General features: G+C 35.2%; 9 protein-coding genes and 1 non-coding gene across 13 annotated transcripts; 2 read left to right on the forward strand and 8 right to left on the reverse strand.

The window, feature by feature from the left end:
- Positions 1-71: 71 nt before the first annotated feature.
- Positions 72-1,410, forward strand: LOC113780876 (LOB domain-containing protein 4-like). The gene is made up of 2 exons (XM_027326657.1): positions 72-116; positions 1,057-1,410. Exons 1-2 carry the CDS (start codon positions 72-74, stop codon positions 1,408-1,410), a joined length of 399 nt encoding a protein of 132 aa, XP_027182458.1.
- Positions 1,411-5,624: 4,214 nt separating this feature from the next.
- LOC113780878 (DNA-directed RNA polymerase IV subunit 1-like) lies at positions 5,625-21,491 on the reverse strand. The gene is made up of 11 exons (XM_027326658.1): positions 21,414-21,491; positions 20,110-20,216; positions 19,536-19,656; positions 19,324-19,445; positions 18,316-18,369; positions 18,015-18,233; positions 16,833-16,970; positions 16,654-16,749; positions 14,597-16,534; positions 7,769-7,903; positions 5,625-6,152 (listed from the first exon to the last, which is right to left on the reverse strand). Exons 2-11 carry the CDS (start codon positions 20,206-20,208, stop codon positions 5,625-5,627), a joined length of 3,450 nt encoding a protein of 1,149 aa, XP_027182459.1. The 5' UTR covers positions 20,209-20,216; positions 21,414-21,491.
- A 17,857-nt stretch (positions 21,492-39,348) lies between these two features.
- Positions 39,349-40,097, reverse strand: LOC113780879 (thaumatin-like protein 1a). The gene is made up of 2 exons (XM_027326659.1): positions 39,928-40,097; positions 39,349-39,823 (listed from the first exon to the last, which is right to left on the reverse strand). The coding sequence occupies exons 1-2, from the start codon at positions 40,095-40,097 to the stop codon at positions 39,349-39,351; spliced, it is 645 nt and encodes a 214-aa protein (XP_027182460.1).
- Positions 40,098-40,790: 693 nt separating this feature from the next.
- Positions 40,791-44,295, forward strand: LOC113779101 (calcium-dependent protein kinase 26-like). Its single transcript, XM_027324540.1, has 5 exons — positions 40,791-40,872; positions 41,403-42,242; positions 42,413-42,709; positions 43,189-43,569; positions 43,897-44,295. Exons 2-5 carry the CDS (start codon positions 41,651-41,653, stop codon positions 44,154-44,156), a joined length of 1,530 nt encoding a protein of 509 aa, XP_027180341.1. The 5' UTR covers positions 40,791-40,872; positions 41,403-41,650; the 3' UTR covers positions 44,157-44,295.
- Positions 44,296-44,638: 343 nt separating this feature from the next.
- Positions 44,639-44,710, reverse strand: TRNAG-UCC. The gene has a single exon. It is a non-coding gene; the product is annotated as a tRNA-Gly (tRNA).
- A 457-nt stretch (positions 44,711-45,167) lies between these two features.
- Positions 45,168-51,789, reverse strand: LOC113781622. Its single transcript, XM_027327584.1, has 9 exons — positions 51,610-51,789; positions 50,961-51,115; positions 50,366-50,453; positions 49,616-49,847; positions 48,128-48,199; positions 47,186-47,283; positions 46,484-46,609; positions 46,104-46,193; positions 45,168-45,541 (listed from the first exon to the last, which is right to left on the reverse strand). Exons 1-9 carry the CDS (start codon positions 51,664-51,666, stop codon positions 45,425-45,427), a joined length of 1,035 nt encoding a protein of 344 aa, XP_027183385.1. The 5' UTR covers positions 51,667-51,789; the 3' UTR covers positions 45,168-45,424.
- A 3,013-nt stretch (positions 51,790-54,802) lies between these two features.
- Positions 54,803-58,278, reverse strand: LOC113781087 (UDP-galactose/UDP-glucose transporter 4). 2 transcript variants are annotated; one of them, XM_027326932.1, is made up of 8 exons: positions 58,090-58,278; positions 57,732-57,911; positions 57,033-57,061; positions 56,738-56,939; positions 56,205-56,447; positions 55,982-56,083; positions 55,523-55,630; positions 54,803-55,405 (listed from the first exon to the last, which is right to left on the reverse strand). In XM_027326932.1, the coding sequence occupies exons 2-8, from the start codon at positions 57,855-57,857 to the stop codon at positions 55,145-55,147; spliced, it is 1,071 nt and encodes a 356-aa protein (XP_027182733.1). In that variant the 5' UTR covers positions 57,858-57,911; positions 58,090-58,278; the 3' UTR covers positions 54,803-55,144. The 2 variants fall into 2 exon arrangements, with proteins under 2 accessions (XP_027182733.1, XP_027182731.1); XM_027326930.1 differs by having other exon boundaries at positions 57,732-58,278.
- A 3,454-nt stretch (positions 58,279-61,732) lies between these two features.
- On the reverse strand, positions 61,733-67,964 carry LOC113781148. 3 transcript variants are annotated; one of them, XM_027327015.1, is made up of 3 exons: positions 66,655-67,964; positions 63,461-63,569; positions 61,733-62,896 (listed from the first exon to the last, which is right to left on the reverse strand). In XM_027327015.1, the coding sequence occupies exons 1-3, from the start codon at positions 67,426-67,428 to the stop codon at positions 62,322-62,324; spliced, it is 1,458 nt and encodes a 485-aa protein (XP_027182816.1). In that variant the 5' UTR covers positions 67,429-67,964; the 3' UTR covers positions 61,733-62,321. The 3 variants fall into 3 exon arrangements, with proteins under 3 accessions (XP_027182816.1, XP_027182815.1, XP_027182814.1); XM_027327014.1 differs by having other exon boundaries at positions 63,452-63,569; XM_027327013.1 differs by having other exon boundaries at positions 61,733-62,899; positions 63,452-63,569.
- Positions 67,965-80,008: 12,044 nt separating this feature from the next.
- LOC113781573 (dehydration-responsive element-binding protein 1A-like) lies at positions 80,009-80,806 on the reverse strand. Its single transcript, XM_027327530.1, has one exon. The coding sequence runs from the start codon at positions 80,803-80,805 to the stop codon at positions 80,023-80,025; it is 783 nt and encodes a 260-aa protein (XP_027183331.1). The 5' UTR covers position 80,806; the 3' UTR covers positions 80,009-80,022.
- A 16,673-nt stretch (positions 80,807-97,479) lies between these two features.
- On the reverse strand, positions 97,480-98,299 carry LOC113781704 (ethylene-responsive transcription factor ERF026). Its single transcript, XM_027327671.1, has 2 exons — positions 97,718-98,299; positions 97,480-97,684 (listed from the first exon to the last, which is right to left on the reverse strand). Exons 1-2 carry the CDS (start codon positions 98,074-98,076, stop codon positions 97,480-97,482), a joined length of 564 nt encoding a protein of 187 aa, XP_027183472.1. The 5' UTR covers positions 98,077-98,299.
- Positions 98,300-101,063: the final 2,764 nt, after the last annotated feature.

Genomic DNA, 101,063 nt, shown 5'->3' on the forward strand with positions numbered 1-101,063 from the left:
CTAATCAATTTTTGAGAGAAGAAATATTCCTCTTATCTTTTCTTTTCTTTCTTTTTTTTTTTTTATAATTCATGGGTGCATGTAAGCTCAAGCTTTTTAGTCAAAGATTTTTCAATGTGAGTTGTTTGAAAAAGTGCATGCTTATATCATATAATCGGAACTTTTTTCTTTTTGTAGGTAAGTTCACACTGATAAAACTTGCAAAGTCTAAAAGTGTGCAAGTCTAAGTCAAAATTTAAAATTTTTCCTTAAATTTCAAAGGAGAGTGCATGGTATGTAATCATGAGATCACTTTAACGTTGGTGATTTGTCAAAATTTGGGTGAACTTCTTGATGACTTTTGTCCAAGACATTGGAATCTCTATGTTTTGGCCTAATTGATTATCTCAATTTCGCATCAGATTGCTTGTTTCAGGGTTTAAAGTACATCATGATATAAAGTTTAATTTCATGATGATGCTATGAACAGGATTTTATCGAAATTAGGTTAAAATTTTAAATAATAATTGCAGGAACATGGTCGCATTTAGTCGACATGTACCAAAAAAAAAGGACAGAAAACAAATTAAAAATTCTCCTACAATTTGAATGACAATGGGCGGAATCTAATTAAAATGCTTTCCTAACAATCCTTTTAATTATGCTGAAGAGTGATGTACATAAGCCAAGTTCTTATAATAAGTACTTAATACAACATAACATCCAAAGTATTACGTTAAAAAAGTCCAAAATTGTTTACCTGTTCTTTACTTTCTCCATAAATTTACCTAACTATTAAAGAAGCTTCATAATAAGGTTACTAATGTTGTAGAAAAAAGCAGGCTTGATATCTTTCACTTTCTCTTTGCTTCAAAACTTTCCGTTTTGTTACAAGATTTTGTTGTTTGGTTTACCAGTTTGTAAGTGCAATACTGCTAATAATGTGGAATCTTAGCCAAAGTACTAATAAATAAAATAATCTAGATTCTAGGCAAAGGATCAAGAACAAAATGCACAGAAGTATCAATCTTCTTTTTGCAATATCTGCTGCTCATTTCTGAAGCATAAAATTTGCAGGAGCTGCCGGAGCATCAGCGGGGCGATGCGGTTAGTTCCATGGTATATGAAGCAAATGCAAGAGTGAGAGATCCTGTATATGGTTGTGTGGGAGCAATATCATCCTTACAGCAGCAAATAGATGTTCTTCAAACTCAACTGGCACTTGCACAAGCTGAAGTGGTGCAGATGAGAATGAGACAGTTCTCTTCGATTTCGCCTGGCACTGCGACCAATTCACCTGATCACAACAACATTACATCTCCTTCGTCATCCCGGCACACACAATCTCATCATGATCGTACGTCCCTTTTTGCAATGGGGATGGTAATAGATCATCAGGCCAGCATGGGAGAGTCCTTGTGGTCATGTTAGAAAAGTTAGTAGCATGGCAAGCCATGCCTTGTCTGCCTGGCTTTTATTTAGTCTAATGATTCTACCATGGTCTTTCCCTTTATTGCCTGGCTTTATCATGGTCACTTTTCTTGTTGGGGTTTTCTTTTGTGGGCCTGTTTTACTTACATTACATAGAATTACCTATAGCAAATTAGATGATGATGATTAATGATTATAAGTGACTATATTGTAAATTTATACACATACCTTTTGTGAGTAATTAAAGAGTTATCTATGTGTAGTTGACTATTTAAGTAAAAGCTCTGTTTTGCTTCTGTTGTTTTTCTTTAGCCAAAACTGCATCGATTTCAAGCCATTATCTGCACTTCTCGCTGAGAAATCCAAGTCCAGTACCAGAGAAAAAAATATGTTATGTGATGACATAATTATTTCTTCTGCGCATGCTCTAAAGGTATGGAGGAATGGCAATGATTATTTGTAGGGAAAAAGATGCGCATCAGCAGTTGGTACCAATTAAAGTGAACTTGTGATTTCAAAGAAGCAGCTGAGCTAAGGAAGGAATCTTCCTGAACAGAGGCAGCTCTTGTGATGCCCTTAATTAATTTCGTGTAGAGATGAAATACATCGCAAATAAATAAATAATATCCAGGCTATGTTTGGATAGTAAATTTTTTTAAAATAATTTTTCGCTTATATCATAAACATTTTTTTTAATCCACCTTTTTACATTTTCAACCACATTTTTATCTCACATATATCACATCATAAAAAGTATTACAGTAATTATAGTACTCTATAGTGATAATAATAGTAGCAAGATACCAATAACAGCTAGTATTATTTGCAAAACAGGGTTTCAACTATAGTGAAACTACTATATGGTTGTAAAATATCAATAAATGACTCTTAGAATTATTGACTATGTTTGCTTTTTTCAAACTTTAGTAACTAGAATCACTCATGCTCTGAATGTTTGGAACAAAAACTATAATTCTCTCGAATAAATGTACAACTTTTGGAGGTTACATTACTAGTTTAACCAAATTCATTCCCTTGTTTTCCTTTGTTTAGTTTTACTTGGGCCAAATTTGCAACTTGCAACTAGTCTAGTTTTTGTCGCAAATTTCATTGACTAGTCAACTTATTCATTTGTCCCTTTTTGTAAAGAAGTGAAAATTCAGGTACAAAAGCAATTATAAAAACCTAGGATATGAATAAAAAAGAAAAAGAAAAAGAAAAATGAGAACTCGCTTGCAGGCCATACGGGCACAACGGAAATGATTAGCTGCATGATGATCTTGGATCGGTTCATGGGGTAGAGTTTCGAATTGGGGGAACCTTCGGTCACTGTGTAAGGTCCGGTCAGGTCAACGCAAAATGGGTTTTCGTTAGCGAATGGATTTGGTTTTACGTTTTAAGTTGGGTAAGGTAAGTGGCCTTAAGCTAATAGAGGGTGTACTTGCCTGCAGATTTTTTTTTGGGTTGGGCTACTTCGAGCAAATTTTTTTTTAGAAGCACAGAAATGAAACTTAACTTTGCCTTCTGATTTAATTTGTTTGTGTTAAATGCCCAAGTTTGGGCCAACAGCCTTCGTATCCTGTGGTTCGACCCAAACTAATAGGTTGGGCCCCACAGCCCAACATAGACCTTTCCTGAGCCCAATCAAAAGAAAACAATGCAGTTGAATGCGTTGGGGCAATTTTTAGTCATTCATGCTGCATACAATTCCATCATAGAATTTTATAACACTTTTTCCACTAAATTTCAACATACATATGCGGACAATTCCCATGGAACTCTATAATAATGAATCCTCACGAACTGTTTTTAAAAAAAAAAACTTAGAGAGATCAATTGGCATTAGAAGGGAATCATAACCCACTCAGCACATAAAGGAAAAAGGAAAAAAAATCTTAAAATTCAAGTCTAGTCTTCGATTATAGTAACTAACTTGATTAGGGATGGCAATGGCGGGAACCCATCTTACGAGGGAGGAATGGGGTAGGGGGGGGGAGAGGGGGGAGGGCAGGGATGAGAGGGATTTTCTTCCTCTTGCGTTAAATGAAGTACGTTAGAAGGGAGAGGCACAGAGCACACCCCGTCCCATTCCCCTCATGTTTGAGAACTGGGAATTTTACTCATGTTTTTTAAAGGTAAATTTGGAGCCTATAAGATTTAGGGAATGCAACTAGAGGTGTAATCGAGTCAAATCAAGTTCGAATATTATACTACTCGAGATCAAATCAAGTTAAAAAACTTGGATTCAAACTTGAGCTTGGTGTCGAACTCGATTTAATTTTGCATTACTCGAACTCGTGCTTATCGAGTCCAATTGAACTTAATTCGAGTTCAATTGAGTCTAATTGATATAATTTAAAATAGGAGACTAAATAGATAGTTCATACTAGTAAATAAAAATTAAAAAAACACATATATATGAAGCTCGATTAACCTTGACGAGCTTTTGAAATTCATATTATGTTCGAGCTCAACTTGTCAAGTTGCTCTATCTATTCAAACTCGAGCTCGAACTCGATCAATAAGAGCTTGAACTTGACCTTTGACAGAGCAAACTCATGAGCTATTCAATTAAACTCGATTCTTTTGAACCCCTAAATACAACAGTAGAAGGAGCAACTTAGAAACTGTATGTTTATATGCTCACAATTCATCTCATTCAACAACAAAAAAATGACAATATTTAAAGCCTCTCAATCATCTTTCCTTGTCCTATTCGAACGTATGATGATTTCCATAAACTAATTAAAATTGAATTCCTTTAGTAGTCTTCTGTTGGAAGAACAATAGACCTAGAACATATTAAGTTGGATTAGCCATCTACTTTTGCATGTTCATGTATTGGTGTTTTCTTAAAGTAGCAGAAAAAGCTTAGAGAAAATTTATTTCCCTATGGCCACCCACACAAGGAGCAGGGTGGGACTAGGGCAAATGTGAGGGCCCAAAATTTTCATACCTTTCATTTTGGCTTACTTGCTTGCATATATAGTGAATGATAACGGATTATTGTACCTTATTGTTTCTTTTAATTGATTGTCTAACGTTTTGTAGCATGACATATTTATGGAAAGAAAGAGATTTCAAACCCTAGCTTTGACCAAGAAAAAAAGGATTTTGTTCATTTTTGCTCACTTTTAGATGTTTGCAAGTTGTGTTGTTGTGACCCGATAGTTAGTTACATATTTTCTATGATTTTCATTTACTTGCCTTGAATTCTTGGTTGTTTTATTAGTTGAATCATGAATTTGACCTATTTTCTTATTTTACTTGGTGCATGTTTCATTTGATGCATGTTAAGTCTCATAGTGTACGTTGGAGGCACTACAAGAAAAATTATATACTACAAGAAAAATTATATTTGGAGGCACAACAAAATGATGGAATAGGGAACTTTTAGAGGCACTTAGACTATTGAGGCGCACACATGAAATGTCTACTAAACTACCCGTTTGGAAAAGGTTGGAGGCACTTTTTAATGCCATGTTTAATGAATGTGATGCACTCACAATTGCCATGATAGAAATTGCAAATAGGCACAAACCAATGTCTCTAAAGATGCACTATAAAGGCGTTTTACTTGGTATCATTTTTGTCCTTTTTAGGACACTTGTACATGTTGCCAAAAGGTGTTTTTCTAGGCACAATGAAGTGCATTATATACATTAATGGAGGCAGTTTACAATGTAGTGTTTACCTGTCTTTCAGGGCATTTTTTACTGTTATTAAAAGGAATTTTCAAACTCTCAAAAAAGTATCACGATATGTGGTTTTAGTAGATGCATTAGTTTCAATGTAGACATTGGCAAGTGCCTCAATAGCTGTCTTTTTTTTTTTTTTGGGGCAATTTTCATCCAAATTTTGTACTCTAATCTCCTAATACAATACGCCAAACACATAACATGCAAAAGTAAGATAGCCACTATGCCAAAGAATATAAATCTGCTTGAAAGTTTATACCTCATAATAAATTTTGTGACCATTTCATAAAGTACACAAATCTAAAGTTAATTCAAAAACTAGTATTGCTTCTCTAAACAAAAGGCTGCCATCCAACTCTTGCAATAGAATCCAGCAGCATCCTCAAGAACAGAAAAATATTCCACAAATTTGAAGTTAACTCAAAAACTAGCATTGCTTCTCGAAACAAAAGGCTGTTGTCCAACTCTTGCGATAGAATCCAGCATTGTCTTTTCTAAAAGTGCAACTATCAATCCTCATGAATCTTCACCAGTCGGATCATTTTCAAATTTAATCCATCTGGATTCTTTACATGTTTCACAATGCTTTCTGCTTGCATCTACTCCCCAATACAAAGTGCAGTCATTCGGACATGCATCATAGTTATCATACCCAAGTCCTAATTCTTTCATTAACTTTTTAGCTTCATAATAAGACTTAGGCAAACCATCCATCGCATCTGGAAAGGCTTCTTTCAATAAATCAAGTAACATATCAAAAATTTTGTTGCTGAGTTTACCAAGGCATTTGAGGTGAAGCAACCGAATCATAAAGGAAAGTTTTGAGAATCTTTTACATCCAGAGTAAAGCTCTTTGTTAGAATTATCAATTAGATTGTAAAATTTTTCAGCTTCTACATTGGGCAATTGGTTTTCGTATTCAGTTTCATCTATCTTTGTATGATCTTGTTCAAGAATTCCCAATGCATCATGAACCAAACCATGCATGTCATCAAGTTCACCCCGTACCCCATGTGAGATATCATGAGAAGTAGGTTTGGTGCACTAGAGTAAACAAATGCTCCATGAGCTGCCCAATGGGTGTATCCTTTAACAAAATCATAAACTTTCATATGAAGTTCTGCATTCTCCCTGGTAATACATACACCATACTTACATTCTTTACATGGACATAATATCATCCCATTTATACTTGAATTCTGGAATGCATAATCTAAGAATTTTTGCAAACCATCCCAATATTCTTTGCTTCGTCTATTCTTTTGCTTCCAAGTTTTATCCATATTCTGTAACCATGACATATTTAACCTTAAAATATGCACATTCATACATATACATATATATATATGTATAAGCAAAAAGCAATTAAGAATATCAAGAAGCTATTTGGAAGTCAACAAGAAGGTCACTGTTTGAGGTAAAAGCACAAGACATGAGCAAACAGACCGAACCCCAAAGGTTTTCCACCACTAGCCATTTATCACGTATCACCAAGTAAACAGTTTTTTACACGAATCAATGTTAAGAATAAAATTTGCATGTCATATGATATATCCACTGCAATGACACTCCAGTTTAGAAAAGAAATTAAGAATTCGAATGACCAAAAGATGAAAAGAAACGTACATTACAGGTTCAAACAAATGAACAGATTTAATAACATATATGTAACGTAATCTAATTTCTAATAAAAAAGAATACAAGAATATAAGTTAGCTTGTACCTCTAGCGAAATCAATGTGCACCGTCTTCAAGAACGAACATTTTCATAGATAGCTATCTTCAATTTAAACCTGTTATGAAACATTAATGAACTTAAGTAAAATTTTAACAATTGTATAATATTTTGAATAGGTGGTATACGTCCTTCACTAATTATTCAAGAAGAAAATAACATCAGCTTGCAAATTTCTTGACAAATATTTTAAAAAATGAGACAGAACCAAAAGTGCTGAATGACTTTTCCTAATTATTCTGAAGCAAATAGAACAAATAAATATAGAAGAGCAAATGACATTTTCTTATACAATTTTCTTATACAATTTCCTAATTACAATTTTCTTATAAGTTACAACTGTAGTCTTTGCTGTAGTGGAATCGGTGGCAGGCGGTTCATCATCAAGCTTTTCGGTAATCTAATTTAATATCCCAGATACTCCCTATGTCTGCTACTTTAGATAAAAAATTCTGTTTTTCCATACTAGAGAAGCAAATGACATTTTAGTAGAGGATATACCTGTCAAATTAGCATCAAAGAAGCTAGCTCCTACTAATGTTGCGCCTTTGAATTTGGCTTGCCTAAGTATTGATTGTTCAACAGAATTCACATGACGTCACGCGACTTATCTAGGATTGAATACCCCAATGAAAAAAAAAATGAAAAGGAAAAAGGTATGCAACATACTTAATCTAAATGCACAGAGAAGTGGATAAATTTCAACTCCACATAAAATTTTAAAATCTTGCTTGATCAAACTCTTCCCACTAAAATCTTTCCCGGAGAGATCTTGTTCCCTGGTAACTTCTACACCGTAAGGACCTCCACCATTTTCTCCTCCGATTACGTAACCCAAAATCATTAATCATTCAAAAAAAAACCCACAATTTTGAATCACAATAAACGCTAAAATAATTGCGGGCTAAATTGTAGTTTTGGTTACCTTGAATGCTAAAGCAGGGTCGGATGCAAAGAAGAGGGAAGCAGAGAGAAGGGCAAGAAAGCTTGCCCTGGATATTGATTCTCCCAAGCAAAGCAGAGGATCCTGATAAGCTTGAGACTGGTGATTCACGGGACGCTGTAATGTCAATGATGATGGATTTTATGAATAGGGTCCAAGGGTTTAGATTTGAAGAAGAAACTGGTGGAACTTTTGGTGTGAATTGTGAGAGGCGGAGCTTTCAAAGAGAAGTGTATTTGGGCAAACTTTTAGTGAAGCGGCAAAATTTTCCTTGCCGCGTTCTTTTTTTTCTTTTTCCCATGCTTTCTCACCATTTCTTTTATATCAGTGACAAAACTACGTTGTTTCTATCTCAATTTCCTATTACTTCTGCTAACATTCACAGGTAATGTCCTAATAGCTATTCTAATTTGACACATCAAAATTTTCAATTTAGAAAAAATATAAAACAAAGAGCAATGGTACTTGGTTCATGTTATTTTATTATGACATTCACTTTTTTATGTCTTCATAAAAGATGTAAAACAACACTTCCAAAAAAGTGTCCTTATTGGTATGTCATAATAGGACTTTTTTCTTGTAGTGTGTATGATACTAGTTTGATCGACTAGTGAGATGTGTGCGTTATATTTCATGGATGAGAACGAGTGTGGTGCCAGAGGGATTATGTGATTAAAAGTGTTAAGAGTTAATTGGAGAAGTCCTAAATATCTTGGTGTTTGGAGACAAAAGAGAGACAAAGAGATAGACTTAAGTTGGATTAGTACCACTTGTCGATCATCCAAGAAGTCTTGCTAAGACTTTGACCAAAAGTTGGTCTTGTATTTATCTTCCAATTTACACCAAAAATCCTTCATTTTTGCTCCATGAAGGCCGAAACTAAGAGAGAGAAAAGGGAGAAAAACTCTTGCATTTTCACTTTGAAATCTTGCTAGATTTTGTGGGAAAATCAACCTCAAACCCTAAATCCATCCGTAGAAGGTTGCAACAAGGAAGGAAGAAGCTTGGTGTGGTGTGATTTTGAGGGAAAAAAGCTGTGATTTGCTACTCTCCTTAGGAATTGAAGGTAATCTTGGTAAGGAACTATTTCCCCTTTAATCTTTCATTTTAGTGGATATATTACTTGAATATGGAAGATTTCATAGGTTGTGAAGTTGGTGGAACTTTTCTAGCTTTGATTCACATTTTCCAGCCATGAGATGATTATTTTCTAGCTTTGCTATGAAATTTTGGGCTGCCATGAGGATTTTCCAATTTATACATGTATTTTTGGCTTCACTTGAAGGATTTCTAGCTCTTGGTATCAAATTCCAGCCTAGGGTTTAAAATTTCTGCTTAGGGTTATGATGTATATGTGCTAGGGATATGCTTAAATTAGTTAGTTTTGTGGTTGAAATTGCTAGGAGAGGTATTGGCTTGAAACCCTCTCTTTTCTTCAAGTTTCTAGTAGATTTGTAGCTAGAAAGATTAGATCTTTGATAGGTTGATGATAGGTTTCTTTGAAATCTTGATTTAGGTAGATGACTTGAGGAAAATTTCTATTTGAAAGCTTCTTGCTGGCTGAAACTTTTGAGTGCTGTTAGCCCTTATTTTTCAAAACTTTTGGGAAAAATCTTGCTCCACAAACTTTGTTAGACATTAAACTTTGATTGTTGTGAGTTAGATTTGAACCAAAAATCATGAGCTTAAGTGGGAAGATTGAGTCAAGTGTTGCTAAAAATTTTTTCTGTAGGAGACTCTAAACAGTCTTGGAAAATCTATTATATCTTGGTATAGAAAAATCTGAATTGAGTCCTGTTTATTGCATTTGCAACTAGACTCATAACTCTTTTAATTGTGTAAAATTCATGGTTTGGTTCACTTTTTATAAATACAAGCAAAATTTCAAAGTGAACTGAAAATCCAATACTATCCTGTTTTTGCACTTAGTTCAGCAGTAACTGAGAATTTTGCACTAATTTATGGGTTGAATTTTATGAAGGTGTCTTATACCATTTTATAAGATTTATGATTTTTCGACTTACGAAACTCAAGTTATACTTTTTCAAAGAATGTCACCAAAGTTGGAAATTTTATCAAATGGATTGAGTGGGACTTGGAAAACTTTGGAAAACATTTCCTGGGTTTTAAACTTTATTTTGGTGAGATTTTGGATGCTTAAATTGCTCTCCTCACTTTTAGAATACATTTAGATTTTTTCTTGATTTGTACCTTCAAATTTGCCCTTGAACCCTACATGTTTGAGAGGCTATCTTGTATAGACTTGTGACTCATAGTTGAGCCTAATATGCGAATTTTGTTCACTTAACCTTTGGATGGTTGGACCATAATATCTTTATCTTGGATGTTCTTAGGGTTTTTTGGTAAGCACGAGCATAACCTGGGGACAAACTTTTGACATTTACTCTACTGATATCGGTGAGTGTTCCTTGCATATGTGTGCTTTAAATGACTATGTAGCATGTTGTGAATGTTGTTTGAATGTTAAATGCTTTCCAATGATTGCTAAATAGATTTTCGATTGGCGAGTATGTACTTTATCGCACTCGACCCAAACAAAAGTGAATTTTCAATGATTGAATGCTACTTGTGCATGAATGTAAGACTTTTGGCTGAACTAGGCCCTTGTCCTTCGTTGCCAGTCAACTCGAGCTAGAAGTGGACTCGGTCGAGCAACTGGTGACCCTAGGACAATGTTTGGTATACTCGAGTATTATCACGAAATCTGGTGGAGAACTGGCCAGTGAATTCAATGCAATGAAATTAATGAATGAATGACATGAACAATGAAAGAGTTTTCACTTGCAAATGTTTTCTAATATCGGAGGGATAAGGAAAATGGTTGGCGAATGAATGAATGAATGACTTCAATGAATGGCTCCAAGTGAACATGTATCCTTTCAATGAATGAACGATTGATTCTTGAATAACTGCTTATTACTGTGCTAAATGTAAATGTTTCCGTGTTTTGCCTGCATGATTGCTTGTTTGGGAACCTCACTAGCCTTTTAACTCATCCCATTAGTTAGTTTTCCTTACAAGAATGAAGGCTGAAGCAAGTAAGCGTGAACTAGTGTGTATAAGTTTCTTGTACTTGTACTTGTACTTTTATGGATTGAATGTATTTGGGATATTTGGCAATGTAAAGCTACGTTTCATTTTTGGCTTGTAAATGAAGTTGAATTATGGTTGATTTGAGGACCTTCTATGTTAATCTAGAGGCGTGAAAGGCCATTTTCAAGAATGTCAGTGAGTAAGTCCCGGCGAGAGCTGGACAGGCGGTCTGCCAAATCCTTGGGTTCACACTAGTACTCCTACTGTACTTTTATTTGCTTATTTGAGGTAAGATTTGGCCCTCATCAAATATGTGACGACCCCACCTCCCCCTAGGGTGTACCCAAGAGTTTGACAGACCGTCTGCCTAGCTCTCACCAGAACTCACTCACGTCGTCACGAAATTTACAAAGTAACAACCTCAACAATAAGGGCAATATCAATTACAACCCTAGACATATACAATTGTGGACATCAAATGCCCATACAATCTCTAAATACAGCCGAGGAGTTAAACTTACAAAATAAAATCAAACAAGCCCACTAGAGAGCTAAGGAGTGCCTATGCGAGCAACTAACAAAACTTAAACAAAGTCTATGTCTTCTCCAATTCCCACTCTCACATTCTTACCCCTGTAAGGAAAACAAATTTATGGAATGAGTTAGAAGTCCAGTGAAATTCCAAGAAAACATGCAAGTAAACTAGCAGGCATGATATAATATATAGCAAAACAGGTAACCAGATAGGGCATGTAATAATGTACAGTAAAGATCGCATTCCTATCGAAGGATATAGTTTGCTCTCAGAAGCAGGTACCATGGCAGCTTGTCCAGGGTCTGTTGACTTTCCATCAACCATGAAATTATAATATCCGTAGATCACCACTAAACGTCAATCTCCGTCCACCAATCATTCCCCTATCAAGCCCGAACACCAATCAAGTATCCAGGGTTCGTCAATCTTCTCGACCAAACCCTTGCCGGCTCGATTCAACCAACTAGCCATGAGTTGGGTTTACAACCCCAAGTATTCAAGTATTCATGATTTGGACTTAAAATCCAAGTATCAAGTATTCACGAGTGAAGTCGTTGGCTGTGACCCAATGCTCACGCAAGTAAAGATTGGAGACGTTAGTTATCACCTAACACTCCGTATTCAAGCATGTCACGAGTTCAAGTCATGAATTCAAGTCACGAGTAATCAGGTTAGAAATTTCGTCATTTACTCAAGGTTGTCCAACTTATCCGACCGCTCTAAGGTTGGTCTCAAGCAAAAGATCCAACGAGGGCTCAATTCAGCCATTACGGACCTACATTCACGCATACGCATGAGTAACCCAAGTTCCCACTTACCGACGTCTCGGATAAGTGTCCAAGGGCCCAGTTCGACTACTGGAAAAAGATATACAGTAGGTCTATAATTATGCACATGTACATACAAATTCGCACGCAAGATCAAGTATTTCAAGTCAAGATATAGGTCACTTGTAAATCAAATTGCTTGTACATGCATGAACAAGATATCAAAAGTTTAGTTAAGTTAATTCAAGTGTGATAAAATACACACTCGCCTAAGAAATGACAAATCAAGTGCCTAGCAATTTCTAGCAACAATAAGCATGGAACATGCAATTGGAACACTTACCAGTTCAAAACAGAGCAACATTAAACGTTCGTCTCCAAGTTATTTGTGTATTCACCGTCAAACCCTAAGAGCAACCAAGATAAAACATTATGGCCCAACCATCCAAAACTTACGTGAACGAAGTTCACATTTTGACTTAACTATGGGCCATACACCTATCCAAGTTGGCCTCCTAAATCACAAGGGTTCAAAGACAAATTTGAAAGTACAAATCAAGGAAAAATCCAAGTACATACTAGAGCAATGATTGACATATGGTTTTGGAGTGAAAAAAGAACATTTGATCCCAAGAAATATGAGTAACCAAAGAGTTCCTCATTTTATTTCATGGTCGGAAAATTCCAGCAACTAAACAGTGAAGAAAAACAAGGTAGTTCACCTCTTTAAGTTATGATATTCGCTCCAATTCAACCTCCCCCCCTTGTAGTTCAAGGTTTTAGCAAGTGAAATGAGCAAGATTGAGTCCAAAAGACCACCAAACCAAAGGACTTTAAGGCTAAAAGACAGCAGAGTAACTAAGTTGCAAGCCTACCAGAATTTTTGAAATGAAATAAGCACAACATGAGGTTTTCACCTCCCAAACTCATGGTTTTCGCTCAAGTTCAGCCCACAAGAGTCTTAACAGGTGTTTGGAACAAGATTTGGCCAAAATTCAACCTGAAAAGGTTGAAAAACAAAGTGAAATGCATCACCATCAGTTCGGCCAACAAACAATTCGCAGTCAACAAAATTAGAGGGAAACACCAATGAAACCTCTTCATTTCAACCAAAATTCAACACACAAGTAAACCTTAACGGTTTACCAAGTATCCTAGACAAGTTTACCACAAAATCACCTCACAATTAAAGGAAATCAAGTTGGTTTCCATTCGGCCAGCAAGCAAGGCAGAAAAACAACTAACCTCCCCTAATTTCCTAAAGTTTCTCCTCCACATTTAAAGCTTAACTTCATGGCAAAACATCCTTAATCAAATCCCCAAGTTATAGGAAATAAAAGGTACTTGTTCTAGTCCACAAATCTAACCAAATTGGTCATATACATACCACCATACCAAAACTGAAAAATTGCATCTTTGTGGCGACCCCACCTTCCCCTAAGGCGTACCAAAGGGTTCGGCGGACCACCTGCCAAACCCTCGCCAGGACTCACTCACTCGTATCACGTGCATACATCCGTGGACCATAAATAACATCACAATTCAAGCTTATAATTTACATTGATGCACAATCAAGATACAAAACCTCAATATACCCAAACTGGTTCAAAGTGTATACAATCCAGATACAAAACATTCTATTCGAGTAATAGCGCGAGTACAAGTCAAAAGTCAAAATAACTAGACTACGCTAGTTTTTACAGGTCTCACGCCTCGCTCGTACCCCTGTAAGGAAAACAAAACTAACAGAGTGAGTCAAAACCCAGTGAAGTTTCAAATATCAAATTGGCCATCAAACAAGATAATAATAGTGTAATAGTGAAATAGCGAGCAAACAAGTCCAATCAAAGAGATAATACTTCAGGTAATCAAGAATATATGGATCATATTCACATGTAAGGATACAGTGGCTCATGTATCGGCTCCATCCCAGCTTGATCGATTGGTAGTTGACACTCCGTCAACTTTCAAGTAATAACTAGTCCGGAAAGAAAACCCATTCGAAAGCCATCTCGTCCCTGATAACCCCTTCCGGGCCCGCAGCCCACGCGAAACACGGTGGTAATATCTCGAGTAGACCGATAGGCCGAGGAGATAAACTCCCACTCGACATTACTATCTACAAGGTTCGTTACTAATCGACCCAGGCTTTGCCCGGCTCGACTCGATTAACTAACTACAGGGAAACTCGTTTTTAATATGAACAAATTGATTAAGATTTGCAGCACCCACAGACCAAGTAATTTAAAATCAACTCATTACTACACAACATTTTGTTGAGCAAGCAAATAAAAATTACTATAAACTAGCTCATGAAAGAAATTCAGAAAAAATGTTGGGAAGATAAAGCTAATAATTTAAATAAAACATAAAACAAATAAAGCCAATAAGATAACTGAATAAGAGGCATGCATAGATAAATACAAACAAAAAATGCACAAGAGAGATGGGAACCTTCAGGTTCAGGAGTGGTGATGATTCAAGTGCACTAATAGGCAAGTCTAATGCACTGTATGCGGCTTCAGAAATCGCACAAGCAGCCAGTGCACCAACAGGATGACCACCCACAACATCATAAGCAGGAATTGTCTCACTGGGAGACTCATCATTGCAGTTACAGGGAGTCAGAGTATCTCTGCTATTGTATGAAAACTGAATAAGTTGATTTCCATAAGAATTTCTTACTGTTCCATCATATCCAATGCTTAGATCACGCATGAAAAACATAAGTTTCCGGGTCAAAGTCCCAGACACATCTGCATGACCACTGAAAGAACTATCTCGAGTTGTCAATGAATGCACAAAACATTCCATAGGATTTAAGCCTGTTAGAAATGAATTTTCAATGACAGCAAACGGGATGTAAGAACCGGAATGATCTAAGGTACCATGAGATTCATGAACAGAGATCTTATGATAATTCCAGGTAGCACAAGAAAGCTGATGGGGAATACTAAAGGATAATGGAACCACTGAATGCTGCAAACCAAGACACATACTGTGCTGAACTAATTTTAGCAAGTTGCCCTTGCTTCCAGCCATTAACATAGACAAAAATGAGTTATCCTTGCTCACATAGTGGTACACCAAATGCTGAACATCCAAAAACACTTGCTTAAAAGCAGAAACAGAAGCTTCACTGAGTACTGAGGAGTTCTGCTGCTGAATAGAAGACAAATGCTGTTCTCCAAAATCTACACTACGTTTGTTTGCTTCAGTGCTTTCAACAAGGAAATCTTGATTGGAACCCATCATCAGAAGTCTGATTGAAGATAGCAGCTCTGCTTCTTGCAGCCCACAAGAGACTTCTTCAATCATATTTTGTCTGGAATATGCATCAGAAGTAAGGTAAAGATCAGAAAGTGATACACTTAGCCCTCTCATTGCCAACCACTCACAAAGAACTTCCTGTGCAGCACACAGAAAGCCAAGAACTTCATTTTTACAGCATCTAACAAGACTATGGAAGAGGTTCCCATCGTTATCCCGCAGCCAAGAAGACCCACTAGAAGAAGTAACAACTTCCCCTTTGCTTATCTGCACACCATTTGACTGTGAAACATAATCAAAACATGGAGGAATAAGTAGGGAAAATAATTGTTTCCCTGTCCAAAAGCACTTGTTTCCAGGGGCTTTGGTGATAGCAGGAATTGGCATTGGGCAAGAGCAAAACATCTGCAATTGCTGCATTTGAAACTTGTCCAAAGTCACCCCATCCTCCAAAATTAAATGAGCTGCAGTTAAACTATCATGACTTAGTGACAAAAGGTTTCGACCACTCTGCCCATTAAGTAGCTGTTTGTTTAGAGCAACAAGTTCATTGAGTTCAACTCTAGAATCAACTGATTGAGATACATAACCATGAAGGCAGTCACCATCAAAATCTCCACGGAGAGGAGAACAAATAAGAGGATTGATAGAGAGAACTGAATTTATTGGAAGAATTCTGACAGATAGGGAAAGCATGGAGTGCTGATGGATAGACGGAGGCCTGTTTATCAAAACAATATCTCCATCAAGCATAGGCCTATACAAAACATCTCCACAACACAGCTTGTCAATGATACTAAGTTTCTCAAGTCTACCTCCTCTACGAACACAAATCTCTCCACCACCAACAAGTATTAGGGCAACATAATCCTTTAGCTTCCCAAAGTTCCACCTGTTCACATGCTCAGAGACAAGCAGCTTTTCTGCAATATGACGAGGCATGCCAATTTCACCAAGATTTATATTCGGATCGCCAACTACAACCATGCGAAAAGCATGATCAGTTCGCTTTCCCAAAAGTAGTTCTTTGATATACTTTAAACCAGATGTAGCAACAGCAGAATCTTTAAAACCAAGCACACTGAAAGCAGAATTTATAGCTGATGACTTTTGAGATCGAACCTATAGCAAAAATGTAAAATATACACAATAATCTTTGTCAAAGGCCATCTTTGTATGTTTTCTTAGTCTTTTAAAGTTTGACTGGAAAAGGGAAGAGAACATGAATCAGGTTCTTGTACCTTTGAAACTTTAATGAGGTCCAGAACACGAGCACTCAGTTCGTTGGCAGTTCCTCTAAAATCAATCAGTTTTTTGTACAACTTTGTTTTTGTGTCCTGCATATCATTTCCAGATTATAGAATAGGAAATATAATATTTCACTAATTATATCAAGCAAAATACTGTATATTTCACTTACAAAAGTTATATGTTGTCCCAATTCTGTCACACGATGACAGTTGGGAGTCAAAAGAAAACAGTTAAGGAAGACAGAGCTTTTCCTTTTCAGAAATGATTCAAGGAACCTCGGGTCAACATCTTTTAAGATGTTATAAACCTAAAAAACAAAAGAATTATTAGAGAGAGAGATGAGCAACAAGGATAGGTCATACAAAATTGATAGCAAAAACAGAAGAAAGGCTTTGGAGAGGATATAACATCAAACAACAGATAGCAAAAAAAACATAGTCTAAATCACAAAAAAGTCCATATAGCACATAATTATAGCTAGCTAATTTACATTACAAAAGCAATGCAGACAATCCAAGCCATTTGACCCCATGACAAATAAAGCAAGGAAGACATACTATGTCACTTCACCAATATGAGGGCAGGATACTGGGTAGCATGGGTATATAGCAGTTACACAAACTTCATAACCACATTTCCATTGTCAACCAGCATTGATAACTTATTTTATCTGGTTCTTACTCAAACTGCAGACAAAAACCCTCTTCATGGAAAACACTATTAAAATCCAAGATCTTATTTTTGATCTTTTTATTGCTTTGAATGCCATTTTTCGTCAATTAGCATTGCTGAAACTTGGAACTTCTGTTATTTATGAACAAATCAAGTACAGTGCTTTATCATCGAAGCAGGTTTTAATACCTTCACATGTTCCTTTCCTGCATGATAACCATACATTAGCATCATACTCACCACCCCTCGCAATCTTAGCTTTGACATGATTCTGATACGAGAGGTTATTGCTAGCAATTATACTAGTTTTAAGGTTCCCATCCTTTAGGCAAAAATGCTTGGTTATTATGATTTTTTCAGGGGAAAATTCCAATTTTAAGGATCTCATTGTTGGTGTATTCCATAAGATTACAGTGCAATTGCATTGAATCATCATTGTCAGAATAGCAATAAGATCCAAATGGTGCTATAACAAAACACTCTTGATTAGAGAACTATCAAATAGATAAATGATGTTACTCCCAGATTCGTTGTTTATCAGAGTGTTCCACCTGGGTAGTGAATTATGAACTTATAGTTTCTCTATGCAGACAAAAATTAATTTAATTGCAATGTTGAGGAGAAAAACAGTGCACAAATTACTCATATTTAATACACATCAGCATTATACGCTTGTTACCTGGGCATGTGACAGAAGGCGTTTATTTGATCCCAAATTATTTAGATCTTGCTGAGCATCAGAAGGAATAATATCCCAATAATCAGAAGCCATTGACCCTTTTGAACTCCTATTGCTTGATGACCTTTCGCTCACTTCTGCACTTATTGCAGTTTTGGCGAAGACATCTTTTGAAGTCACTTTGAATTTCATTGGTGGATAAGAATCTCTTGACCTTCCCTGCTCATTTAACCAGAGATACATCAGTTAAGAAATACCAGTAGCCTGTTAGGAAGACATATTGATACAGAATGAACCTTACATCACAATATTTACAAGTATCAGAGTGGTCACGCACAGATGTTGATCCAGAGCTCTGATACAGGCAAAACAAACAAGGATTATGGACTAGCAAGTGACTGAAAATAACTATTTAAGAAATAGAATGCATAGATAAACAGTACTTATTGGATCATATAATGGTCAAGCCTATATCACTAATTTTCTCAAGAGAATTGCCAAAAAAGAAAAAAAAAATGAAAAGACACTCAAGTAAAGTCATAATATCAGGAAGAAAATTTTCAAGCAGGAACTGCATTTTAAAGAAATGAAAAATTATCAGCATCAATTAGATTCTTCTGATATTCTTCAGGAAAAGTAAGGTAGTTCTTCCAGTCTCACTTCATGATCATGGATCCAAAAGACCTAAAAACAACTTCTAAAATTGATGCCCAGGATGAAAAGGCCTTTAAAATTAAAATGCGATGAAGTATTGTATCTAATCAGCTCCACAACAAATGAATAGAAGAACCACAAAGAAATACTCTGTTTATTGCCAAAATAATAAACTTTCGATGTATATGACAGTCATTAGATGAATTAATCGACTCTACACAAAGCCCATAGAATTCGTCTCCGTGCACCAAGAGTAAGTCCAGAAAATCATCCAATGCATTTTTTGATATGTAAATAGTCAAATAGACTGCTGGCTCTGTATATGTTTATACAGAATGAAGAAGCCAGTATCAAGCCTTGAATACTTCAGAGCTAGCCAGTTAAATCCGAAAGAGTACACCAAATTTGTCTCCTTTCCGTACAGCTAACTAGATTTAATTCTTCCTCAACTTTTTAAAGCAAAAAATTAGCAAGTCAGGTACTTCTGCCAACAAACATCCTTCATCTCCGAATTCAGTTGATCAATTCAGAAACATTTATCATGAAATGATTATTTAGTCAAGCTTACCAACAGAAAGTATATATTATATAACCCTAGAATCATTAATCATCTCAAACAACCTTAATGATTACTAAAAGGAGCATAGTACCTGACCTTAACCTTATTAACATGAACAGATTTGCATGCCGGACAGATCTTATTTAAAATCTGTGCAACCTCTGGTAAGAAATATGGGTTGAGAATTGTAAAAGGGAAGTTGATTAAACCAAAATGACCTGCAAAACAGACAATTTGTAGTCCCTCATGTAATACTATCACAGCAGCATATCACAAATTAGCATATAGAATATAAGTTCCAATTGTACCTTCACATTCTCTTCTGTCTTTGGCACCACAAGTATTGCAATGGTTAATTAGATTAGGAAAACCCAAAGCAGGATCTGTCACTTCACTGGCAGCTCCAATTAGCTTCACTGATTTCCTTACCTATGAAGTGGCAAGGAAAACTTTTAAACAGAAGCCATAGCAACATCATATCCAAAGAGTTCTACTAAAGGGCAACTACAGTTTAACCAAAAATATCAACAAACTTCCCTCCCTGACCCCTGCATTCTCTCTCTCTGTGTAATTAATCAGTAGATATCTCACCACGAGACGTGTTGGATCCACAAATCTAACTGTTCTATTTTCATGTTTACAAAGTTAAGAGAGAAACAAACTTGTCACAATTGCAAAAGTAAAAACTCATCTTTTAAAGAGACCTGGGTAAATCAGAAAACATAGGGACCACGCACATGGTTCCAAGTTCCTTACATACTGACATTGCACATAAGTTTTAGCAATGTCATAAGCATGCTGACATTTCAGGCCAGTGTCAGAGTTCTCTATTAAAGAAAAGTTTAGTTCAAGAGGAAGCCATCATTTGATGTTTATACTTACTGCATCAGCCTCAGATAAAATGTTGAAAGAAATGTTCATTAGGCGACCTTTCTGCTCTAGCTTCTCTGAATGCTCAATATCAATTGTCGCCCGATCCATATTTAGTTCTGAAATTGACAAGTTTGGCCGTAAGAGTCTAGCAGATTCATATATCAAGCAAGCTGAAAATGAAATTTCCAGAAAGAAGAAAGGCAAAGGCAAATCATGATGCATTGAATTTCAAGAATTTTTAGTTAGTACTTTAAATATTTTAATTTAATCTTTTCCTAATGGGTTAGGCTACAATGAAAGGTACTAACCATTAAAATACCAAAGAAATAAAAAGGTATTATATTGAATGGTTGCACCTTAATCTAAATCACATTTTAATTTGTAAACTTTTTCTAATAGGCCCAGGACATGCATGTAAAAGAAAAATCAGTTGCGGTTAGATATGGACCTGGGTGGCCAGCAAAGCTAGTTTTCAATGAGCAAATTCTAATGGAAATCAGATTTTAATGGACCAGAACTTGCACATCCAGCGATGGAAGGCAGGTTCTTTTTTCTGTTAGGTTAGAAGTTATAGCATGGAAAAATTTATAGCCTGGAAAAGAAAAAGATTGATGATACAAAGCCATAACAAGTCTTAGCAGATTGTCGCCAACTCCTGCTAAAGTTCTAGAATGGTAAAAGTAAGCTATATGCATGTTAAAGGCATTGAGACCATAATTGCATGCTACATGGTATAGTTATTAGCCAACAATTTCCTACACAACAGGCTTGATAAGTAAATTATGGAACTTCTTCATGTTCTTCTGATGCATTTTACTTTTGAACGCTTGGTGACTTGGCTTACCTGTTCATATACCAAGAGAATCATCAGGAGGAAATCAATGACATATGGAAGAAGGCTCGAGATTTAAAGTCTTGATATATTTCCACTACACTCCCACTCATAATCTCACATGTCAATCATAGATACAGCAAGTGTATCCCTTATGATAGAAAAAACTGTTTCGGGATCTCTACCTTCTCTAATACCCTCTTTAGTTGTCAAATCATTTACAGGTTTAAACTATTAGAAGAATATTAATTCAGAAGAAAACATTAACTTTACTTTCCAATTTGAATTGAGCATTTCAAACAGGCCTGATCATGTGAGCATATTTTCTTCAACTACTCTACTATACCATGTGGACTGCGTGTATGTAATGAAGAGAACCTCATACATTTATTTAGACACATACAAATCAAAATAGAAACTCTGAGGTTACCAGATTGGAACCAGATATTAGAATTTCAAGAGAAGACTTTTGTGCAGATACCCACTGGCTCAGCAGGAAAACTCAGTGGAGATACTCTCTATACATACTCCAGTCTTTACCCAAACATAACCACTGTCTGCAGCAGAAAAACACATATGCCAGTGGATCAATACTAGAAAATATGAAACAATTGGAACAAAAATAAGTAATTAATAGTCAACTCATCACTTTCCTGCTGTTTAACAAACTTCATTTTTCTAAAAAGAAACAATATCCAAATCTCGCTTTCAAAGTGCATATATTAATGAAAACCAAATCTACAGTGGCTTTTATTGGAAGGTCGATGTCAGGAAAAAGAAGGTGAAACAGCCTCCTATTGCTGCCTCTGTTAAACTTCTTCCATCTGTGAATTCTCTAACCATGGATTCTATACCTCCTAACACTAAACGAATTTGTTTCATCGACCTTCTATGAAACATAAAATATATCATCCATAAGGTAGAGATACCCAGCTGTTGAAAACCCAAAAAAGGTTGATATCATCATCTCCATAGTTTTCAAATTTATTCATTTCACAGACTTTTTCCATGCTTTATATTGTTAACACACCCAATTTATCTAACAATCATATAACAACTAATCCCAAAGCTTCCAAATCAGGGTAAGGATATTCTAAAATACACCTGGTAGAGATATTTTCTTAAGATGTCCCACTGATGGATTTGGAAAAGATTTAAATTCAGAAAATTTGCCAACTTTCATGCCAGAATTCTAGGTTCATTATATCCAGAGTTACCCAAACTTTTAACAACCTTTCAAACTTTAATGGTCAGACCTTATAAAATCTCAACCATGAAGTCCACTCAACTCCGGAAATTATTATTATTATTATTATTATTATTATTATTATTAAAATGACCTTTCTTCATACTAGAAAATGCAATTCTGAACTTGTAAAACTCAAGGGAAAGCGATCCTCCCTCAGCAGATACAGAATGCATTTCCACTGCTGCCAAAACAACTTTTCTGGCCTTCTATACTATCAAGCCCAAGAACGCAATGAACATCAATTACTGGTAAAAAGTAATCTCACAAGAGAGGCAGTAAAAGAAATGAATAATAGGCTTAGGCAGTGTTTAAATTGAAAACCATATTGTTTACATTTTCAATATTTACTAGCAGTTCTCTGAGACTTTCAGAACCATAAGTATAGCAGGTTGTGTTCTGTTCACCAGCAGTGCAAACACAATACATTCGATGTATCAAAACATCGCCTGCTTTAATTTGGAATGACACCGTGAAATGCAGCAACAACAACACACAATAAAATATGTGCAGACAAAAGACGATATGATAATGGTGTGCCCATTCACAAAAAAGCAGTTCCTTTGGACACAACAATTATCCTATATTTTCCCTCAAAAAATTACTAAATGCTATGACACATGGCAATTCATATAACATCTAAGATAGATAAATTAAAAGAAAATCACTTGCCAAATACGCTCCCCCCAAAAGAATAAAAATAAATAAAGAATAAAATATCCGAAATACAACTAGTTCGTAACTTTCATTATATTCATCATGAAAGAAACAATGATTGATTACATTGATTAAAGCCTCGATAATCGAGAGAAAAGGAAAAAAAAAGATTCCTTTCTTTTATTACCTTACGATATTCATTAAACCGAATTCATCACAATCCAGCAAACATTATCATGAGACACAATAATTCATCACAGGACATCAGCTACATTTTGGGGCGGGGGGGGGGGGGGGGAGGAATTCCTCCATTACACACAGTTAACAATTCATGAAATTCCAGTTCCTCCATTACACACAATTAACAACCATTCATGAAATTCCAGCAAAGTCATCATTCATAAAACAAAATCATCGAACAAACTGATAAAGCATCTATACAGGATACAGAATTAACAAAATAACATATTTCCATACTTTCCATCAACTACTCATAAAAAGCAATCTAACAAGACTTTCTGAACCATCTGTATAGCAAGATTGAGTTCCACGCGCCAGCAATGCAAATATGATAATGAATCCGAAGATCGCCTGCTGTAATTTGGAGTGATACTATGAAATGCAGCAACATCATAATGCAATAGAAAACATGCAGACAAAGAACGATATGACCAAAAAAATCAATTAATGGTGTGTGCAGCGACAACAAAGCAGCTCCTTAGATAAAGCAATTTTGTCAAAGTATTTGCCCCAAAAAAACTACTAGAATGCTATGACCCATGGCAATTCACCTAAAATCCAAGATAGATACAGGACCCTTACTTGCCAAACACCCCCCAGCCCCAAAAAAAAATTAAATTAAGGAACAAAGAGAATCTGAAACATGACTTGTTCATCACTTTTATTAAATTCATCATAAAACACACAATGATTGGTCGCGTTAATTAAAGCCTTGATGATAGACAGAAAAGGAACTAAAGAAAATTCCTTCTTCTTATCACCCTACAAATATGCATTTAACCCAGATTCATCAAATTCCAGCAGGTATTATCATGAAACACACAATCACTTATCACATTGGACAACAGCTACTGTACTGGACAGAAGAGGAACCCCCTAGCTCCAGCAAAGGTCATCATTCATGAAAAAAATTAAATGATCAAGCCAATAAAGCTACCATATTGGATAGGATACAAAAATAACACCAAGAAATTCCCGTACTTTCCATCAGCTGAAAACAACACAATAATCACAATTCATCTAATTCAAGCAATAACTCAATCCCCACATTGCTCAATTCCTCAAAAACTCTTAACCAGCCAACCCCAATTTTATCTACACATGCAAAAGCCAATTCATGCAAAGATCAATAACCATGATCAGATACCAAAAGAAAAATGCGTCCACAAAACATAGGAAGAGACTTGTACATTAGCACAAACTCTTTATCTATTTTCTACTTGCAGAAACGCGTGATCATCAAGAAAACAAAATCCCACATCAACAGAACTCCATAAAAACCCACAAACCATCTCATGATCACAAATGTACAAAACCCACATTGATAATCAACAGCCCAGAAAAACAAATTCAAGACACCACTCCAAACAACCAACAAAAAAGCACCGAAAAGGAAACAAGCAAAAGAACCCAATAATTCAGTTACCTTTACTAGTCAGTTGAATCTTTGGTGAGGAAGACGGATTCTTCTTCTCAAAAGAGGCACGGGGAGTCCAGGAGCTTCAAGAGGTTTGTTTTGAAGCAGCAGAGTAGAGCAGCGCCTGTTACTCTACCAGCGCCCCCGAAGAGCTATGGGTTGTTATGATGCTAAGAGCAGAGTCTTATTATAGGCATACAGTTTGTAAGCAATACTTTTTGACTCTTTGTTGACAAAATTGTAATTAGTCGCGAAATTGCAAGCACTTCAAGGAGGAAGGAAATACTCGGATATAACTAGTTTACACAAACAACCCTTTGAACCGGACGGTCAGGATTGACCAATATCACCTATTATGTGTTTTGGACAAATATTTTAAAAATATTTGAATTTGTGACATTCCAATGGGAGTACTGTTATTTTTTATCTGGTGGCCAACTTATGTCAGATGAGTTAGTTAATATAATAATGTTAGATAATTTTAAACCGTCAAGATTGATTATGTTGTCTTAAGTAAGTAATATTGGAGCCGTGATATGAAAAATTAAAATTTTAAAATTTCAATTACAACCATGGAACTGACTAAAAATTTTGAGGATAAATATGCATAATATTTGATTTTTTAAATCTATAATTATGGAAAGAAATTTTTTTCTCACAATAAAATGATAAGCTCATTAAGTTGATAAATGCCAACAACTGAAATTATTAAAATACTTTTATGTTAAAAAGGTTTGAATACATCTGTTGCCATTTATAATAGTTATGTCATATCCCTAAAATAAACGCACACAAACGCATGGACACACCCCTATTATTCTAGTCTAATATAACTTCCAGTAAAATAATGATCGTCAACAACTTCCTATCAAAAAAAAAAAAAAAAAACACAATTCTTCTAAAAAAAAAAAAACTCCAACAACTACTAAAAATTTTGATAATTTTTTCTTTTAAATATTTTTCCTTTTATATTTGCACACACATTGGGTGCGCCATTCCCACTAGTACATATGATGTCTATGAATATACTCATCAATTACATGGTATATCACATATTACATAATCTACTATCTAAACACACTCTAATTGAAGGGTTAAAACTTATTAATTAATAATTGAAGAGTTAAAAGTTAAATTTCATAATAATTTGAGGGCCACTATGACATTTTGCCCCTAAATTTATCCAAGTATTTGCCAAATAATGAAATGCTTTTTTCCTTTTTCTTTTTTTTTTTTTGAAGGATGAAATGCTTTAAGTGGGTAGATCAATCATGCTAACAAGCCCAGCAAGGTCCATGACTTCACGGTAGACCAAATATATCTAAGCATCTATTACTCGCTTTTCGAGGGAAAAAATATAGTTTGTAACCGTCCGATGCTTTGTAATTAAACCGCAAAAGGATTTTTTTTTTTTTTTGTTTGGTAAAAATGATGCACAAATTAAATAATAAAAACCAGAGAAAGACAACTAATACGGTAGCGTCAAGTTGGCGACAAAAGTTGTGGGGCTAGATTCTGTCAGACATTAAACCCTTTTATGATCTATATTTACTATCTCGTCCTTTGTGATTCCTTTTTTTTTTTTCCAAAAATATGTTATTTGCACCCCATTTTTTGTTATTTGCATACCTATCATTTCTTTTTATCATATAATCTAATAAATGAAACTATATCATTAGAATGATAACTATATCATTGGAATGATGTACCATTTGTTTTATTATATAATCTAATAAATAAAAACTATATGATTAGAATGATAATAGGAATGTGATTAACAAAATAGGAGTGCAAATAACAATTTTCATCTTTTTTTTCAAAATGGAAAAGTTGGCTTTGTTATTTAGAGGGGCTCCCCGCCCCTCTTCCCAACCCACCCATCTAGAGATTTCTAATTTCCTAGAATTAAGTAGGTGTGTCAATTGAGTCAAAAACATATTGGCAGGTCAGATCAAAATTCGGGTATAGCAGGAGACTTGCTAATCGGAACATGACCCGCCATCCATGAAGGGTCAACATGCCTAACCTAAACATGAAATTTTCAGGTTGTCGGGTCACTCAAATGACACGATATGACTCGAAATATAATTCTAATTTACTAATCTACCGCTATAATTTCTAACCGAATTAACTCCGCACAAGACTAATTACATAATCAAGTAATAAAAATCTCAATAAAATAATTCCAAATCAAATATGAAATAAATAAAACATTGTAAAAGTGTTTTATCCTAAATCAGATCTGAAATAAATTAAAACACTTTAAAAGTAGAAAATAATGTAATATATCATCTATTCAAACATAACAATTCCAACTTCACACAAGTTAAACAAATTCATTTAAAATTAAGTAGTTAATGCCTTTGAGGGGGAGGGGGGAAGAATAACTTAGTTTAGTTAAATAAAATATTTTTATATTTATTAAATTATTTTTAATTCATAAACATACTATCGGGTCAACCCGTGGGTGACCTAAATTTGACACATTTTCTTTTCAGGTTCATCGGGTTTGACCCAATTCTGACTCGAACCCACGAAATCTCAACCCCAACTCATTAATTTCGTGTTAGATTCGTGTCATATTTTTAGATCGTATTAGAAATTGTCACCTTAGAATTAAGGTTATGTTTCATAAGAGAAACTTTAGAATTTTCTTGTCCAACATAAAACATTATATTATTATTGACTAAATTTTGATTTTTTTTGGTGTGCACAAACTTATTTACCCTTACGCCTCACACATAGTTTAATATTTTTTATTTTCTAATTTTGAAATGAAATAAGGGATTTTGCAATTCTTTTTCTTTATGCAAGTTTATTTGAACTTTGATAATATGCAGTGATTATTAGAAGATATTTAATTAAGTTTGTCATCAAATAAAAATATCCTACAAGAACAAAGTTTTTTTTTAAAGGAGAAAAAACATGAGATGGCAAAGGAAACGCACCCAAAAAAAAAAACTGAAGAATCATAAATAGGATGCAAGCTAGGATCCAAAAGGCATGACAATAGATTTGTCATTATGCTATCTCTATCTCTATTCTGTTTCGACTTTCGAGTTTATCTTCAATTCATGTATAGATCTTAGTTCTCTTTTATTAGGCGGAAAATCCCTCTCTGTGATTAAAGCAAATTATACGAATTTATATATGTGTATACTATATAGGTTGCATATATAATGTATTTTGTACTTGGACCTTTTTCTTTATTTTTATTTATCTTTTGAGATTTGCAATTGGACTTGTAAACAACTATATACAGTAAAATCTTTATAGATTAATAACTTTAATACCATACAAATTCTATTAATTTAAAGAGAATCAATAAATTAATAATTTACTGAGTTTACTTACAAATCAAAAGCACCCATTTAATTAACTACAGTTTAATTTTATTTTTATAAAAATATGAATTATTCTATTAATAAAAAGAGGCTAAAAGTCTAAAAAATATAAACCAATCCATATCAACTTGATTTGTAAGTATAATTTAATTCTATTAATATCTTCAATGTACCTACATCCAACTCTCCCATTTACACTAAAAAAAAGATAACTCACTCATTATTCTCATTTGTTAAGTCCACCAGATAGCATCATTATCAAAGTGCAATTCTTTATGTGGATTTCTTGCAATACATAAAACTATGGATAAATGTGACCAACTAAGGACAAAAGGATTAAAAAAAAGTGAAAACAAAAAGATAAAAAGATAGAAGTTAGGGCTGGCATCATGACACCGAATCGAAGGGCAAATCAGTAAAGTGAGCATTCTGTATTGGGCTACTGACACAGTCATTGATTCACATATCATAATTGGCCAACGTACAGTATAGCTCAGTAAACTTATCAGTCACAGTGGGTTTCTGTAAAATCACAGGAATCCTTGAATCCAATCATATACTTATTAGAAACAGCTGAGAAGAAAAAAAAAAAAAAAAAGTAGGATAACCCACATATGACAGGTTATACTTACCGCAACTAATTAGGAGGATTAATATGGGATATACAATTAAGTGTATTTAATGTCTCTAAGACATTTTAAAAAAAAAACATTGTCTCTAAGAAATTGTGTAAAATAAAATAACAACATAGATACGGCAGTTCAGTTTTTAATAATTTAATAAAATAAAATTAAGTTCGAAAAGTGTCTATAAACAAGAATGCAACATGAGTAAATTGTGTAATTTATATAAGAAATTGCGTATTCCAAATTGATTACCAAATAAACATTGGTTAAGAATATCACCGATGTTACCAAAATATCTCACATACACGTGTTTTTCCGTACATGTATTACTATGTACATTTATTACTCTATATTTATACTTTGTAGAAATCTACCAAAAACTACTAGTATGCGACTCTTCACATCAATATCTTGAATTGAAAGTGATTTAGATCGGAGATTATTTGAAATATTTATTATAATATTTTTTATGATGTGATGTATATAAAATAAAAAATAATTAAAAAAATAAAAAAAATATGTTAAAAAGTATATTTATGATGTAAATAAATAATTTTATTTTACAAATAGGGATAATTTCAGAAACCTCCCCTGAGGTTTCTGACACTTTCACTGGCACCCCTTGAGGTTCTCAAAATTTCACTGACCTCCCTTGCTTTTGAGTTTTTGGTAACAATGCAGTCCAAATCTGATTAAAATATTATTTTCATGTGTGAGAAGGAATTTTTATTCCATGGCTGCCCCTTTGCTCCTTGTATTAGTAGAAGATTGAAAGAATAATAAATTATTAGAATGATTACTGAAGTTGAGGGGGTGTAAGTACAATACAAAAAATTGTAAGCACTAGATGTGCCAGGGAAAATGCCGGTTTTCATAAATCTTAAGTCAACTAGTATGTTATCTATGTAACATAACTTAAGTAACTAATTAAACTAATTAAATTACCTGCGAGTATTACTTTCACATAATTAATTTATGTTAAATACAGAACCTACCAGTTTCCCTTTCGTAAAAATATGAGTGTAATACTTTTTGAATTTTACTTACAACCATTTGTATATTTAATATAAATTAAATGATTCAGAGTAAAATGCCTATAAATAGCTAGTACTTTATTCATATAATAGAAGAAACTCGTAAAGAGCTAGTAAAAAGTGGGTAATTTATTTTTTTACTTTCACGTATTTAATTTATGTTAAATACAAAACCTAGTAGTTTCCCTTTCGTAATAATATTAGTGTAACAATTTTTGAATTTCACTTGTAAACATTTATGTATTTAATATAAATTAAATGATGCAAATTAAATTGCTCATAAATAGCTAGTACTTTCCATACAATGGAAAAAACTCGTAAAGAACTTGTATGTTATGGAAATTTTTTTTTACTTTCAAATACTTCATTTATATTAAATACAAAACATGCTACTTTTCCTTTCGTAAAAATACTTGTGTAACGGCTTTTGAATTTTATTTGCAAATATTTATGAACTTAACATAAATTAAATGATTCAGAATAAAATGTCCATAAAACCTGGTACTTGGTTCATGTAATAGAGAAAAGCCATAAAGAGTTGGTACTTTATGGGATATTTCTTTTTTAAAAAATATTTAATTTATGTTAAATAGATAACCTACTAGTTTTTTTTCGTAAGAAGTTACTGTAACATTTTTTGAATTTTACTTAAAAACATTTATATATTCACAGCAGGCACAAAAATGGCGCCTTACTCCCTAATCCAGCTTTAATTCATGTATTAGCCATCAAGTTTGTGTTATTGTTATTAAGCTTGATTAATCACTTTAGATGCCTTTTTCTTCAACTAAACGGTAGTAATATACTCCATCTTCAGTAATAAAATCCAACTTCATAGGATATATTTGTAATTTTGGCCTTCATGATGTCAGCAAAGGGGCCCAATTTTCTATCAAGGGAGGTCAGTGAAATTTTGAGAACCTCAGGGGGTGCCAGTGAAAGTGTCAGAAACCTCAGGGGAGGTTTCTGAAATTATCCCTTACAAATAATTCCCATCCAAACACACCTATATCGAAATAGTGGTAGAACTATAGAATCTTTGTACCTTTCACGTCCAAAGGGCCAAAAAGGTTACTGCCTCTGTATGAGTGAAGAATATAGTAATGATTATTAAGAAAAGGGATAATTTCAGAAACCTCCCCTGAGGTTTCTGACATTTACACTTACCTCCCCTGTGGTTTGAACAATTACACTGACCTCCCCCGAGGTTACTAATCCTTTACAAATTCAGTCCAAATGATTAAAATATTATTTTAACGAGTGAAATTAGAATTTTGTACCTGATTTGTCCTTTGTGCCACATGTCCAATGAATGGCAAAGTATTACAAATTAATTAACAATTAATAAACTTTAACGAGCGCAGTTTATAGGCAAATACGTATTGCCTATTTAAAGTACCAGCTCTTTACATGAATTTTATTTTCAAACATTTACTTTATCACAAATATTTATTCTCAAATACAGATTTGTATTTACTCTCAAATATTTAATTTTTGTTAAATACAAAACCTACCAGCTTTTCTTCCGTAGAAATATTAATATAACATTTTTTCAATTTCAGTTACAAATATTTATGTATTTAACATAAATTAAATGATTCAGAATAAAATACTCATAAAGAACTAATACTTTACTCATGTAATGGATGAAAGCCATAAAAATTTAACATTTTATAGGCCATTTCTTTTATTTTAATTTATATTAAATAGATAACCTATCGATTTTTTTTACAAGAATATTATTGTAACACCTTTTAAATTTTAATTACAAATATTGATGTATTTATTGTAAATTAAATATTTAAAAATAAAATACATGAAAAGAGCCGGTACTTTAAATAAGTTATGCGTATTTGCCTATAAACTACACTCCTTACTTAAATCAATAAACTATACTCCTTAACTTAAATCAATAAACTATACTCCTTACTTTAAATAGTGTAGTTTATAGGCAAAAACGCATATCCTATTTAAAATATCAGCTCTTTACAGATATTTTATTTTCAAATATTTAATTTATGATAAATATATTAACATTTGTAATTAAAAATTAAAAAGTGTTAAAGTAATATTCTTGCAAAAAAAATCAGTAGGTTGTCTATTTAATATAAATTAAATATTTTTTAAAAAATAAATGGCCTCATAAACTATTAATTTTTTATGACTTTCATCCATTACATGAGTAAAATATTGGCTCTTTATGGATATTTTATCCTGAATCATTTAATTTATGTTAAATACATAAATATTTATAACCAAAATTGAAAAAGTGTTATATTAATATTTCTACAAAAGAAAAACTGGTAGGTTTTGTGTTTAACAAAAATTAAATATTTGAGAGTAAATACAAATCTGTATTTGAGAATAAATATTTGTGATAAAGTAAATGTTTGAAAGTAAAATACATGTAAAGAGTTGGTACTTTAAATAGGCAATACGTATTTGCCTATAAATTACGTTCGTTAAAGTTTATTAATTGTTAATTAATTTGTAATACTTTGCCATTCATTGGACATGTGGCACAAAGGACAAATCAGGTATAAAATTCTAATTTCACTCTCTAAAATAATATTTTAATCATTTGGACTGAATTTGTAAAGGATTAGTAACCTCAGGGGAGGTCAGTGTAATTGTTCAAATCACAGGGGAGGTAAGTGTAAATGTCAGAAACCTCAGGGGAGGTTTCTGAAATTATCCCTTAAGAAAAATATATAGTTCACCAAAACTGGATCTGTAGTGGAACAAAGGAAAATTAAGGAATAAAATAATTAGCCGTCAAAAAATGACCCCTAGCACTAGGTGTTGTGTACGTGAAAAGGGTTCATGGAAAACGTAAAATGAAGGGTCACGCCGAATGAGAAACTTTCGTGGCATGCCCGCAAAACAACAATAGTCAGTGGGGGAGTACACATATTGGCTAAAATGGTACATTGAGTTTTGTGCTTGATGGATTTGAGGTCTCACCATTCGTGACCTCATATTATAAAAAGCCACCAAAATAAAGTTGTTCCAGATTTTTTTAGTAGATAGAAAATTGTACCGGTAATCAATACAATTGTGTCACGGATTAGACAAATTTTCACACACACACACATATATGTGTGTATATAAAAGCAGCGTATTTTTTATTACAAATAAAGCAGAAAATGAATTATCAAAAAAGAATGAGTTATCTGACAAGTATTGTGCGTCAGAATAGGTGATTATTATTCAAAATAATTATCGTGATATTTTTTATAATGTAATGTATACGAGATAAAAATGTAATACGAGATAAAAATGTGATAAAAAAATATGTTAATGATATAAGCAAATAATTTGTTTTTCCAACAAGAGAGGCAAGAAATCTTTATTTGCTCACAACGTGGACGTACAACCGGCTAGCTAATACTCCTTGAAATAATAGCCAAAGGATTGACATGTACTAGTTGGGATATTCTATGTCACTACTCGGTGCCAAATCCAGTGCCAATCTCATTTATCACATGATGGTAGAAGAAATTTAAATAAACAACACATGACAAATTAAATAAATAGGACACTTGTCATAAATACAGAAGTGGCACTGATTTGTCACTGAAAAAGTGGCACTGAGGATCCCTTGTGGACATGTACTAGTTTCCGACGTCATCTTTTCTTTTTGTTTTTTGGTAAAGCAATTTACAATTCATCATAGTTCCAGTAACACCGCCTTGTTCATTATAGAAAAAGCAAAAATTTGGATAGACCTGATTTTGTAAACTATATGACCTAAATTTTGTCATACCTTCAATTATTGAATTGATAAAATAGCGTGACAAAATTTAGATCACATAATCTACATAAACGAGGTCTATCAGTACGATAGATAGTAAGGTCAAAAACTAGTGTTGGTTTCTCTTTTATGTTGAGATAACTGAGAAGTAATTGGATATGCAGCTGTAGCACTTATTTTATTATTCATTCTCAACAGATTTTTTGGACCTCTATTTAGATTTTAATTTTTAAAAATCAGTTATGTGATATTTTTAATTTTTTCAAGTTTTGAATTTTTTAAAGCTAATAAAGGTGAACACCGAAAGTTATAAAATACCTACTTTTTGGATTCTAATTCTAACTTTTCAATATCAGCTTTTATGAGAATTAGAATCAATTGAGAACATACCCAAAACTTTGCCAATCTACTTTGCATTTAATACTAGGGTTGCAAGTTGACCAAGCTACTCAACTCGAATTTACGAATAGCTTGATGAACTACTCGACTCTAGCTAAGCTCGACCTTAACTAAGAACAAGTCGAGTTCAAATAGTTCAATAGTACATATGAGTATGATATTTTTAAACTCGAGCCTAATCGAACTTTCAATATAGACTTGGTTAACGAAAAAATTGCAATTCAAACGAGACCTAAATTTTTCCATACCAAATTATGGTTCCAACCAAATAAAGTAATACTGCAGAACAGAGTGTTATTTCTTCAAACGACAGCACATACCAAAGTACTTCATAAAACTAATGGAAAATGCAGGTGATGTTAACGTTGGTGACACATTACATATGTACGTCCGAAAATGAAAATGTGCACGTGAAAGATTTTAATTGGGGTTTCTCTCCTGACGCTTTTTCATTAAAGCATGATCTGGAGGAGGAGGAGCGGTGGACCGGGGAACCTGGTATAAAGGTCAGGTCAGAAGAAGGTCAGAAGCCTGAAGCTGCTTCACAGAGGAAAGAAGGGGACCCTTTTAGATTCTGGCTTAGATTTCTCATTGCTGAGGTGAGGGTTCTAATCAGTAAAAGTGCAAAGTGCAAACCTCATCGCCAATCCTTGACTTTTGGCTTTGGAAATATCAAAAGCTTACGCCCCCGCAACCAAACATTGCCATCAGGCTGGCTACAGCCTACAAGGCTACAAGTTGCCACTTGCTCAGTTGGATTCTATTCGATTTTTGGTAAGCAGCAATGAGGCTAAATACACTTTACGATTCATTGGGTTAGTGGATGGGATGAAGAAGCCACTTGCTCAGTTGGATTCTATTCGATTTTTGGCAAGTAGTGATGAGGCTAAATATACTGTAGGATTCATTGGGTTGGTGGCTGGGATGAAGAAGGTGAGTAAGCTAGTGTTGCCAAAGATTTTTTTTTTTCTATCTATCGTTAACTCTTAATCTTACTCCTGAACCATTTACGTATATCTTATGCTTCACTTAATGGCTAACATCTCGACTAAAGAGAGTTAGAGTAACAGTCTTCACTTTTGAGATGAAAAATCCTAAGTTACCTTATCTAATTTGATAATAAATTAGTGCGGGCTGATACGAAATAAATACTAATCCAATATTATGTTGTTTTATAAATCAAATAGACTCCTATCCTATGAGGAGTACACGCATATATATTTTATTCACATTTAACTTACCATATGAATATACAGAATTCACATCTATGCCCGTTTCATTTAAAATTTTTTTCCTGATTTAGCTTTAATTTTTATCAAAAAATCAACCAGCATTGATGCCCATCTCAAGTGTGGCCATTAGACCAGCCCACGTACTTCTTTTCCTAAGCAAGATTACCATTCGCAATCATCTAAAGTAGCAGTACAAATTAATTATAAATTCATCTAGCTACTAAGACTACTTTCCTTGAAGCTACTTAAAAAAGAAAAAAAAAATAAAAAAGAGCTGAAATGTGGTCTGCTTTTAATTGAATACTCCATTAGATGAGATATTTGCATATGGCATTCCTTGTTTCCAGGATTCATAACTGCGGTCTATTAATATCTTAACCACCAATTCGCCAAAAAGACAAACATCATCATTTTCTAGGTGTTGATTGTGCAGCAGCATCTTCCCCGTGGATAGTTTCTGATAAGAAGATTCCGAATGAGAAAGGCAATAGTGCGATGTATACAATCATCATATTATGCGGAGAATAATAGATTTAGAATATAAAAAAGGGAAAGTTACTTGACGTTTTTTTTTTTATCGTTATTCTTTTTGTTTTTTTTTTTAATAAGCTACTTAAAAAAAAATAAAAAATTAAGTGAGCTGATCTTTAGAAGACTTCGAAATATCTTGTTGCATCATGTAGTTAGACAAAGTGATCAATGTAATTGAGATGGAAAGTAAGAAGAACCTTATGAAGACCCAAAAAAAGAAAAAAGAAAAAAAAACAATCAGCAGAAAAAGAAAAAGGAAAAGTAGGATTATGATTCACTCTCTCAAAAAAGGTCAAAAGCTTTCTTCGAGTCATCAAACTCAAGCAAATGTCGATTAAAGAGAATTCCATGGTCTTCTATTGGAAAGAAGTACGGGATTTCCCTCTATTGACGTTTCAAGAATGTCAAGTCCCAACGTTTCATTTCTCACTTTCATATCCAAAGTACAGTTCTTTGCTGAAATTCTTTTGCCATTATTGCCTTTTGGCGGAGCAGTTGCAACTTTTCTTCCCCCTGCCGGAAAAGTGGAATGCTTCGATCTTTTGAAGTTGGCCACCAAACTTAAAGCAAATCATTATCAGTCCCTGCATATCTTTTCATCGTTTTTTCTTCTTTAGCAGAATCAACACTAGAAAATACGACTTTAGGGGGACACGGGAAGGGTATTGATCATTATGTTTGGTGCAATTTAGCAAGCAGCATGTACCACTAGAATAGACCATTAGATTCCAAATTTAGTCAACACAATCATGGCTTTTAATAATAGTTGGATTGATTATCGCCTTTAATTGAAACTGATATCTAATACAACTTTTGATATCATTTGTGGAGGACTTTTTATGATATGATATCTGCGAGATAAGAAAAATAGTTGAAATTTGTGTTTATACTTTATAATGTAAGTTGAATAATATTTATGCTTTTTTTTTTTTTTTGTCAAATCATGCCAACCAAACAAACCCATGCCATTATTGCTTAATTAATTTTTAAAAAATAAATGCTGCACTTTGTGAAATGGATGAACTCCATTTTGTACCCCTAAATTTTTACTATATTTTCACTTTGCACCTTAAATTTTAGTTTTGAACACTTCACACATAAACTCTCAATTTTAGGCACTTTAAACTCTCAAGTTTGTCATATTTAAGTTCAATTAATGACAACATCAGTAAATAACGAAATAGAGGATCATACAAGTCAATGACAACGTCCTAAAAGTGGTCAAAAGGAGCAAGGGTTCGCAATTAGAACGAAATGATACATTGTCATTAATGAACACTATCATTTATCTTGTTAATTTTGTTAACATTATTATTCATTGAACTTAGATGAGACAAATTTGATAGTTGAGATTGCAAAGTATTTAAGATGTAAAATGTCCAAAATTAAAATTTGTCGTGCAAAGTGAAAAAAAGAGATAAATTTAGAAGTGCAAAGTGGAGTTAGTCCTTGTGGAATTTATCAAAAAATGAACGCACAATCATGCTTGTACAAAAGTATATGTCAGTGCGATAAAATTGGTTACTACTAAAAGGCAAAACTGAGTTAACTGGTTGGTTATGCAATATCACGGTAAAAAGTGGGTGAATATTGGAAATTGCGTTGATTGTTTCATGGCGTTAAAAGACAAAAAAACACCACTTTTTCATTGCAATTACAATTCGAGTAAGCATGGAGTTCTTGCAATTATAACGAGCAATAGGAGAACTTTTGACGCCTTGCACATTGCAATACTTAAGAGGGTTGCCACTCATGAATATTAGAATAGTACTATTAATTCATAGTTTAAGAGACCAAAAGGAAAAGGTGGGCCGGGGGGAGAGAGAGAGAGAGCTAATCATATGCGTCTTGATTAGAGGCAGGCTTTAGACTTTCCCACATGGACTTACAGCCCAAATCTGAGGTTACTCTTGAGGCTCCGTGAAGAAGTCCATTGGGCTGGACTGCAATGTTTGAAGCCCAAAAGCAATCGAATGGAAGCTTGTTACATAAATATGGGCACTTTTTGTTTTCTTTTAATAGCAATTTCCAGTTACTGCTTATTGATTCTAAAATGTTAATACCGTTGGGCCCTGATATTTCTCATTTTCAAAAGAACTGGGAAGGTATAGATAGATGTATTTTTACCAAAAAAAGTGCAACAATTGTTTTTTTTCCAAAACTTAATAGCAAAGAGCATTTTAAGAACTCTTTCCTGATCATTGGACCAATTTCAGTAAGTAAAAATTAGTGTTTATAAGACAAAACACAACTTAATTACAGAAAAAGTACAAATTAAATATCTTAACCTTGAAATCGAATCTTGAAAAAATTAGTAGCCCAATCATGAAAAAAAAAGAAGAAGGATAGCCCGAATTGTTGACATATGCAAAAAAAAAAAAACTAAAACTAATTGCAGTAGAAAGCTATAAGTTGTTTTCTTTGTTTGGTGAAAATTTCACTGCATTCGGTTCAAAATCTCAAACCATCATGACATGAGCATGCCATTTGACCTAAACAAAAATTCATATGCCAATTCTTTTTCTTTTTGTTTTTCGTCATATTAACAGTTTTTGCTAGACACCCTCCTATACCGACTTGATTTTTCCCTTTTTAAAAAAAAAAAAAAATTACTACTACTATTTATCAAAGAATCCAACCCACTTTGAGTTGGGTGCATTTAAATATTCCAAAAAGAAAGCAAAAAATACACGCAAAACGCCATACAGCTAAGGAGACCATGAAACACAACAGCTGGTACTTTGGATGCTTGGCTACCAGCATAAAATTCTTCCTGAAGCAATAATTAAATACCACTACAACTAGTAACTTAACATTAATTACTAAACAATTAAATGGACTAGACAATCTGAATCAGCCACACCTCTAATGGTTGTCTACACCAGACCAGCCACTCTCCACAAAGCATGTGGCAATCCCCATGTCTTAAGGGTCCACCATTAACACTTCAAGCTTTGCCTTTCTTTCATGGCATTTGTGCCCAACATGGAGAGAATGGAGAAGGAGCTACCTACTGATTCACTTACCTAGATTCAATTGAGGGAAGCTTCCTATGCATGTACCATTCATTTCATAAATGGAATAGGTTATCAATCATGATTGATTTTTGAATTGTTATTTGCTCACCTGCTGCATGCATGAGGCCATGATGATGTTATATAATTAGACCTTGAGAAAAAAAAAAAGGGCGACACAAGTGATGTATACATTATTATATTTAAATGAATATTACAAATGCTGAATATACTCGTATTTTTGTTTATATAATGTTTATACTTATCATAGTTATTATTGAATTTTGAGCTCAATTTTGTCAAAAAGAAAGAAGAAAAGGAAAGAAAAAAAAAGAAAAGAAAGAAGGTGAAGCTTTTGATTAAATAGTATAATTAAACAGCATGTATGTCTATATGTGTTATGCAACAATAGTTGCATGTGATGGCAATTGATGGCTCTATTGAAGCTAATTATACTTTAACAAAAGTTGTCATTTTGCTCATTGGTGAATAAATGCATATTTCTACAAGATATTAATACATGGTTATGCTCCAAGGGCTATGGTTATATATCCATGAAGTTGCAGGTAACAAATATGTTTGCATATGGGCATTATCTGCTGAAAACTGTTATTAGAAAAGGATAAGAAAAGAGATGAGTGGTGGTATAATAATAAGGGCAAATTATCCAATTGGCCCTTGAACTCTTTGTCTAAGTAAAAATAAGCCCTTCATCTATTTTTTGTTGACTTTAAGCCCTCGAACTTGTAAAATTGGGCACCCGTGACCCTTTTACCCAGTTTCTCCGGTCTTGCAACCGGAAGGTCAATCACACGAATATCAGTGTGCTTTTTCAAAGGGCATTTTTGTCCGCATTTTCTAAGCAAAAAGGGGCAACTCCACCTTCTTCCCTCCATCTAACCTAACCCAACCGCTAACTTATTCAACAAATGAATTGCAAAGGGAAGAGAGAGAAGTCTGCAAAGAGTGGCACCGCAATGAGCGGCAGGTTGTAGCCGTCGACGATGCTGACGTCGTAGAAATCCTTGTCATCTCCAGCGCCGAGGGTTATCTCGAAGAGCGAGGCAGAAGGTGTTGCACCCATGCCGTCGCATTCCAGCCTTCCCCCGCAGTCCCCTGTTTGACAGGACCCCACGCCCGATGCATCGAATGTGCACCCAGTTCTTCCCCAAATGCGACCTGACCACCCCGAGACAGCTGGGATTCTCAGGCTTTGCCCCGATTGCAGTTGGAATCCGGTGGTTGGGAGCTGCGGCGTCTCTGAACCGGCTAATGTACCGGGCCATATAGTGAAGGGGCAGTAGTTTGCTACGGTAAATGTGCAGGCAAAAGAGCTAGACAAGAAAGAGACCACCAGCAGCAATAACGGTGTAAGACCACCACAGAAAGTTGCATCGCTATTAGCAAAGGAACCATCCAAGTCTTACTTCTTAGTCCTCAACCAAAGGATTAATGGAGGGGGAGGGCTGTGTAAGACTGAGTAGGAGAAAATGAGGCTGACCAGAATGCGTAGTAGTATTTGTATCTTTGATAACCAACCAACGAACGCACGCCCGCCTGCGATGCTGCGTTTCGTAAATTCATCCGCCGCAAGATGGCACTTTTGGGTTTAGCATTTCTTTTATCTTCGAATAGTAAAGTTGCGAATACTTCTTCTGAGTATTTTTCCATTCTTGTACGAAAAAATTTTTCTGGGCCACTTGAGAAAAATTGGAGTGTCTCTCCAATGATTGGGAACCCGAGTTTACCTGGTGGAAATTTGTATCTGTTACAATAACTAAGAAAAAAATGCGAAAATATCGCAGCCCTCTGCTTCCTATTTTTTCCTTCCCTTCACAAAGATTTTACCTTCTTCCCTTTTTTTGTTTCTTTGCAGACTTCTCTCTCTTCCCTTTGCAATTCATTTGTTGAATAAGTTAGCGGTTGGGTTAGGTTAGATGGAGGGAAGAAGGAGAAGTTGCCCCTTTTTGCTTAGAAAATGCTGACAAAAATGCCCTTTGAAAAAGCACACTGACATTCGTGTGATTGACCTTCCGGTTGCAAAACCGGAGAAACTGGGTAAAAGGGTCACGGGTGCCCAATTTTACAAGTTCGAGGGCTTAAAGTCAACAAAAAATAGATGAAGGGCTTATTTTTCCTTAGACAAAGAGTTCAAGGGCCAATTGGATAATTTGCCCTAATAATAACTAATCTTTTAACTATTTAATGAGATTTTTTTGAGAATTTGTGCATAAAAGGGAGTTTCCTGGTGAAGTGACCGGCTGTCCCAGTTACCAGTGAGTGTAATAGAGCATTTGAACTGGGATTTAACCTGGAAAAGAAGAGGGGAAAAGAATTAGAAAAATCAAAGACAAGGTGTGGACTTTTAGAAGCCTTTGCTGCTGCAAGCCTACATTACAACGGTCTTGTTCTTCTTCTTCTTCTTCCCCACTGCATCTCTGAGCAGGTTCCTTCTTTCACTATTTCTTCATGTACAAGTTGATTATTATACTTCAAGTCAACTGATAATGTGGGTGGTTTTTGTTTTCGGGATTAGTAATGCTTCCGCATAAATCTAGCTGAATTTTGGACTTCTGTTTATGTTTAAGGACTTTGAACTCTTCTTTTTTCGCTAGAATTGTGGTTTTGTAGTTAACGCTTTTGTGGATCACGATGGGATTTGCTTGGGATGAGTAAAAGTCTCGAGTTTTGCATGAAAGTTCACTCAGTTGTCTTTGATACTACTAAACACCTGTGTGAATTTTATGGGATTTCTTGTTTTCTGGACTTGTTGCCTGTGTTTGAATTCTATTGTTGATCTGCTAGTCTATCTGGAGGAAAGGTTTGTTCCCAATCCTCCCTTTACCCGGCCAGGAAAATGATAAGAAAATGAAGAGATGAAAGGAGGGATGAACAAGCATGTTTATGTAGAACTTGAAACATTCACCACAATTGAAAAGAGGAAATTCGTACTTAATTCTTTTTAATTATCCACAGGTGTTTTGAGGGGAAGATAAAGTTCAAGTCTTTTTGAGTAATCTCTGATTTATGTGAAGCTACCTTAGGTCTTTAAATGGATGGGACTTTTTTGTAAATGTCTTTGGAATGATATGACGCCCACAAAGGACCTGAGCTTCCCAGATCCCAATGTTTTAAGGATCCGCTTGGAGCGTGGGAGGATATGATTTTGCAAAAGCTGGCGCATTATTTGATTGGCGAGTCCAACTGGAAAAATTGAGCCTCTTATGGAATTAATAGAGAGTGATAATACTAATAGGAAATCAGTTACTAGAAGCTGCAACTGTTATGGGGCCGTGAACTTGACAGAACCGATTTTGGATACTAACCACGCCTCAAATTTTACTGATCGGTATGTTCTTGGAGATCAACTGGGATGGGGCAAATTTGGCATAATTAGGGCATGCTCAGATAAGTTGACAGGTGAAGTTTTGGCTTGCAAGTCCATTGCGAAAGAGAGATTGGTGACACAAGATGATGTTCGCAGTGTCAAGCTTGAGATAGAAATCATGACAAAATTATCTGGGCATCCAAATGTTGTGGATCTCAAGGCTGTTTATGAGGAGGAGGATTATGTGCATCTTCTAATGGAGCTTTGTGCTGGTGGGGAGCTGTTCCATCAGATTGAGAAACATGGGAGATTCTCTGAGCATGAAGCACGTACTCTCTTTAAGCAATTGATGCAAGTGGTTACATTCTGCCATGAAAATGGTATCATCCATAGAGATTTGAAACCAGAAAACATTCTTTTAGTCTCAAAATCATTGTTATCACCGATCAAGTTAGCAGACTTTGGTCTTGCCACATATATTAGACCTAGTAAGTTTTATGTTCTTGTCTTTGTTGTTTTGCTTCTGTAGTTTAGTAATCTATTCTCCACAGATGTGAAAATGCGGGAATGTGGAGGCAAAGTCTTACTTTTTCTGACAGGGGGTTTTCTCTTATCTACATCTTGACTACTTCATGAACTTAAGTATGTCTATTAACAGGGCAGAAATTGCATGGAACAGTTGGCAGTCCATTTTATATAGCTCCTGAAGTATTAGCAGGAGGTTATAACCAGGCAGCTGATGTGTGGAGTGCTGGCGTTATTCTTTACATCCTGCTTAGTGGAATGCCTCCTTTTTGGGGTAAGACCAAGTCAGAAATTTTTGATGCTGTTAGAGCAGCAGATTTGCAATTTCATCCTTTTACTTGGCATCGAATATCTGAAGCTGCCAAGGACTTGATCGTTGGGATGCTCTGTCTCGACCCTTCCAAAAGGTTCAGTGCTGCAGATGTTCTAGGTGTGGTGAATTTATAAGTCTTCATTTGTATCAAGATTTGGTTTCGTTTGCCTGTATCTTAATCAAGTTGTTTGCAATGACGCAATTTTCCTTGGTTGCTCGTAGTCATATTCACTTAGATACATCTATGTTGCCTGGCTGCATGGATGTTGATGACTTCTTTTAAGAAGTGGAAATTTGGGACAAAAAGTACAGGATGAACTGAGTATTGCATCTGAATGAGTCACCAAACACATCCAGATTATATAAGCTAGATCATGATGAATTAGTTAGTTTCAATCTTTTGTCATTTTGTTCTGTGGTCATCTTAAAATATCAATCGAAGTTCTGTTCAATAGCCTTCTTATAACTGATTCCATACTACTGAATATGGTTGTGCTTAGAGCTGAAACAGTTAAACCTATAAAAATGCCAAGTTTTAGGTGCTAGGCAAGATGACTATTTTCGGGATTTGGCGGTAATGATACCATCTTTTGCAGCTCATTCCTGGATTAATGATCTGCCAGAGGAACCTGAAGAACTAAACATGACGGATACTGCCAGTTTTTCACTATTGGAAGTGGATAATTATTCTTTCTCAACTCCATCGATTGTTAGGAACCAGGACTACAGCTTTGGTGACGAATCACCTGCCATTGATTGTAGTAAAGTGGAAAATTCTCCAGCATTCACCTGCAGATCGTCCTTTTCATCTTTCCTGATCGACCAGTCACCTTGTTCAACATCAGGAGGCTACTCTTTTGATGGTTTCTCATCCCCACTTTCCTCGATGCCAAGTTTTACCTTCTTTAGTCCGAGCACCGTGATTGATGGGAGCATTAATTCAAGCTTGAAGGCAAAAGCATCCATGATAGATGAAGGTATTTGTGTTTTCACTCGTGTCATGATATGGTTAACAAAGAATGAACCAACCCTCCTCATTTATGTAAATGTGCCAAAAAGTCACCAGATGCTGCTGCTAATAACCTTAATTTCTCTCGAAGCATGCAATAGATAAAATGAATATGTTTGGATGTTTCGAAGGCTGTATTTAGAAGATTATTCTTTTTTAAAGACTTGCATAACAATTCCTGAGTCATTGACATTGACATTTAAAGGGGAATATTCATGTAGCTTTTTAGCTGGGGCTGACAACTGCATTTTCTACCTGTTGACTTGAAAAGAGTATGGTTTCATTGAACATGCAGGTTCAGGTTTGGTACAACTATCCTTCTCTCCGGATCCTTCACAGCCCATCAGACACAAGTTGAGTGAAATGGAGCACAGAACAGAATTTCGAAGGGGAGGAGTGGCTAATGGATCAAAGATTTCAAGCAAAAGGAATCACACAATCGGTCTTGGTGAACTTGATCAGCTGGATCTCATGGCCAGTGAATCAGTCATCCGCTGGGCATCGTGCACACATCTTCCGAGTGCGGCTGCATTGAGATCATCGCTGGTATGCTAGAGTATTCAAGGCTGGAGGAGTCACTTAAAAGAAAGTCAGCTCTGCGTTAAATGGACTCAATGTGCATTTGCAGAATTTCTGCCTGTGTAATGACCCTTTCTTGGTTCTCAGCTTTGCGAATATAAATCGGTTAGCCTGATGATTTATATTTTGATTGTGTAGCAATGTAAAAGGTCAAAATATTGCAAGCAATGGAAAAAGACGAGGAATTCTAGGATTGCTCCACTCAAACACCGAAATCCTACCAGTGCAAGTTTGACTTGTTGAAACCGCAAAAGAAAAACCATTTTAGCCAGCCACCTGTTTAAAAATCATGGCTCAAACTATTTAAGCAATTAATCTGGAACGTGAGATTCGAACTTTGTGTCCAATCTCGAGCTGGCCGCTATTGAACATCACCGTGGTCTTGCTTAACAGAAGGGAACATGGTAAAACTCGCATAAATTGAAGGGAATTGGCCAAAAGAGAAATGGAAATGGGATTGCGTCTGCCGGGAGTCGAACCCGGGTCTATTGCTTGGAAGGCAATTATCCTAACCGTTGGACTACAAACGCCTTGGATGCGGATCATTGCTTTTTAGTTCTAGATAAATATAGACTACCGGATGACCTGTTTCCCACTTATTCAACTAAGGGTGACAAAGATTGACTGCGGTCCTTGAGCAATATCCAGAAACCTTTCAAATGTTTCCGCAAATCAACATTGGTAAGTTTTCCAATAACTACAGAAACATAGGAAAGGCGAGGAAAAGTGTTTGTCTTCAATAAAATTAAATTACCGTTAACAGAGGATACTACTATTAAAGACGCAAATAATTTAGGGTCCGCATTATTTAGGCAAAGAAAATGTTACAGCATTGATCATATTTTTTCAATTTCGTTTTTGATAAATAACCTTTGAGATTGTATGAATTATATATCGTTGATAATATTTTAAGATTGTATATTACTGTAATATTGTATTTCAAACACTTGTTTTTGAACGATCTTCCAATGCAAGCACAGCCTTAAATTATTGTTAAACGGGGCATGTATTGTTTCTCCTCTATATAACACTACTGTTATACATTGGAATTTTCCTCAAATTACAGATAAAGCTTTCTGTACCTAAATTTCCGATAAAAGCGATCGGCTAAATTTTGATGCCATTCCCCGACCACAAATCTTGGAAAACAAATAAATAGAGAAAGAATATCCAAGCACGACTCGTAAACGCTCAGATAGTTTGTACAACAAGATGATCCATCTATGCAGTTTCCAACTCAACCTTCATGCTGCAGGAGCATATTCTTTAATAACCTCAGCCAATTGATCGCGTTCCTCGTCAGTCTTAGTTCTTATCAAGAATGTCTGTGCAACAACGGTCTCTTTGTTGTCACCATCAGCCTACAGACATCAATTCACTGATTAGAGAGTTTCATATGAAACCGCAAAACACCAACAGGTCTACTCACATGAAAGACACCTTGCATATCCAAGCAGAGCTACTGAATCATCATAGATTAGTATCAGTAATGAAATGGAGCACACTTTTTAGTAAATACTGTAACAGACATAAACCTAGAGGGCAAAGAACTTCAATTTCCTTTTCTTTTATCCCCAAGGCGAAATGGGATAACTGGTGAATTAATGGGATAAATATGGCATAGCAAGGATGCAATAAACAATCAAATGCGTCAAAAAGCTACAGCCAGAACAATCACATGTTCTTTGATGCACCTGCCAGCCTGCACAGAAGACAGAGAAATGGATCCATGGTGATACATATTACTTATATAAGGTCAATTCCATGGTTTCCGAGACAAAGCCAGTTATGTCAACAATCCTGAAGATAACAGAGAGCAATTTATGATAGGGCTGCAATTCCAACCTACAAAGTAGATGGGACAAAAGCAATTGAAGCGACTATTTTGCGACGGAAAAACAATAATGCATAAGGAAGCATTACCAAAGTATGAAATATAGCAATAATAGAGCGCCTCTGCAAATTGGTCTTGATGCCAGTATATAATGATGCATTGAGCAACACCTTCCCAACCTGAAGCCAAGGAAACGATTATAGATGCAGAATCTTGAGATCTAAGCTCAATCAGTTCAAAGAGTAACACCATATCTGTCATATCAAGATGCAATTATAGAATGTCCTAACCATTTTAAAGAGCTTATAAAAACGCTATAAACACTATAATGGATCTCAACCTAATTAAACCTAATGCTTAGCACGTTGGTCTGTCAGTATATCTTAAGATTTCTTCCACAAAACAAAACTGATTTCCAGTCTGGTCAGGATCATAGCTGTAGAATAAAGTGTATGATAAGAGGACCTACTTCATTTCGTACAACAATAATTGGCTTGGATTCTCTGGTACCCTTATCAACACCCTCTTTACATTTGATAGAAAGTTGCCCCGAGCCCTTATCCTTCCATGCATCTTTGTCAGTTGGGTCACTGGACTGGACATAAAGAAATAGTAAAACTACCAGGTTGAGTATGCAACAGATGTAATATACTACTATACAGCCTAAATTCTGGCATGTAATTGAATGACGTAGAACAAGCACCAAAAGATAAACTGAAATATGTGACATACTTCAGTCCCCTGACATGTGCTGCAAAAGACGCTCATCAATAGGAGAACCTTTGTACCAGGACTAAATTCTATTAAAGAGGAACTTAGATCAGGTATGAAAAGAGCATGAATAGCCTAGATGCAAAAACTCAAGTTACATGGCTATCAAGAATTAGTTTTTCTTTCATAGTAACACGTCAAAAAATAGTGTATAGAACACAAGTCCTTTAATGCAACAGCTCAACTACAGTAACATGTACGAAATTGGCAGCATCACTGTTGCTAACATATTTAACAAAAAACAACAACTCAACAGTCAAAAGAATAAATCAGTTCTGTTATGAAAAATGTCCATGAAGTGCAGTGACTCAGTGCTAGAGATAGAGGATATGTCTGCATCTACTCAAAATTTGTTCAAATTCCCTTTTTGTTAACTGTTTTCCAGCAGAAAGTTCATTACCTTGACATATACTTTACAATTAACTTCATGAACCACAATGATTCCTTCCTCTTCAGTCTTCTTCACAGATGGACTGCTAGGCTGCTCCACATCCTCTTCTGTAATCCAATGAAACAATAAAAAGAAACAAACAATACATACTTCAGTGAAAGTCAAGTTGAAAAAATCTCGTTCTCTGACAAAATAATAACAGGACACTAATCTTGTATCTGCAGAAGTTTTCACAGGTGAGATATGGGATTCCAAATACTGTGATACTTGACACCTCATTTTACTAAAAATGCATTTAAAAGAAGTACTAGAAAATCCAGAAAAGCTACAGGCAGCATTAAAACTGACTTGATATCAAGGAACTATGGGCCCATGGTCATTGAATGAAAAGAAGAAAACCCATGTCACAACCCAATAAGACAAAGGATGGAAAAAAATTTCCAAAACAACAGTGTAACCCTCAAAGATTAACAAACAAGTTACATGATATCAGAAATTCTCCCACCTAAATGCATGAAACAGCATTTCATCATCCATAAACCTTCCACCTTGTTAGCATAGTCAATGATGTTCAATATATTATGATTCAAACTCAAACAATTGAGTAACCAGACAAGAAAACACCCATCGCAACTCATGGTCGATATCAGTAACATAATTATTATGAAGATTATTTAAAAGCACAAAAACTCCATGAACAATTTGCTAAAGCATGAAAATCAACCTTCAACATACTAAGGTTAAAACTTAGACCTAGAGAAATATGTAACGACCAGAAGAACCCCCAGAAAATAATAGGACCAAGTGAAACTCAGACACGTTTTAAACAAACAACATATCACCATTTTAAATATTATGTGCCAAAAAGCACAAGAAGAAAGAGTGACACCACATGATTTTAACACTGAGATTAATTACTATTAACTGAAGGAAAGTACATCCTATGTGTACCCTCAACTGTGTCATTTGAAGCATCGTTGTTCATGGAAACTGAATATTTGTTTCCAACAGAACCTTGAATTCCTGGAAAAAAAAGGGGAAAAAACATCATTTCAAAATATAGTTACTTAACATAAATTTAGTTCAATAGCAGGAAAGCAGCTAAAAGTATGCAAAATCATCATACTGTGTTTCTTAAAATTACAAAAATAAAGCAAGAAGGTGTTGGAACAACAATCAGATTGTTTGCCAATAGATTTATAATTAAGAGTGGTTCCACTCAGGAACTAATGCTTTCAAATTGACCCATTGAAGCTAATATTTACTACTAAGACAAGTTTTCATCAACATAGAATGAGAAAATTGCAACAAATTCTCTCACAACAGAAAAACGCTTGATACTTGTATATGAAACATATAACTACAATGGAAGGAGAGGAATTTTGATGCCGATTAAGATTATAAAAGATAAAAGTTCAAATGAGTTAAAATTACAGTACTTGGCAATCCAGGTTGAATTTCTTCTTCTCAAATTCCAAAACAAGGGGAAGTGAATTTTCAATCTTAAGCAACTTATTAAATGGTCATATAGCTATTATCAGTCATGGCTCTCATTCATTCCATAAATACAATCATATTTAATGGATGAGAAATGCAAATCTAAAGGTGCATCCGGGCAAAGATAGCATTCGTAAATATCAATGCATTATTTGTGTTTGAAATTTTCTTCCAAAAAACATAAACAAGAAGTTCTTCTTCTCTCTCAGTTCACTCTAGATCAACTCTTCAATATCACTTGGCTATGATAAGTCTGAAGCATTCTTTACGACCAACCAGCTCGATCTGGGTGCAAATCAAGCGGTCGATTAGGCCCTAGGCCAACTCTACCCCCATGCAGCAACTTCCTTGGACTGGCTGTCCATACAGATCAAACTTTGATCAAATTTCTCCTGAAGTATCCTAATTTACAGAACTGAATCCCACAAGACAGACAACACAATCAACAGCAATATCTAATTTCTGAGGTGTCTTTGTGCATTAACAATTCAAATCTTGTCTTCAGTGACATGGTTAATAACTATTGTAACCACTGTTCATTTCCACTGGTGCTATCACTTCCAGAGTTTCACCCCAGAAGAGTAAGAAGAGATGAATAATTAACTTCCAAATCATTTTAATTTCCTTTTAAACTAACTGTTCTCAAACCAAATAACAGTTCTTATCCACTCACCTTTGACCTACCTACAACTCCACTATGTTGTTCCCTCTTAGTTTCAATTTGCTTGTTATACACAACAACTAATACTAGTTGTTCCAAAACTAAAATAAATCAACATCAAAATTTTACTACCAAAAGAACCACCTGAATTTTCAAACAAGAAACAAATATTAAAATTTATTAATCTGTGAGCTCAGCAAAAGCATTCGTCAATGATGATATACATAGTTCTCCCTTTATATGATTATTATCCGTCAAAGATGCTCCAAAGAACTGCCTACCAAAAGAAAAAGGACTGCTATTGTTAAAGACTGGTCCAGAACCCCAAGATGTTCCAAAGCTTGCAGTTGTACTAGCTGGAGGGATCCCAGGTTTTCCAAATAAAAAGTTATTGGCTTGTTCTTTGCTTTCAGATACAGGTTTTTTCTGAATGGTATCCAAACCAGTGATAGAGTTGTTTTCAGCTTTTGCAGCATTCGCTTTCAGCCAGCTGACAACATCATCGAATTTCTCCTGCAATCAATAGGTATTGGAGAAGTTAACAGCTAAAATATGAAAGAAAAACTATCTAGACTTGGAAGTTTCTACAGTAAGACTTCATTTTCCTATTTAACAGAGTAATATGGACCATCAAAACAGCCTTTATATCAAATCACAGTGATTTGCAGCAATTCTAAGAATATAAAGTGATTCTCAATTCCACAAGTAGACAGCTGATTTGACCAAATACAACTAGGTATAGGCCTATCATGGCAAACATCTGTGTTAAAGATGGAAACTGTGAATAGCCAACTCTAAAGAGACCTATAAACCATAAAATCCTGATGCCAAAACTACTGCTCGATTTTATCGACTAGTAGAATAAAATAAAGCTCTGTTTAAAACTTGTTTCTGTGTAAATATTGAATCCATTGACGCATAAATACAGTGGAAAACCTTCCTAGCAATGAGTTGACATCAAGAACAACTTCATGTATCATGAACAATGATGAAGAATTTCAACTTCATTGAATGGACGTGGTGACTATTACCATAATGGTTTTAGAATGATTCAGATAGTCCTGAACTCCATCTTCCCAAAGTTCATCTGGGTGCTTCTCTAATTGTGTCTGGATCCAACTGCACAGAAAAAATCAACCTAACTTTCACATGGCACCGGAAGCAAGTATGCATGAAAAAAAATGTAGACAACGGTATATGGATTGCCAGAAGACCAGGTGCTCCAAATTTAAGTACCAATAAGAATAAAGCACAATGTTGGTCATGTGGTTTAATCTCCACCAGCACAACTACAGCTGCTCCGGTTCAGAATTTTTCCCATAATCAACAATACCAAAAGGCATGTATGGTGACCCAAGGCTGTTGTGAACAAATAATTTAACTCTTGCTACCACTACCATAGAGACTTCAAATATCAACAAGGAATTTATTATCTAGAATGCTGGGAAGAGTAATTACTAACAAGAATAAAAAGGAGTAAAAACAAAAAACTGCTTCCCTCAGGAGAAAAATATAGCTGGCATTTACTGCCTGCAGAAGTAGTATTTCCAGAATTTGAAATTGGACTCTCAATGTATATATAACTACAAGCAACTTAAAGTGAAAGTTTATCTAAAGAAAGAAGACCTCGCGAATTGCTTGTTGAGTGCTCTCACATGCTGTCTAGATGATTCTGCTCTCTGCATATCCAATGGTGGACTAGCTGTCATTATTTGCCGTTGAGATGGCTCAGCCCTTTGAGTATCAAGGGATGACCCAGCCAGTATTCTTTTACTCAGAATCTACATCCAATATTCACAAAAATAAAAAAGCATCAATCATGTATAAAAAAAAAAACAATCTCTCTCAGTTTTCAGAAACAAAATAAAGTTCATTTTCTGCTCAATTGCAAGAAAATAGTTCCATAAATCCAACAAACAGCTATATACTTTTCCTTCCTTTTAAGCAAATTATTTTACTTGAAAAACAAATACTCAATTTTCTCAGAAGTTTACATTATATTAGTAAGCCTCTGACTGAAAAATCCTTCAAAAAGGTCACTTTTTCACAGCTCATGTCCACAAATATGTGCAATTAGAAGCATAATCAACAATTTCAATAAAATCAAAAAGCTAAAAAGGAATTCCACTATAATCAATGCTTCCAACACATATTCCTGTATAAAATTGCACGTAAGCTTGAACTAAAAATGCCGTGGTTATTCGAAAAAATGTACTTCAAAACATAAAAGAAAAGGAGGGGAAAAAGGAAAATAAAAAACTCCAATACAACTTACTGAATCATTGGGTAATGGATTCAAGTCGGAGGCGGCGAAACGTTTCGTTCCTCTCATTATTGGCGATAGAAAATTACTGAATTAATGTGGACTGGTTAATAAAACGAGTAAATTCGGAGAGGAAAATTTGGGAATTTTGAAAATTAGGGCTTTTTTTCTATTAGTATGAGTGCTGTAGTGGGGGGCGTTAGACAAAGGGGACAGGATGGGAGATTTTTCAATGAAGAGGACCAGAGGAGGGAGGTGACAATCTTAGCCGTTGAAATCAGGTGGGGTACGAATATTCAATTTTGGCCGTTAGATTTAATTTTTCAGATGAATCATGGAGAGTATTTCACGCTTACATCCCTTGTTACAAATTTCATAAAGAATCAGACTCCCGAACATATTAATGCCTCTCAAATTAGACAAATATGTTTAGATAGAAGATAATTTAGAATTCTTTTTGAAACAATAGTCTACACTTTTTGAATTTTGAATTATATGGCATAAAAAAAGGATGATCGAAATAACGTATTTATAATATAAACAAAAAAAAAAAAGTTTTTCATATAACAAGCTATCTAAATAAGGTCTGTTTAACGAGTGTTCTCGTTAAAATATATTTCAGGTGTTAAAATTTTGGAAAGCAATGATTAATTAGGAAAAATATATAAATGTAAGAGAAGATAATAACTAGTATTTTTATTTTTTAGTATAAGTGAGTGATTTTGAACTGAAATCTTTCATTTACATTCACTTACCCATGCCATCTAAGCCATCATCTTTTCTATAATAATTTCAACGAGTGCTTAATGGGACCGTTAGAGAAACTCATTTACAAACACCACTTAACATTGCCTATTATCTAAAAAAATATATGGGATTTTCTAATGAGCATATGTTAACACATCTAAAATTCATCTAATCTACTGTGTATATATGCATTATTCTCTCTTACATTTATATATTTTCTCTATTTAATCATACATACTCTTCTTTATATTTATTTACATTTTACAATTAATTTTACATTTTCAAAAATATAATACTTCAAATATATTTTAACCAGTGTCCGATGGGCATCCGACCCCAAAAAATATTGATTCGGTATCTAGTTGGCAATAGATTTATTTACTTTTCTATTTAAAGTAAAGATTTCAAGATGAATTTTAATTGGCTTATTGTAACAATAACCTGCTTCTCTATTCCTCGTATAACTAATTCATATTTTAAAATTTGAGTAGTAAATTGTTATTTCTTTTAAGAAACCAAGAGGGAGACAGGGAGAAATCTCATTAAAGATGAGTTGAAACTTTAATGAATTATACAACAAAATATGAATTAATGTATTTAAATGGGAAATCATGATAATGTGTACTTGACAACTTAAAGCACAGATCCGACAACGAAGGGCGGTAATTTTACCAGACATGGCCCACGTATGACAAAAGTCCTGTATCTTGAAGTAATGGGAACCACTAAAATTTCTATCTTAGGCTTGCGGACGAGCCTCTTTGTGAAGGTCAGTGTCCATTAAGCTAATGGGCTTTTGATTTGTCTGCTCAAATGGCCCAATTTTTGTTGTTTGGTTAACGCGTGTTAGACATGATTTTCTTGTTCTTTGTCCTTTTTTTTTTTTTTGAAGCATTGTTCTTTGTCTTTTCCCTTACCTTTTTGCGATCCTAGAAGATTAATTGATACTTCGTCGGGTTGTTGGATTTCTTTTTATATTTTTTAACCAGGTTGTAGGATCAATACTTGAGATGCTAGAAGGGGTAAAAAAGAAGAGATGCAAGAATGATGTAAAAATTTTGCTCAATGTAATATACAAAATTTTCATTAATTTCTTTTTTACGTTTGAAATTATCCTATTTTTTCTATATAATCATGTCATGGATGTCAGAACTTGGAATCCTTGGCATTAGCAAATTTCAACGTAACTAACTATTAATGTACATTTTTTTACTGTCAATACTTCAACTAATGGAATTTTAAGAAAAGAATCTTGACGAGTCAAACAAACCCCGTACTAGACTACACGCCACTTGTCATTTGTTCCTTAACTGTAACAAATTACTGGCCAATGTGAATGTGCAAAATTCACCAAGAAACCAAAAGCCATTCATTAGATTGCATTGTGGATGGAGCATTATTCCCAATAATTATTTGGAATAATTACTATAGTACTTTTTGTTACATAATGTATGTGAGATAAAAAGGTGGTTAAAAATATAAAAAGGTGAATTGAGAAATGTGTTTATGATGCAAGTGAAAATTTTTTTGGAAAAATTTGCTATCCAAACATAGCCGATTCCTTTTCCAAATCTCCCAAAACTTGGGCAAGAGTACATCATAAAAATATCCTTTTTCAAATCTCCTTTGCTTATGTATCATTCATCCAATCGTGATAGTGTATACACTGACAGTATATATAAAATTTATTCATAAAGTAAATTGATTGCTGATCAAAGTGGCTTTGGTAGGTTTTTAAGTTTCTTAATTATTCATGAATAGATAAAAGAATATGGCCATGCCATCTCACACCTTATTCGTTTCTGTTATCTGGTGAAAGGAAATTAGGCATCACATACTACAAAAAATTTAAGTTAAGATGGTTCACCCTGGTTCTGAAGTGTTATTTCATCTTATCTAGAGCAAGAATATCAGAGCTTTACCACCCTTACAATAGTGTTCATCATGTGATTGATACCATGGACCATTGAAGTGCACTCAACTCAGTTGAATTTGCAGCCATATATATCATCATTGGATATTTTGAGAAAGAGAGGAGATTCATCCCATTCCAAGGTCATGCATATCATTGTATAGTGTGTTTGTACAGTGGATTATTCGGGATACTTTTTGAAAAAGAAAATAGAAATAATATAGGATCTTATTGATATGACGTATATAAGATAAAAAAGTGATTGAAAAATACGTTAATAATATAAATAAATAAAATTTTGTAAATAATTGACAATCCAAACAAGAATAATGTTGCTTTAACGGGTAGCAAAAGGCGACTTACAATGATTCTTACGAATTACCTACAAACATAGCAAAAGCTGAAGTCGTATGCTTCTAATAGAAGAACAAAATCCTTACCAATTGAGCTACAACATGATAAATATCATTAGGTTCTTTTGCTACCCCTGTGCTATTGGAAGCGGAGATGAAACAATCCAATCACGAACATTCATGATAATCGTAGAGGTGCATTTTCTCATTCGATCTTCCTAAGAATGGAAACTCAGACTAGTTCACCATAAATTTGTCAACCAAACTTCAGAGTGACATTTCATTCCATCACGATTCCTCAGCATTTGAAGCTATAAACTAATTTTAACTTATGCAATAGTGTTACAAGTAAAGCTAGTCCAAAACTTAAGCAAAGAATCGTATGGGATGTGAAAATGATAAAATGAAAAAAGCGAAAAGGCTGCTGCAGTGGGATTGAGAAATCACCAGCTCCCATCTAAACGTCTTTGAAGGTACAAGGAAGCCAAAAAAGCAAGAAAGCGGCTGCATATGAACAGACTGCAAATTGTAAACCTCAGATTAACGGGCTTTTCCCTTGATCTTCTTCGTCTCCTTTATTATCTGATGGCTTCTTCACTTCTTTCAAAAGAGACTTGCCCTGCTTTGTATTGGTGCTGGGCATCAAAACTCGAGTAGGAGGTTTATTTTCAGGCAGGAGTTTGATTAGAATTCCCATGGCTATGAGTAGTAAACCAGAACAATGCTGTTCAGTAAGAGGTTTCGTGAAAATCAAGTATGACAGCAGCAACGTAACTGCCTTCCTTGCTGTTGTTATCTGTTTGACAGCAAAATTGCTTTTTAATACGCAGTCTCTCGAACATAGCAAACTAATAAATCCAAGTCAATGAATGTTTAAATATCGGAAGGACTAGGTCAGGAACAATGCAATTACCATAGCTGTAGTGGCAGCCCCAAACAAAGCAATGAGTGATAGAACAGAGACTTGACCTATAAATGTGGCCATTGCTTCAAAGACCAACACCCCGTACACGTAAGGATGCTGCAAATATTGTGACCAATGTAATCCTGTTAGAACTATATAACAGCTAGTAGTAAAGTGGAATGAAGCATATATGATGGATGGCTAAACAAATTCCTAGACATCCAAAGCGAACTAATTAGTCTGTTTATGAGAAATGTAGCATGTGTTTAAGGAGTGCACATTACCTCCTTTCGCAACCGAAAGATAGTAGTACACATTAGCCAAAAAAATCCATCTTGCTGGGAATTTGGAGTGGATATATTTTGATCTCCACATGCTAATTCAGTTCCAAAATTTGTTTGTTCTTTTCTTACAACACACTGTTCTATAAGAAGATTCAGTGCAATGGAATGATATGGTATTGTGTACCTCATAACAAGAACTCCACGCCTTGAACAGCTCGCCTGTTACTATCATTGGTCCAAGCAGGAAAGGCAACCCAACCACTGTTGAGCAAAATAGCATCTCCATCTGCGAGAATCAGAAATCATATGTAAAACTTTCAAGAAAAAGTGATTTACGCTTTGTTGTCATCATATCTTTTCAATCATGGAACAGCATTGACAAACACTCTATCAGAAGTGATGAGCACCTGAGTTGTTTCAGGATTCATGGTAAAGATTGCTTCCTGCAAGTTACCCAAGAATGAATCCATAATTAGAGCTCCACTAATCATCGCAACCCCAATCATGCTGAAATTTGGAGAAGTGTTGGCATCTGCCAATGTGAAGAGAATCAAGCCAATGACTAGAAGAATGGCAGAGACATATTCATGGAGAGGGTATTTTCTTCTCAAGCCAGGAATAAAGGCTCCCATCACCATCACAGGCAGTACCTGATCCAACAACAAATAAGCACGTAATTAAACAATTTCAAACTCTCTAGAGAGTATGGGAAGCACCCTAAAAGAGATAATTCAAATAGCCAAAAGCATATTTACAAGCATACATCAGATAGAAGAGGTCAAAGTTAGTAATGTCGTGATCCTATCTTGTAAAATATCATCTGTTGAACTAAAAAATAGCTGAAAAACAATACCAAAGACTATGCAAATAGACTTGCTCATCTACTGCTAAAATTATGCAGAATGATGTCAAGAACTAAATGACAAGAGATGGCTCATACCTTTGTGGATTTAAACATGATTTGTGCAGGATAGTTAAGGTAAGCCAACGAACCCTTTGTCAATCCATGAGAACCCATAAGAACACCAGAAAGCTTTACATAAGTTCCCCATGGATTCACCATTTGCTTAATAGTGAAACCCTGTAAGTGTATCAGTGCCAAATACACAAAACCTTGTACAAAGGTAAAATACCATCCATAGCTGGAAAAGATTACCAAACAAAAAAAAATTTAGGCATAGCAATAATCTCAAACAGAAAAAGTGGCAATGATAAGGACCTTGACAACTACAAACCTGAAACTGAGCCGGTTATATACATACTCCTGCAAACAGAAGATCAACTCATTTGTCATTAATAAATCTTGAAACTCCAATATTTCATAATTTTATCTCATGTTGCTCAGAAAAAAAAGAATAACCTTAATAGGCCCGATCAACACATGATAAAGTGACAGATAGATTCGGCAACAATCAAGTCTGTAATACTACAGTAGTGCTTGAATTGAAATTTGAAATCACCATAATTCATGTCAAAATTGTAATCGCTAGAAGTTGTGGAACCCAACACATTCCTTTTAGTCTCTTGGACGGCCCAAAGAATAAGAATAAAGTCGTCAATCTATAACCAATCAGACCTAAACTTTCCAGGAAATTCCCGTATTCACATTGAATTTTCTATCGCATGTAATCATGAAACTGACACCACCTAACAGAACAGACAACATTATCAATGCCGACTTAAGCCATCAATGTGATAGTCAAAAAAGTTACTCACACACACATGCAACTAAGTTATTTTTTCTAATCATTGACTATATTGTGCATTGGAATCCAACACTTTAACATCCTCCAACATAAACAACCAAATCCCAGCATGAAATTGATCATCAATCACAGAACACAAACAAGTTAGTTTTAAAAGACCAAAAAAAAAAAAGAATATTGAGAAAAGTATAAGGCCTCAAGCCAAAAGGAAAAGGAAAAAAAACCCACCTCACAAATGCCATTAACAAGATAACCAAAGAAGAAACCAGACGAGCAAATAACGAATTGCTGCCATCTGGGACGATCAGATAAAGAAATCCCAAAAAGAGACCTTGCTTGATCTTCGTTCTTCATATTTTCCTCTGTTTCTTGTTCTGTACTGTTCTATCCTCCCTCTACCAACAAAGACTGACAAAAAACTCAAACTTACATCAATTCTTGTTGCATTGCATGGCCTTATAGGCAGTTCTAATAGAACCCACAAAATAAGAAAGGAGGGGAGAGAAAGATACTATGACGCAAAAAGGAAGAAAAAAAGTGTAACAAGAACAAGAAAAGTATCAGAACTAGAGTAAACTTCTCTTACAATCTGTTTGTTTCTTTGGTTCCTTTTCTATCTGTTGATGGTAAATTGTTAAAATTTGAATATTCAAAAGGAGAAAGGTAGAGAAAAGGCAATATGGGGGTGTTTTGTTTCCTTTGTCTTCTCCCTTTCCAAATTGTTTGGAATTCTGTTGGTTCTCTGTTTCAGACTTGGAAACTCAATGAACCTTGAAAGGAGGAGGGACTCTGAGGAAGAGAGTAAGTTCGTTTTATGGGGCAGACGTGAAGGGCACTTCTACAAATATTGAGGAAGGAGTTGTATTTATGGTCCCTAAGATTTTGGGTGGTCTCCATTTGGTCCACCTTTTTAATGAGGATGTACAAAACAATCAACTTTGTATTTTAATTTAAGTTCAAGCAACTTCATGAGTAACAGTATGATACCTACTCTCTAGTTACTAGGAATACATAGGATAATTGATTATTTGTCTCACTTTTGATGTTGCTCTCTTATATTATATAATTATATAATCTAATAAAAAGTGACACGTCTTTCTTACCAGAATAGACAAATATCATTTTAATACATGGTGTAAACGCCAAATGCGTAAAGGAGATCTAAATTCAAGAAAAGATGTAAATGCATATGAGTTTTTAATTGGAGTAAGTGACGAAAAGTGCTTCATTTTGAATTCTAGCACATGAGCCACAGAATTTAATTGTCAACAAATGTTGTTGCATTAAATCCAAGTGGATATTCTAGCAACATTAGAATTAGAAAAAAAAAACAAGAAGAAGTAGAAACCCAACTCTAGCCATACAAATGACAAAATATATGAATTAAATATCAAATATATTGTAATATAATGTCTAGATTTCAATTATTTTCCATACCTCTCGTATTCTAATTTAGGGTAGGATTTCACAATCCTTGACAAACCAATATTTGGGTGCTAGAGGGGCAAAACTAGTTTGCCCTCTTAACCCTAGCCGTGCTTCACATTAATCACAATTGAAGTGCATATTGTTTCTTTGTTAGCACTTCGTAGATGAAGATTTTGGTAAGAATTGGAAACTGGAATAGTAAAAAAGGGAGGGCCAATTTAGGACCGTCCCTAAACTTTAGGGATGATTAGTGCAATTCCTTTGTTTGAATACGTTTACGCGTATAACATAAGGTAGCTAGTAAAGTGACGCCAATTAATTCCCTAAGAAAGTGGCTCATTGGCGTCAGTTAAGGAAAATCCATTGAATATCTCAGTAACTTGCAAGAATTACTAGAGTCTGAGCAAGGACGGCCGTTTCGTGGTCAATGGCCTTCTTTTTCAGAAGCCATGCTTGATTGGTCTCATTTAGTCAATTAAATTTTAATTCCTACAAGTCAATTAAATTTTAATTCCTACAACTTGGCATTGACAATTGGATGCAATTCTCTATTTTGTCGAAAGATTATTCTCTAACCATTCAACCTTGATTCCTTTATAAAAATTATAAAATTATCACCCACCTCTTGAGTTGCAACATTTGCTTAGAAGAAATTTGTCCTTTCATGAAAAGAATGACATTAAACACGCTTTTTATCTTGCGCTCTCCGGTACGGTATAGGCAAAGAACCCCCAAAAAATTGTCAAAAAAGTTTTAATTTTTGAGATTTAAAGGACTATAAGTCTCTAAAAACTTTTTTTTTATAAGTGAGAAGTTTTATATTTATAATCTCTTACTTACAAACCCTTCCCCTCTAATCCCTAAAAACTTCATTAATTATTAAACGCCGTGAGTTTGCGAGTTTTACCTTATAAAATGGGAAAATACACTTTACTGTCCATAATATATCTTCTTTTATGTCCAAAGATAAAATCCTCAATTTAACGTCTATTTCTTGTATACTTATTTTTTGAGTAGGGAATGGATGAAATTTAAGAAATGGAAAGAGGAAAAGAGAAATTGAATCGAAGACCATACATTTTCTATACTTGCGTATGCTACATAATAAACCATAACATTTATTTTTTCTTAACATGTAGTTATTCATTTTCTCTAATTGTGGCTACATATATCACAAAACAAAAACAGATCCTACTGTGTGTGATACAGATCATGATTTGGTTTAATTTGACTCGGGCTTTTCTCTAAGAAAAGAAAGCCAAATATCTACGTCTCCATGTTGTATGAATAATTAGAAGGATTTAACTTCTTTTTACGTCCTCGAACTATTAAGTACTCGTGAATAGTGATTTCTACGTCCAAATTGCACCTTGTCAAAACCCTAATCCAAGTCTTTCTTCAAATCAACTTTGAACCCCACTGGTAGTGGCGTTGAATGCTGAACACTTGATAACTCGGAATATAACTTGGTCATTGCTTATTGTTGAATCATGTCCCAGTTCATCAAACACTTTCGGCAAACATCATCTGAGGTTGCAACGAATCTTTGGTTCTGTCACGGAATATGGAGATTCTCCCAAACTACTTAGCAGCTATGACATTATTTGATATCATACCTAGCATGCATCCAGCAAGTGTTAAGCCCAATCCAAATTTAGTATAGACTTACTGTACATAAACAATGACTTTTCAGTTGTCCCCTTTAGTTGTTTTCATCCACTGCAAATTACTACTGGCATGCAAGTTTAGATTTTAGGGTGACTTAACAAACATTAGCCTCTTCATGATAATTTATTAGCAAACCCTTTTGACTTTCTGTGTTTATGAGGTTTTCAATGGTGAACTCACAGCATCTTTGGACGTGCAGATTTTCAACGACAATTTTATTCTCTCAATAATTTTGCTACCTAATCATATACGCCCCGTTTGGATTAGCTGTTTTTTGGGGTATTTTTGAAAAATTTTGCTGTAGCAGAGTTTTTAGATTATATTTTGGGATATTTTCAGAAAATATTCTGGGATATTTAAGAGTAGAAGAGTTTCTAGAATATATTTTGAGATATTTTTTAAAATTTTAAAAAAATTTAAACTAATTTTTAAAGTACCTTTTAGAGTATTTTTTAAAAAATTTTATTGTATTTAAAAAACTAATTTTTGAAAAACACTCCCATAGTATTTGGCAAGTACTATGCCATTTATTTGTAAATGGATATAGTATAAACAGTTGTTTGTAGTATGTTTTACTTGCATGAAGGACTGCGAGTTTGGAGATGCACGAAATCGTTTTCGTGAACATGCCTTTGTCGAAACAAAGATCAAGCACAAGGCAGGCTAGGCACTGAGATAAACTTCACATTTGGCAACAATTCTTTTGATGATGGACCACCTAAAACTAAAAGTTTTGATGCCAAAACTTCACGATTATTTTGTCTTAGTCTTATTAAGCGAAGGCAATTAATCTTGGGCATTTTAGATTCAGGAATAAACCAAAATTGTATGGCCAAATGGTACATTTATCTTGTCTTTCATTTATAGGACTCCATATTGAGTAGCATTCTTCAATGTAACCAAAATAGAAACCAGTTATTCTTCAAGAGTTTGGTATACAGGACACGAATAAAGATTTTTCTTAACAGGATATTGTCCTGTTAAGCGCTGGGAATGGTGTTAGGCGTCTTAGATTTTAAAGGCTGCCAACATTGAAAGATCAAATGGCACATTTTACTTTCTTGTCATTTTGCTCAAATAACTCAATTGAATCGCCGCCTTTTTTTTTGCCGAATCTCTTTTCTGTTCTTCCACTTAGTTTCTTAGGTAAGAATTGGGATCTAACACGAAATGATCATTCTACCTTGTGGAAATGATGGTAGTTGATCTCAAATACCTATATTTGCCCATAGCCTTCTGCAGTGCAGAAGTTAATTGGGGTTTATTAACTGTCTAAACTCTAAACTAAAAAGTCTATAGCTAGACTAAAGTATCAAAAAAAAAAAAAATCTAAAGACTGAGAAAAGGAACTCGAATGGTCTGGGCTTCTACAAGTTCAATAACCTGGGTTAAAGGAACTTGAATGGTGAAACCTTGAGAAAAAAGATGGATAATCATTAGTGCTACACCTAAAATCTCAAAGCTTCACCATTCTACACCTAGACATTCCCCAAAAGTAAGACCAAAATTTATTAAAGTGGAAAACGCTGATGTTTCTCCTATGAAGATTAAAAAAGTTCGATGCTCGGCGAAACGTCTAGCCTTCCTGTGATGGCAGCTGAATGATGAAAAACGCCCTGGACCAGTTTCCTCTTACCACCATCTGCATATTCTGGACAATTCTCCAATCTCCAATAAACAACAACTAATTAAAACTGGCCGGCTGGCTTTCTAGCTGTAGGATCATAAAAGATCGTTCAACATCTCATTCATCAGAGAAGCAAAAACCTCAACTTCCAACTCCAAAGCCACTTCCTCTTTCTCCTCATTCAGCTTCCTCCACGTCCATCCTCTTTCCATGTCGCGAATATAAGCTTCCCTGTTCTTTTGCACATCCCATTCCAGAAACAGTTCGCGTGGTTGCCCCATAATCCAGCTATTCGCGACCTTTAGCAGCTCATCATCAAGTTTCACCCTTCTAGTTAGCACCTTAGCATGTTCGGGGCTGCTACTGTCCTCTTCCATTCCTTCCTTAAAGAAATCCAAGAGTAGGTTGTCATGATCAGCCTTGAAATGTTGGCTGATTGATGGGATTGTGGCCTTCACCAGCTGAAGCAATTTGAATGGTTTATCCGATGCTTGATTCTCCTCCTCTTCGCTGTCCAATATGAAGACAGATTCTGATGAATGACGCTGAGGGCTTTCATTTGATTCTTGATCAGACTCTGATAATGCAATTCTTTTTTGCAGGTTCACAGGTTCCAGCTGAGTGAGCCTTTCAAATCTGTTGATCTTCTTCATTAGCCTTTTCTTAGTTCCTGCTAACCAAAAGTTGACACATTCTCTTAATTAGTGACACTTTCAATTCACAAAATTTGTCTAATATTGATTTTGAGTTTGGGCGACCAATTGTACTATCTATAACAAAAAGTTCACCATGTTGTTCCCAACACTCAACTATCAGTTTCAGAAGAAATCAAATCAAGTCATTTAGTTAGTAAATGCAAATCAGGGCATTTTTTTTTCTTTAAATTTTGGGCAAGTCCAAAGTATTATCTATCTTGTACATATCGTACAATTTATAGCTAGGATTGAAAAAAAAGAATGCATGTATCGGACTTTTCAGAGTTGATTCATTGGCCTTTATGAGACCCTTTCAGTCCATTAGACTATGGCATAGTTATCCAGAGGACAAAAAAGGTAGGAGAGCAACGATGAAAACAAACTTGAATATCTCTTCCTCAACCAAAAAAAAAAAAAAAAAAAGAATATCTCAAATAGATTTTTATGGTAAAAAAAAAAATAGATATTTTGCCCTCCTCAAAATGAAAGGCATGATTAAATAGTTGCTGTGGGAGCGAGAGAGATGTCACCTTCCTTACGTGCAAGTCTATGTTGAAAAGGTGAGGAAACCTCATCATCCTCATCAAATGGGCAGTCTAACACGGACACTGGACTGAACTGTTCCCTCTCATCTTCACTTGGCCACTTCTGTTCATATTTCACGATTTAAACTCAAGTTAGAATACCAAAGTACAAAACATTTCTTAAAGAATAATAATAATTTGGAGAACCCAAAAAGCAAAAAAAAAAAGTCAATTAACTCTTCTTTCCTTTCTTTGGGGCTAAAAAACCCATCTCTACATAAGTCACAGTAGGCTACAAAGCCCCTTGAATAGTTCATCTGGGCTGCTTAATGCAACGCAAACATAAGGAGAAAAAAAAACAAGAGGTCAAGTTGATTCCGAAGGTTCAAGGGAACTTTCCCTCTTTCCCTGTATCATTTTATCAACCCTTTCTAGTAAAAAAATTTCCAGGCCATAGTCAGCCCTCAAAAAGTTTTCTCCAACATTCAATCAAGCTTATGGCAATTAGAGAGAACACATGAACCTGCAGAAATTATTAGCAGTAGTAGTAGCATTTATATTCATGTTTTGGTCTCACAATAAATGCCACAAAAGCATGAAATACGTATTCATTCATTGGAATGTCCTATGCATTGAACTTTGGCAGTTCCTTACAAAATAAATACTCTCTCAGAAAAGGATAAAGATTCCGAAACCATTCAGAAAAAGAGAAATGATGGATAACAAATGTGATGTTGATGGATAAGTACTAAGTAGGACCGCTTAATAGTTAATACCCCATTTTCCAACGATTTATCATTATATTAGCTCCTGTGAGTAGCTCGGTTCGGTTGGAACTGATCGTCAGTCCTTATAGTAAGGCCCCAAGTTCAATTCTCACTTTATTATTGTTGTTGAACATCTTTGAGACGAGCTCTACCTAACCTGGAGATTAGTTTGGGTGATCCCATGATACCCCTCTAGACCGAAAAAAAATCATTATATTAAGAATTTCCTGCCCAAAATGGATTAATTGTTTGTTGGGTCAAACAATTACTAGGATGTTTCTTTTGTAAGCAAATGGGCACAAAATTTAAAGGCCCACGAGAAGTAAAACGTTAATCCCAAGACCAGTTCTTGGACGGTCAGAAGTCAACCCCTTACTAATTTGACAAGGTGTGAGACACCTGTCCGCCTAGTGCCAACTTTAATTAGGGTTTGTTTGGATAGTAAATTCATCTCAAATAATATTTCGTTTGCATCATAAACACATTTTTCAATCCACCTTTTTATATTTTCAACCACTTTTTTATCTTACATACATCACATCACAAAAAATGATATAGTAATTATTTCAAATAATATTTCACATTTCTATCCAAACAAATCCAAATAATCTTCTTAGGTTTACCTTCCTTTCTTAATTTTTGATAGGCGGTCTTTAGCGCATTTTTTTTCAAGTATAAGTGAGAAAACTCAAATCTTGCACCTCGTATTTACAATTTTTTTCAGTACCATCCAATCTGTCTCTCTTTTATGTTAGCTTAACAAACTATTTGTCAAGTTCTTAAAGATTGGTTATTCGTCTAAAAAAAAAATAAAAAAGGAGAGAGAGAGAAACCATTTAAATCTAAAGATAGTTAAATATTCAAACGAATAATAAACTATTTTTATACCGTCAAAGATTAATATACAATTTAACAGTTTTGTGCCCGTGATCAAGAGCCCAATGCTGTGTTTTGACAACAAAAGATATGCATAAAAGATACAAGTAATTAGAACAAATAATTTATTTGGTACAAAAGAAGTATTTTATTTTGATTCTACAAATTTGCTCATTTTAATAATGTTTCAATTAACTCAATCGTATTAACATAGTGGCTTATTAGGTTTTAGGACAATCAACAATGTTTTCAAGTCACCTTGCTAAACAAAAGGGGAAAGGGAAAAAGTAAGAAGAAAAATGGAATTGAATATACCTTATATTTTGTCCTAGTTCCAATTTTTAAGTTAATTGAACGAAAATACCTGACATTAATGCGCCCAGAATTAGCAGTATTCTTCACTTAATTTATGGGTGAATCCTATTAGTAATATTGGACAAGGGTAATTTAGGAAAATAGAACCAAGGAGGACCAATCTGCTACTTCGCACACCAGTGTCCTAAGTTTCTTAAAGGAATTCGAACACCGCACATCTTGCGAGTAGACGACACTTGGCGGAATGACCACCGTCGAATCACTAAATGGCATTTAAGTTTCACGGTCTCGAGATGCAGTATACAAGTTACCCAATACTTTTCCGCACGTGTGCATCCTCAGAAAACCCGGTAGGTCCAGCTGTTTAGCTCCATCCTTACCGCTGTGAAAATTTATTCTCCTCGAAAAGCCCTCAACATTTATTTTAACCAGTTCAAATTTTCAAAATTTTGAATACCCTACTAATAATTAATAATTCAATAGCTTGGAAGAGGAGAATTGAATTAGACAGTAAGGTCAAATGAAATATTCTAAATTCAAAATCTTCCATTTTTTTTTTTTAACAAACAAAAATGATACCTGTAAATTCAAAACCTCCCACTTAGTAACTCAAATTATCATTCATCTCCATCTTTTATCCAATTACCATATAAAATATGCACGAAGGTACAATGGTATGAAGAAGTAAATACTACTTCGAAAACAATGATGGAGATGCTTTACCTACTAAACTTTTCCTTTCAGGTAAACTGATCATGCAATGATACGAACAGACTAGAGAAATGCAAATCATCAACTACCATTTTGGTTTGTGTTCCCAATTCTGTCACGGCTTTAGAAAAGGCAAAGTCAAGTACATTTATTAGGCATCAATAATGGAATGGATGGTAAAGATGATTGTATTCTAGACGTTTTATTGCAATCACAATCAAAGGTGGCTCAACAACAGACAAAAGCAATTAAAAAACAATGATCTGGGAGGATGGACATGGAGGAAGAAGTAAACAAATCAAGAACGAACTGTACCATCATCAAAATGAAAGTACGGCCTTGTTTGAATTGTATTTTCTTGAATTTTTTTTATAGAAAAATTACTGTAATGTATATGGGAAAAAAGGTAATAGAAATGTAATCACGGAAAACGACATAATTTTTTGGCAAAAAATAGCTGTCCAAACGGGGCCTTAGTAGAATTTTATTTCTTTTGCAGATAAAAATAAAATTTAATTGGACCACTAGCAAAAGACTGACCTTGATGATATTAGAGCTGGTGCAGCTATCACTGCTGCTGGAAGTTGCGGCTATGGAATCATCACCACCGACTTTTACTGCTGCTCTTTTGCTGCCGACCACTTTGTCGTTTGGTAAACGCTTGCTAAGGTAGTAGGAGTAATTTTTATTTCTGAAAGTATTCTCCACCAAAACGACATCGTGGTGGATCTCATTTAAAATTTTAACCTCAGAAGAGTTACCGCTGGCGGTGGAATCATCTGAGGCAGTAAAATCACTGTCCCACCAACTGTTACTCTCGCTACTAGAACTATAGCGATCGCCGGTGGTGGTGGTGGTGGTGGTGAAATCCGACGGCGGAGATGTATTCTGGACAATGAGCTGGCTAATGGGTTCCAACCGTGGGATCTCTTTCCGATCATTTCTCTTCCAGAAGCTCCGTTTGAGAAGCTTTCTTGAGAGACTTCTGGGTAAAAGAGTTAATCTGAGCTTACTAGAAGAAGTGGAAGATGAAGACTTGACGGCCGCAAATGGGAGGCTCTTGACGGCGTTAATAGCTCTTTGAAAAGCTGATGGTAATGGTTTTGAGGGATTTTTAAGAGGTGGTCTTTTGAAGTGCTTAGGTGGCTTGTTCTTGAGGTTGATTTCGAGGAGAAATCCAACGGAAGTGCAGCATTGTCTGCGTGGATATGTTCGAAAACCACTCGAGGAACATGAGCTCAGATCATCAAGAAGATAATCTTTTAGCATCAATGGCTTTCTTAACGTTTGCGGCTTTGCTAAACTCAGCTCCATTTTAGCTAATTAAGAATGAGCTGCAGATTCACGGGGGAGACAGGAAATTTAACTGAAGGTATAGTGAAGAAAAAGGCAGAGAAATGATGATCGGAGCTTAGTTAATGAAGAAGCTGGGAAAGGATCAGAAATGAAAGAGAGAGCATTTGAGTTCGAATGCTGAATGCAAAGGCAGGTGAAGGAAGTAAATGAAAGTGATAAATGTATTGCATATTGGCAACAGTTGAAATAAGTTCCGAGTAAGAGCCAAGAAAGTAAGTTCGATGCTTGGGGGGGTTACTACTGTATTTATAGCTAGAGAGGAAAGGATGCTAGAGAAGCCTGGGGGAGAGGTAATTGAAGGTGAGAGGGAGCTTCGAGAGGTGAAGATCCCAAGGTGGAAAATTGCAGGAAAAAAAAAAAGAAATTGAATCAGAGTGGAAGGATCGACACTGAGAATCCAGAGAGAGAGAGGAGCAGCTAGGTGGATGGATTGATAAAAATATGAGCAAATCTGCGGAGCAAAGTTGCTGGATGAAGAGAAAGACAAAAGTATAGAAGGGAGTGGAGCAGTAGAAGAAGAAGCTTCTTGGATTGTAGTGATGGTTTTTTGAATCTCAAGTTTGATTAGTTTAATGTTTTCTATTCAAGTTTGGGTCAGTTTGAAGTTGCATCGTCTTTGATTAATTTATTGTACGTACGTGTAAGATTTGTTTATTTGTTTGTTTGCAAATCTCGGCTGTTAGTGTTAGTGTTAGACTCACTAATGACCCTAGTTGACCTTGTTTATCGAAAAAAAATATGTGCTGCAAATCTACAGGTTTTAGTCACGCGCTTCTTCTTCTGCGTTTTTGCATGCCCAGTATATATATATATTGTCTATTTCAAGCCTCGTTAAAATGAATTTCAAGAGTTCAAATTTTGAAAAAAATAATGTTAATTAAGAAAAACATATAAGTGCAACATAGGATAATAATCATCAGTGTGTAAATTCATATAATAGATTAAGTGTATTTAATATATTGGCCAGGAAAACCCTTTTTTTTTATCTTTTAATTTTACATTTAATTCAGGGAGTTAATGTCTAGGAGTGAATATACATGGAAGAATTTAATGACATCACTACCTTCACGATTTCAATCTCTGACACCGGTCAGCACTAATCATGGCTTTGCATTTAAGGTGTCTTAATTTTTGTCATTATTACAGTTAGACCCCAAGTTTTTTTGTCCTCTTTTCATTGAATCAAATAGATGCTAAAATAGTAAAAGTCGTCCTTGCATTTGTGTTGGTGAACTCGTTAGAAAAAGATTTTTATGAGTTCCCGATCACAACAAATCAATAAGCCAAAATATGGACCACTTGTACGATTGATGGGTTTTCCTGGTTACTTTCAAATACTTATTTCATTTTTTTTTTCTCAAGTTGAAAGCATCCCTTCTTGAGAAATGAGAAAGTGTTGAAATGTGGTTTGGTGTTGATTCAACTTTTTCTTAAGCTCAACTCACGAAAATAATCAAATAGAAAGGTATCAAAATTTAATTAATAAAGAAAAATTAAAATCTACGCCTATTTGAGATTCACTTGCACTATTGCATATTCCTTCCAGCCATTGAGTCTAAATAAATTGCTATACATGGTTGTTTGTCTATATAACCATTGTAAAAAATACACGTCATATTGCAGAACATATTACCTAACTTTTGCAGAAGTATTTCGATGTTTAAAGAATTATTTCTTGGGTTGCATGCATTGTAGCAATGTGCTATTAGATCTGATTGAATGGTTTGAGAAAAATAATGTGAGACAACTCAATAATCCATAGATACAAAATCGGCATGTAATTTTACATAATTTTTTTTTGATAAAACATTATTACATTGATTAAATATGTATTAATGGTAAAAATTGCATAACACCTAAACAGAAATTCTACATAGATTGAAAGGTTGGATTTTATACCCTAATCGGAAAGAAGAGGTAAAAGGGTGATGATCATTTTTTTTTTTTTTTGGTTAGGATTGGTTTTGGGAGATAAAGAAAAGGACAGCCAGTGGCCGAAAGCGATAATAAAAGGGGCGGGGTATCCCCTGAATAGTTGGTACAACCGTTTTGATGGCTCTACGGGGTTGATGTTGATAATTGACAACGAGTATGATCAACAACAGGACAACAACTACAACCCCTCAATGACAAAGGGTTTCCCTGCACATAATTGCACGGAAAATATCTTATATATCTCCTCTGTAAAAGTGATAATTTAGAGAAAAATATGTAATATCCTTCACTTCGATCTAGTTTTATCCACTCGATGTCAATTCGTATACTATAAATTTGCATAACTTCGATGTAATTATGAAATTTGTCAACTCATACTGCTGTTAATATAAAATTAAGCAATTATCGTATGAGTTTATATCAAATTTACAGAAATCAACCGGACAAAACTCAGTTGGAAGGGTCCATTTCGTATACCCTGGAAGAAAAATCCAAAGTTTTTTTTTAATTTGTGAACAATGATGCCCTCAAATGTGCAGCTTTTTCACTCAAATCGGTACTGTGATTGAAAACATGTTTCTCCTTTCCTTGCAATGTGTGCACCTTACATGATGAAACCATCCGGTTGCCGGGAAACAATTGAAAAATTTATGTTGCAGATCGTTCCAACTGGACAGTGAAGGGGACAAGGTGACAAACGCACATTCAAATCACCATAAGAAGTTTGTCAAGAAGCCTTCACATTCAAATCAAAGTTTCTTGCTTCATTCGTGTTTTGATTCTGCGTAATCTTAGTGGTGGAGCAAATCACCACAAAAATTCTCCAGCATAAAGGATGAAAAATTTTAATTTTTCCGCACACCCTTTATTCATCTTTCACTGCTAATAAGCCCATACTGCCTCAAGGCTTATGCTGCAAGCCCGCTCTTGATCCTTTGAATTGTGGCATCATCGGTTTTGAAAGACTTAGCCAGAATATCATCACTGATACTGGTATTGAAAACAGTTCCAGGGATTGAAACAGTACGAGCATTTGCACTGCCAAATGAAGAAATTGCTAAAGCTGATTTGTTCAAATCACTGTTGTACTGGAAAATGAACAAGTCCCTTAGGAAACACAAACAAAGTCACCAGTTTGAAGTGTTTGAGCAAAGAGACTGTTCTTGGCGTCCGCAATTCCAGCGTCTGGAGAACCGAGAATGAGAAACAAAAGCTCGGCCGAGCGCGGATGTAAACTTTTAACGTTAAATATCGGTTATTTCTATGCTGGGATTTTATAAAAATCACCAGACTTAATTATGACTTCTTATCTGAAGTATATTTGTGCCTGCAAACATTTTGCATGTAAACTCGGGTTTTTTGGGGGGGGGGGGGGGGGGGGTGGGGGGTGGCAGGGATGATAACGTGAGCATTTATGATCATTGGAACTTCAGAAAGGTTGACAATCCGATGCCAGCATCTTTCTTCCTGACTTCCAAGGAAATAGAATTAAAGAAAAAAAAAACGCAGTGAATTCCGACACAGGCTGAAGGATGAAGATTGAAGAAGTTGGCCAAGGTGTAAGCATACGGATGGAAGGTTGGGTTTTATACCCTATTCATGATAATAGGAAAGAAGTAAAAGGGTGATGATCATTAATGGTTAGGATTGGTTTTGGGAGTTGTAGAAAAGGACAGCCCGTGGCCGAAGCGTTAATAAACATAAGAGCCGGGGGGGGGGGGGGGGAGAGGTGGTTTTCTCCCCGACCGGTTGGTACAGCCGTTTTGATTTGATGTTGTCGATAATTGATAACGATTATGATCAACAACAGGACAATAAAACCAATAATTGGGGATTCCAGCCCCTGCGAATAACGTACTTTTGTTTCGTGCAAAATCTACAAGTTTTCTTCATTTTGTATTTACGATCTATAGTATGTAGGTGTACAAAAAATATGAGACAGTAAAAGCTACAGCTTATAAAGAAATTAAATAAGGATTAGAGTTGCTACATATACGTTGCTTGTCGAAAGGGATTAGGTGCCCTGCCCCAAAATAGAGCGAAAGGTTATAAAAGATTGCAAACATAAGGGAATTAAAACAAAAAAATTAAAATTCCCAAATTTCTGTGTAATAAGTGGCAAATGTTTGTCTAAATCATCTTAAGATGTTACTAGCACGGTAGCACCAGAAGGATATGGTTAAGCATGACAATGGTCACTTGAACTTCTTTTTTCTAAAACTCTTTCCTACTCCTCCTCCCTAAAACTCTCTAATAAAAATGCCCTTCATCTTTTCCATGGGAGAGATATCAAATCTGATCTTTCTTCATAAAAGGGAGCACTCTTTCTAATTTTTAGTTTCTCTTATTTGAATAAATTCTCTCTTTAAAGTTTCTTAGCGGTAGATTCTTCTCTTTTAAAATCTCATGGTGAGAGTTTCTTCACTTTTAAATTGTTCTAGTGAGAGTTTTATTTTTTCTTAAATTTTTCCTTCTGAGAGTTATTTTAGTTTTTATCCTTTTTTGTGAAATTTGAGATTTTGTAGATTTAGAATTCAATTTCTCAGATATGCAATTTCTCCATTATTGTCATATCTAAATTTCTTTTTGAACTTTAACCAGACCTAACTATCGGAAGACATGCACAGATGTATTGGGTTACAATGATTCATCCCAATGGAACATGTGTAGAAACATCAATGTTATCTTTATTTGTATTGATTTCTTAGATTTCAAATCTATATATATTTGTGTCATGTTTGTTTGATGTATTTTCTATCATTATTGCATATTTATCAAATGAAATGATCTTTTCTATATAAAAAAAAAGGCATGTCAATTGGTCGGATAAAATAATCGAATATTCTATAGCCATTGGATCAAATATAATAAGATTTCATGACTGTTAAAATAAACAATATACTTTTAACCTAAGAAAATATCACCTAATCCCATCTTTTTATTACATTCAACTTCTTGAATGTTAATTTTATTATTTGAGAACAAAAATTGGATGATATTTATGTTATTTTTGAATTATATATATTTTTAATATATTTTTACTTTAGCTCTTTATTGTACGTTCATAAAAATATCCACGGATACCTATTGGATATCTAAATCCAAGAGTGTCTGGATAAGGGTTTGCTTTTTCAAATCTATGAGAGTATGGATATGGATTTACTTTTTCAAATCCATAAGGGTGTAGGTCCCAATTTTGGTACGAGTCTAACTAAATTTAATGAATTTGGATCTGAATTAAAGGGATTCAATTCAAATTCTAATCATTGACATGCTTAGATGTGGTTATTGTGACCGGTGACTTGTGAGAGTAGAAAAATGAAAATAAATATGAATAATTTTGTATACACTAGTGGGAATACCCGTGCTATGCACGGTGCTGACATTATTGAAAAAAAATAAAATGGTGAACAAATAAAGGTGAAAAAATTTTACCAATAAAATTAAAATATAATATCTGTTTAACAATAGTTTGAAATATAATATAATGTATATATCATTCAAGAACCGTCTTTTTTCGGTTGTATAAGAATTTTTTTTATCATTGTATGAGAATTGTTAACAAAAAAATACAATAGTTAATATAGAATAGCATCAATAGAATTTAATACAATTGTGTTGTAATCAAATGAAAAATACACACCAATTGAATTGTTATTAGTACCCATAGTTAATGAAGTAATCCCTATATAAAAATATTTTGGTACATGTAGTAATCGGTAATCTATAAAATAAAATAAATTGCTAATCTATAAAATTGCTAAGTTGTCTATAAATAGCATCAATAGAATGTAATACAATTGTATTGTAATCGAACAATTGTAATACAATTGTATTGTATTATATCTATAGTTGATTTAGCAAGATAGTGCAGCCAAAAAGTGTGTATGTAAGATGAGTATGACGATATAAGAAACTGTATATTTACCATGATCACGCAAAATCATTGGTGATGTGGATGCCTGGCGATCTTGAGAACAGTTAGATTTTTCATTTCTTTGATCTAGAAATAAAATATATATTAAATTAAAAATCAATAGTTTATGTATTTATTTTATGTGTAAATAGTGATATATTGTATGAGAACTGTTAACCAAAAAAATACAATAATTAATATAGAAATAGCATCAATAGAATTTAATAGAATTGCATTGTAATCAAATGAAAACAATTACAGAGAAGTGGTTACCTGAACTAAGGAATGCAGTTTTAAATGCTCAAAAGTGCCTTGACGATTGCACATATGTCAGGGGTTTGGTGAGTTTTTTGCTCCTCTTGAATCATTTTCTTTTTTCTAATTGTAATATATTACTTGCAAGTGTTAAGTAGGACTTGACTCTAACCTTTCGTTTAAGTACTTTAAGCAATGAACTATTTATTCCATGAGTTGAATTGTGCTGTTGCTAGATAGATGAATCACGTAGTTGTAATTGTCATTGTTGATAAAGAAAAGAAAGGCTAGAATGCAATTTTGCCAAAAGGATTTCTGACGAAATTAAAAATTAATCCAATTTTAATAATGGGCGTATAGTGCCTTGGTTATTAGTATTATCTGAATTATTTTTCTTCAATTATAAACCATTTTTAATTATTTTTTAAAATTATAAAAAAATCTTTTTTTTATTTCATGCACGATCATTTTTGTAATAAAATTATGAAAATAACTATCGTAACACCTTTTTTATGTGATAAATGTGCAATAAAAAATAATTAAAAAAATTTCAGTAATACAAACAAATAAATTTTTATAATATACAATTTATGTTAGAAATAGTAGAACCCTCAATTATGAACCTATACCATCCGTAATTATATAAGCAAGTAATACCTTTTTATCTTTGCTTTACAGAGTAACAATAAGCAAATAACCGTTCATAAGATTTTGTAAAAAGTTTTCAGAAATAATGGATGATCAGAAAATCAATGCAATATCATTCATGATAAAAAATAAAGCAAAAGCAAAACATACTTAAAAGGCAGAGGGGACTGACCTGGAAAATTAAGCTGGCCGCAAGAAGGTTGATTTCTGCTGGAGTCTCTGCACATAGTATCTTCAACTACTGCTCACAAAAGAAACAAAATCAATACATTTACAAAATCAATAGAGAACCCAAAACAAATAAGAAACTGAGAGAGAGGGTGAGGGAATTAACTCAATAAGTTAATTAAGTCGATCAGTAAAAGAAGAATTTGTATGAGTAATTGTAGGATGAGTTAATATAGTGGGATAGTGGGAATATTGATTGGTGATAAGGTGATAGTGGGATAGTGGAAATATTGATTGGTGATAAGGTGGGTTATAACCCACTACTGTTTTATGTATTAAAATAAATACAAAAATATGAGTTAAGATAGTGGGATAGTGGGAGTGAGATAGTGGGAATATTGATTGGTGATAAGGTGATAGTGGGATAGTGAGAATATTGATTGGTGATAAGGTGGGTTATAACCCACTACTTTTTTTATGTATTAAAATAAATACACAAATCTAGAAAAAAGTATGACAAGTTTAGAAGGCATTGAGAGGGTTTCTGCTAAAAATCCCTTCCTGAATACATATAGATATAGATATAGATTTTGAAACCAGTATACCTTGCCTTCATGGAGATGATCTGCGAAAATGTTTATTGTAGTAGGAAGGTGGGTGGGGAGTGTTAGTTGGAGTAAGGTGTGTAAGAAGTGTTAGTGGGAGTTAACTTCTTGTTTGAGGGAAACGTGGGAGTGTTAGTTGGAGTTAACTTCTTGTTTAAGGGAAACGTGGGGGTGTAATGTGCCTATGATATTTTTTACGAAATAAATTAAATATAAAATGCTAGAAAAATAGAGTTGAGAGTGGGAAGGTTTGTGAATGCTTGTTGCTAAAAATCCCTTCTCAAATTTATATAGATATAGATTGTAATGTATAATTTTTTTGTATAGCTTAAATTATGCTATATAATATGAATTCAAATGATGCATATGTGACGTGCATCTAAAATTGTTAGTGTAAAAAAAATTACTATATTATCAGTGCATAAAAAGTTAATCCAATAAATATTAGCCCATATTTAAAACTATGGGGAAGCTTTTTGTACCCCAAAAATAAGGTATCTGTACAAATAAAATCTTCAATACGGATAATAGATAAGTGCATTCCCACCGTGGCATAACTAAACACTTAGCATCCCAACGTAGCATTTGTCAAGATTCCACTGGAGTACGATATACAGATTAGATCTTTTCAAATGTCGTAAAATAAATTAGTTGCCTACACTCTTTAAAATTCATGAGATGTTTCAGAATTTGTCTGAAGTGTAAATGTTGAGCATTACCAAACATGTTTTCGTTTATATTCCCAAATTAGATGGAAATTAATCATTAAGACGACCGGTTAAACCATGGGAATGTTCCACGTTTACTATCTATCTAACATTATTGGTATGATTCAAGCCAAGGGACTCGTCTCATTGCTTGTAAGGACACTCAGAGGATAACTGCCCATCACTAGTAATAGTCCCAGGAGATTAAATGAGTTGCTTGCTTTGCAGAGCAGCTCCTTTCGACTCCATCTCAAGGAGTTGAATTCTATTGCTTTAGATTTGGTCTCATGGAGCTCAACAATAAAGACCTCCTTTCTTGCTGGTACCTTGTAGATGCGCCGTCGCGATTGCAATTGTTCCTAGCTTGCCGAGGCTTAGTATAGTTTTTATCAGCCCTCCCTGAGTTCAATGTTTTCAGAACCGGACCGGACCGGCCGGTTCGACCGTTTGGACCGCGAACCGGCCATGTCACCGGTCCGGTCTAATGCTAAAGCCGGAAGTTCATGGAGAACCGTTGAAACCCGGACGAACCGTGCGAACCGTTAAGAACCGTGAACCGGCGGTTTTTTAAATTCTTCAACAAAATATCAAGAATGGTGTAGCTAAGATTCGAACCTGGGTCTCCAAGTTTAAATATGACAATCTTACCGCTAGACTGTACTTAAGTTTGTTGAGAATTCTACTTGACTAAAAAATATATTAAATCAATCAAGTTCTTCTCTTATTTTTTTTTTCTATTTTTTCTTCTTAACCATTTTTAACCCAAATATCCACAACAAGATTTTCTCAAGTCTTCACCATTATTATCTGGTTATTATCTTTAGCAGATTGTAAACAAGTTGAAAATTTCAACTTTTCTTGTTTTCCAACATTTTAGTAAGTTTAATTTTTTTCTTTTCAAGGTTTTTTTCTATATTATTATCTTTAGTTGATTTTTTGCATTTTCTTCTTTTTCCCCTCAATTTTCATATGTTTCCCTCATTTTTGTTTTATTTTTATTCGATTAATTAAGGATGAAATTTTTGCAAAAGTAGTGCACATCCGTGTAGGAATTGGGTAGGAATTACAAATAATAACATTGGGTTGGTCAAAAATATGGTAGTTGGCACATAATCGAAGCTATTGATAATTGAATTTAAAATAATTAATGGTATAGGATCATTGAATTTAATATAACATGTTAATTAGTAATGTTTAGTAGCAATTAATTTTTTATGTGTTTAACTGTATATTTGTTTTTCAAAAATTTTTAGTTTTTTTTAGTTTGAGCAATTAGATTTATATTTTTATAATAAAATTTTAACTTTTTCAGCTTAAGTTGATGAAATTGTGAAGGTGGTGTGGTTGCTTATCATGCCACTGATAAAAGTTTGCTATTCAAATAGTTTGTCTTAACTTGAACTCTTTTATGGATTTTTTTAAGGGTTGTAAAAGAATTTCAATATTTAATTTATTTATGTTTTGTGTTTTTATTTGTGATAATTGGTGCACATTTGGATTGTATCTATTTATGTTTATAATGAATTTATGAAAACTTGTGGTGAATTATGATATTTTAATTATATTTATCATTCCATGTTTTGTGTATAACTTTTAGAAAATTTATTATTATCATAACTTAAATTAAGTTATGTTGGTAAAGTTCAAGTGTAGAATGAAACCTGCTTAGTACTTAACACTTAAAAAAAAAAAAAAAAAAAAAAAAAAAACAGTGAATCTTTGAACCGGCCGGTTGGACCGGTCGAACCGCGAACCGGCCACCTCTCCGGTTCACTGACCGGTCCGAGTTTAAAAACATTGCCTGAGTTAGCTCATCCGGTAGCAAGCGCCTATTCAGACGGCACGTTTACCAGATTTCAAGTCTTGCCTGGAGCTACCGTGTTCGAGGGGGTAGGGCCTCCCCTCTCGGGTCACGGGAATTAGTCGGGCCTAAGACCCGGATACCCCCTGTGTCTGAAAAAAAAAATAGTATAGTTTTTATCTATTACCCTTTTTCTTAGTTTTCTTCTCGGGTGGGGAAAAAAAAAAACTGATTATTCCTGCTGCAACACATGTAAAGTATTGGAAACTGTTTAGAGTCTAGTCCTCTAGTTAGCTTTCCACCCATAATGTTGTAAAGAAACTAAAGAGAAAATTGACTGTCCTAACGAGCTTAAAGTCTAAAACAAGGAATTCATAAAGCGATATCAAAAACAATTTTAGAAAGATCTTGAACTCTCGTCTTGTTATTTCTTCAGAAAGAATCAAGGATATCGGAGAGGGTAAATCCACTAAATTGAGATAGAGTGGCGTGACACACTTGTGGGACATGTGCGGTTGTTGCATCTGCAATCACACAATATTATTTATGGTCTTGATGGAGTCACATTAGTTTGGTCCAATCTAGATTAGTCATTTTAAAAATTTTTAAATTTCAAAATGAACGATTCAAATTGAACTGTATTGATATGATCCAAATTATATGTCATTAATAACACCATGCAATTGCAAATCACAGGTGCCCTCGAGACTCAAGATCAAGTACAGAATAGAGATGATAACGGGACAGTTGTCCGCGAGCACCTACCCCTCGGAGGCTGATAGAGCAGGGTGGGGGAATTTTTCTCCTCCTCTCCCCCTCCTCCCATTTAAGTAGGATGGGCTGCAGGGGAGGATACCCCTGTCCTGTCTCCTGTATAAATTAAATTTAATATAAAAAATTATACATGTAACTTATATACTCTAATCATTATACATCAAAAACATAATAATCAAATCAAGCTAGTGCAGCTCATGACAATTGCACTAATTGTAATCTTCGTAATTAACTGTAATTAATAAGTTATTACTATATATATAATCTTAAGGTAATCTTAGCTAAATGTAATCTTAGTTAATTAAATCAAGCTTCAGCCCATGACAATCTGATAAAGTTATTGTAGTATAAGTTTCCATATATCCTTGATCTGTTTCATTGAAACATGTAACAGGCATTTTACTGAAAAACATGTAACAGGCATTATTATACTTGCTTTATTGGAAACACCTAGGCAATTTAAAAATCTTTCGTTATTACTTGTATGCATTGTTATACTCATACAACCCTTTAAAGATTTGAAGTAGCAGCAGCATTTCCTATTTTCCTATTGTGAAAAGTTCTTGTGGTGTACTGTGGTTTCTTCCCCTGTGGCGGTCAGGGGAAGGGGAGAATGGGGGCAGCGGATTCCAAACCAGCCCTGCTGCCATCACTGGCTTCTGCAAATCCCGTTAGGAGAGTCTCCAACAAAAGACAAAGCAGAAGTCCAGAGCCGTGAGACAATAGTATTCTTGGGCTTTGACATGGGCAACTAGGAGTTTGGGTCCTGCGAGAATTTAATGGACCGACAGTGTCTGACTTGCTGAAATACGTCGAATTTGGGCGCTGACCATTGAGAAAGAAAGTCAAAGACAATACCAGTTCTGATAAAGCCAATTCTGGCTTAGCTCAGCCCATACGACACCAACACACTCAACACTCTACTCACGCGGGTTGCCGTTGTCATCCCCCAGCTGTTTTCTGCACTCTAGCCACGATATTTTATTGTTGTAATTAATAAAAGATTCAGAAAATTGTTGAAATAGTCCACAAAATCTCTATAATTTGTCAAATTGGCCCCTAAAGTTTAAGAAAGCAATTTCTTCCTAAAACTTCTTCTTCCTTGTTTTTTTCTTTTGTTTTTTGGTATGTTTCCCTAAAACGTTTAACTGTGTGTTAAAATTAAAAGTCGCGTCAACTTTTGACCAATAAAGAAAAAGAAGCATAATTAACCTCATATTAAGTGGATAATTGCCCGCATCAAACTTGAAGCGCTGTCTTCATTCCGTCTTTAAACAAAAAAGAATGTGAAATATGGTCAAAGTACGTATTTTCTACAGAAGCTTCTGTTGATGGAAAGCTCTAACACACAACATTTTTCTTGGATGACCAATATATATATATACATAAAAAAAAGTACTATAGTCCTACAATTAGCTACCTCTTCTTGTATGCTTTCAAATTGTAATTGGTACATGCTGAAAAGGGAACTCTTTTTTACTCAAAAAAGTGAAAAACAGGGGTACCTAAGACTAAGAGATATATATATGTTAATGAAGCTATTCTCCTAAATGGTCGTGGGATATCTCAATAATTCCCACAATTCCTTGACCAATAGTAAAACAAATCAAATGTTCCAATCACTCACTCTACATCATACAGGAAGCTGCTGGGCTGTCTTTGAGACTTTTGACGCCAAGGAGCAATAATCAATAGTACTACTTTTTTTTTTTTTTTTTTTTTGGGGTAAGATTACAACTCAAATTAAAATGTATAACTCCACAATGGCACTTCAGCATCACTTTCCACCTCATCAAAACTATAACTCTCTCCTAAGCAATGAGGTGGAGACAGCAAAAGCCCTTCTGCCATGTTTACCATCAACCCATGCATGTCAAACAGAGCTTCATCGTCCATAAACATCGAACTCGTACTTTCCTCACCATTCTTCTGCAACGCCTCCCCGTGACCAAAGCTGCTTACTTCATTGTTGTCGTGTTGGATATCCCCGATTTCTTCTCCTACTTGATGATGATGATGATGATCTCCAGACTCGCTCCCGCTTCCGCTGGCAGAAGCCTCAGAATTGCTATTATCACATTCTTCTTGGGACCTGAACATTTCCGCCGCCTCGGCTGCCGCTTTACGGATGTCCTTGGCATCCCTGGACGCCGGGACGGGCAAACGCCAGACGGAGTCAGCAAAGTTCAAGCAAGCCAAATGACCCCTTAACGCCAATGCAGCAACATCGTAAGCTCGAGCCGCCATCTCCGCAGTAGGATACGTTCCTAGCCATATTCTCGATTGCTTGTTGGGCTCGCGTAGCTCGCAAACCCACTTGTTGGAATTCCATCTTCTCCTCCTTATGCCCCTGTAAACCGGGTGTCTCGTCTCCTTGAACTTCTTCCTCCCAGCTCGCTTCTTCGGCCTGCTCGAAGACAAAATAATCTCCTCGTCTGAATTTATGGCTCTTTGGGCTGTCGTGGGAGAAACATCGGACAACGAACCAAATGGGTGTGGATCAGAGCATGAGCTCGAGGCATCCATGTTTAGCAGATATCTGTAAAAAGTATAGCTTGAGTTCTTGAAACCTAAGACTTTCGGTTGTTTAGCTAACTCACAATAGTTGTTTTCGTTATCGGAGGAAAGCCCTTTTAGTTCTCGTTTGCTTGCTATAAGAGGAAACTGGGGGAGAGAAGTGTTTTTATAGTATGGGTATTTTTGGGGTATAACAACGTGGCTACGATATAGACACGAACACGTTATTATGGCAGTATAGTACTGATGCCGGGTTTAAAACGTTAGCACGTGGGATTTAGTATGACGTGGCACTAGTTATGCTGCAAAAGTTGGAGAGTCAAACAGTATGAAAGAAAGAAAGATGGATACTTTTTTATTTTACAGGGATGTGGGCCACGATTTGATTCTTACCAGTTGACAAGGGGATGAATGAATGCAGTGCTGGACTTAAATAAGTAAAGGGGTAGGGTAGGGATGCTTTTGTTTTTTCTTGGTCTTAGATTGAGGAGACCATGTCATAATTTTTCACTTACTTTTTGGTTGACTACAGCCAGAAGTTGGCGCTTGGTGGTGGGGGGGCACACGGCTGTTACTCATCCAGACCACGATTTGGGATGCGAAGGCTGCGGCTGCTGCTGCTGCTGCTGCTGCTGCCTGGCTAACATCAATCTTCCATTCAACATTTTTGTTGATGTCAGCCACTCAATCATTCACACTAACATTGTCGTAGGTGCGATAACTTGTATGATTGATGTGAGAATTTTTTTCGTGAAAGTTGTGCACGAGATTTATTATTATTATTATTTGGGTTAATTCCACTTGGACCCCTCAAACTATTCCCTGAATCCCACTTAACTCCCTAAACTTCAAAATGGGACACTTAAGTCCCTAAACAAAAAATACCGTCTCACTTAAGAAAATATTTTGACAGAATCTGAGGTGTCGTCAGTTTTCCTAGAGCGTGCAAACACGCTCTGTTAACCGAAGGGCATAGATGAAATTTTCCATAAAAAAAAGAAAATAAAATGAGCCAAGAGAGGGAAAGTTTCCCGCCATATGAGTAATACCTGTATTGTGTTTACATGACCCGATCCAAATCCATATCATAAAAAGGGTCGGATGTGCCCTAATCAAAATGAGAACAAATTGGGACTCATCAACGGGGAAGGGAAGAACGAAGAAAGAAGAAAAAGAAGCACGCTACGGCAAAACAAGGCAGATGGTCAGGGAAACTTGTAATTGTGGAAGACAAACACTACAGATGACATCATGGACAGACACAAACCCAGGAAGACGATTTGTGCGATGTCCTCAGTATAAGGTAATGAACAAGATGTTTTTGTAATTTGGCTTACTGTTGGAATTTAGGTGGTTTTGTGAGTTGTTTGATGATATTGTGGTATGAAAATAGGAATCGGGAGGCTGTAGATATTGGGACTGGGTTGATCCTGAGATGTGTCAAAGGTCTAAAGAAATAATACCTGGACTGTTACGGTCCAAGAACAAGATTGCAGCCGAGGTTGAGGCGTGGAAAGAGATGGCCAAGGTACAGCAAGGAAATGCGAGGAGGTTGAAGATGTACCTGATGCTTCATTGGGGTGTCATTCTCCTGTGGCTCTTTTTCTTCAAATCTGGGGCAAAAGGTGAAAATTGAAGTTGGAGAAGAAGCTGCCCTATGATGTGGGAAATTATTATTTTTGCCTAATGCTGGGATCAAAGGTCATTAAGGAGTAGGTTATCCAAGTTTCGTAGTTGTAGGTATTCGGAATAGGTTGGTGTAGTGAACTATGTACATCAGTTGGTTCTGGTGTTGATACTGCAATACTGCAATGGATGAGTGTTTTTGCTGGTTATGTAAATTGCAGTATCAGCTTTTACTTTGGGATGTAATGCATTATTAGTGGAGCCTAAGTGTACCCTTGTACCAACCTGGGATTTAAGTGTCCCTAACAAGTAAAATTGATGTATTTCAATGATCCTTTTAGAAGTCTATTTATAACTGAAGTATGTCTCAGCATTTATATACAATAGTTCCTGTAAATTGTCCCCTATTGTCCCCTGTTATCAAGTTCATTATAACATGGTACCAACCAGGGCATTTCATAGACAAAAAGGCAAGCTTAGCCATACACGAATAAAAAAGAGTAAGCTGTTACTACTAAAAATAGTCACCATTTACAAATATAGAGCAGGTTGTTGTTAGTACTATCAAAAACTGCTCATCGTTAAGCACCAGTAGCAAATTCCAAAAGTAATTCCCTAACACCAAAAGCAATCTGTTAATTCCCTAACGCCAAAAGTAACTCTATTTGTTCTTGGCATTTCAATTCCCTAAACTAGCATATTGGTTCCCATCTCCATGGAGCTGCACATTGTCAATGCCAGTTGAATGCTTGTGGTGGCCTGCAACCCTCTGTAACATAGATAAGTTAATGCACATATTACCCCTCCAAGTAAATGGTGCTGGAGGCAGTCCTTGTGCAAGGTGAAAATTTGCAGATAAGTCCTCTCTGTATCTCTCATCTAGGTATGATTCTGGAGCTTTCATTGCTACTCCGGGACTGTGGGAATAAACTATACCTGCAGCATTGGAGTTCAACTGCATTCATTAAACAACAACAAATGAATAAGAAAGTGATTGGTCAAAGTAGCAGTAAATTTAAGATTGTATTCGGCCACTTGACTTACATGTGTACTACCAGTAGCCTCCTTCGCAGTCACACCAATATTGGCACCTTCTGTATATGGGTTAGAGGGCTCAGCACCTGTGTGAGTAGCCCCTTTCAAGCCAAGTTCTCCTGTCATATCAAGCGAGTTTCTAAATGTCCACTGTCGATATTTGCAATTGTTTTTACTGTGGCCATATTTACGACAAAATGAGCATTTTCTGGCTTTTTTGATAGGTGGTTGTCCTTCAGCACCAGTTGGTTGATTGGATGGCTCATCTTGGGGCATACTTGATATGCTCTCCTGGGTATTCAGTATACCCACATCAGCAGTTAACCCACTCTTAGATGGCTGTTGAGCAGTTGAATTGTTGTTAGAAGAGAAGCCAGATTGGAGTTTATCTCCTGCAGCACCATGTCCCATACTAGGCATCCCATCTTGTGTAGTAACAGGTTGCTGGGCAGCATCTGTTTCATTGGCAGATTTCTTATTAGTTGGGCAGCTTCTCTTATTGTGGCCATACTTCTTGCACAAACTGCAGCTCATCTTAGTGCCAACCTTGCTCACTTTGTGAGGTTTATTTGGATTGACACATGATTTAGAAGTTCCTGCCTCTTCACCTGGACCCTTTTTTCTCAATTTCTTGGGTCTACCAGGTGATCTTCCAAAGTTTGGAGGCTTCATTGGTTGTAAATTAATGTGCTCCCACAAATTTGGGCCATTGATAGGATTTAGTACGGGATCATAACTTGCCACATAAGTAGTCTTCAAATATGTGTGAGATACATGTTGCTCAGGTTGCTCATGCCTTCTATTAATGCATGCAACAGCATGACCACAAGGAATTCCTCTCAGTTGCCACTTGCGACAGCTACAAGTTTTGCCAGCCATATCAACAACAAATTGCTCACCAAAGGGACAAGATACTTGGTACCTGTTTGTCCCCGCATAAGAGGCAATACACATGCATTGATCCTTTTTTGCTTTCTCAAGTATCTCAAAAATTCTCGGACAAAGGAGACCTACAGCAGCAAAATATATTTTGTTAATTTCAATTGTAGTTATAAATAAGGGCAGCTAACAATCATTGCATTAACACATCAACAAAGATGACAACAAGGTACTTAACCTTCATGTTTAGCCATTGCCTCCCTATTTATCTCCATTCTCCTCAATAAATACAGGTAAATGGTCTGCAACATGCCTATTATGGGCAGTGATCTAGCTTTTAATAGCACAGCATTGAAGGACTCACACATGTTGTTAACCAGAATGTCACAGTCCAAACCAACCCTAAAATGAGATCTTGACCATGTTTTAGGGTCTTTGTCAGCCAGCCATTGATGTGCAAGTTCAGATTGTTGCCTAAGCAACTCCATTTCACGTTTGAACTGGTTCACATATGATGCCCTTGCACATCTCCACAACCTATCTTTTAGTGCCAAGCCCCTATGACTGAGTTTGAAGTTGGAGTACAAATGTTGAGCACAACACCTATGTTCAGCCTCCGGGAGTTTGTCTCTAACTGCTTGGACCAATCCCTATACCAATCCAAGTCAAAAGCAGATAGTTAGTTACAATATGACAACAAGGTTTAATAGCTAATTAGTAAGTCTAGGATGCTAATTTCAGTTTTCACTTACCTTTTGTTTATCAGTCATTATGCACCAATTCTTTGAATTTGAAATTCTCAAGTCCTGGACAAGTAATCCCAAAAACCAACTCCAGTTATCATAATTTTCCACTCCTACCACTGCTATTGCCAAAGGATACATTTTATTATTCGCATCCATGCCGACGGCTGTCAAAAGCTGTCCACCGTAAGGGCCCTTTAAGAAGCACCCATCCATTCCAATCCAACATCTACATCCTGCTAAATATCCCCGTTTCAATGGCTCTAGACACATATACAACCTCTTGAATCTAGAAATTCCTTCATCATCAACCTCAGACTCTACAAAGACAGTAGACCCTGGATTTGCTTTTCTCAATTCTCCACAGAAGTCTTCTAGCAATTCATACTGTTTCTCATGGGACCCTTCAATTGCAGCTCTAACTTTTCGCAGTGTCCTGTATCCTTGTTTTAAGGAAAATTCTACGTTGAGCTCTTCAGTCACTTTGGTAAGTAGCTCATGTACATTCATTGAAGGTGTCTTTCTCACCTCATCTAGAAACAATTTACTGGCTAGTCTTGAGGTCATATTCTTGTTATGGAATACTCTACCACAACTATGTTCATCACTCAGTGTTTTAATTTGAAAAGTGCTCTCACCTTGCATTTTTGAGCCAACAATCTCCCACCCACAGCCTCTACATTTCACTCGCACCCTGTTTGTGTCATTCTTGGTGAAGTAAACATCCCTCCCATCCATAATAGCTTGTATTCTAACTGCCAATCTGAAGATAACCACTGATGTGAACTGCTGGCCAACAGTAAATTTAGCACTTTTCATATCAGTTTTGTCATTGAAAACTGGAAACTTAGGCCTCTTATTTCTATGGAGCCCAGATTCTTCATCTGAGTCACTTTCACTCTTCAACTCTGCAGAAGCATCTGATTCATATTCTGATTGCATGCCATCAATATTTATCCCATCAGCATCCTCACAACCATTGTCTTCGACTGCCTTTTCTTTTTTTCTGCCTACTTTCTTCCTTGTTTTCACATTTGGGTTAGAAGGCTCGGCTTCATTTTCTGTGGGGTTATAGCCGAATTGTTGCCCAACATTTATGCATTCATCCATGATATCAGCTTCGTCTGTTGCCATTTCATAGTCTGAGTCCTCTAGTTTTTCTTCAGTAGGCATGTTTTCACCTTCACCATTATTATTTTCCATTGCCTCCTTGGGTTGATCATCACCTGGGTTGTCATTTTTGCTTCCTCCAGCAGGTTGCGCTTCACTATCTTTGCTACTGTTATTTCCCTTCTCAGCATTCACATCAACTTTATTGATGTCATGTTTCTCCACTGGTTCCCCTTCCACTTCATTACTATTGTCAACTCTCGACTCTCCAAAGGCAGCTTTTTCTTTCTTTGTTATTTCATCTTTTGCTACTTCATCATCAGGTCCCCAATCTTCTAATATCATAATGTCACTATTGCCCTCATGTGTGGTTTCATCTTTCCTATGTTGATTTGACTTAGCTTCATTGTATGCCTGCTGGGTATGAGGCATCTGTTTCATTGCTCCAGGTACAACCCTTAGATACACCTCTGCGACTCTATTATTTGGTAATGTATTCACCATTACCTCGCAATCTCTATCACATAAGCAATAAAACAGCCCTGTGTCCAATGGCATCCCTGATACTCTACAGTGCCATAAAAAACCTGAGTCTTTTGGGTATCCAAGTTTCCACCCACATTTATCCAACATTACCAGGGACCACTCGTCTGGGTTGCAGCCGTCTATATAATCCACCTGCCCTCCTAAGTATTGTATATTGGGAGGATCTGTGAATTCACCTTGATGGTGTATTTCCAAAGTGAATGGTTGACCGAAATTTGCTCCATTACCACAATCTATTATTAAAAGCAAGAATTTTTTAATCAGAAAAATTAATTTAAAAATACTCCAGTTGTACGATCAGTACCCTAATGTCTTCAATGGATGAGCATTAGGATTCCAACGAATGAGCATTGGGGTTCCAACATCACAAATTTCCAGATCATTTTTTAAATAAAAAATTTTCAAGTAAGTACATTACATATTTAAATATTTTCACAAACCCTAAGTTTTCACTAATCCCTAACTTCATCAGTCTATTTATCATTTTTCTATCTCAATACAAATCCCGACCCATCAACATATTGCAATTGCAAACCACCTAATAATATTAAATTGAAATTTAGAAGGTTCTTACCAGTTTCCATCTTCACATTCCCTTTTTTTGCCTTCACTGCAGATGCCTTTCGATGCCCTGTCTTCCTTCCCATATCACCAGCCATGAATCCCGATCAATGCTAGATTTTTGTTTTTTGTTTTTGCTTTTCCTATTCCTATCCTTCCCGTTCTGTTCGTCCCCTTTCAGACGGATGTAGCAACGCAAATGGTTTCTTCATTCAATCTACTAGTATTTACAGGTGAATTTACCTTCATGTCCTCGTCTTTTTCAGTCACTTGTCTCGGTTAACAGAGCGTGTTTGCACGCTCTAGGAAAACTGACGACACCTCAGATTCTGTCAAAATATTTCCTTAAGTGAGACGGTATTTTTTGTTTAGGGACTTAAGTGTCCCATTTTGAAGTTTAGGGAGTTAAGTGGGATTCAGGGAATAGTTTGAGGGGTCTAAGTGGAATTAACCCTTATTATTTTGGTATGAGTCCCATGCCTGGCTTGTGGCACGAGACTTGATAAACTAATGGTTTGCTCAATTTTTTTATCAATAATTTTATTACAAGCTTAAAGCCGTTAAGTTATTTGATATTTTAGATTTTTAATTGCCAAGAAAGTGTCACGTCCCTTCCATGTGTAAACTAAAGTTGATCATTTTTTTTGTTTTTACATATATGACATGCATTCAAATTTATTTAAATTAATAAATTTTACACTGACTAAAAAAACAGACACTGTTTTGGAGGGAGATGGGAGCATTTAATGTGTGACACGATATATTCAGTTCAAACAACTTGTATATTACTCCTTTTTCCATTATTTGCGTCTCAAATGTTGTCCAGCCTTTTCTTTTTTTCATTATTTGCCTTAAATTGAAAATTATGTTGTATGATTTTGAATGAATTTGTTCTATTTCTAAAATATAATACCTGTAGAGAAGTACATATTTCAAGTTCTTATACAAATGAGAATGATAAAGTAAGCGGAAACCAAGTTCCTTAACAAACATGAAGTGCTAATGACAATTGGATACTATTATTAGACCATATAAGTTTCATCTCTTAAAAAAAATGAAATTCTTCATTAATGGCGTAGTGTTTGGCTTTTCAGATGACGTAACCAGTTGGCAGCGGCGAAAGTGCAGGCAGCAGCAAAAGTTTTTGATGAAAGCTCCCTTTCTTTTGCTGCCCCCCCCCCCCAACCCCCGCCGCGGCGAAAAAGTTATGCATATGTGGCATGAGGACTTAGACGAATTTGGTACAGTTAATTTTACTATAGAAAAAGTTTGCAAGCTTAAGGTCGGCTAAACTCACTGAGCCAAAGCTCAGTGGCCAAAAGGGATTAAACCCTCTTTGGGCTGTTAGTCAAGAGTTATTGGAAGGAGAGATAAGTTAAGTAAAAATTCTCGAATTTAAATTTTTTATTTACACTTTAAAAAAATTTCTATTTTATATGTCAAAATTTAATTGCAAACAAAGTACCACTTCCTTTTGATGTGTGTAACAAATTTGATTTTTGTTTTACAAGTATGGCATGTATTCAAATTTATTAGTCTTAAATAAATATTATACTAACACAAAAATAGACACTAATTTGGGAAGGATTTAACATTTTATAAGGTATTTAATTCAAAAGACGTGTATATTACTTGTTTCTTTTGGTGAATCAGTGGACGTACCTCATTTTTAACATAATAATCTTTTATATAGATGCGACGACTCAAATGTGTAGTCCAGATTTCTTTTTGTTCATCATTTGGCTTAATCCAATTTGGAAAAGCTAAATCACAATTTATTTTCTATGATTTTGAAGGGAATTGTTTTAGTTCGCTTAAAAGTTTTACTCTTAACTATTTATTTATGAGACTATATGTTTTAGAACATAATAAATATTTGTAGAAAATTACACATATTTCAAGTTCTCACACAAACGAGAATGAAAAAGTAAGCCAAAACGAAGGTCCTTGACGAATGTGAATTAGTGGTGATGCTGACAAGCGACAACTGGATTCCTATGACATCATTAGACTGTTTGAGAAGACTGACGAATTGTTTGGCTTTCAGGATGACGTAACCTGCAGTAAAAGTTTCAAATTAAAGTTCCGTTTCTTCTGCCCCACCCAGAAAAGAATTTTATTTTTATTTTTGGCTCGCAGAAGAAACACGTGAAAAATGTGGCCTTTTAGTCAAGGTGACGGTTGCTTAGATAGTGGACGAATCATCCAGGAAAGAAATATTACGTATGAACCCTCGAACTTAGGCTCAAATTGTATTCTAGTCCGGAAAATTTATTACTTGAACGCCTATGAACTTTTGGTTATTCTGATCGTCCCGACTAAAGTGAACCACGGGCAGGATTTTACACATCGCGTAATTTTGTTTGCACACAGAGTAATTTTATTTGCACAACGTGTAATTTTAGAACAAATTTTTGTGGGTCTCACACACGTTGTTAAAAATGAAATACAAGAAGTGATCTGTACCGTACCATTTTTTTTGACCAAATCCTGACCGTTAATTATTCAGGGACGGTCCTTCTGATGACCGTCCTTGCCCCGTCTGTCGACTAAAGTATATCCAAAGTTATCAGCACCAGGCTAGTGAATGGAACTATCTTGAAAAAGATAATAGAAAATACAAATTGAAGTATTTGATGCCGACTAGCTTTGTTTTAGCAATCTCATTTAATTTTCCATTATGCGAAGGACCACCGAAATATGGTTTTGAATAAAAAGAAATAGTATGAATATGCAAATTCACAATTGCATTTGTTTTGAGAATGACTTTAGTCTAGATTGAGTATGCCATTATTATTTCTTTCGTATCTATGTATTGATGGCGTTAAAATATAAAAGACTATAAAAAACGGTAATTTGTACATAATCATAATACAGGTGTATACTCTCGTGTATTGATGACTACAATCTGATTGATCCTTTCATTTTTTTTTGGGCCAATCGACATCTTCGATAAATTGATTTTGGATGGAAGAGATATTTCAAGAAGCGGCAGAATCAACAAGCTATGAACTGAAAGTAACAACTTATTTCACTGGGTGATGAGAATTCATGTATATTTCACTTAGTAAATGTGGATGGGATCATGGGATACGGAAATACTAGGACGAAATTTGTATTTAAGCAAGACAATTTGCCATTGATCTATAGATTGTTAGGAGCTCTTTATATCCAATTGTAAGAAATAATAATACGACATAACGTGTTATGAGTTTCATAAAATATTCTACTACATATTTGCAGTAAAAGTTTTTCATATTTCTTTTTTCTTGGTTCTTCCTCACACAACTCTTTGCAACGGTCCAAAGTTTTCCTCAACTAGTTGGGCCTTTTATACACCGAATCCATGAGTTTTGGGCACAAACTATTGGTGTCCTACACCATGGGGAGGATAAATCAGCCCAATACTTCTCTATTGCCAGAATAATATCTTCTTAGTTGTAGGGCCAACTAAGGATTTTTTTTTCCGGGGTAGAAAAAAATTTGGATTGATTCAATTTCGATCATTATCACCGGTCATATAACCTCCGAAATCATAGATTGTTTAAAGGGGGGTTTTTATAGATCACCTACCAATACAACTATTATATCAACAATAGGAGCCGAACATACTATCTTTTGTGAGGAAGTGACCCGTACCTACCTATTGAGCCAATTTATATTGGTAGGCTAACTAAGACGACTAAATGAAACTCCGCGGCAACTTGTAGCTGTTGAATTCAAGCAATAATTTCCGATGCACAGAGCATGAATTTTATGCATACTTGTTTGGGCTTTCTGGTATCAGATAAGGAACTCCTATACGTGAATTATCGAGTGAACCTTGAACGAAAGCCTTCAGATCAAATTCAACTTTGAACACTTCGTATTTCACATGAATGTGTTAACAAAGCCCAAGGGCTGCATAAAAGCGGATTAATCGTAGCCTGTTTGGGCCGATGGGGACGTCTCAACCTACACGGTTCCATGGGTTTGCTCTCGCGTGGAGATGGCCTACTACTCGCTCTGGAACCCCAACATTCAACTACGTATTAGGGCTGTTTCACAGATAAGCTTTAGTTGCCCCCTAACCTGCATGATGATTGATGAACCTCAAACACAATTTTGTCAACTTATTACACCAAGAATCAGTGTTTGATATATATATATATATATATATATATATATATATATATATATTTTAAAAAGGGGACTTGATACTTGCCTTTCAAAAGTTGAATTTTGAACCAAAGTAAAATGTTTCGTAAATGCAAAATTTTTTTTTTTTTGTTTCTGAAAGCTTTTTTTTTTTTTTTTTGGCAGATTACTCACCTCCGTTATGAACTGCATGTGTTGCTAAACGGCAATCGGCCGCGTGATAATACTCCTTTTTAAGGGTACTTTTAATTTTACAAACTGTTACACTTCACACGTCAATAATTAAGCTTAAAGACTGTTTTTGATAGCTTAGATTGTCGTTACCGCTTTTGCTTTTGATATAAGTGATTATTAAGTTAGCTTTTGACTTTTATATTTAGCTTCTTCTTCCCCCCCCCCCCCCCCCCTTTTATTATAGGAAACAGAGATGAAATTATTGTTTGTTGTTTAAGTTTGCTTTTGCTTTTGACTCTGGTTTTCAATTTCACATGTCAATTAATTTCTTTTTATACACTGATAATGTATATATTTTTACTAATGGATGCATGATACATAATCTGAATTTGAATTTGAAATCGAAATTTTGCACATGTATTATGCGTCCAACGATAATAATATATATACCATCAATATATATAAAATTAACTTTTTAAATAACTTTATCCATAATTACTTTTTAACTATGACTCCTTAAGACTTATAAGCAAATGAGAACAGGCCCTTAGGCATTAGTCAAATAGAACCATGTGAATTTGAGGTTGGACGCATTCATAAGTCAAACATTTAAATTCGAATTGACTTCAATTTTCGTGGAGTCGAATTCAGCTAAATACCATGGTGATTCATTCGCAAGTGGCAGTCAACTTAATTAACTAGTGCATGAGAACCCCCCAAAAAAAAAAAAAAAAAAAAGGAACCATTAGGATGATCATCCATTTGTTTTTCGCCATTTTCTTTTACTTGAGAATAAAGTAAAAGAGCATAGAAAAGTAAGAAATACAGCATCCATGATTCCACATATTCTTCTTGAAAGTCCAAATCCTCATCAACCACGAGTACAGCTAGGAGTTGCTCCCCCCAACCCCCCAAAATAGCAATGTTTCAATGCATTTCAGAAAACTAATTCAAAAGAATGACTTGTGGAAATGACGAACACTCCAAAAAGGTAAAATTAAAGTAAAAGGGATAACAATTATAGCCACCAAACCATAAGAACATAATGATTTGGCTAACTTGGGAGACATCTTTGGTCGACCATCATAAGAGTACTATTGTGTTGTGCCAAAAAAGCCTCCTGTTTTTTAAAGAATAAGCCCATATGATTGACAACTATATGAAAAAAAGGGAATAGTGACAATTTCTAATATTATAAAGACCAAACAAAGCAGTAGCATATCTTATTTTATTGCAAGTGTCAACCGCATTGGATGCTTGGACCCTCGGCGCCGTGCCTTGACAAATCTTCTGTAATTTGAGTGCTAAACCACCCAAGTTAAATGCATCTATCTATTCGACTACCTGTATATGGCCCTAAGCTACGAATTTTAAATACTAATATTACGTCCTCATTACCTTTCAAACCTATATGGATTAATTTTTTTCGTCAACTGGGTAGTTCAGCTTATATAAATTAATGCCGTCAGCTTCCCAAATTGGAATATGTCTTGTAAAGAGAAATTAATATACTCATTGGATTTGTACAGTCTTTTTTCCTTTTCTGGGATCCAGATTCGAGGCATTAATTTATAATTCAAGAACTTTTGTCTCATGTCTTGCAACACAAATGCCCTACGGGCATATAATAATCTTCAAAGATAGATATCATTAGCTGGCTTATGTTTTCTTAATCTTAAGGCTAAGAATTTGATTTAGATACGGTTTATATAAAGAGTAAATTTTATATATACTGACGGTATATATATTATCACAGTTAGATATACGACACACATGCAAAATTTGAGTTTAACATTCAAATTCGGATTATACATGTGTCATGCATCTAATGGTGAAAGTGTATACACTGTCAGTGTAGAGAAAATTAATCCTTATATAAATATCAGACCCTAGAGTGGCATATTATATTAGTAGTATATATTTTAAGTGCACAAGTTTTAGAGCGAATAATACAACTGTGATAATTTTTCCATACAGTAAAAATATCTCAAATATTCTTGTTCCCAAAAACTAACTTTCTGTGCCTGTATGTGTCATATTGGTTTGCTTACGCGTTTTTTATTAGGAGTGGGAATCTTACATGGGTTTTCATGTTCGAGCATTATTTAAGATTCTTTCCTTCATGCATCATAGTTTTCATTGAATAGCCTCACTAAAAATTCAATATAGTACTTTCTTTCTTTTGAAGCTTTGGAAAAATCTTTTCACGACCATCTTTTTCTCAGAGAAAAAAAGAAAGAAATATACATTAAAAGCAATTGGATGAGCCAAGGAAGTACTCTTTAATCTTAGAAACCTGTTGCTATCATGGCTGGGTTTGGAGGCCAAAAGCAGCACGATGTCTACGACCAGTGCGTAAAAGCATACGTACTATGTTTACACTAAAACAAGATGCCCCACACAATAAATACACGTAATTTACAGTATTTTGGACACAAAGGAAGAAATCACCCCAGAAGTAATGTGAAGGAGAAACCGATAATCTATGTTGTTAAGGGAGAAGAGGAGTGCAAATTAAGGAGGGTTATGTCGGCCAATGATGTGGATTTTGATGGTCAAACTAGCTTTAATCATTCAAAGAGAAGAAGATTTCGGCTTCGATTGCTACTATGAGATTCTGTATCAGACAAAGCCCCACCAGAGGGCAGACACCCTTTGTTTTTTCGATTTCACGAATCAAAACGTTTCCATCTTGACTAAAAGAACTTGATTTTTAACATTGATGTCCCGTTTGACTGGAAACAAGTGTTAAGAAAATGAAAATGACTTTTTGGGGTCGACCGTCGATCGATTTACGGCTACTTTTTCATGTGCCATTTCTTCAAATCAGATCTTCTTTTCCACTGAAATAAAAAGGATGTTTGCTTTATTTAACGAGCGCTCTTGTTTTAGCCTAGGCATGCATTTTATATGGTTCACATATATAGTTGAAGATGATGGCGAAACATAGCTCAACTAATTTCCAATTAATTTCAATGATATATATATATATATTTCAGCTGAGAAAAGAAAAAAAAAAAGAGAAAGGAAAAATGTCCTTCCAAAAGCATAATTAAGTAGCAAATTAAATAGATGTAAATATTGATAAATTACTGGACACACCAATGATCTACTTTTTTTTTCTTTTTTTTTGATGGAAGACATTTAAGTTCTTCCAGTTGCGAACTTTTCTCAAAATCTCTTGCGTACCCATCTAAAAGTTCATGGCTGCATGTAAACGGTTCTATAACATGAAGGGAAAAAACTGAAGAAAGGGAGCTGCGGCTTGTGTTGCTTGTTAACTTCTTTAACTTTCTGAAATCCATATTGAGACAAGCACAAAATGCAGAAGGCATTAATATTTATAACATGTTGTTATATTTTTCTGTAAAGTTATTAGTATATTGCAGCAGAACATGTTTATTACCATCCAGTGATTAAGAAGATGGAAAAAAAAAAAAAAAACCTAAAGTTAATAATGGAGTTTTATCTTCCCAACTAATAATTTCAGCCATGTCAAATTTATTTCAAATGCTAGATTCCTTTTGTCTACTGCGCTCTTAGAAATTCAATTTGTAACCAGCAGTATGTTTTTGATTACTTGCTTTATTGACCATTATTTCAGCTATTAAAAATTAGGAACCACCGAATACCTAACTAACTGTCAACGATTTTATTCGATCCCTAGCTTTTGTTCTTCATATAGATCAGCTAGCTAGGGAAGGGGAAATTTGTTCAACGGTAGTTGAATTTAATTCTATACCGAATTTAGGAATATGTTCTTAAAATAATTGGCGTTAGGACACTAAACATATGCGGTGTTTGCAACAACAGAGTCAAAGCCACTTGAATTTAGTACATCAAAAAGTCTTCTCTGTTAGCAAGAACAATAATGCCTATTCGTCCCTGGGAAAAAAAAAACGATAATATTATCGAGTGTGTTTGAACACGAGTTAGATTATTGTACCACTTTTTGTGATGCGTTATATGCGAGATAGAAAGGTGACTAAAAATATTTTTAAAAAAAAGGTGTTTGAAAATAAACATCATCATAGTTTAATTAGTTTCAAAATACTGCTGTCTGATTTTACAAATGCTCAAAATATAACCAGAAAAAAGAACCCAAACCAGTTATGGCCTTAAGCATCTTCTTATTTGCCTCCAAAACAAACTGATGACCAGATGAATTGGAGGCTTCAAACTTCCAAACACGTTGGCTGCGCAAGCATTTGTATTTTGCACCGTATCGCCCGCACTCCCTATATATCTTCCACTGTTTTGGCTGCTTTTTTGCAATGTCGTAGTTGCAATTGTCTCCATCAATTTATTGCATTGATGCCAAAATTTGGTTTGGCTTATCAAAAATCAAAATTTGGTTACCTCCACGTGATAAAATCTCAAAACGTTCCTAATGCACTGCAAGTGTTCTTCTGCATACCACAAAACTCCATATCGATCATCTAAAAGGTTGAAGCTTTAACTGTCTAGAAATTTACCAATCATTTTTGTTTCCTTTCCGAATTTGGTTTCAATCAATAGTGAAATAATCAGTTTCAGTATCCATTGAATTTGTCAAAGTAGAGTCTGCATCGATGAACCAACAAAAAGGGGGAAAGGCCAATCGAATCGAAGGTGTGGGAGGTAAGATTTTGCAAGTAATTTTGGATAAAATTGTGTGAAACATGCACAATAACCAAAAAGGCGAAAACAACTCTAGGTAGGCAAAGCGACCATTAGTGGGGATTTTGTGCTCCTTATTGTCTCTCACGACCCCCTTCAACAGTTGAAGTACGGACCAACCCACCACCTGAGTCGGATGTAAGCATTCTATCCCCATCAAAAAATGTTCTACAAAAACATGACGCTTGGTTCTAACGTCTATATCCCATACTTCTGCTAAAAGATCACTAGATCATATCAAGCGGTTTGGCCAATATGTCTGCTGCCAGAGTAGGTGAATAGTATTATATCCTTTTCATGGTGGTGACATTTTCCTTCACTCCAATATCTTACATAAAAATGGTCATATTTTCTTTACTTGCACATCTCAAATTTTATAATGCTTTAACCAACGGTTTGGCAAGAAAATATGCTGCTGATCTACTGAAGACTGATGCTCGATCACAACATGACATCATTTTCTAATTAGTATACATCTGAGAAGGAGTGCAAAAGAAAAGGATCAAAACAAGGTGGTCCTGGCCAGTTTCTCAGCTTGCTTAAAATTCGTGGTACTATGATCTTACATAAAAGGAACTAGAAGGGTAAAGAGAAAGGAAAGGGAAAAAGTGAATCCTGGCCCTTAGACCACAGAATTTACTATACTACAGTCTGGTTGGTTGATGCAGAGAAGTCAGGACACGATCAGACTGAGAGAGTTCCTGCACATACACTGCTTGTACTGCAGGCGTGTGTTACAGGACATGTGTATTATCTTTCAATTAAGAAACCAAGCTGCACAACACGTTAATGTGTCTGAAACTGTATCAGAGATTCAGAGAAGAAAAAGAGGGCCCAAAAAACAAAAAAAAAAAAGGAAAAGAGTCAGCTGATTCAATTGAATTCAACTGTACTATTAAACACAAATGTATAAAAATGACTAATAACTTCATTTTCACTCTCAAAACCCATTCTGCACTTTTTGTTTTTCGGCTTTAGGATCAAACGTTTGCTGCTGTTTGATCAAACCTTATTAATTTCCACTAAAAAACATCATGCATCCTGATGATGTGAATAACAGAAAAGCAAGAGTCTTTTACTACCCGGATTGTTATACGCATTACTAGAAGCTATATATCACGTTCATTTTCACAATCACCCGTGGTGTAGTTTTCTTCAATCCTAGATTATCACTACCAAATAGAAAAGTTTTTGGAAAGCTTGATCAGATTATTCAAAAATAGCTCCATAGGCTATCAACATCAGAATGTTCAGGCGAATCGCTAGATGGCGGAGAGTGTATTCTTGGTGGGCTCACTAGCATTCCCTCGGCCATGTCCACAAGCAAATTAGGCATATCAATCAGTGCCTCTACGTCAATGAATTCATCTTCTCCAGCCAAGCCTCTATCTTGATCAAATGCTAATTCTTGATGATCACTTGATCCAGGCTGGTTTTGATCATGAGGAAACTTTCCATCATCATCACCATCATCTCCACGACCTGCAGTTTTCTCCTTCATCATCTCAGCAGCACCCGCAGCCGCGCTGCGTATATCAGACGGAGAAGGTGAGGCTGGGGCTGGGTAGGAACTAACACGATCAGGAAAGTTTAGTACAATATCACTACCTTTCAAGGCAATTGCAGCCACGTCATAGGCCGCGGCCGCCATCTCCGGTGTAGGGTAAGTCCCTAGCCAAATACGTGTAGTTTTACGTGGTTCGCGAATCTCCGATACCCATTTGCCGCTCCGGCTCCTTATTCCACGGTACATTGGGTGCTTTCCACCTGAGGGACGGCTCGGCGAGCCACTGGAAGATGTAGAACTCATTGTTGTCTTTGTACTCGGTGCTTGAAGCCTAACATTCGCTATAGATCGCGTAGCTTCATTTTTCTTGATCGATAAGAAATGTGGCGATTTTGGGCCGTGTTGTAGAATTATAGGAGTAGCGGTTGGTGGTGGAGCTGGAGGTGGTGGAGGAGGGGGGGGAAGAGTAGAGGAGGAGGAGTAAATGGGGTTGAAGGGTTTTTCTTGGGTAGGCCGGATAAGTTTGTCTTGGGCTAATGGGGGCACGTTGGAAAGATGTGGATGGTCAGCCATAATTAGAATATATATATATATGTGTAGGTGTAGATGTAGTCTATTAGTGTGTGAGTGCGTGTATACTTGTGGGATGGGGGGGCATGGTGAAGGACTATTTGGGTTAGGGGTGGGATGATCAAGTTTGATATATAAGGGCAAAGACATGATCGGATATGTGACAAAAAAACTTCAAAAAGGTGAAATATTGAAAGCGTGGGGAAGTCGCGGTTGGATTGGTACATTTTGTTTAGGGTTCTGAGGTTTTTCTTCGGAGGTTTGAGGTAGCAATAGCTTTCCAATAAAAACGGCACACGCTCACAGGAACTGGGCACTAGCGGTACAAGCTAGCATTTAGCTGTACTCTATTGTATTTCCATACATTCATATGTCTTCTCAGTGCTTTTCAACTCCTTAATAACAAGTTGCAGTAGATTTTTTCTTTTGTTAGTGATCGACTCTGTGGGAATTGGAACTGTAGATGATGTGGGTTTTCTGTGTTATATATATATATATTCTGGTGTTTAGGGCAGTAAAAGTAATTATTGCATTGCTGCAATAATCCATATGAGCAATTAAAAGTTGACAATTGCAGCTAGCTAGCTAGCAACATCCACGAACAAAATACCCAGTCAGATTCAGAAACCTTAAAAGAAGTCAGCTCTCCACTCATCGACCTCCCAATTATCTTGCCTACTCTCTGGACCACAACAACTTCAACAGATTGAATTGTTCATCCATTCTTGATTTAATTTCCTATTGCTTTTTTTTAAAAAAAAAAACTTTTCCATCACTTGCGCAATCTGACTTAATTAGTTTAAACTTCTAGCTTAAGTTTATTCAATTCGTACATCCACTAATACAAAAAAAAAAAAAAAATTGAAAGTAAGCACTATTAGTTTCCAAATAATGATGATAAAAAACTAGGACTAAATAATATATTTCCTTTATTGTGTAGAAGGAAATTTCAAGCTGTTGTCTTCGATATAACCAACTAATAAATACTACAGTTTTCGATGTCTATATTTGCTTCATCCATATTGATTGTTAACTTACCTAAATTGGGAGCCTTTGATTAACAAAGGATTAGGTTACGATCCACTTACTTCCAAAAAAAAAAAAAAAAAGATTCTGGTCCAATAGATATTGCAATCACATGGCAGCCATAGATGTAATTAAAACACTAGTCTATTAACTCCAGTATTAAGATGAGTCTCAACAGTGAACGCCAAAAGGAATACGTATTAGAGACAATTACCTTCCCCCAATTCACTGTACACACACATGTATATTTATTTAGGAAATCGTGTCATCCATTTTCTTGCCTGATCAAACATAGTTTACAAGAAGAAAATACAGCCTCAAAGATTGAATACATACAGTACTATTTCTTGGTATTATGGGCAGAGAAACATATCCGATATATGCAGATGAATGGATGGCGTTCAAACACCAAGCCTTCCTTATATATTAAAGGTCACGACTTCACATTAGATCTTGTGGCTGCCAAAAGCTGTTTTTGAATAAAAAATTGGGTCCCTCTCTACTATTAAAAACCATGACAGAAACCCAAAAAGAAAAGGGGAAAAAAATAAGAGGAAAAGATCATTGCGGTGAGCTCGGACAAGAACTCAATTGTATTTTGCGTGATTTCATTTCATCATTGTACATGTTCAAAATTTTGATGTATAAATACATCATAATATTGTATTGAATAAGTGTTAAATATTTTATACACTTCCATCACTTTTATTTCAAATACAATAATGTAACATAATTCTCCGTCAAGTAGTATAAAAAATACAATAATCGAATTGAATCGTACCGAATTTCAATCGCATTGGTTTGTCTCTCGGGTCAGCTCCGTAAACATGTTACCTTAGCTAAAATCTTGATCTACTTTTCATGTTTCCTTTGTACGTTCTCCCAAGTTATCATAGATAGACGACGCGACATGGGAACGAGAGGAGGGCTTTGCATAATTTTGTGATTTGTTCTTTTGCTAAGATTCCAATGTTTTCTTGCCTTCAAGAATCGGGGGCTCATAAAATCATCAAGATTTCCCTAGACAGTGGCAGTCACCATGTCTGCACCAGTAGCCCCTCAACCCCACCAAACACAGGAAATAAAGAGATCAACAGACGTGGCCAAGTGAAACCTACTCCCCGGCTGCGGCCGAAATATTCATCTTTTCATTCACTACACCAAAATGGAATAGGCCATAGGGCTCGAGTGTCATATGAATTATGATGGGCTGGCTACTAGGAATAGAGATACAAGTATATATATATATATGTCTCTCTCTCTCTTCTTTTTTTTTTTTTTTTTGAGGAATGGGGAGAAACATCATATGAGTACTTGTTAGAGTTGGAGTTGGACCAACTTACCATGCTAATATACAGATATCTATTTAGAAAAGGTTTGATTTTATGCAGTTGGCGTATTGTATTTGTTTGTACACAACTGCTTTGTTTTGGCTTTTAATTTGGGATAATTTTAATGAGCTCCCCTGAGATTTCTGACAATTTCACTAAGATCCTTTGAGATTTGAAAAATTACACCTACCTCCCTTGATTTGATAGTTTTAGTAACAAGACTTTAAAATAATATTGACTTGGTAAAATTGTTAAATGAATATCCAAAAATACCCTTGTCTAATGATTTTTAATTTACTTTCCTATACAATTATAAGATTATCTAGTATAATTATAAGAAACGTCGCCAAATTTTTCATGTCC

Source organism: Coffea eugenioides, chromosome 8 (assembly GCF_003713205.1).
Source record: "Coffea eugenioides isolate CCC68of chromosome 8, Ceug_1.0, whole genome shotgun sequence".
NCBI lineage: Eukaryota > Viridiplantae > Streptophyta > Magnoliopsida > Gentianales > Rubiaceae > Coffea > Coffea eugenioides.

Bases quoted from the DNA above. Each gene is read 5' to 3' on its own strand.
- LOC113781087 (XM_027326932.1), bottom strand. From the start codon at position 57,857: ATGAAGAACGAAGATCAAGCAAGGTCTCTTTTTGGGATTTCTTTATCT. The intron at 57,062-57,731 runs GTGGGTTTTTTT...TTCTGTTTGCAG, and splicing joins TTGTTAATGGCATTTGTGAG to GAGTATGTATATAACCGGCT. The intron at 56,448-56,737 runs GTATGAGCCATC...TTGTTGGATCAG, and splicing joins TCATGTTTAAATCCACAAAG to GTACTGCCTGTGATGGTGAT.
- LOC113780879 (XM_027326659.1), bottom strand. From the start codon at position 40,097: ATGGAAAAATACTCAGAAGAAGTATTCGCAACTTTACTATTCGAAGAT. The intron at 39,824-39,927 runs GTCAGCCTCATT...CTTTGCTAATAG, and splicing joins AAATACTACTACGCATTCTG to CGATGCAACTTTCTGTGGTG.
- LOC113780878 (XM_027326658.1), bottom strand. From the start codon at position 20,208: ATGGATCGGGCGACAATTGATATTGAGCATTCAGAGAAGCTAGAGCAG. The intron at 19,657-20,109 runs GTAAGTATAAAC...GCCACTTCATAG, and splicing joins TTTTATCTGAGGCTGATGCA to GTAAGGAAATCAGTGAAGCT. The intron at 7,904-14,596 runs GTTCCCATCTCT...TTGACATTACAG, and splicing joins CACCACTCCTGAACCTGAAG to CGTCCCGTGAATCACCAGTC.
- LOC113780876 (XM_027326657.1), top strand. From the start codon at position 72: ATGGGTGCATGTAAGCTCAAGCTTTTTAGTCAAAGATTTTTCAAT. The intron at 117-1,056 runs GTGAGTTGTTTG...TAAAATTTGCAG, and splicing joins TTAGTCAAAGATTTTTCAAT to GAGCTGCCGGAGCATCAGCG.
- LOC113781148 (XM_027327013.1), bottom strand. From the start codon at position 67,428: ATGGAGCTGAGTTTAGCAAAGCCGCAAACGTTAAGAAAGCCATTGATG. The intron at 63,570-66,654 runs GTCAGTCTTTTG...AAATATGAACAG, and splicing joins CCAGCTCTAATATCATCAAG to AAGTGGCCAAGTGAAGATGA. The intron at 62,900-63,451 runs GTGACATCTCTC...ACTTTTGGTTAG, and splicing joins TAGACTTGCACGTAAGGAAG to CAGGAACTAAGAAAAGGCTA.
- LOC113781573 (XM_027327530.1), bottom strand. From the start codon at position 80,805: ATGGATGCCTCGAGCTCATGCTCTGATCCACACCCATTTGGTTCGTTG.
- LOC113779101 (XM_027324540.1), top strand. From the start codon at position 41,651: ATGGAATTAATAGAGAGTGATAATACTAATAGGAAATCAGTTACTAGA. The intron at 42,243-42,412 runs GTAAGTTTTATG...GTCTATTAACAG, and splicing joins TGCCACATATATTAGACCTA to GGCAGAAATTGCATGGAACA. The intron at 42,710-43,188 runs GTGTGGTGAATT...CATCTTTTGCAG, and splicing joins CAGTGCTGCAGATGTTCTAG to CTCATTCCTGGATTAATGAT.
- LOC113781622 (XM_027327584.1), bottom strand. From the start codon at position 51,666: ATGAGAGGAACGAAACGTTTCGCCGCCTCCGACTTGAATCCATTACCC. The intron at 49,848-50,365 runs GTAATAGTCACC...TATTGATTGCAG, and splicing joins ATCATTCTAAAACCATTATG to GAGAAATTCGATGATGTTGT. The intron at 46,610-47,185 runs GTAATGAACTTT...CTTTATGTCCAG, and splicing joins ATTGTAAAGTATATGTCAAG to TCCAGTGACCCAACTGACAA.
- LOC113781704 (XM_027327671.1), bottom strand. From the start codon at position 98,076: ATGAGTTCTACATCTTCCAGTGGCTCGCCGAGCCGTCCCTCAGGTGGA. The intron at 97,685-97,717 runs GTTTCCTCATGA...GCCTGGATCAAG, and splicing joins GATGGTGATGATGATGGAAA to TGATCATCAAGAATTAGCAT.